The sequence below is a fragment of the Trichosurus vulpecula genome, chromosome 5 (genome assembly GCF_011100635.1).
Source record: "Trichosurus vulpecula isolate mTriVul1 chromosome 5, mTriVul1.pri, whole genome shotgun sequence".
NCBI classification, from domain to species: domain Eukaryota; kingdom Metazoa; phylum Chordata; class Mammalia; order Diprotodontia; family Phalangeridae; genus Trichosurus; species Trichosurus vulpecula.
In genome coordinates, this window is record NC_050577.1 from 10,447,362 (window position 1) to 10,591,540 (window position 144,179).

The window sequence follows — 144,179 nt, forward strand, 5'->3', positions numbered from 1 at the left end:
CCATTTCCTTCTCCAGCTCATTTTACAGATGAGGAAACTGAGGCAAACTGGGAAAAGTGACCTGCCCAGGGTCACACAGCTGATAAGTGACTGAGGCTGGACTTGAACTCAGGTCTTCCTGACTTCAGTCCTGGTGCTCGTCAGGAAGACCCAAATTCAAATCTCACTCCAAATATTTACTGACTGTGTGACACTGGGCAAGTATCTTAAACTCTGTCCGCTTTGTCTCCTCATCTGTAAGATGGGGTTAATGATAGCACCTGCCTCCCAGGGTTGTCGTCAGGCTCAAATGAATAACGCATGTAAAGTGCTTTGTAAACTTAATCATCATCGTTGTCGTCATCCTTGTCACCAACAAGTCATCTTATGGATGAAGAAGCCAATCAGGAAGTGTTATGACCGTCTGAAGAATACACAAGGAGCAGAGGCACAATTCCAACGCTGTTCTCTCGCTTCAGCTCCAGGGCTCTCTGCTGCATCTCTTGTTTTTTTTCTTCCTTCCCTCAAATACATAAAAAAGCAAATAAAATAACCAAGCTTGGGAGCTAGTAAATATTTCATTATAGCGATCAGAGACTTAAAAAGCAGGATTTCACAAAGTTTTGATGCAAAATATGAAAACCAAGGTGTTTTGGGTTTTTTTAGTCTTCTGGGTACATTCAGGCTAGAGTATGAAATGCCTGCTAAGAAGAGAGGAGGCTGGTTGTGGAGAGAAGGCACCAGATCCTCGGTGGCCTCACAGAGCACTCCACTGCTGTTCTCCCTATGTTGGGGAAGGTGAGGAAAGGCTTCAGCACATTGGGTGGACTCCCTTTGCAGAACTTTTGGGATGACAAGGAAAAGAGTCAAGTAGTATGATCAACTGGCTTCATTGATGGAGGAGACATGCAAATCTTTCCATTGGAGTCTGTTTAAAGTTTCTCAGAGCCAGATTTCTTAAGAAATAAAGAATAATTATTATTCTTTAATAATTCTTTAATAATAATTATTCTTTACTTATTATTTTAATAAATATTTAATGGCTCCCCTCCAACTAAGAAAAAGTTCTATTATATTCTATAAATCACTATATTAGTGCTTACTGTGTCAAAAAAGATATAAAGTGCTCTTGCTACAAATGGATATTTGTCTGGATTTCTGAGCCTAGTTGGGGATTCTCCTGACTTCTGTACAGATTTAAAACAGGTTAGATTTTCGTGTGCTTGGTGTCACCAGCTAGTCAGCCAATCAATAAATTCTTATTAAGTGCCTACTATGTACCAGGCACTGGGGAAGTGCTGGGGATACAAAAGGAGCCAAAAAAGATAGTCCCTGCCCTCTTGGGGTTTCCAGTTAGTCGAATGGTGTGCTTACCTACCGAATCAGGTGACTTTTAAAGTCCCTTTCCCACTCAGAAGATTTTAATGTCCCCTCTCTTACCTGTGTAGTTGTTTCTATAAATATATCTTAACTACTTAAGCCTTGCCTGATCCACCTTAATTCTAATGCCTTCCCTCTGAGATTATTTCCAGTTTGTCCTATATATCTTGTTTGTACACAGTTGTTTGCATGTTGCCATTAGACTCTGAGCTCTATGAGGGCAGGGATTGGTTTTGGCCTTTCTTTGTATCCCCACATAGTAGGTGCTTAGTAAATGCTTGTTGACTGACTGGTTTATTTCCACCTTGCTTCTAATTGTGTGGGCACACAAAGGGAAGTGGCACAGTTTTAGGAGTACTTCAGTCCACAATGTGATCGCTTGAGGTAAGACAGGATGGTTTTGGGTGGGTGGGGGGGTCTGCACTATCTGATCTGAGTTTTCTACTTCAGTATTTCAGAGGTATGATTTCACCCCTGTGGTCACCCCATTCACCCGTGCAGATTTCCACCTCTGCACAACTCCATGTACAGTCTTTGCACATTGCTTGGCAATGAGCCTCTTCCCATGAGCCTAGGCTGGTCCTTGGACAACAGATGCATCGTCCACCATCATGGGCAGGGGCGGGAGGGAGGCATGGAGGGGCGGTCTACTGTAAGCTACTCAAAGCCTTCCCAGCTTGGTAGGACCAGGACACAATTCAGATACTAAACAAATGCTTATTGATTGAGCAAGTGACCTGGCAGAGCTGGCATAGAGGTCAAGAATCCAGGAACACCTGTAAGCATTGCCTCTTCACTGCCCAGTTCTATTCTTTGTGCTCAAGGAATTCCTTGGAATGGAGTTAGAGTCATTAGTAAGGTAGCCTTTGGTACCACCTCATCTGCTAAAGCTAACTAAAGCAATAAAGCTACTAAGTCTGCTGGGGGCCAGTGAACAGAACCAAGCTCCAAGCGCTCCTCCCTGCCAGCCTGCCTCCTGACTCCAGCCTACCAGGATCTTCCTTCCAGGCAGGTCTGGATCCACTGAGGCTGTGCCCTCCAATCAGTCAATAAACATTGATTAAGCACCTAATATGTGCTAGGCACTATGCCAAGCTCCAGCAAGACAAAGCAAAAGACAGCCTCTACCCTTGAAGAGCTCAGAATCTCATGCAGATCCTCCAGCCTTGCCATCGGCTCTGCTGCAGAACCCAAAGCACTCCTGGTATGTTCTCTCAGCCCTGCAGCTGGACCCTCCTAGTGTGTCATCTATTCCAATGGGAATGTGAGCCCCCTGAGAAGAGGGATTGTCTCACCTTTCTAGTTCTGCCCCCAAAACTTAGCAGAGTGCTTTGCACATAGTAAGGGAGTGATAAATGCCTCCATTCACTCAATCATGTATTCATTTATCAGATTAATGGAGAAATAACCATAATTTCAGAATCCCACTTATGTTTGGCCCATTTCACAGCCATAGGCAACACCCATACCCATATTCAGCTCCCTTAACATGTTTCCACAGCGCAAGAAGAAGAAACAATATTGATGGATCAATATAAATCTATCATTACCATTGTGTGCGTGGGAGTGGAGGAAATGGGTGCCAACCTTGAAAAGGCCAATATCAACAGGATATCAGGTCAGCAGCATCATAGGAAGCTAAGCAGTATAATGGCTGGGGCCCTGGACTTGGAATCAGGAAGAACTGTGTGCAAACCCTGCTTCAGATGCTTATTAGCAATACAGCCCTAGACAATAAGAATAGCCAGCACTCACCCTATGTGCCAGGCACCTTACAAATATCATCTCATTTGGTCCTCCCGACAACCCTGGGAGGTAGGTGCTGTTGTTATCCCACTTTACAAGTGAAGAAACTGAGACAAACAGAGGGTTAGTGACTTTCCCAGGGTCCCACAGCTAGGAAGTGTCTAACATTGGATTTGAACTCAGCTCTTCCTGACTCCAGGCTAGGCGCTGCATTCACTGCGCAATCTCATCTGACTGAGTTTTCTCATCTGCGAAACATGGATAATAGCATTTAGCTCATGGGGCTGCTGTAAGGATCCAATGAGATGACAATTATAAAGTGCTTTGCAAACTCTAAATGCCAAGTAAACGTTGTCTCAATTATTTTCACAATAGTGGGATGTCACAATCTACCCGGAGGTGATGGAGGAGAGCCAAGCTCAGTGATGCTCCAGTCATTGTGACCCTCCCTCACAACTTAGAATCCCATCAAATATAAGTCTTAGGAGTACTGATATCCTATGGCTTCTGGTAACAACGAAATTGGTGATCTTGACAGTGTCAATTAAAGAACCACAGAGGGGCTGGGTGGGGGCCAGGGCTGGGCTTCAGATGTCTTGTCCATGAGCCCCCTTCAGGCTACACCGGACTTGGAACTCCCACCACATGGGCCCAGAGGTTGTAGCCAGAATGGCCTTTGTTTTCTTTGAATGACTCAGTTTACCTCATTGAGCTTCCCTGGACGCTGGGGCTTGCTCTTCCGGGGCAGGACCAGAACTTCCTGTGTGATGAGTCATGGGGCTGGCTGAGGGGAGGTGTTAGCTCCAGAACCTGGTCTACCCTAGGGGGAGGAGCCAACTCAGGAACCAATCGGCCCTGGTCATTTGGGCGGAGCTTGATGATGTCAAAAACCCTATAAGAGGGGAGAGGACAGCTTGAAGATTCTCTCTCTTCCTTTTCCGGTTGGAGCCAGCGACAGTTACAACGACAGTTACAGAGGCAGTTACGACAGTTACGTCAGTTACAGCCACAGCGACAGACACAGCTGAAGCAGGAGCTGCCAGTAGCAGAGCTAACCTACGGGAGAAAGCTGAACAAAGACTTCAGGCCATTACAGCGACAGTTACAGCGACAGTTGGAGCCAGAGGCAGTTACAGAGGCAGTTACGACAGTTACGTCAGTTTCAGCCACAGACACAGCTGAGGCAGGAGCTGCCAGTAGCAGAGCTGATCTACGGGAGGAAGCTGAACAAAGACTTCAGTCCAGTGGGTAATCTTATTACCATAAAAGGGGGAAACATGATTTTGCTTTACGCAATCATGTTTCTCTGTAGCCTCCTGGTTACTCTTTCAAGGCGTACTTATTGGGCCTGGAAGATTATGATCAACATATCAAAATGGGGCTTCTGGTTCATGGGTTGGTTACTGTGGAGCCTAAATAAATGTTTTGATTCTTCTGCCTTCTACTTTGAGAGTTTCTTCTATCCGGCGATTCCGAACCTTTCAGACATGTTTATGATCCTCTTTGAGATTATAAACTCGGCCCTCCTGATACATTTGGCGTCACGAACAGGATCGCTAGGTATAAGATCTCTATTTAGAAGCAGAACAATTTCAGAGGAAGAGATGAATATCCCAGGATGGGAGGATCCATTTTATTCCTCCCTAGCAAAAGAATTGGCTAAAAAAGCTGGACCCTGTGAAAACTGGGAACCAAGGCTACGGAGAGGAGATCCTAGGGATTTGGAAAAGTGTTTACGAGAAGTTGGGATTCAGTCAGGGGCATCACTATCTAGGCAAAGCTGGATAGTGTTATCAGCCTACCGTCTAGTATACGAAAGATTGAGATTAAGTGAAAGACATGGGGGCACTCCTACCCCACAGGAAGAAGAGGAATCTCAGATAGCAGGAGACCAAACTGACTCAAATAAGAACTTTTCTATTAATGTGGCTAAGAGCAACAGGAGACCAAAAAAGCCCAGAGTGCATTTCAACCCAGCCCAGAAAGAGCCTGACTGCCTGCTTCGTCCTAGCCATGGTGGCAGAGGAAGTGAGTGGGGAGAGAATGAGACAATGTTAGGGGCTGAGGCACAAAACACTACTGGGGTTCAGGATGTGCCTCACACAGAGCATAGGAGATGGTTAAATGATCAGACAAGGGCTCGACCCATACAAAGGAGGAAGACAGAAACCCGAGGTGAAGATTCAGTTACAAGGGAAATTCAGGAAGATTTCTCACCGCAAGAGGTCACAGATATTTTGAGTAGATTCAGCCAAAGAATAGGAGAACCATTGATATCTTGGATGGTAAGACTCAGTGATCAAGGGGCCGGTGGAATATCAGTAGATGGGACAGACTGCATGAGATTCATAGGTATCAGCCATGATCCTCTAGTTCAACAAGCTTTTAGGGAACATCATCAGCAAGGAGATGGTGATAGCAGGACTACTCTGTTGGCATTAGCCGCTGTGGGATGCAATAAGAGATATGATACTGATTCTATGTGGCCCACTGAGCACAGACCCTGGTATTCACTTAGAGATTGTATCATGAGACTAAAGGAGGAGGTAATGAAGACTGCCATTATGATAGGAACTGCAGACAAATATTACAATGATCCAATGGGACTGCCTCATAGGAATTTAATAATTAGGACAGCTCCCCCTGCTTATAAACAACTAATTTTGAATTTATTACTTGGAGAAGTAGGGAGCCGTCTTACAACAGTGATAAATAAGATTTTACAGTTATATGACTTAGGTGACTGGGGAAGGGATAGATCTCCTCAAGAGAGAAGGGTGAATAACCAGCAAACTTGGCGCCAAAGGAGAGTAACAAGGAAAGAAATGTTTACTGCTTTATTGAGAGCAGGAGTAGGTTTTGAAATGATAGATGGAATTCCAACCAATGAATTGTATAGAATGTACAGAGATAAAGGCCTTGATAACAGGAGAGATAGGGAAATCAGAACTGCTCCTGCAAGCCCACAAGCCACTCAGAGTGAAGGTGACCTTGTGTGATTAACGGATGAAAACTTGTACATTTGGGGAAAGGCTGGGAGGACAATCCTAGTCTCTGTCTAGGGTGGGATCCTCTTGGCTTCCTCATTATGTTCCTTTTGAAAAGAAACATTTCCCACCTGAGTTTGGCTCTGATGTTGGATCTTTGCATAACTGAAATCTCAACCAAACTTGAGATGATTTTATTTGAAGAATTATAGTCCATACTTGTCTATTCTTTTGTCCTTTGTTTTGGCTAACCTTGTTGCTAGTTTTGTTTCCTTCAGGCTTAAGCACCCTGCACTTTCCGGTGACTGCCTAAGCATGTAGCATTCTTGGAATTCCTGCCAGCTCGTTAAAGAAATGACCTCTGGAATGGGACTTTTTGGGGGCAGGGCCATCTCTACATCCAATTTCAGCATGAAGAAGCTATGGAAAATGAGACCTTCACCCCTCACCCCAAGATTTTGAGCCCCAATCGTTCAAGGGGGGTGGAAATGATGATAGTGTTCTGTTTACTTATTTTGTGTTATCCTTGCTGTGTTGTTTTATTGTTATGATATTATTGATCCTATGTAATGGATACAAGGATTTAGGGGTGGACATTTGAATTATTAATAATTATTTTGGGGATGATTGATTGAAGAGATTATCTTGCTGGGACCTAGGGGTGGATCACATTTGAATCGTTAACCAATGTTTGGGAATGTCACTGAATGATATGTTTTGCTTTATAATGAATGATATGTTTTAGTTTCCTTTGTAATTGAATCACAATGTATGTTCTAGGATACATGGCTGATTAGATTATGTATCCTATAACAAGGGGTGGAGTGTAGCCAGAATGGCCTTTGTTTTCTTTGAATGACTCAGTTTACCTCATTGAGCTTCCCTGGACGCTGGGGCTTGCTCTTCCGGGGCAGGACCAGAACTTCCTGTGTGATGAGTCATGGGGCTGGCTGAGGGGAGGTGTTAGCTCCAGAACCTGGTCTACCCTAGGGGGAGGAGCCAACTCAGGAACCAATCGGCCCTGGTCATTTGGGCGGAGCTTGATGATGTCAAAAACCCTATAAGAGGGGAGAGGACAGCTTGAAGATTCTCTCTCTTCCTTTTCCGGTTGGAGCCAGCGACAGTTACAACGACAGTTACAGAGGCAGTTACGACAGTTACGTCAGTTACAGCCACAGCGACAGACACAGCTGAAGCAGGAGCTGCCAGTAGCAGAGCTAACCTACGGGAGAAAGCTGAACAAAGACTTCAGGCCATTACAGCGACAGTTACAGCGACAGTTGGAGCCAGAGGCAGTTACAGAGGCAGTTACGACAGTTACGTCAGTTTCAGCCACAGACACAGCTGAGGCAGGAGCTGCCAGTAGCAGAGCTGATCTACGGGAGGAAGCTGAACAAAGACTTCAGTCCAGTGGGTAATCTTATTACCATAAAAGGGGGAAACATGATTTTGCTTTACGCAATCATGTTTCTCTGTAGCCTCCTGGTTACTCTTTCAAGGCGTACTTATTGGGCCTGGAAGATTATGATCAACATATCAAAATGGGGCTTCTGGTTCATGGGTTGGTTACTGTGGAGCCTAAATAAATGTTTTGATTCTTCTGCCTTCTACTTTGAGAGTTTCTTCTATCCGGCGATTCCGAACCTTTCAGACATGTTTATGATCCTCTTTGAGATTATAAACTCGGCCCTCCTGATACAGAGGTTCCTTTTAACTCTCACATTCTCTGCTTCTGTGACTCTACCTGGGCAGAGTAGAACCATTTTCACCACATCCCCAGTCACATCAGGGGATCCCTCAGGCCCCTGACCTTCTGCCATGCTTGCCAAGCCCAGCCCCCAGCTCTTGGTCCTTGCCACACCTCCCTTTTTTTCCTTCCCACTCCTAGGCTACCATAGGTTGGTTGGCACCATCACCATACCAGGATGTTCTACTCCACAGTCATGCTATTTAAGTCAAAACACAAGTGCCCCAGGCTGGTCAGCCGTCTCCCTGCCACTGGAGGAGCAGGCAGCTGAGTCTATGAGCAAGATCTGAACTCAAAAGGCCTAAATTTGAGTCTACTGTGACTTTGGTATGTCCCTTTGCCTCTGAGAGGATATTTCCTCAATTATAACATGGGGACAATACTTGGGCATCATCAACCTTGAAGGGTATAAGTGGGTCTGTGTGTGAAGATCAAAGGAGACCATGGGAGGTTTTTGAGGGGATGGAGGGAGAGTTCAAACCTATGATTTCATTGGTATAGGAACCCCCAGTGTGGAAATGCTTTCTACCACTGCAGAGCAACCCCTGCTCTGTAACTTGGAGTGAGAGATAAAACAGGCTGCCTGGGATGCTGAGAGGTCAAGTATCTCCTCCAGGTTGAGTGAGCCTGGGATGGTCAGATGCTGGACCTCAATCCAGTCCTTCCTGACTCTGGGGCCAGCTCTACAAGCATCGCAGCACGGCAAGGGAGGATATAGCAATCCTAAGGCACAAAGTACTCCCCCAATGCCAGCAGCCATGCTTGCTCATTTCTTGCTCTTGCTGGTGATTTCCCCATAGTTGCCCTTCTAGTCCTTCTGTCCACTCCTCAAGCACCTATGGCCACCCATCCTTTCAGCAGATGATGGCAGCAGACAGACTAGCGGTCCCTTAACTAGGATGTGGGCATCTGGAGGGCAGAGATTTGTCTTCATTCAGTTCTTAGTACAGCGCTTGGCCTATATTAAATGCTTAAAAATAACCATTTAATAAATGTGTATCCATTCGTTGTGTCTCTCCTGGCATCTTCAATTTTTCCTTCTCCCTTGGGTCCTTCCCCTGAAGGCCTCCCCACTTCCTTCCTTCTTTTTTTTAAATAAGTTTTTAGTGATGCCTTTGGTTTGTTCTTTACATCACCATCATTTCTCCCAATATCCTTGCCCCTCTCAAGAGCTATTCCACATAGAAAATGACATTTAAAATTTCTTCCTTTTTTGAAAATAGCCATTTTTAAATGCTTAAAAAAAAAAAAGAAAAAAGCAGCATAATTGCTCAATAAATTGAAGAAGTCTGAAAATTGGACCTGCCATCTCTCCAAAGGGGTCTCTCATATTTCTTCCTTCAAGCTATGTTTGTTCTTTATAATGGTGAAAATCTGACTCCCGATTTTTGGTGTGGTCATTCTTTCCACTAACATTGTTATAGTCATTGCGTCTATTATTATCTTGACTCCGCTTAATTCATTTTGCATCAGTTCATGTAGATCTGTTCATGCTTCTCTGTATTCATCATGACATTTGTGATCACACCATGTTTCTTACAGCACAATCATCTTTTATTACATTCATGTTCTACAATTTGTTTAGCCATTCTCCAATCAAGGGATATTTACATGTTTCCAACTGTTTGTCACAAAAACAAGTGTTGCTACAAATATTTTGGTATGTCTGGAAACTTTCTTATCAACTATATTCTTTCCTTATAAAAACAACCAACCAATCAGAAAATAAAAGCCAAAAAACAACGTTGGCCCTTAAAACTACTGTCTTCTGTTTCTGTCACCACCAAAGTTTCCATAGTAGTAATTTCTATTTGATAATTTCACTTTTGCATCACCCACTCACAGGCTTATCTTCTTTTAAATCTATCTACCACGACCACTCTACTGAAGCTTCCCCTGAAGGCCACAAAATGAGCTGACTCCTGTACTGCCACATTCAGACTCGTCAGAGGCCATCCACCGTAACCAATCTTCCTTCCCATCCACTTGACAAGTGGTTGGCCAGCCTTTAGGTGAAGATGACCATTGAGGGGTTGTCCATTACTTCCAAAGAGAGACCCTGTGACTTTGGACAGCTCCTTCAGGAAGCCTGTCCTACTGAGTCTAAATGTGCCTCTTAGTGACTTTCACCCTTTCTGTTATTTAGGGCCACACAGAACAATTCTAGTGTTGTGTCTCATATGCCAGGCACTGTGCAAAGTTAAGTACAAGGTAAGTAAAAGTAAGATACAAAGAAAGGAAAAATACAGTCCTTGCTCTCAAGGAGCCCATAGTCTAATGGGAAGACAACATGCAAACCTCTATGTATAAATTATAGAGGGGGCAAATTCTTCCTCTGTGAAATACTTCAAAATGCCCAAAACCCTCTCTTCTCTGGGCTTAAGACTTCTCTTCAGATGGCATGTACCTGGGATGGAATGGTTGAGTAGCAAGAAGACTGAGTTTGGAGCTCAGGGACCTGGGGCAACAAGCTCTGCCACTTACTGGTTGTGTGACCTTGGGCAAGTCACTTAGACCAATGGGGTCTCAGTTTTCTCATCTGTAAAATGAGGGCATTAGACCAGATGACCTCTAAGTGTCCTTCACCATTGTGGTACCCTCTGTTGGATATTCTCCATCTCATTAACGTTTTTTCTAAAATGTCAGGTGCAGTAATAGCCTCTGTCAGCCTCCATCAGTCCTAATCTCTCTGAAGCAGATGACACTGCTGGGTTATCCTCCCCTTCACCACTCCCCTCTGCCCCCAGCTCATCTTGGCTTTGCCCAGTGGCTTTCTGTCCTCTCTGACGGGTCCATCTCTGTCTCCTCTGCAGGTCCTTCTTCCCTCCACTCCCTAAATGTGGGTTTCCCCTCAGGCTCTGTCCCCAGAGCTTTTCTCTTTTCTCTACATTTGCCATCCACAACCACAGCATTCACTGACACCTCTACGGAATTAATGTTCCCATCTAGGCAGCTGACAAGCCTGTGTCTCCATCTCAACCTTGACATCTCTATATCTCTGGCCTGGATCAAGTTCACGAGAATGAGATGGGGGAAATCTGGCCAGAGAGCAGTTCTCCAGAAAAAGACTGCAAGCTGCATATGAATTCACGATAGGACACGGGTGTGGGTTTTTTGTTTATCTTTTTTTCTTTAACAAAAAATACAATATTATGGAATCCTAGAATAAGGAGTTGATTGCCATGGGCAGGTAACAGTGGGACTATTGTGTTCAGTCCTGAGTGGGACATTTTAGGAAGCTGGGGACTTCTAGCTGGTAGAAGGAATGCCTTTATTAAAACCCCCTCCACTCCACACCTCCTAAGCTGTCAGCAAGACGTTGCTCCTCTAGCAGTGTCTAAGGGGAACTCACCACTGTTGCAGGCAGGTGTTTTATTTTATTTTTTTAAACTTCTTTCAGTTTTAAGACTTAGCCCCTAATGATCAAATTCACAAATCAAACCTGCAGATAGCACCGAATAGAGGAAGGGGATGAGGTGGAGAGGGAGAAGATACATTCCCAAGGTCATGGGAGAACTGGGAGAAAATGGCAGATCCCACACCAGAACCTGGGTTCAAGACCAGAGCTCCCCTCCTTCCTTGAGGTCCTCGAATCCCTGGGACCCCTGTAGACTCTGCTCAGGAGCCACTTCCCTGGTGCAGCCCTCTCCACACGCTCTGCATCTCAGCTGTAGGGAAGGCACGTTCAAGAAAAATAGCTTTGACCTTCACCCCGTGGGGATGTGGGCATCCTTGGGCTTCGAGGGGATGCGGGCATCGTGGGGCTGCAGGCAGTCGGATGCGTGCATTGCTGGGCTTCGGGGCGGAGGGGATGCGGGCATCACGGGGCCAGAGGGGATGCGGGCACGGCGGGGCTGCGGGGCCAGAGGGGATGAGGGCATGCTGGGCTGCGGGACCGGAGGGGATGCGGGCATCGCGGGGCCAGAGGGGATGAGGGCACGGCGGGGCTGCGGGGCCAGAGGGGATGAGGGTATGCTGGGATGCGGGCATCGCGGGGCCAGAGGGGATGAGGGCATGCTGGACTGCGGGACCGAAGGGGATGCGGGCATCGTGGGGATGCGGGGCTGGCTGGGCGCCTGGGGAGCCTGGGCACCTGGGGTCTGCGTGAGGGGGCCCTAACAGCCATGCGCTGACAGCCTGCCAGGTAGATGGACTTCCCGGCACCCAGGTTAAGGTCAAGGCGTTCGCGTTCTGGGCGCCCTCCTAGAGTGGAAGCGCCTTGAGGACAGGGGCTTCTGGGCTCCAGGACTTTACAGGTACCGAGCCAGGCTGACGCTGCTCCGTTTTACGGAGAGGGAAACTGAAGCTCAGGACCATTGGCCCTGCACTAAGTGGACCAAGCGCGGCGCGAGCCCACATCCCGGCGTGCTTCAGCTCGCGGCGCCGTGCTGCCTTCCAGAAGCCAAGGAGGACGCCGCAGCGTGCTTGGGTGGGGGGGGTGGGGAGGTGAGGGGGCGGGGACAAGGCCACAGCTTTGCCCCCGACCTTACCAAGATGGCGCCGGAGGAAGGACAGCACGTCCGCCGCGGTGACGCAAGCAATGGGGGGCGGAGTCGGGGGGGCAGAGCCTAGGGGCGGGGCCTTAGAGGGCGGGGCGCGAGGGGGCGGGGCCAGAGGGCGCGGCTGTCAGGCTGCCTGGAGGTGGCCGGGCGGGGATCGAGCGTTCGGGGTGCCTAGTAGGCGGCGGCGGCGGCGGCGGCAGCAGAAGCAGCCTTGGCGGCGGCGGCCCCGAGATCCCGGACGGGCGGCAGGAGCCGGGAAAGCCCCCGAGGCGCGCGGGCCCCTGCCGTGCCCTCTGCCCCCCACCCCCGCACCCCCCTCCCCACCACACACCCCGCGAAGCCGGGCTCTCAGGGGCTCCCGGCGCTCGCGGGCCGAAGAGCGAGCCTTGTGCGCCTGCGCCCCGCCGCCCCCTCCCCGCCCCCCCGCAGCGTGCGCCCGCAGCCGCTGCCTCACCTGCGGCCGCGCACCCTCCACCTGCGGCCGCCCGGAGCCCGCGCGCAGCCCGCACCCCGGGAGGCCCGGCGCCATGAGCGGCGCGGGCGGCGTCCACATCACCTACGCCAGCCGCAAGCGGAGGAAGCCGGTGCAGAAAACGTAAGTACCCCCGGCCCCCCGGGGCCCGAGCGGGTTGGGTGCGGGGGCGCCCTCCCCGCGCAGGACCTGCCCCGTGCCCAGCTCTGCGCGCTTCTTAAAGCGAAGGAGGGAGAGCGGGGAGCCCGAGGGCCCCTCGGCCGGCCGGCTGCGGGGCGCCCCCGCGCTGTGCCCCCTCCCTGCCTCCGGTGCGGTCCTTGTGCCCCCGAGGCGCGCACCCACGCACACAGCCGCGCACACCTTCTCCGGGCTCCCGAGGATCGCCGGGCGAGGAGGGGCGGCCCTCGGGGCCGCGGCCGGTCCCGTCCCCAGCCTTTGGCCGCTCGGGGCTCCGGGCTCCTCCTGGGAAGCTCCGCGGTCCGAGCCCGCAGCACGCGGGGCTCCCGAGGCCGGGCGGGGGCGGCTCGGACCTGTGCAGCGCGGGGCTCCGGGCGCTCCCTCAGTCCGCATCCTGCCCCAGGCTCTGGCCTCTCTTTTCGTGGGTGGGAAATAGTAGTGTCACCGGGGGACCCAGGTGCGGGAGCTCCCGCGAGCCTCCCCGTGGGCCAGGACAGACACGGGAGGCTCACTCCCCATGGAGAACGCCAGCTAGGCTAGCGTCGCCCCGCTGCCCTGTTACAGCCCCAGGCTTTGCGTAGAGTTGTGGCGTTTTTCTTTTCCTGAACTTGAGAATTTTCCAGGGACTATCTAAAATAACAGATTCCTTTTTGTATTTTTGAAAATAGTAATCTTAGAGTGGTGAGGAGCTCTCAGTGTGGAAACTCCCTCCGCCGATGCAGATCTCTAACTCATTGGCGTTGGTAGGCTCGGAGAGTTAGCCGGCTTACTGTGAAGTTGTGGTGTGCCCAGGAGATCTCTGCGGGTATTTGTGAGAGAGGTGACTTAAAAGTCTGTCTTCCTGAGTTCAAGCATGGCCCCCTCTGCACTACCACACCTTGGATGGTTCAAGTATACAGATACATGAAAGTTTTATAAAATAAGTTTCCCTTCCACCTAAAATTCATTCTAACAGTTAGTCGTATTCCTATGTTTTCGTTTATTACTGATATATTTAGTTCACCCACATTTTTAAATATTGATAAGCAGGATTGCAGTGGATTTCGCAACTATACTCTGTAAAATTGGAAGTTTTCCTTGTGCCTAAACATTCAAACATAGTTGCATGCCAGTGATGTTTGAAGTAGATACAATTAACTAACTTTAAGAAAGTTTCTTTAAATATGAAATAGCTCATTTAAGTTTTAAGTTTTTCCTCCTTGTTCTCAGTGATTTTCTTTAGAGTTAACTCTGAAAAACCTAAATTGACATTAACATATGAACTCCATAATTGTACCATAAATAGACGCTAATTGAAATAGCATGCACCAGCTTTGACAGCAGCATCTTTAGACAGTGTGTATTACATGAGATTTTTAGCTGAGTTTGGGATTTCTTGCCTGGATTGGGAGTATTGTGAGATGGTGACTTGGAGAGTAGCTGCATGGATAACTCAAACAAAACTAAACACTATATAATCCTATAATTCACTTTGTATTTAAAAATGTACTTGTGGATTTTAGATTTTGCTTATGATGCTAAAATTATTGGTATGTGCACTGTTCCTGTTCATCTGTTTATTAATAGTGTAGATGGAAAGTGTGGAAGTATTCTAGATTCCATAGATCCTTTGGTTACTTTTCTATGTGTCAGATCACAGGATTATGCTCCTAAAATAATCTTCAGTAAGTTACTGATTGTTTTAGGCAGGTTTCTAAAACTATATAATTCCTTGTGTTTTTCTCTGAATTCTGTGGGATGACTGGATTGTTCAGTCATCTTAGACAAAGTGATACTTTAATATTCTCTTTGTTATCCCATCTGAGAAAAAAAAGTTAGTTTTGAAGTTATAAGACACTTCTGTTTAGTCCTGAAAGAAAAGAATAGGTATGGGACATTCGGCCATCTTTGCCCCCTATAGATCACATTCTTTATTTGGCATCCCAGATACGACAAGTGAGATGGTGTGAAGAATGCAATGGATTAGGACTCTTTGCCCACTTCACCTCCCCTTTTCTCCAACTTCTTTGTTGTCACTGAGGGATGGTTTGCTGTAGTCATCCAGTCTCTAATAACACAAGTACCTTCAGGCGGACTGTTACCATATGATCCACTCGGGCAGTGGGAAGAACAGGGTCCTGGTATGCAGGGGACCCATTGGCTGCAAGGACGGGGTCTGGGCTCCGGGCCTGCCCTAAGAAAAGCCACCAGTCAGAGTTCTTCAGTGGCCAGTTCACATTTGGGGGGGGGGAGGTAATCATCATTCCGTTGACTTTACTCTCATTTTAAGGATGACTACAAATCATCAGGTAATTAAAAACGAGAGGAGGAGGGGGCTTACCCTGCACTAGAATTCTTGGAGGACAGTCCCTAAAACTTGACCAGAGAATTCTCTGGTCCATTTGGTTTCAGTGCATTAAACACTTAAGTCTTAAACTCAAAAATCTTTTCCTTGAGTCTTTCTTTCTCAGGGGACCAGAGTTTTTGCTTGATGGATCCCTCCAGAGAGTACTCTCAGCTTGGCTCTCTCTGTGCTGGCTTGTAGGACTTCAGATCAAACCTGACTGAGAATATGAGCAAGTTTTGGAACTTTTTTTTTTTTTTTTTTTTGCAGAAGCTTAATGACTTTGAATATACAGCAGTTCTCATTTTAGTAAACTCCTAGTGAAAACGCTTTGTCACCTTCATTTTGGCTGCCTTTTTCATAGAAAAAAGCAAATAGAAATTTTCATCAAAATGTGTCTTAAAGTGTGGACTCAACCTGGGACCTTCCCGACCATCTTGGCGTAGTAGAAAGAGCCCTGGATTTGGAATGGGTGGGGAGGGGGTAGAATTCTGACCCTGCCCCTGCTCAATGCAAAGTGGAGGTGAGCCCAGATCTCTGAGGACCCTCTCCCTCTGCTACTAATCCCGACACGTGCCATCTGCTGTAGTCACTGTGCGGTTTCAGCTCCCCCTAGTGGCCAGCAAAGCATTGTGGCAATAGAGGCCACGTCCCGAGCTCTACCATGCGTCCGATGGCTTGGGCAAAGTCCTGCCAAAGTGGCTTGTTCCCTGGTTTCTTGGCGATCAGAGCCGGGGATCCTAGCGTCTCACTCATTGCAGAGAGACCTTGAAGAATCGGGTGCATCCCCTGCCTTCAGGATGAGTCCTTGCCTGAACCATCTGGGCCACATCAGAATCTGTTCTTAGAGCTGGACAGAGAAGGAGTTTCTACTACAGCCTCCCTTGACAACCCACTCCAGTGTTTAATAACGACATTTCTGCCCCCTAGTAGAAAATGCATCATTTTATGTAGCCAGCCCCCCACATTTGTGTGCAAAGGAGCACATTTATAACAGCGCTTTGAGCTTTACAACGCACTTTCCTCTCATAGAGTCGAGCCCAAAGCACAAGGTAGATCAGAGGACCTAGGATGGAAGGTTGACCTTGCCCCATGCCCCCTGGGGCTCATCCTCCTCATCTGTAAAAGTCACCAGTTCCAAATATGACCTCTAGGGCCTGGGCAGTGCAAACATTCTCTGCCTCACTTATCCTTTGGGGAAACTGAGTCTTGGAGAGAGATTGAGTAGCTTGGCCTGAGTCACACAGCCAGGACTCCACCCCTGGTTCTGCCTGAGGTCCAAACCATCATCTCTCCACTTTCCATAGGCATTCTTATTCTGTCTTTATTAGAGGAAGAAAAAGGCGTTATGTCTCTTTTCTTTTGTAGAGGTCGTCACACTGACCGTTAGCCTATTGCCGAATTTGGATTCTCCAGCCTTTTTGTTTCAGTAATATTTTTATAATCATCTCTGAAGAGTTGAGGTTTTATGATTACAGAAGGATTTGAAGAAAGTCATTTGAGCCTTTTATGAGGAAGACAAGGCACAGTATTGAGAGTCTTACATTATTGCTATTTTTAATGTCAGAAAAGAGGTAAAAATAAATTTGTGAATTCTTGCCATCTTCTACTTGTTTGTATTTTTCAAAAAAGATTTAGCCACATCCCTTTGTAGGTGTTCTGCGGGTTCTGGGTGAACGTTTATCTAGGGAGGACTGGCCTTTTATCAAAGAAACGATTAGACAGTAAGATTGGGTTAAAGCAAAGGCATTGCCACATGTCTTTTGGTGAAGTCTGATCACAACTGCGGCATTTCAATATGAACCTGGAATTGCGTTTCTGTCCAAGCACTCCTTTAGCTCAGACCTCAGTGTAGAAGGGGCTTCAGAAGTATCAGCAATTCAGGCATTTTAACAAGAGGCTTTAACCTGAGCTGTTGCTTCTGCCAGTTTCCTTTCAAATGATTCTATATAGCAAGCATACTAAGGGCTATGGACAGTTTCCTTGAAAAATTGGGTATGTGAGAAAAAGTTCTCCTTAACTATGAATTTACCCATTGCAAAAAAGAACCCTATAAACAGAGGTAATTATACTCTTCATCCTTTCTTAGTTGGAGCTTCTTACCAGAAGACAGTAATTGTCTATTAGATCAACATTTCCCCTGTCCAGTATGAACTCTATAGAGGCATGCCTAGTGTTTGCTTAAGCCAGGTGGACCTCATTCCAGGGGCTCTTTGGGCCATAGCCAGGCTCATCAGTTTGGAGCTAGAATGGACTTTAGACATTGGACAGATATCAAGTGCCATCTCTTTATTTTAGATAAGGAAACTTGAAGCCCACAGAGGTGAGGCATTTGCCCAAGGCCACACAGGAAGTAAGTAACATGGCAAAGCCAAGATTTGAATCCACATCCTGCCTCTAATCCAAGACTTTTAAATACGGACAGATATGAAAAGGTGGCACCAGGCCTGGAGTCAGGAAGACACATCTTCTCAAGTTCAAATCCAGCCTCAGACACTGACTAGCCGTGCGATCCTGGGCAAGTCACTCAACCCTGTTTGCCTCAGTCTGTAAAACGAGCCAGAAAAAGGAATGGCAAACCATTGTAATATCTTTGCCAGGAAAACCCCTGATGGGGTCACCAAGAGTCACATATGACTGAAAAATAACTAAACAGCGCAACAAAATAGGGAAAAAAATCCCAAGTTTGTGTTGATGTTATTGGTGTGTGTGTACTCAACAATAAAACCAAACCAAGTTATTCTGAAATGTCCATGTTATTTTGATACATTACAGAAAGTTAAATAAGAGGCAAATTGCAACTCAATTTAAAGAAAACTCCTCACCATAGAGCTCTTGGCATGTGAATGGGGATCGCAGGGAGGTTATGAGCCCGCTGCCCCTGAGGTTCCTGTGAGGCCACAGTGACCTCGGAGGCCTGTTCCCTTGGCAGTTCTGGGGTACTGTTGGGGATTCATGCTGCATTCCCAAGCATTACTCAGGTCTCCTGTGTGTGCAGCTTAGTGCCAGGTGCACACTGAGTGCTGGGAGTAAAGCCCCCCCTTTGAAGACTGGCCTATGCTCCCCTGGGAGGAGTGGCTGAGTTGGGGTGTGGGCCTGACCCCCTCACTGCACACACAGTGTACTCCGCACGTTGCTCACTGTCCTCCACGGTTATTAGCTTGACTAAGATGTTGTTCTCTGAGGTCCAGAATCAAAGCTGTTTAAAAGGTTTATAAAATTTTAGTCCACTTTGACAGGCAGGGAAGCATCGTAATGGAGAGCTGGGGGAGACCAGAAGACCTGAATTCTAGTCTAGCTCTTTACATTGTCAAGCTTTGTGACCCTGGGCAAGTCACTTACTGTCCCTCGGTGCCCAGGTCATTTTCTGAGGAGCTGAGCTGAGCAGATAGATCGGGCCTCCTTAGTAGATGGGCAGAGCCTTCCGTACACCACTGAAATGCCGGTCCCTAAAAGAGGGAAACATAGTATGCGATTTATATATAATGTAACTAATTAAAATAATTACAAGAGATAAGTCAGTTTTACTCTGGTATAATATTTCAGCCGTTAATTGGACCTTCCGCCTAGTCTCGTTGTGCCTTGGAGATACTCTTGGGTTTTCAAGGAGTGCTCCCACCTGCAGACTGCTGGCTCCTCTCTGTTGGGCCAAGCCGGAAGGGCTTGAGTATTGGCCAGGGGACCGTGTGGCAGCTGTGAACTGGCAGGCTCAGCACCGGCAGGAGAGAGTCCTCTTTTTGCCATGGTAACTGATCAAGGACCTGTAACATGTGCATGTGTGGACAAAATATTTATTGCTGAAATCAGAATTCTTGGAAACTATAAAAGTGTCCTTTTTCCAAATTTGTCAGTAGTTCATCCAGATCACTGCAGCAGAAATTATCACTCAGTAATATGTGCATCACAGAGAGGTGGCCCCCAGAGCACTGGGTGCTTCCGAGGTGGACTAATGGGGACGGTGACCTCTCCTAGGCTTTACTGCATGCATCGGAATTCAGCGAGGGAAGCCGGCAGGCACAGGGCAGGTCAGGGGATGTTTTTTCCTTTCTCTTAGATTGGAAGCTCCTTGGGGCCAGCAGTCATGTCTTACTGCTTCTTACCCTTCCTGAGGCTTAGCACCTTGCTTTGTGGTCCTAACTCCTCCTGTGCATAAATAGCTATCTGACTTAGGTTTCCAGAGGAGAGTGAAGGTCAAGGAGGTTCGAGGCCCAGGCAGAGCTGCCAGTCTAGTAAAGGCGGGCACTCAGGCTCCAACCCAAGGCCTTCATCTTGCAGATTGGCATCTTCTCCACTGTACCAACCAGCCTCTTATTCTAATGATGCCAGTAGAAACCTTTTGGTTTGCATTAAAATTGTGGTGCATTTTACCACCTAGACTCACTCATTGTTTTCTGGGATTCAGGAGAAAGAAGCCTCCCTTCCCCTGGCTGATACATGGCAAAGATGTCTTAGCTTGGTGTAGTGACACAGGGCTTGGAGTCAGAAGTGGAGAGCTCGATGCTTGCCCTTGGCCTTACTCCCTGGGGGACTGGGCCAAGGTTCTTTACCTTTGGAGGACTCAGTTTCCTTGTTGGTGAAATGAGGGGCTTGAATGTGACCATCCCTGAGGTCATGTTCACCTTCAAATCCAAGATTAGTTCTGTGATATGGGCTGGGCCCTGAAGACAGGGCCTGGATGGGAGGCCCTTAGACAGAGAGGTAACACTGACGATTTTAAAGAAGAAGTTGGGCACATGTGATGGCACCAACCAGCGGCAGAGGGTATATTGGGACGTTCCCCTGACAGCATCCTGCCTGTTCAGCCTCTTCCTTAGGAACTCTGCCCCAGGGCCTGGTCTTTGGGACACAGCCTCGTCTCCATGGCTTCCTGGGCTTCTTCTGCCAAGGGGGTGGTCTCTAGGAGTCAGGAAACCAAGGGAAGCAGCAGGCTTGCCTTGTGCCTGGCCACAGCTGCTGGAGCTGGGTCCCCCAAGGCATGTGGAGGAGCGGGCCTGGCCCCGAGGTGGAAGTCATCTCCAGCTGCCACCCAGCCCACTTTGTGGGGGAAAAGGGGATCGACGGGCCTCCTCTCTTAACTTATTACTGTAGAACTTATGAATATTTACACAGAATTTAATATTCACATCCCAAGATAAACGAGCCAGGACTCTACTTCCAGAATGTAGGGCTCATCTTTTGTAGCTTGGAAAGATGAAATACTTTAAGAGGTCAGATGCCTAGCGTTTTGCATGCACCATATGTGGCTTTCTCTTCTGCTGATTTTTTGGAGTTGATTTAAGTTTTTAGAGGGACCATCCTTAGCATGTAAGTAGGAAGAAAGATTTGGGGCCAAGGCTCTGAAATTCTTCCTACCTGCTGAGAGGAGAGAAACATGACATAGAACATTTTAAAAGCAGTGGATAAGTTATGTTTGGATCGAGCATTTTGTCATTTAGATTTATACTTGTCTTATCTATAACAAGCAAATGTGTTAGAAGAACGCAGTGTTGTCAAGGGAAAATGCTCTTGTGATATGGCTGATCTTTTGTCTTTTATTCTAAGTTCTGATCTTAGTAGATTTAGGTTTCAGGCAGTTTCTGGAAAAGAGATTGTAAAGTGGCTTTTAGGTGAATTAGTAGTTTTCTAAAATGACCCAAGCTCCGGAGTCCTGTCCTTCCCTGAAAAGCTAAGGAGTTGAGAAGCCCAGAGTCCAGTTGTCCACAGGCCGTGCTCTTGTTCTGGGGCCTGCATTTATGTGATGTGCTGTTAGACAGGCACGCCAGTGATATGTAGCCTGGGTGAGGGCTCCCAACGGTTTTTAAACTTACTTGTCTAACTTAATGTATGTTGTGTATTAAAATCATCTTTGTGCTTGGGCCACAGTGGGGGAAAGTCAGCATTTGTTTTTCCACAAACTGGTTCAATACTGAGTGAATCCATCTTGTAGAATATACTCAGGGTGGTTTATTTTCTCTTCTGTTTAACATCCTTCTCCCCCATATCTTAAGATTTTTGACAGATCATCTTTTATAATCAATGGAGATTATACATACGAAAGCACTTTATGATTTGTATAGTGCTATACAAATAAAATATGGTAGAATAATAGAAGTTTTTTTAGAATGTTATCTTTGTTTCTAACATGTCTTTTATTTCTGCATGTATCTGATTCAATTCCCTACCCAGTAAGCCATCTTGTAGCAAATAATTATTAAAAAAAAAAAAGTCCAGCAAAACTGAACCAGCCCATGAACTGAGTTTGAGTTTGGTGGTATGTGCCAGGTTCTCTGCCCAGAGTGTCCTCACCAACTTATTTCAGTGACATGGGAACCATTATTTTCCCTCATTTTACATCTTGAGAAATGATAAACATAGAGCCAAGTGGCTATAAATTCAGGTCCAATATATCAGGGATAGATCCTGGAATAAAATCAGGACTTAACCTCTGGTCCCCACTCAGTCTACATTCTGATTTCATTTTCCTAGAAGAAGAAGAGCTGCTTTTAGCACAAATAGGACTCAACAGCCATTTTTAGAAACTGCGATTTTTTAGAGTCAGCGGTGGTAGAACTGGAAGGGAGAACTTGTCCCATTTCTTTTTTATTATTATTTTTATTAAAGAAGTGGCAACTGAGGCTGAAAGGTCTGTCACATATCCAGAGGCATGTTGGTATCTGATTGGGGCAGAACTGGGATTAGAACTCCGACTTTCTCATTAACAGGGGGATTCTTTGTGTACAAAGTGCATTTTTTTCACCATTTTCATTGTAACTTTTATGAAAAGTTTTGAAAACTCTGACTTTTCTAAAATCATCTGAGGTGAAATCCCCATTTCAGAGATCCACTCTCTCCCTCTAAGTCTTTGTGCCTTTCTCTGTCTCTCTTTCCTCACTTATTCTCTCAGCAAGAAGGGCAGTCTCCACTAGGTTTGTGTTGAAGTTTAATTCTCAAAGTCTAAAACAGGGATCTACACTGAGATTCTGCTGCAGAGCTTTAGCTGTGAACATTTGAGTACAAAAATACTTCATCATTTGGGGTTGGAGGAAAGCTAAAGAAAGCCTCTGTAAATGCTTCCAATCAGTCAGTTACACATTGAATAGAAGCACCTTAGATGTCTGGTGACTTCATGTTGCCATTTTACATGTTTCCATTTGTCCATCCATCCATCCATCCGTTCATCCATCCACACACATTTCAGTGAGCCTGTGATCTTGTCACTTGCTCCCAAGCTGTAGATCACAACCTGCCTGTACTTGCTTACCCTCTATGACTCTTGTTCACTTTTTCTCCCAAATGTTCCCTATGGAGGTCACCCAGCATGGTGGAGGGTTCCTTTGGAGAGCTTAGAGGAGGGCTTGGAGACATCACACATACTGCTGCAGGGAGGAAATAAAAAAGGACACATGCAGGAGCTCACACATGCGTATTTGCGCAGTGCACGCCCATGCACATTTTTACAGTGTACACAGTGCATGCACATGCACAAAAATGGGTGTCTTTTTGACATGCGAGAGGCAGACTCAGAAAAAGACTTTCCTTTTCCCTTTACTCACTTAACATCTCAGTACATTAAACATTTATATTGAACAGATGTGCTCCAACAATGCTTTCTGACATTCAGAGTGTAGTGGATGGGTTGAACTTGACCTCTGAGATGAGAGTCAGACTTTATAGAAGAATGCCACTCCTCTCATCTAGTGTATAGTGTTATCCCATTCAGAGGTGACTTAGAGAGAAAAAGAGGAAAAGCACTAAGTCTGCCCCTCCAAGGCCTGCCTCAGGTGGTGCTGGCAAGCTGGCTGTCACATGGACCAGGGAGCATTTGTGATGCCCTCGATGTGCCAGGCACTGTGCTAAGAACTTGTGATCCAAAGACGGCCCTGGCCTCACTGAGCTGCCAGTCTGAGTGGGGCGACAACAAGCAAACGCTGGTGCACGAACGAACGAGGTATAGGCAGGACATACTGAGATGACTGAGAGGGGGAAGGCACTGGAATGAAGACAGGGCAGGACAGGCTTCCTGGATCAGGAGAGAGGGAGTGTTTGGTGTGAGGGACAGGGAAGGGGAGGCCGCTGCCCCTGGTTCTCAGAGTGCTTGGAGCTGGTGTAGAATGGGAGAAGACATGAGAGGTGGGGGATGGGGGAGTGTCTAGGCTTCCAGGTGAGGAAGGTCTCAGAATGCCAAACAGTGTTTGCTTTTTGTTCATGGAGGGCGCAGGGAGGTACTGGAGGTTATTGAGTGCGGGGAGGGCAGATCTGGGCTTTAGAAAGATCACCTTGACAACTGAGCACAAGATGGGCTGGAGTAGAAGAGACTGCTGTCAGGGAGACCTACCAGCAGGCAGCTCTGGGCAGTGGGTGGCACAGTGTATGGAATGCTGGGCCTGGAGTCAGGAAGAGCTGAGTTCAAATGCAGTCTCAGATGCTTACCAGCTGTGTGATCCTGGGCAGGTCACTTAACCTCTATTTGCCTCATCTGTAAAATTGGGATAATAATAGTACCACCTCCCAGAGGTGTTGTGAAGACTAAAGAGATAATAATTGGGAAGCACATAGCACAGTTTCTGGCACATGGTAGGCAGTGTACATATGCTGGCTGTCATCATCATGCAGGCAGGAGGAGCTGAGGGTCTGCATCTGAGTGGTGCCAGTATTAGAGGAGAGGCACCACGGGGGTAGAATTGATAGGCTTGGGCAGTGAGAGGTAGTGAGCAATCAAGAATGCCACCTCCGTTGTGAGCCAAAGGGCCTGGGAGGCTGGCAGTGCCCTGGGCAGTAACAGGCACATCTGGAAGGAGGGGGAGTTTGGAGGGAAGGATGAGGACAGTGTGGGATGTCCAGTTTGAGGTATCTGAAAGGAGATGTGAGATTGGAGGACTGCAGAGATGTTGGGGCAAGACAGATAGAGGAGAGACTCCTCAGCATAGAGATGGTCATTAATCCATGGGAGCTGCTGAGATCCCCAAGTGCTGTAGTGTAGAGGGAGAACAGAAGAGGGCCCAGGACAGAGCCTAGAGGGAAGCTTACCGTTAGAGGGTGAGATCTGCAGCCAGGGAAACAGAGAAGGGAGAGGTCAGGTCTGGAGGAGGAAAACCAGGGGCGAAAGTGTCCCAAAAACCCGAGGAAAGAGTCTGAAGGAGAAGGGGGTATGGGCAGAGTCCGAAGGGGAAGTGGGAATGGACAGAGTCCAAAGGAGAAGGGGGGGATGGACAGTGTGTGAAGGAGAAGGGGGGATGGACAGAGTCCAAAGGAGAAGGGGGATGGGCAGAGTCCGAAGGAGAAGGGAGGATGGACAGTGCCGCAGGCTGCAGAGAGGCTCCCTTCTCTTTCTCATTTCTCCCTTTCTTACCTTCCTTTCCACTCCCTTTTTGATCCAGTGGAGGTGGGAGCATTCCCTGCCTGCAGCGCCCCCAGCCTGACAGTCCCACAGATGGAGGCCACTGTGGCTGGACCATCCAGTGCAGAAATGCCAGGCCTTAAGCCTGGATCCCGCTTGTGCGCAGGCCAGTGAAGTGCTGAGATGTGGGCTTTGGCCAGACCCCTGGGCAGCTCGGGGAGGACCGGCCAAGGAGAGGGGAGCCTGTGGCCCGGCGTCTGCAAGGGTCCAGGGCCAGAGGAGCCTGGCAGTGCTGGCGGCAAGATTAGATGATAATGCCGACCTGATCACTGTATTATATGTACCCTCTAATGCAGTCATTAAATCGTCAGAATTATTTTAAAAACAGTAATCCCTCTGGGAAAGGAGCTGCAGCACAGCGTAGGTGGAAGAGGCCTGCATCTGGAGTGGGAGACTGTGGGGTGCAGGGCAGATAATGCTGCGGTCTTGGGTTCCAGTCCTGTTTCTAGCACACACCATATGTAGTTTTGGGTAATAGGGTCCCCTCGTTGAGCATCTGTAAAATCGCACAGAGTTAAGGTGGATGACCCCGAAGGTCCCCTCTAGCATTTTGGCTGTGATTCTCTCAGCCTTTGTGAGCCTCAGTTTTCTTACCTGTCAAATAGGGGTGATAACGGCGATACTTCCCTCCTAGGGCTGTGGCGAGGCTCCTATGAGAGTGTCCATCCAAGTCAGGCAGCCCCTGCTCTCAGAGAGCCCTGCTTCTGATGGGGAGACAGCACATGTGCAGGGTCTCAGCAGCAAGTCCAGTGGAAAAGTCCCTTCCCTAGTCCTTAGCAGAATGGGGGGAGAGGGGGTAGAGAAGGTACCCATCATGGGGCCCATTGGAGAGACCAAAAACCGTGGAGCTGGTGGGAATGACTATGCTGAGCCCCCTCTTTAGATGGAGGCTCTGCACTGCCGTCTGAGGAGACTGAGGAGAGGTGAGGACAGGCACGTTCAATTTTTCAGCATAATGAGATTCCCTAATGATGAGCTTCCTGGGAAAGGAAGGCATGGTGGAGAGTCCAGAGAAGTCCAAAAGCAGGGCAGTGGTACATTATAAACTGTACACTAAGGGGGAAAACAAGCTGAAGAAGGTATTTGTGTGCTGGGTAGTCCATTCATCTTCAGGGTAACAGAAAGAAACCTTGCTCCCCAGTCTCAAGGCTGACCAGCTGTGCACATGCACGTGCACATGGGCTGGTTTTCTCCTCTCACAGATCATTGTTTTTAAGTGTTTTTGTTCTCAGCAAACTCATTAATTGATGGGTCACTGTTTCATAAATGCCCATTTAAAAAAAAAAAAAAACACGTTGCTCACCAAGCATTTTTTTCACACAGTTCCGATTAATTTTATTTTCCACTCACTTTTTTTAAAAAAGGTGTATTTCTTGGGAAGAGTCAGCTAATAGTTTAATGGTTTGTATCTGAGAAATATCTCAGCAGGAATTCTAATAGGAAGCTTCAGCAAAAACATTCGTGGATGTGTGTGGTGCCTTTCCGTTTTTTAAACTATGTGTGTCTTCCCCCCAGAGTAAAGCCGGTGCCATTGGAAGGAGTCAAATCCAACCCGTCCAAGAGACACCGAGACCGGCTGAATACAGAGCTTGACCGTCTGGCCAGCCTGCTGCCCTTCCCCCAAGATGTCATCTCCAAGCTGGACAAGCTGTCCGTGCTCAGACTCAGCGTCAGCTACCTGCGAGCCAAGAGTTTCTTTGATGGTGAGACATCAGGATTTCATTTCTCTGCTTGTGAAGTTAATGAAAATGCATCAGATGTGTGCAACGCATCTGTTTGGGCATTTCAATTGTCTAAAAAAATTAACCATATGTGAGTAAAATCTCACTAATATTCTCCATTTAAAGTGTGATGGCAAAGCCCAATCCATAGTGGCTTTTCAAATCCATTTTCCAGTTTCATTCATCAAACCACATGTCGCCACTGAAATGAGATCTGTCAATGAACCTCTGAAAATAATAGATTTGGAGGCAATGTTCTCCTTCATGAATATTCCGGATTAGCCTGAGCATTTCTTTTTTTTCTTTACAAAATTCTCTCCTTCCATCTATCTCTTGATAACATTATCATCAGATTTGCAACAGTGTATTCAGGTGGATTTTCCCTCATTTAGTTTTCATTTAACACTGTCTACCCGATGTCCTCTAGCATTGACCGTGGCCGGATGACGTGGTGGATAGAATGTAGGAGTCAGGCAGACTTGGGTTGGAGTTCACCCTCAAACACCTACTACGTGTGTGTCCTTGGGCAAGTCACTTAGCTTCAATCAGCCTCAGTTTCTTTATCTGTAAAATGGGTACCGTAATAGGGCTTAGCTCACAGGGTTGTTGTGAAGTTCAGTGAGATCGTGTATATAATGAAAAATGCTTTAGATGCCCCAGCCTGACTGTATCAATGTGAGTTGTGTGCACTCAAGTAAAGTATGTAAGGGAGATGCAAACATACATTTGTATACATGTGCGTGGAATCTTAGAACTGCCCATAATTAGGAGTTATAAGGTGGGCTCTGTTGCTCACTCACTTTGCCCTGATGTTCTTCTGTTGGTTTCCTGCCCATTGGTCTGGGCTCCCAGGACCTCAGGGGATATCTACTGGGGACGACCAGGGCTCAGCCGGCTCTTCACCCCTGAGCTCAGAGTCAGAGGGTAGAAATGCTTAGCAGAGTCCACAGTGAGCCTCCATAATGTTAGCAGAAAGTGTCTTGCACAGACGGGGTGAATGATACAATTGTTAAGAATGAATTCTCCTTGAAATGATTCCATTATGTAGATTAAAATTTGCAGCGAAGCTCTAAGTACAGTTACTTAGAGCTGAATCAGTTTGACTTTCACCTAAACACACAAAGGATTTCTGTCTTTTCTCTGCATTTCTTTGTTTCAAGGATGTTTGGGGAATCTTGCAAAATGCTCCCAATTCCTTATTTGGTGGCTTGGTGTTAGGTATCATTGAGGAGGCTGGGACAGGAGCTGGCCTTCAAGGCAGTAGCCTTGGGAAAGTCTCAAACACATTCTGGCCTGTGACCCTAAGCCAGCAGTGCTGGGAGACACATTTGTGCCCCCAAGTCATCCACCCCTTTTGGTCTTTTTATTTCTCCCCCAATTGTACAGACATATCTGCTATGTGATTTCTATATGGGAGATATGCATGGAGATGGGAAAGATTGAAGCTTAACCCGTCTGTGATAAGGCCTCCCATGGCTCCCATGGTCATTGCCTTCTGGAAGGCTGGCCACCCAGGGAGTGGGGCGGGGGGGGGGGGGCAGTGAGAGGGGTGCGGGGAGAGACTGTGTGGTTTCTGCTGGCCAGTAGTCATTAATTCCACAAAAAAGGTGTAGTGATAGGAGACCCCAGGTAGTGGCTGAGGGACCCTTTCTGAACCTCAGGGTCCTCACCTGTTAAACAGGTGGATCTACTTGCCTGGCAGGGCTGCTGCCGTTCAGTGTTTCACTCTGCTTTTATCACACATGGAAATTCTTGCAAAGTCTTTTCTCAGGGAGACAAAACTAGATGGGAAATGAGAAGGGGATGCCAAGTCTGCCCTAGTCTGTGATTTTAAAGTTGGAGGTCACTGTGCCAAAGGGCAGTTCCAGCTTGTGAGTGGAGTGCCCTTTACCTGGAGAGTGTAGAGAGGAGCATGGAGTGGTCAGTCAGCATGGCAAGGGGCAGTCTGCAAATAGCCAAGCTGGGTGGGAGGGAAGGCAAGGGAAGCTCCAAGTGAATAACAGGATGCAAAGGGGGGGGCGTGGGAATTCCTGCGGAAAGAAAATAGAAACGAGTAATCATATGATCTGGTGAAAAAGGAAACCCAAGTTTTTGCTGTAACAATAGATATTTTTCCAAGAAAATATATCCATTTATTCTTAGTTTAAATAATCCAGCCTGAACAGGGTGCCCAGTTTAGTAGCCCTGCCAGATACCACGAAGGGCTTCTGAAAAGAAACGCTTGATTGTAAACGAATCAGACTCATTCCCCCTTTCCTAAAACATCCCCAGAAAACACTCTCAAATGTAACTTCAGAATATTTGGGATACTCTCGAGCCATATTGAGAATTAGGAAGTAGTTTCTTTGGTTCACGTGCAGTTTACTTAAACATACTTTCATAACAGAAACTTTGTGTGTGTGTGTGTGTGTGTGTGTGTGTGTGTGACACACGCATATACATTTATACGCATATACGCATTTCTGTGACATTTTCCAAAAAAGAAGAAAAGTCTATGATTTCCTTTTTTTTTTTAATTCAATTTCACCTGAAAGAATTGGTCATTGATTTGGGGTTTAAATCCTAAATTGATCCTATATTTCATTCAAACAAGTATATTTATTTATTGAACAGTAGTGTGACCAAGTGTCTGTGGAGCTGGCCTCAGAGCCAGAAGTACCCAGGTTCAGGTCCTTCCTCTGATACTTACTGGCTGTGGGGGCCAGCCAGTCTCAGGGCTCCAAGTGACCCTCCTGGTACCAGTACAACTTCAGCTTCAGCCCCTGGGCCTGTCCTACCTGCTGGCGGCCACATATGATGCTGGCTATGGGAAGAGGCAGAAATGAGCAGCCACTGCCCTTAATGGAGCCTCATGCTATGGGGTTAAGTGTGGATGTTCAATTCCAGAATATGGCTGCCATCCCTCCTTTTCTCCCCTCTGCCTCTGTCCCTTTTCTCCCATTTGTCTCTTCCGTCTGTCTGTCCCTTTTCTCCCTTCTGTCTCTGTCCCTTTTCTCCTCTCTGTCTGTCTTTGCTTCCTTCTCCGTTCCCCTACCTCTCTCTCTTCTCAGTATGTGTTTACAACCCAGTCCTCAGCCAAGTGTTTCGGGTTTTTTTTTTTCCCAATCAAAGAAACAAATCTGGGGAATATTAACATAGTGCCAGACACTGGCCTAGGTCCTGGGGGTACAGACATAAAACCAAGAGAGTCTCTGCCCTGAAGAAGCTTGTATTTTCCTGAGGTGGGGGCAGGGGTACAATAGGGGCGAGATCAGCAAATGCAAATATCTGCAAAATAAGGACAAAATTCTTTCCAGGAGGCACTGGGGGAATCAGTAAAGGCCCCTTCCAGGAGGGTTCCCCAGGCTGGGGTGAGTAGGCTGCCCATCCAGGCTGGGGCTGCCCAGCAGCCCAAGGCCCAGCAGATGCCATTGGAGAATGCTGAGTTCAAGGACCATCTAGCAGGCCAAGAGGGCTTGGGGGCAGGATACTACTCAGGCCTCTGGGAAAGGGAGGCTCAACCCAGACCCTGAAGGGATTTAAACAAGGCAGCTTTGATGGTGCAGCAAAGAGAGCACCAGGCCTGCAGTCAGGAAGACCTGAGTTCAAATCCAGACTCAGACACTTAGTAGTGTTACCCTGGGCAAGTCTCTTTACTTCTGTCTCAGCTTCCTCAACTGTAAAATGAGGATAATAATATCCCAGAGGCATTAGGGAGCTTCTTGATTGGGGCAGGGAATGATGTGGTCCCACAGGTGGGTGAAGGCTGGACTGCAGAGGTCAGAGACAGGCAGACCCAGCAGTCCAGTGTAAGGTGAGGGGGAGCAAGGGGGGCCTGCACGAGAGTGAGATGGGGTGATCTGGGTTTCCAGAAGGATCCTCATCCCCAAAGGCTGCCTTTAATAACTCAGTACTGAGTGCTGTCTCAGGGCTGGCTCTTCTCCCCTCCTGCCCCTAGGACCCTCATCCCATGGCCTGCTCCCAGAAAGCCCCTCCCCCCATCCAGACTGTCCCGAAGCTCTGCCTCCAGCTCCTCCTGTGGCCTTTGTTCTTCTCTTCACCTTTGCTTCTGTTTCTTCCTCTCATTCCCTGTCTTCTAGCCCCCATTTGGTTATAGCTTATTAGTTTAAACATCATCTCCTTTGTCCTTTACCTCTAAAGATTCTCAGAAATCTGTGGTTTCTGTCATTTTGCATAATCCCTCCACAGATACAGACAACAACATCCCTCCCTTCACCCCAAACTTTTGTTAGTGACTGTGAGTCACTGTAGGTGAATGCTTGGTCACCTGGTGCCCAGCCCTGGTTAATGAGCCTTTTAGAACAGCTGAGCTGGAAATTGGATGGCAGATCTCTCTCCATTCTGGAGATCTTTCCTTCTTCATAAAATCTGCAGGAATTCTATATAGCCAGCTCATATACCGATCTCTTTGTAGGAAAGGGCCATTGGGCGGCAGCACCACAAGAAAGATGGCATGGGAGTAGAGAATAATCAGAAAAGGATAGCCAGATGGTTGAGATAAAAGGTGGAGCCCTGCCCTGTACCCCCCCCCCCACCAGGGACGACTGACCTCCAAATATGCGTTAGATGGAGGAGAAAGTCCATAGTCCAAGTCTGTAGATGTGTGTGGATTATGTTTAGGGAAATCACAGTAACGTTCCCCAAATTCTGACTTACTCTGTCCCTGATATATTTGGGACCATAAAAGTATATCTTCACCCATTGCTTCTTTAAGGTGATCCAGGCTAAGAACAGAAGCAGATTTTTACACCTTTAAGTGGATAGTGGATAGTAGCTGTGATTGTTATTAAGGTAGGTTAGGCCATTTCAGGCATGGATAACTCCTCTTCGAGGTGATGGTTTTCCAGTATGCTCCCATAGCATCACTTCTGGTAATAGGCCATGGATTTGAGCCACCATCGGGAACTTATGCTGCTGAGGTTATCCACCAAATTCCTTCTCCATTGCCTTAGAATGGCCTGGGAAAGGATTTGGTCTCCTCAGTGCCGAGGCCGATAGATGGTTGTAGGTTCTAACAAGCTTGAAAGGCTTAAAGGCTTAAGGTCTAGGCCTGGTGAGGAATCATGTGTCTGCCATGCCAAGACCAGCCTCCATCATTTCAGAGGTTGGCTGCGCCATCATCCTTTTCTCTGAGGTGGTAGAAGTTAGTGAATTTTCCTGTCTCCATAAGTCTTGATGAGCCCATCTCCTAAGTAGTAAAGGGGGAGTGAAGTATATCATTAGAAGGCAGTGCCTGCCCTGGCGAAATCACAAATCTTCAAGCCCTGCTTTCAAAAGAAAACAAAATGGATTTATCATCAGCTTGAAATGGAATTCTTCATCTTTTCCTAAACGGTTGCTTAATTTTAAACACATCATGTTATATGTTATGCCATCAACTTTAATTGGACTTTGCCAGTAAACAGAGCAGCATCCGAGAATGGAAAAGGGCTAATCCATCCTTTCTAATTAGCCACAGCTGTGTCGATTTTCTTAGTCCTCCAGTTTAGACTGTTGCGGGGCTTACAGAAAATCCTTTAAAGATTTTCAATGAATTTAAAAATCAGAGTGCTTTACAGCCACTATTTTGACCTGAAAATGTTAGGTGTTTTCTGGAGCGGCCAGGCCTTTTCATGTGGCTTGTTGGATGTTTGTTACCTTGATAGAATTCAATAGATTCCTAATAGAATGTTTTCCATAATTAAATCTCATTGTTTCTAATCTTAAAATCATTTTGGAGCATTTGGCTATTAAGAATAGTTCTGACTTTTGGGAAATGGAGCAGAAATTGGGATATGTTTCACACCTCGTGGATGGTCACAGAATTGTTTCTGTAGGAAAGTGCTTTTTCCATAGTCAGTTATGTATTAGAAAGACTCAAGTTTTGAAAATCTCAGTATTTTATATATAGGGGTGGGGGAGACTCCGAAAGTTTTTTCCTTCATTTGACCTTGCTGTTGTCATGCCCTTTGTTGACTCTTCATTGAAATAAAAAAAATGGCATCTCGTTCTCCTTTCTTTCTGGAACTTTCTGCAGCTGCTTTAACAGTTCATTCCCAGTTCATCAGGTTTTGCAGAAGAGAACTCTTATGTTTACACTTCTGCTTAGCTTGTGCATTCCTCTGGATTGCAGTCCTGCTTTGGTATTACTATAACCAAGGCATATTTCTTAATGATATATGGCCAAGCTGAGATCAAGCTCCAGCAAACAAGTTAAAGTGAATTAGAATGTGGGCCTCTTTTAGGCTGGTGTTTTTTTTCAGTCAGTCACTTCAGTGATGAAGTGATGATTCTGTGTGCACCAGGCTCTATTCCAGGCTCTGGCGACACAGAGAAAAGCAGCCATAGCTGCTGCCCTCACATCCTTCATGTTCTAGTGGAGAGTCAGCAGAGAACTGAGCGGGTGCGTATGAGATACCTGCCGAAGGGAAGGAAAGGCAGCCACTGCTGGGGAACTGGTGAAGGTGGAGTTTGAGGTGAGCCTTCGAAGAAGCCAGGGATTCTAGGAAGCAGGGATGAAGGGCGAAATGACTTTAGGGATGGGGGACGGCCAGTGTGTAGGCACGGGGTGGGTAGGCCAGTGTAGCTGCCTAATCACCTGTGGGGGAAGGGAGGGGAGGATGACAAAGTGATCGATTGACAGGGGTGGCTTTCCCGAATGATCGTAATTGGATCATCTTTGCTGTCAGTGCATAGGTCAGTGCCTTTCCCCTTCCCCCAGGTGAACCCCAGGAGTTCTGTGTCATCCCCAGGATCAAACCAAAAACCCTCCCCTTCCACACCAGCTCCCTGCCCTTTCCCATCTTCTCATGCCCTGCTTCCTCTCACCCTGCACACATGCTCGGTGAGCCCGTGAGTGACCCACCTCTCCTTGGTGTTCCTCCCACCTCTCGGCCTGTTTCCTGGCCCCCAAGCCCATGACCCTCTGCCTCCTGGCTTCATTCACATCCTAGCTCAGGTGTCGCCTTCTACAGGAAGCCTCACCCTATGCCTTTAATTCTGGTGCCCTCTCCGTGTTGATTATTTCAAAACTTTCCAGTCTTTATCTTGTTTGTGTTCAGTCTTTGCATGTTGTCTCTCCTAATAGACTGTGGCTCCTTGAGGGCAGGGACTGTCTATTACCTTTCTTTGTATCTCCCTCCAGTCCTTAGCGTGGTGTATGCTTGTTGACTGACATCATTCGGTGTCTGAGCTGTTCATATCTGTTTAAATACTCAAAATATAGCAAAAGCATTTGTTTATAACAAGAGAGGTATAAAGCAGGAAGTTCTAACAGAGTAGCCAAAATCATAATGAAAGGTAGAATTGGTGCCTGGCACACAGTGGGTGCTTTATAGATGTTGATTGATTGACTCATAGAAGCTCAAAGTTGTGGGGAAGGGGCCCTGTGGGTAACCTGGTCCTGCCTCTCCCTGACAGTCTTCAGTGTCTCATTGACCACTGACAGTGTCTAGAAGCAGCTACATCTGTCCAAATGACTAAAATGACCTTTCTATTGACCTCATTGATATAAAACGTCTCCCTGCACCTTCTGCCCTTTGGATTCCTCTTCCCCATGAGGCCCTTCAAAGAATTCGAGTCTCAGACTTGGCAGCCACAGCTTCATCAGAGGTCGCCTCCTCTGCTAATCTACGCTCGGTGGCCCCAGCTGGGAGCCCTTAGGTTATGGGGAGCCCAGGGCAGCCCGGACCCTTCACTCTGTTGTAATATTGCTGTTGGACCTGGATCAGGTCCAGATGGACCGTCTCTTCATTCCACCCATTCTTCTTAGTTTTCCTACCCTCTAGAGCCTAGTCAAGCCAAGCCAACATGTCCTCCTCACACAAGAACCCTTCTGATATTCGAAGATAGGGATCATGCTTTCCTGCCCCACCCCCCATCTCAGATATTCTGTTCTCCAGTACAAACCTCCTCAGATCTTTCCAGTAACCCTGGGAAGATCTGATCTCCAGGGTTCTCACTATCTTGTCCCTGCTGTGGGAGGGGGAAGGAACTGATGTCTCCTACCTTAGTGCAGGGTTACTTCCATCATACTGGGACAGCTGAGGCTGGCCTAAGCCCATCAAAGGCTATGTTTCCAGTGAGTGAGATGGCTGAAGAAGAAAGTCAAGGAGGGCAAGAGGAGACTTGTGGAGGACAGACAGACAGGACAAGCAGGATTCAGAAAGCAGGCCTCGCTTGGGGTTCAGGGGCTTAGCCTCAGGGTAGAGGTGTGCTAGAAATTCAAGGGCTCCCAAATCATTTAAAGGTGTCCATCTCTCTGCCCCCTTTGCTTCATGTAAAATGAATATTTCCCATACTGAAATTTCTGTGCAGTACACTCATCCTAGCTGAGACCTTTCAGTTACTTACTTGGGAGGCTGGATTTGAACTCTAGTCTGCCTGATTCCAAGCCCTACCTCTGTCCCTGACTGCAGCAAACAAAATAGTGTGGGCTTGTTTGGTAACCGCAGGATTTCATAATCACCCCTGTTCAATTTCATCTTGTTACAACCTGTTCAGATCATTCTGCAGTTCTGCTTTCATCTCCCTCTCAGCTTTGTCCCTTTTTGGATTTGACAAGTAATTCTCTTTTCAGCAGGCCTCTGCACCCACCCACCCACCCCCACCTCTTAGGTCAGATGACCCAAATTATTCAGTGATCCCGGTGTTGAATTGGGTGTGGCCCCCACACTCCAGTGCATGATCTAAAATGGACAACTTTTAGATGCAAAAAAAAAAGAGCACACCATGCCTGCGATGGAAAATCAGTTGAAATTAGAGAAATATAGGATTTTTGTTATTAGTTGCACCCATTTTTTAAAAAGTGTGTATCCGTTTTTTTCTGTAAGACAGTTTTATTATCTAACTGTATTCTGCTGGGATTAACCTTGTAGTCTGATGAATATTCAAAACTGTTCTTCCATTTATATATTTAATCCGTAATGTATGTAATAATGTATCAAACATATATATACACACATACACATACATATACATACATGTGTACATATATATGTGTGTGTGTATATATGGAAAAAAATTTCCCCACTCTCTACCCTACAGCTAGCCCTTAGTGAGGCTGTTCTAAGGGAAAGCGGGCTGGATGAAGAGTCAGGAAGCCTAGCCTTTGGTTTCTGTTCTGTCACTAGCCGTCACCTCCTGGGGCCTCAGCCAGCAGCACCACAACTCTCCTGGGGTGTTTTGGGAGTGTGGGCCTCCTTTGTAAATGTTTGTTGAATTAGCAAATTAGTCATGAATAGAATTATAAACAGAAATCCTGATTATGCATGGTGTTAAACTAGAGGAGTTACATCCATAGATGTCCTGAACCATGGACTGGCTGTAGTCTTTTAAAGCTGGAAGAGACTGTAGAGGTCATGGAACCCAAGGTCTTCTTTTTACAGGTTAGGAAACTGAGACCCAGAGAAGGAATGTAGCTTGTGTGAGGAGACACTGCTCATTATTGACAAATTCAAAACATTTCAAGCAGCTGGGAAGAGCCATGGACAGAGCGCTTGGCCTAGGGACAGAAAGACCAGAGTTCAAATCCAGCCTCAGACACTTATTAGCTGGGTGACCCTGGGCAAGGATTTTTTTAATAGTATTTTATTTTTTCCCGATTGTATGTCAAGACAAATTTTAGCATTCATTTTTACAAGATTTTGAGTTCCAGATTTTTCTCTCCCCCTCACTCCCTCTCCTCTTCCTAAAATGGTAGGCAGTTTGATATAGATAACGTTATTGTGTGTGTGTGTATGTATGTATGTATGTATATGTGCATGCATGCGTGTGTGTATATATACATATAAATACGTGTGTGTGTGTGTGTGTGTGTGTACGTGTGTGTATGGTTGTCTTTCATTCACGAAGAGGACCAAAAGGACATCACTGTGTTAGAGTCAAGTTACAGTACGTCTTGACTGTGGCTGACCAGACCACTATATTTCATGATGCTCTCTCGCTTTTGTTTGGTCATGAGCTCTTCCCTTCTCCATAGATCACACAGATAGACTCTTCCTTGCTTTTCTCACTTGTTCATGGTGTCACCCTTGCAGAGGTGACCTTTTTAGCCTCAGCTGCCCTGCCCCAAGACCCTCCCCCTCTGATCCGCCCTCCACACATTGCTCCCCTCCTCAGGAAGCTGCAGGGCTCCTGTGGCCTCCAGGATCAAATGCAAATTCCTCGTTGGGCATCCTTCTCTTCACTGTTCCTCTACACAGCATTCCACCGCTAGGCTTTTCCCAGTGTGTTTCAACAATCTAGCTAGCAGCTTCTGTGGGGGTGTAAGATCCACCAACAACCAGCACCCAGAAAGCTGCCAACACACTGCAAAAGCACAGGTTCTTTTAATCTGCTTTAGTAAGGAAAGCCACATTAAGGGGTTGACAAGCTTACTTTAATTCAGCATACAAATACAGTTCACTTAGTTCAGGGGAAAAAGCCAGCACCCTTCGGAACAAATACAAACAAATTACAGACATCAACAGACAGACCTTGTCTGATTCAAATCCCAATACATAGTTACCAGAGTTTAACAAAGTCCCAACATCCAGGTTTACGAACTGAAGGGCTTCTTAGCTACAGCTGCCCGGGAGTCTCCAAACACCACCAAGAGTGAGAGCCCTAAACAAATTACAAACATCAACAGACAGACCAAATACAGATTCATAGTTACCAACATCTAAGTTCAGCCTGGGAGCTCATAATGTGGGCTGGCCCAGAGTCACTCGAGCCACCACTGCTGTGAGTAAGAGCTCCAAAAAAGAGAAAGCCACCCTGGTTTTATATCTTTTTCAGGCTCAGGGGTGAGACACACATGCGACTCACCCACATGACCTAGAATCATACAAAGAGGCGACTTAAACCCACGTGGTCTAAAAGCCTCTGCTGTCCCAGACATGTCACTCAAACTCATGTGTAAACTAGGCCCTCCCCTGAGGCAAGGAGGCACCAAGGACTCCCAATCTAATCAAGGAAACAAAGACCGAACTCATCAAGGGCACTTAGTTGAACTAAGTGCTAAGAGCCCATTTTGCTTACCAACACACAGTGCCAGGCACCTTCCACTTGACCTCCATTCTTAGCATCTCTAGTCGCCTGTGGAGCTCAGCTCAAGTGCCTGCCACCATCTGTATGATGACTTTCATGAGCCCCCACTCCACCCCCATCCCATCTCCTTAAATTACCTTCTATTTACTTTTTCCATAGTTTGCATAGACTTATATGTGATCCTCCCCCATCAAAGAGGGATTGTTTCACTTTTAGCTTTGGGCTCCCCATACCTGGCACAGTCCTGGGCATAAGGGAGTTTAATCCAGCAACAGTATGAGGGAGGAGTGATTGGAAATGAAAGTGATAGTCTGAGAATCATGAGAATCATGGAAAAGTGAATGTTGTGGGCCTACAGGACCTGAACTTGGTGATAGCCTGCAGGATAGAAGGAATTGAAGGCATGGATGGGAGAGGCTTGGCTGAGATATAATCTGCAGGACTTGGCATCTGATTGGATATGAAGGCAAGGGGACTGGTGGAAAGGTGGCAGCCCTTGGGCATGGGGGCTGAGTCTATGAGAGTCCCATTGCTAGAGATTGGAAAGGAAGCAGTGGCTTTGGAAGGAAGTTTGGGAAGTTTGGTTTTGCCTGTACTGAGTTTGAGGCACTGGGAGGGAATTCTGAAAACAGGGGTCTAGAGTATTGGGAATAGATAAGATCACCAAAGGAGGTTTGATAGAGAAGAGAAAGGCCAAAGGGCAGGACTTTGGGAAGGCCGATATTAAAGGCAGAGAGGTGGAAGAGACGGTGATGGAGGGCTTTCAGTGGCTTCTTATCCAAGGCTCTTCCATGTTGCTGTCCATCTCTAGGCCTCTCTGTGCTCCAGAAATATGTGTGCCAAGAGGCCGATAGTAGTTATAACAGAACTCCTGCCCCCTGGACTGTCGGCCATTCACCTAAAAAAGGGGAGAGCATCAATGTACTTCTCCAGGGTAAAGCTTGGTCCGTAGGGTGAAGCATGTGCTAGTTGGGCCTGGTTCCCATAAATGGCAGTGGAATTTAGGTATGCTGACGATGTAAACTTTGAAGTTTTAAAAATATCATTTATCGTCATCTTTGCTAGACTAAACTAATTTAAGGATGTATTTCTTTCACTTAAATGCAGTGTTTAGGGCTCTCAAGTTTATGTTAAGACTTAGATGTTTTTATGATTAGGTTTACAAAGAAAAACACAGTAGATTTGGTGATACATGTGCTTATGTCACTGTAGGAATGAAACTGAACATGACTTGGAAGTTTTGTCATTTAGATTTCAATACTTGGTCATATTATAACTAAGTGGTTATGTTTGTATTTAAATTTTAATTAGGTTTTTAAAATCTGTGACATCTCCATTTCTTTCTGGTTCAAATAAAACTTTTTTTCTCCCTAATTGACTTTAGAGACTTAAGACGTCCTGGTGCTGTTAGATGTGGAAAAACAAAGTACTAGAAACCGTTTAAGCGGTGAAGAGTCATAGCATGTGTAACGTGGTGGAAATGCTCATCCCATTTCTGCATTCAGTCTAGAAGAAAACTGGAGGTTTGGGATGGAACTTGAGAGGAGTGATGGCTGTTCACTTGGGAATGATCTGCATAGTTATGGTGGTTGAATCTATCGAAGAGACTTTAGGCTGGGAGACTCATGAGCAGTTATTGAAATAATTGAGGTGGGAGGTGATGAGGGCCTGCACTAAGGGGGTGTATTTGAGAGATGCTGCAGAGATGAACTCAACAGGCCTTGGCAACAGCTTGGTTATAGGGTAGGGGTGTGTGTGTGTGTGTGTGTGTGTGTGTGTGTGTGTGTGTGTGTGGAGGGGGGGGGTGTGAGAGAGCGAGGAGTCCAGGATGACTTCCTTGGTTGTGAGCCTAGACTCTGGGGTACCTTCCACAGTAATAGAGAAGTTAGGAAACGTGGAGCATTTGGTGGGGAGGAGGGTTCAAGATCATGATTTCAGTTTTGGACACGTTCAATGTAAGATGTCTATGGGATGTCCAGTTTGAGATGACCAATAGACCATTGAAGATGTGAAGTTGATGGTCAGGAGAGAGGTTAGGGCTGGACAAGTAGATTTGAGAAACATCTGCATAGAGACAGTCATTGAATTCATGAAAGCCAATGAGATCCCCAAGATCCAGAGTGTAGGTGGAAAAGAGGTGAGGAAGGAGGTGATGCCTCAGTGAGGGAGGGATAAGAAGGAGCCTTGCCCCAGCCAAGGCCCCCCTACTCCTACAAGTCAAAGACACAGCAAAGGCAGTTAGCCTTTCAGAATGAAAATCCTGGGTGCTGGGGCCGTGAAGGACAGAGTCCAGTCAAGAGGTGGCCTGTGCAGGGAGGAAGAGAATTTCAGTGTTCCGTCTGTCCCCTGAGCCAGGTTTTCCCACGTCACTTTGCTGCAACGTGCATCAGCTCCTGTGACAGACACCAAGCATTCTTTCTACCTCATAAGTTTCTAATCATCAACTTCAAAGAGTTCTTCATGGAGGAAATGGAAATCTGGCCCTAGATGGGGAAGAGAGCTCTCTGCCCTCTCATTGTCCTCTTCCAACATCTAGTTAGCATTTAATCAGTTATAGTTCTAGCATGATAACTGATTCCCAGAAGCCAGGGTAATTAAGTTACCCATATTACAGAATTTACATTTGGGGAACACTTCTGATTTGTGTGACTCCTTTCATCCCCTGCCCTCCCCTCCCCTTACCTGAGGGTGCTCTGCCAAAGGAAGGTAAATTTTGATGGCCGAAAGCTATCTAGTTAACTTGGATTAGATTGGATTAACTAGATTTCTTCCTCTAAGACCAAACCTTAAACACAATTCACTCTGGAGCTCCTGGATTGGACAACACTAGGTCCCTGTCCAAGCACCACTTAATGGTTATTTTTGGGCCCTCCAGGCTCTGAGTAAATAGTAAATAGTAATTGTTTGTCTTTTGGCCAGCAACGCTGAGGGTCTTCCCCTCCCAGTTTGATTTTTTTTTTTTAGATTAAAGGGGCCATCCCTTGACTCACTTCTTAAAGAGGCCTATTAACTGAATAGACTTCATCTCTAAAAGTGAGAACCTGAAAAGACCTCAGCCTAAAGGGGCCAGGGTCTCCCATTGCATGCTGGGACATCTCCAGGTGAATATCTGGCCCCTGGACCCAGATAGCTCTGGAGGAGAAAGTGAAGCTGGTGACCTTGTACAGCCCTCCCTCCCTCAAATCAAAGTCAACTACAGATCTTGTCATCATCTCCCTGATGCGGATGTCAGGGTCCTACTTGAGAACAAAGGACAAATCACAGAACCACGATCCAAGGCACTGCTGGAATATGTCTACATTAGCAGAGGGAGGACAGGTGCCAGCAGAGCCCATGGCCCTGAAAGATTGGGCGGGGGGAGGGAATCTCTTCTTTCTTTTTAATCTTCAGAGTTAACAGAAAATATTGTGAATGGACCTTTTGGCTTCATATCACCTATATTTCCCAGTATATCACGCCCCCCCCCCCCCGCCCCCAGCCATCCCTTGTAACAGAATTTTCAAATGGGGAAGAACAGTTCAACAAAAGTATGCCATCTGGCATCTGTTACTGTTCAGTCATTCTGTCATGTCTATCTCTTCATGACTCCGTGGACCATAGCATGCCAGACCCTTGTGTCCTCCACCATCTCCTGATGTCTGTCTGAGTTCATGTCCATGGCTTCCATGACACCATTTATCTATGTCATCCTCTGCCCTCCCCTTTTCCTTTTGTCTTCAATCTTTCCCAACATCGGAGTCTTTTCCAATGAATCCTGCCTTCTCATTATGTGGCCAAAGTATTTAAGTTTCAGCATTTGTCCTTCCAGTGAATGTGCTAAATTAATTTCATTAAGCACTGATTAATTTGACCTCTTTGCTGTTCAAGGGTCTTACAAGATAGACTTGTATTATGCCATGATGTTGAATAATTTGCTGTGAATTCAAACAGGTATCATTGTCATTTTTGAGATTCTACTTGAGCTCTGCTTTTCTCATCCTTTTATTGACTATAAGGGCCACCCCATTTCTTCTAAGGGATTCTTTCTCACAGTAGTATTTGTAGTGGTCATCTGAATTAAACTCACCCACTCCTGTTCAGTTAAGTTCGCTGACACCCACTATGTTGATGTTTAATGTTTCTATCTCCAGTTTGACCACATCCAGGTTACCATGGTCCATAGATCTTACTTTCCAGGTTCCTGTGAAATACTGACTTTTTGTCACCAGACTCGTTGTCAGCTGAGCATCCTTTTGGCTTTGGCCCAGCTGCTTCGTTAGCATTGCAGGTACTTGTAGTTGTCTTCTGCTCTTCCCCAGCAGTGTGTCGGACACCTTCCAACCTGAGGGGCTCATCTACCCATGATATCTCTTTTATCATTTGGTGCCATCCATGGGGTTTTCTTGGCAAAGATACCGCAGTGGTTTGCCATTTCCTTCTCCAGTACGTCACCTTTCATCTGAACTCTACACCATGATCGTCCATCTTAGGTAACCCTACATGGTATAACGCATAATTTCATTGAGCTGTGCAATCCTCTCCACAACCATCTGTACTTTCTATTATGTGACGACATACCACATTTATCGCTTCCTGTTTTTTCTTTGGGACCCTGCCTGAAGTCTGGCTCTAGACATCCTCATTCCTCCAAAACCGCTGTCTCCAAAGTTGTCAGTGATCTCTTGGTTGCCCAGTCAAAGGCTTTTTCTCAGTCCTCACTCCCCTTGACATCTCTGTGGGTTTTGCCACTGTCAGTCACTCTCTCCTCCCTCTCTAGGTTTTCAGGATACCCTGGCTGTCCTGCTTCTCCTTCTGCACACCTGACCGTTCCTTCTTGGTTCCCTTTGTTACATCTTCTTCCAGGTCATAGATGCTACCTCAGGGTATCCTCCCAGTGCTTGGCCCTCTTCTCTTCTCCCCCTTCACTCTTGCTTAGTGATCTCCTCAGGTCCCACAGATTCAGCTCCCTCTGTGCAGCTCATTTTCTGGTCTATTTGACCAGGCCTAACCTCTATCCTGACAAAGGCAAAGGCCTTTCTCTGTGTCCCAGGTTCCATGCTCGTGGGCCTGACGGCATTCCATTTCCTTCACTGTGTTTCTTCCTCACACATTTTGTTTGCCTACCTCTGCTTCTCAGGGGAAGTACTAATGTTCCAATTAGTGCTCTTCTGAATTGACTTGCCTTAACTTCTATAAACAAGGCCCTACAAATAATCAAAGGGAGCGGGTACGTGGTGATATGTTTTATAGAATCTGTTCCAACAGATTCTCTCTTGGAAGCTTTTAGAAGTTCTCTTCCCAGTGTGACAAAGTACTTCTCTTGGCGCCAGAGGTGACCACCCCTCAATCTTGGCAATACACTAAGCTTCTTGTTGTTGAACTCTCAGGAAAGCGAAGACCTGGAGAGGTCAGAGTGCTTGTCTGAAGTCATGTGGCCCGGTTCAACAGGAATCTTAGGTTGTGCATTGGGAGTCAGTGCCTGGGCCTTTCTGCTAGAGCAGGAGAACTCCTCTACTGAGTAATGTTGTGAGGACAGGGGGGATTGTAGAAATGATGTGACACTGATCAGGGATATTCTGGTCACTTGTAATTAAAAACTTGGATGAAGTTAAGCATCTAAGATAATGGGGGGTGGAGATTGGATGTTATAGAGCAGCATATTTTAAACTGTGGGTCACGGCCCCATATGGGGGTCAAAGATTTCTGAATGTGCAATGACCAAAAATGAATTATGAATCAAACACGTAATGAATCCGAAGTGTTTCTGGCAGCGCTTGCCCAGGCTGTATCATATAACTCCACTGCAGCCTTGGTTCTGAACACACAGCTCTTTGCAGACCTTCAAGTGGCAGTGTGAATGGGAGGTATGATGTCATTTGACGTTTTCACACCTCTTCTGATATGGATAATCAATAGCTGCTTTGAAAAGACTGACCTCCCAGGTAACAACTATCATGGAAGCCTATATAGTCATAACATTTGCATGGGATGTGACAGGGTGAGGGCATGCATTTCCCATGCTGGAACCATCTGGGATGAGGCCTGGAGATAGGACATATCACATCAGGTGGGGACTGAGGAAGACTCAGGCAGCTGGTTTTCTTGAGCAGGGATGTTTTCTGCCTTCTGATTTTGTGATCATTCTAGAAACCTGAGGTTGACTAAAGTCTGCTGGTTGGATAAATTGTCCCAAGTCTGACAAAACTGCTTTGGGGCATTTTATACAGTCACATTTCATTAATTCAGACGCCTTTAAGTAGGAATTCCATGAACATTATGACAGCTTCACAGACCAAGGGAGCCTTGCCATCACCTCTTGTGGGAGGCTGTGAGACATGTTTCCATCTTGGAAAGACAGAATAAGTCAGGCCCTGCCCTCCAGCTCCTGACCTTCCATCTCAACAGATGTAAATGCCTAGTAATCTAAGGAGAGAGAGTTGACCAACAAGGTAGTCAGGGAAGGCTTTCCTGAGGAGGTGATACCGAAGGAAAATGTTCACAGTTCAGATTTGGAGAACAATTAGAAGCTTGTTCTGGATGGAATGATGGGTCCATGGAGGGAAAGTCACATAAATCAGTAAGGTTGGAGAGGTGAGTTGGAGCCCAGTGTTTGAGGGATTTGACCCATAGGCCTTTAAAGAGTTAGCATTGGGGGGCGCGGAGCCAAGATGGCAGCTGGAAAGCAGGGACTTGCATAAGCTCCCCACCAGGTCCCTCCAAAAACCTATAAAAAAATGGCTCTGAACAAATTTTGGAACTGCAGAACCCACAAGATAGCAGAGGGAAGCAGGGCTCCAGCCTAGGACAGCCTGGATAATGGCTGGGTGAGGGCTATTGCACACGGAGCTGGGAGCAGAGGAGAACAGAGCCCAGTGTAGGCAGAGGCAGGACCAACCAGACCAGGAGCCAGGCAGAACAGGCGCTAGCACTCTGAATCATTGAGCTGTGGCAGTTGCCAGACTTCTGAACCCATAAACACCAAAGACAACAGAGAAGGTTAGTGGGAAAAGTTGCTGGGACAGAGTGAAGGAGTTCCCTGTTCGGCCACCACCCCAGGGGCAGCGGGGGTGGTGAAACTACAGAACTACAGCTGCAGTTGCTTCCAGCCACAGGCCCACCTGGTGGGAAGAATTAAGTAGTGGGATCCGAGCAGGAGTGTAGAGCCTGCTTAAGATCTGAGTCAGGTCCAGGTTGGTGGTTCTTGGGGGAGGAGGAGTGCTGGTGTGGCAGAGCTGGCTATATAGAAATAGCTCTAAAAAGAACAGTGCATCCCCTCAAACTTGGAACAAAGTACTCTTTACTCTACAAGCAGCCATAACCGGACAAAAAACTCAAGGGTCAAGTAAGTTGGCTGGGAACATGGCCAGGCAGCAAAAACGGACTTAGATTCAGTCTCAGACTTTGGAATCTTTCTTTGGTGACAAAGAAGACCAAAACATACAGCCAGAAGAAGTCAACAAAGTCAAAGAGACTACATCAAAAGCCTCCAAGAAAAATATGAACTGGTCTCAGGCCATGGAAGAACTCAAAAAGGATTTGGAAAAGCAAGTTTAAAAAGTAGAGGAAAAATTGGGAAGAGAAATGAGAATGATGCAAGAAAACCATGAAAAACAAGTCAATGACTTGCTAAAGGAGACCCAAAAAATACTGAAAAAAATACTGAAGAAAACAACACCTTAAAAAATAGATTAACGCAAGTGGCAAAAGAGCTCCAAAAAGCCAATGAGGAGAAGAATGCCTTGAAAGGCAGAATTAGCCAAATGGAAAAGGAGGTCCAAAAGACCACTGAAGAAAATACTACCGTAACAATTAGATTGGAGCAAGTGGAAGCTAGTGACTTTATGAGAAATCAAGATATTATAAAACAGAACCAAAGGAATGAAAAAATAGAAGACAATGTGAAATATCTCATTGGAAAAACCACTGACCTGGAAAATAGATCCAGGAGAGATAATTTAAAAATTATTGGACTACCTGAAAGCCATGATCAAAAAAAGAGCCTAGATATCATCTTTCAAGAAATTATTAAGGAGAACTGCCCTGATATTCTAGAGCCAGGGGGTAAAATAGAAATTGGAAGAATCCACAGATTGCCTCCTGAAAAAGATACCAAAAAGCAAACTCCTAGGAACATTGTCGCCAAATTCCAGAGCTCCCAGATCAAGGAGAAAATGCTGTAAGCAGCCAGAAAGAAACAATTGGAGTATTGTGGAAACACAATCCGGATAACACAAGATCTAGCAGCTTCTACATTAAGGGATTGAAGGGCTTGGAATATAATATTCTGGAGGTCAATGGAGCTAGGATTAAAACCAAGAATCACCTACCCAGCAAAACTGAGTATCATGCTCCAAGGTAAAATATGGATTTTCAATAAAATAGAGTACTTTCAAGCTTTCTCCATGAAAAGACCAGAGCTGAATAGAAAATTTGACTTTCAAACACAAGAATCAAGAGAAGCATGAAAAGGTAAACAAGAAAGAGAAATCACAAGGAACTTACTAAAGTAGAACTGTTTTGTTTACATTCCTACATGGAAAGATGATGTGTATGATTCATGAGACCTCAGTATTAGGGTAGCTGGAGTTAATATACGTGTATGTGTGTGTGTGTGTGTGTGTGTATACATATGTATACATATATATAGACAGAGGGCACAGGGTGAATTAAATATGAAGGGATGATATCTAAAAATATCAAATTAAGGGATGAGAGAGGAATATATTGAGAGAGGGAGAAAGGGAGAGATAGAATGGGGTAAGTTATCTCGCATAAAAGTGACAAGAAAAAGCAGTTCTGTAGGAAGGGAAGAGGGGGCAGGTGAAGGGGAATGACTGAATCTTGCTCTCATCCCATTTAACCTGAGGAGGGAATACCATACACACTCACTTGGGTATCTTACCCCACAGGAAAGAAGGAAGGAGATAAAAAGGGGGGACAATAGAAGGGAGGGCAGACGGGGGGGGGGGAGGTAATCAAAAACAAACATTTTCAAACAGTGACAGAGTCAAGGGAGAAAATTCAATGAAGGGGGATGGGTTAGGAAGGAGCAAAATATAGTGAGTCTTTCCCAACGTGAGTATCGTGGAAGGGTTTTACATAATGATACGCCTGCGGCCTATGTGGAATTGCTTGCCTTCTTAGGGAGGGGTGGGTGGAGAGGGGAGAGAATTTGGACCTCAAAGTTTTAAAAACAGATATTCAAAAACAAAAAAAAAAGTTTTTGCATGCAACTAGGAAATAAGATACACAGGCAGTGGGGCATAGGAATTTATCCTGCCCTACAAGAGAAGAAGGGAAAGGGGATGGGGGGAGTGGGGTGACAGAAGGGAGGGCTGACTGGGGAATGGGGCAACCAGAATATACACCATCTTGGAGTGGGCGGGAGGGCAGAAATGGGGAGAAAATTTGTAATTCAAACTCTTGTGAAAATCAATGCTGAAAACTAAATATATTAAATAAATTAAATAAATAAGTTTTTTAAAAAATTAAAAAAAAAAAGAGCATTTTCTCCTGAAGGCAGTGAAGTCTCTTTTGGCTTAATACATCCCTGTGCTTTCCTTTGGCAGCTCTATGGAAGAGAGATTAGGGTCAGGGATGGGGGTGGGGGGGGAGGGGAGTGTTGAATGCAGAGAATGGTCAGGTGAAAGATGATAAGGGCCAGATGGGGGGGGGGCAATTTATGAGTGGAGAGATGAGGGGGTAAATGACTAAGAGGAATGTTGGTGGAAGTCAAAATGGTGAGATTTGGCTACTAATGGGAATATGGGAGAGAGACAAGTCCAGACCACATAACGTGGGCTGTTGTGGCATCCTCAGTAGAAACAGGTGATAGTACATGGAAGATGCTGAATAGGCTTCAGGGGAAAACATTGATGAGACAATCAGCTAGGTTGGTCTCCAGGAGAAAGATTAGGGCTGATACTAGGAGGAGGGGAGTCCTCCACTGCTGTGCTGTAGTAATTCATGGGACAGTGGGGACAGAAAAGACAAGGACACCAGGATGGGAGGGATTCTTCTGCCCGCATGGACCTCTGGGCATGGCCTCTGTCACAGGAGTTTGGAGGGGGCTCCATGTAGCAGCAGGAATTCAGACTCAGTGGTCCAGAAAGAAGATAATAATAACACTGGCTAACATCTATATAACTTTTACTGTGTGCTAGGTGCTATGCTAAGCACTTTACAGATATCATCTCATTTCATTCTCACAGCAGCCCTTCAGAAGTAGGTGGTGTTATCATCCCCACTTTATAGATGAGGGAGCTGAGGCCAGCAGGGTGCCACAGGGTCCCACTGCTAGTAGGTGGCTGAGGTTGTCTGACCATAGGTCTTCCTGACTGTCCTTGGTTAGAAGGGGGGGTGTGGATCACTCATCATGTGGTGACTCAAAGGGGAGGAGATGTGGGAAAAGGTCCTCTGCTTCCCCCACACTGCCCCAGCCAATCCACAGCTCAGTGACTTTGTCACTGTTTCAGAACTCGTGGAAAAACCAAACCTCTGAATGCTTTTTTTCTCCCCCTTTTCACAGTTGCATTAAAATCTTCCCAGGCTGACCCAAATGGAAGTCAGGAGAGCAGCAGAGACAGACTCCAGGACAGCCTGCGTTTGCAGGAAGGGGAGCTTCTGCTACAGGTGAGGTGGGGGGCAGGGAGGGAGTTTTTCTGGTGCAGGAACAAGGCGACTCAGATTCTGGAGGGGAGAGATTCTGTGGGCAGACTCACTACCATGTACTGCCTTCTGTCCTTTCTTATTTTAAAATCCTTTTATAGTCTGACCTCATTTATGGCTCAGCACCCTTATCTTCACACAGTCATGTGTGATTGGATGCAAGCGAAACATGTCCCGAACCCAGAAGGGTCCCCTTGCAATCTCCTTCCAATGAGTTGTTGGCCCCACCCTGCCCTCACTGTCCGTGGGCTGAGAGCTCCTAAAGCTACGCTGCTGCCAATGCAGCTGCCCCCAAGTCATGGCATGTGCTGCACTCTGGGCTTCCGCTACCACACTGTGAGACAGACCTTACTGCAGACCTCCTGAGTTGGATTGGACTGGCAAACTGTTTCACCCAATCCTCTGTTGGTTCAGTCATGCCAGAATTCACTCTGAGGCATTATTTTAGTGTTATTTGGAGGGGAATTTGAGAGAACTTGGCTGAGTGCTTCTCTTCTCTACCATCTTGGCTCTGTCTCTCCCTCAGACAAGTTTGAAATAATTCTTAGTTTTTCTTCAGGTATCTAAACAAGAATGAAGGGTATGTCTGGGTTGCATCTCACACAGTTCAAGCAAATTAGTTACTTGTTAGCGAGATCCAATATTTAGCCTAATTAACAAATAAACTGCTTTGACAATCCCCCAAAGAATAAGTTCTTATCACAGCTTATACTTATAGAATTGTCATCTTTTTTGTACTATCAAATATTTGGAACTTGAATGTTATCTTCAGCTATCAAGAATGAGGGTGTGTTAGAATTTTATTTATTAAATTGAAACTTTGGGACATTAATAACTCAGTATCCCCATTATAAAATTCACTTTCTTTCCCCCAAGACCCTCCTTTCTTCTGTACTTCCCTCCCCTTGTCAAGGGCTACTCCTTCCTCCCAATCCCTCTGGCATCCCTGCTTGTCTAGACAACAGCCCTTTGTGTGCACTTGGCCCCCAGCCCCTCCTCAGTCTCCTCCACCTGCCCAAGAGGTTTACCCTGTCTGTAAACTAATTCTCTTTTGCCCCAGGATGAAATCTGAAGTCAGTTTTGGCCTTAGAGCCCTGCCATGCCTTCCAGTTCTCTTAGATATGTTTGGCTTCCATGGACCTGAGGATCCAGGATGCCTCTGTCTGCTAACCTCACATCCCTGGCCATCCCCAGGCTCTGCCTCCAGCCCACTGGCTCCTAGCTTCTCTGGCTTCCCTCAGGCCTCAGTTCTGAGCTGACCTGTGGGAGCCCTCCCACCTGCTGGCGCTGTTTGTTTGTCTTTTGTCTGTGTGTCCTCTTTGGCACACTGTGTCCCTTATTAGAGGGTGCTCCTTGAGACCAGGGACCTGCTGAGTTTTTGCCTTTTTGGTATTCCCACTATTTGGCTCAATGCCAAATGCCATGTAGTGATGCTTAGTCACTTAATGTATCCAAATTTATTGTGTTCTAAAGCACCATCCTAGGAATGGCCTTGTTTTTAAACATTGTGGAAGTTTTTAATAGTATCTATTTGACCAAACAATGACACTGCCAACTTTGAAGGATGTGTATTGGCTAGGGGGATGGGAGGAGGTGCCTCTTGTGGAATGCCCCAGGGTCCATCCTAGAAGGATGACCCACTGGTCAGTGCTGCAGGTGACTCAGCGCTATGATAATTCACATGCTGGTTGGCAAGGTCAGGATCCAGGAGGATCTTGGGGTGGGGGGTGGGGGGGACAGGGGGGTGGCAGGGGAGGGCAGGAGGCATAAGCATGCATAGATGGTACATGCTACCTTGGTTAGACAAGCTCTGGAGTATAAGCTAGGAAGCACCAGGTGAGGGGATCCAGGTAGAGTGGTGTAAGCAAAGTTGTTGACAGGCTTATCTTGTGTCAGAGGGATTAGGCCTGGTCTGCTTGGCCCAAAGGGCAGATCCAAAAGTTACAGAGGGAAGTTTCCCATTACAAAATACAGATCTGAGGTGGGGGAGCACTTCCTGGGACCCTGGTCCCTGAGGTCTTCATGCACAACCTGCATGACCCCCCACCCTGTAGGTGAGGCTGCCTGACCCTGCCCCCCACCCCCCACCCCCCCTTCTCACCTGCACTTGTGGAATAGAGCTCTATGATTAGAAATGCAAATGAACAATGCAGTGAAAGGATTGGCCAGGTTTATCTTATCTCTCAAACTTCTTGAACAAAGAATGACTCATTCCTTTAATACTTTACCTGTCTTTTCACTGGGCTCTGTGTTCTTTGGGTCAGCCAGCAGTTAGGGATTTCTGTATCTCAGTTAGTATGTCCCAAACAGAATTCATTACCTTTCACCCCAAATCAGTCCCTCTTCTGAACTGCCTGTTTTTTGTTGAGAACGCCACCATCTTTATATTCTCCTAGCTTTGAAGTTGCAGAGTCAGCCTTGACTTCTCAGTCTCACCCCACACCCCAAGCCTCCCCTCTGCCTCCTCATCATCGAGCGTTTATTTGGCACCTACTCTTTTCTAGGCATTGTGCTGAGCAAAGGGACACAAAGAAAGGAAAGCATGACCCCTGCCCTCAAGGAGCTCATGTTCTCATGGTAGAGACAGCACACTCCCTTTATCTATAGGATAAAACACAAAAATTATGTATGGACATGATGCAGACAGCATGAGGAGATAGTCTCAGAGGGAAGCCAGTAGCAGAGGGGATTGGGGACAGGAGAGGGAGGGGCCTCCTGCAGAAGGTGGGCTTTGAGCTGGTGGTGAAAGAAGCCAGGGGAGAGAGATGAGGGAGAACATTTGGATGTGAGGCTGGCAAAGCCAGAGATGAGGCCAGATTTGGGAGATGGAGGAAGGAAAAAAGGAATCCTCCATGAAGGACAAGAAGGGCTCTGGGTCTGGGCACATAATCTGTATATGGGTCAGACAGCTTACTTTATTTTTCTCCATTTGTTATTAACTTTTCTTCAAGTATTTCTGTCAATTTATTTAGTAGTATTTTTGTTTTATTTTTCAAGACTTTTGTTTTTCTACTAGTTTGTAGATTGTGTTGTTTTTTTAATCAAATGTTTAAGCCTTTGATCTTTTTTGGTGATGGGAGTTTTGGGGATAAAAGTTCTCTCCTAATTCAATTTACCCAGCATCCTGCTTCCTTTAAATGTTCTTCTTTTCCTTTCACTACTGGGCCCAGCTCCCCAGGACTGCTTTAGCTGAATCAGGCAGATGTTGGTATGCTGTCTCGTGGCCATTTCCCTTTATTTCCCTTCTGAAACTGATTTCTTTGGTGTCGGGTGCTCCTGGTGAGGAAGCTTCCCTTCTAATGCAGACTGCTGTCTTCTAAGGTTGGTCTTAGAGAGTTGCCTGAGGCCCAGGGAGGCTTTCAGGGACCTGCCCAGGACTCTGTCTGTGTCTGAGGTGGCTCTGGAGTCCAGCTCTTCTTCAATCCAAGGCCATCTTTCAATCCACCAGGCCAGATTTCCTCAAACCATTTCCTTTGACATCACTATTTGTTGTTTGACCTGCTCATTCTGCATGATTGAGTTATCTAGTTCCCATTTTAAGTGTGAGCTCTTTATTCCTGTTTCCCTTACTTGATTGCAGTTTTGTTTGAATGCTGATCTTTAAAAGATGTGGTGATATTTCAGCCTTTATTTAAGCTACTTGTTTCTTACATCATTTCAATTATGGAAAATTAGAGCATATTTAGTTTTTAATAATATATCTCGTATTCCAGCTCTTAAGAGCAAGGATATTTTTTTTTGGCATCCTTAGCACTCCCACAGTGTCTCATACTCAATAACTGCCGATTGACTTGGCTTAGCTTGACTTGAGGTAGCCTAGGCCAGTGTCCAGACAGAAGAGAGATTCTCCATCGATGATGGGATCTTCCAGGTGCTCCTATTTGTGAATCCATATTATGTACATACACTAGGCCCTGGAATATTGCAGAGCCCTGATAATGCTTTCCCCTCTTCCCCCCAGAAAGCTTCCTCTAAGCAGATCTAGAGGACACCTTCTAGGCTGGGAGTTCTGCTATAGCTATTCCTCTGTAAAAACTGTAACCGAGACCCTGTTCTGCTTCTGAGATCCAGTAGCTGCTGTTTGCTTCTGAATTTCCTCCTTGCTAAGAACACAGCCCAGGAGTTTGCCTCTGAATTTCTTCCTTGCTAAGAACACAGCCCAGGACCTGTGGTCACTCCCTACCTCAATGCCAGCCTGTGCCAACATTCCTTCCTTAGTCCCCTCTGAGACTTAAAAAAGGCTAGTGGGCAATAGAGCTGCCAGTTGGCATGAGGCAGTGTTCTGGTATTGGGCTGTACCCTCTTCTTGCCCAGGTTCATAAACACCAGAACTTCTCATCTGCCTGATGAGGACCAAGTCCAGCAGTATCTAGTGTTGCTCAGACCCCAGCTCAGGTCAGGAACCTGCAGAACTCAGACTAGGGGCAGCAATCACACTATACCCTGGATCAGACCACTTTGGGAGCACCAAAAGTTTTCAGGTCCTTGACCTGAGCTGTCCCTGAGAATGCTTAGGACCCTATGAAAGCACTGACAGGACCAGCCAGACTTTTTCTCCAAAAGTGTGCCAAGTCTGGCCCCAGTATCAAATCTAAAGTCGGTAAAGAGCAAGCCAAAAACAGAATTCCACCATAAACAACTATTGTGGTGACAGAAATGCTAAAGACAGAAGTTCCCCAAACCATCTACAAGCAAAGCCTCAAAGGAAAACACAGCTTGGGCACAAATTCAACTAGAATTCCTGGAATAAATGAAGCAAAAATAAAGTTGAAAATGTTTTAAATCAATGAAATGTGAGCATTAGAAGAAAAAAAATGAAAAAAGAATGAGAAATGTGGAAGAAGTAATTAGAAAAGGGATTAATAACTGTGCACAAGGGTTACAAAACCTTGCTTAGGCAGTGAACTCCCTGAAAATTAGAATAGATGAAATAGAAGCCAATGAGACAACAAGAAATGTTAAAACAGTCCAGAAGACTGAAAAAATGGAAGAAAATGTAAGGTATTTCATAGCAAAAACAACTGGCTTAGAAAACAGATAAGGAGAAAAAAATTTAAGAATCCCTGAACTATCTGAATATCAGGTGCACAAGTGGACATCTGGACAAACCAGGTCAGAGAAGCAGCTGACCCCTGAACTTGACTCTCATCTGATCTGGTAAGACCATACACATGCACACACATGTACACACAAAGAGCTACACAGAGAAAGGCATTTCATTCAACAGGAAATTTAACAGGGAGGGAAAGGGGAGAAAGAGATAAGGGAGAATTAGAAGAAGGCAAGGGTTAGTTCTAATCAAACAAAAAAACCTCTAAGGATGTACGAAAGTAGTTATAGCTCTCTTTGAGGTGACAAGGAATGGGTATCGGAGGGAGTGCCCACAAATTGAGGAATGCTAAGCAAAATGTAGTATAATGTGGTGATGGAATGCTGACGAGCTATGTAATAATGAAGGGAATGGTCTCAGAGAAACTTGGGAAGATTTGTATGAACTGATGTAAAAGAAAGTGAATAGAATCAGGAGAATGATTTATACGATGACAAAGGTAGGGTAAAGAATAACAATTCTGAAAGAACTAGGAACTTTGATCATCGAAATGACCAACCAACCATAATTCCAGAGGACTGATTATGAAATGTCCTACCTGTTTCCTGATGGAAAGGTAAAGGACTTGGTGCAGAATGAGGTGTTTCGGTTTGGTTTGGTTTTGGACATGGACCGTGCAGAAAAGTTTTGCTTAAGTAAACATATTTGGCATGGGGCAATTGCATGGGGCAGGTTGGGGGAGGAGAGAAAAAAAGGCAAATTTTTGCTCATTAAAAAAAATAAAATAGACCTTTAAAAAGTAAACTGTAGGTCACTGAGCAAAGGGGAGGCCTTTGATGGGACTGAGGCAGCTACAATGTATTACCAACAAATAAATTCTAAGAGATTATAGCATCAAGGACGATATCAAAAAAGGTATTATCAGAAAAGGAAGTAGGCCTGTCCTGTAATAAGAACAAGGGATGACCCATAATGAACAGTCCGTGAGATCTGCAAGAAAGCAGTGTGGGTTGTGATGCCAGAGTTTAAATGGGGTAACTCCACTGGCCTTGATGAGGAAGAGAATTTATCACAGAAATCTTGACCAATCCTGTTTTTTGCTGTTCATCACCTGTCTTTTTTTTCTCACTAGTGCCTAGGCGCTGACTTTTCTGAGTTGGGCCTCTCCCCAAGATTCCTTTAAATGGGTTTTCCCTTGCACTGCTTATCTTTATTTCGTGAGATAGTAGTCCTTTTGCTTTTCTGTCATATTCTATAAGAATTTGCAAATGAGCTTTTTACTGCATGCACATACACATACATGCATATTTGCGTACGCATGCCCAGCTGTGGTTTCCGCCTCTTGCTTCTCAGCTGGGAGATCCTGTCTTTGCTCCCTCAGGCCCTTTCTCAGCTCCTGAACCTCATGAGGTCAATCAGGATAACCTTCCTTTGGAAGAGGAAGATCTGTGTTGCTGTCCTTTTGTCTACTTTGCGTTTCGTTGCTATTGGTGTCTTCTTTAAACGTGTGCAGGTTGGAGCTGCCTCAGTGGCTTACCAGGGCTCTCCTAGTTATTAGTCCTTGTAATTGGGTATTACATTGGGGTTTGCCCTGGTGTGTCAGTGACCGGACTGTGCAGAGACCTGATTCAGACGTGGCCCACATCTGTATCCAGCTGTCTCTTGTCTGTTAAAGAAGACTCCTTTTCTGTGTCTCTAGTGTTATTTGGCTGCTCTGCCTCCCAGCCCCAGCTCCTCTTTCAGACTATTCACAAGGCCATGACTTTGGAAAGGTTTGAGGGTCTGTGGGTCTGTGCGCAAGTGTCTGCTCTGGTGCTTCTTCCCAGGGGGACGTTGGGCAGGACGTTGGTCTCATTGTGCTGCAGCAGCTTTATATCTGTGCTCCCCTGGGGAGGTGGGCACTTCAACACCATTCCAAAGCCTTTGTGTTTCTTTCTTCTCTTCCTCCCCAAGTTCTGTTCAGGCTCATTGAGTCCTGGTTCTTGGTGCTCACCATGATGAGATGACCAGGGGCACCAGGCAAGGATTGTTTATTGTTCCTCCTGGTAACAAGATGATGCCAACTGTGCCACCGTTTTGTCTCTCCAGGGAGAGCCTAGGAGTCAGCCTTGGGTGGCAGCTGCCTCTTTAGAACTTCTGGCATCGGTTACAAGGAGAGCATTAGGCCTAGGGTGTCTACTGTTTGTACTTTGGACCAAGATCTTTCACTTAAAGCACCAGTGGTTAAACCTGCTCTCTGAGGAGGATCCAAAGACCTTGTTATTCAGAACATACACTGCCCCGCACACATCAAGGAGTGAGGGCCATGGCCAAACTCTCTCCTTGCGGTCAGCCACCTGGTGATGAGCCCCCATCCTGTGCCAGCCCAGAGGGCTGGCTACCAAGGCCATTCTCAAAGCCTTTCGAGCATGACTAAAACCTGACAGAGTCTATGTGCTGGGGGCATGTCTTTGCAAACCCTAGGTCACCCTCTACCTCACATGAGCCGCACTGAAGCGGGACAAAGGAGCTGTGTGGGGCCCAAATTTGCAGGCCCTGAGCTTTTTCTTTCAGCAAAGTAATAACACAGTGACAGCTGATTCCTCGTCAGCAGTACCCAGTTCACATGGGCTTCAGGGCAAAGGGAACCTGAAGAGGCCCGGGACAATTTGTGTTCCCTGCATGCATTCCAGTTCTCCCAATGTGAATTTCACAGCTTCTGCTGCTGCTGCTCCTCCCTATTATTTATGAGCAGACAACCTGGTCCCTTTGGTCTTTGAGTCATGGCCTCCTTGTCACCTTTGTTGGGCCAGCCCCACAGGACTGGGTGCTGCAGGCACACTCAGCCCTTGGCAGGTCCGGGCAAAGACTTCAGTCTCTAGGACCTGATTTTATAAAGAGAAATGAAGTGACACGTGGTGTGTGTATTCTCTTCACAGTCCTCCCTCTTTGACGTACACCAACGTGTCTCAGCTGTACAGGGTCGTGGTCAGATTATCCCACATAACAAAGCTACCTGTGATTCTGTGAGGCCCGTAGGTATGGAGTGTAAGCAACTGGAAGTCTAGGCTGGAAACTTACTTTGATGGTACAGGATTAGAGATGCAGTTTTGAGAATTAAATTCGTATAATGCTTGTCTAAAGGAATAGTTTACCTGTAGACATCTTTATTTTAATTTATAGGCAAAGATTATAAGCTATTCAGGCATTTAGTGAAAGTACTTTACTAATATATACAAATATTCTATTAATAACAGTTCTAGAATTAAGGGACAACCTTTTAAAGTAGTTTCAAATGCCTTTTTAACTTCAGCATTGCTTTTGAGTAGCATATCAGAATTTATTTGGTGGAGCACTGTTTTGTGCTATATTTGAATTAGCTGAAACTAAAATCATATTTAAGATTTGTGCTTCCAAGATAATTTGAGACAATAAGCAACTAAGGGAAGAATTTAGGTTAAACTGTAGTTTATAAAACAATGTGTTAAGAGAATCTGGCTAATCATCTTTTAAATTTTAGTCACTGACAAGATTTAAGAGGTTCTGAGATTAACCAAAAGTCCACTTGCATGTCACAGGTAGACATGATCCAAGGTCCGATGGTAGCAAATCCTAGGCTCTTTCCACTGCCCCCAATAGGCCCTTGGAAATCATTAGCCCATATTCCACGGTGGCCAGAAAAACATCCTGGAGGCGTGTGGGCCCAGTGCTGGGGGCTGCCCTGGCTATGGTGGCTCTGTGCAGTTTTCCACAAGCTCTCTTTGCTTGAGACCTTCCATGTGGCCATTGCAGCCACAGGGCTCCTACCATCAGCATTCAGACCTCAACAATCTCATTGGAGATGTCAGGCTAAAGCTCTGCCACCTCAGGCCATCCAAATTGAATAGCAGGCCCAGGAAGAGAGGACTCCTCCTTCCCACCACCCCCTGGTTGGCCCCTGGTCATCTCCCTGTCCTGCAGAGCTCCAGGCTTCTGTCTGGGGGCAGATAGCAATTCCTGTCCAGGCAGGCCAGGCCGGTGGATCCATGTCTCCTGGCTAACTTGTTATTTTCTTATTTTAAGTGTTTGTTTCTAGCTTGGCAATTTTGGAAGTGAAAAGATTATGGGTGTTTATTTGAGCGACCTCGGTGTGCTCTGTCCTAGGCCCTCAATGGCTTTGTGCTGGTGGTCACCATGGATGCCCTGGTCTTTTACGCCTCCTCTACGATCCAGGACTACCTGGGGTTCCAGCAGGTCAGTGGCTTTTGTTTATATTCCTTTCCACAGGACAGGGGCAGAGAGGGGTCGGCCCGGTCATCGCGGGCCAGGACCAGCCTCCAATGCGGGTGGGCCGGGGAACTTGGCCAGAGAGTGACCACCGGGGCTCTAGGCGGCTGCCCGAGCCTGCGGACCAGAAGATGCCGGCCAGTGGTGGTGGAGAGGGAAACCTCGGGTCTAGAACAGAACGTAGTCAGCAAAGTAACAGCACCATCTTTTGGGGGCACAGCTTGACCATTCGATATTAATTACTCCCTGATTTTTGTTGTCCATTCGTTCTGGTCACGTGCGACTTGGGGGTTTCTGCCCCAAGAAAAGACAGGCATCCGACAGAGAGAGCCAGTCACCGGGCGGGGGTCTCCTGGGGCTCGGGGCAGGGGACTCTGGCAGCCTGCAGCGGGTGCTTCCGGCTTCCCACTCCTCTGCAGAGCTTTGTGGACCAGAAGAGCACGTGGGCGGGCCCGGGACAGAGCAGCCAAGCTGGGGCTTCCCCCCCATCCCCCTACCCGCTCCCCCCCCCCCAGCTCCACGGGACAGCGTGGAGCCACCCCTTTCCGGTGCTAGGGGGCGCCAGGGACTCCACCCCTCCCCGCAGCCTCACAAGGGAGAGCAACCTGGCCAGAGTCCTCAAGGGAGTGCTGCAGAACCTCCAGCGGCTTCGCGTTCCGAGCCACAGGCGGACTCAGAACCTGAAATCCACCCTTCTCCAGATCACTGGATAGAGGAGGAAACTGAGGCAAACAGGGTCAAGTGACTTACCCAGGGTCACATACCTAGGACGTGTCTGGGGCTGGATTCGAACTCTAGAAGGCTCTCTGTGCGTTGTGGCGCCCCCTAGCGGCCCTCCCTGGCCAGTCCAGATTGTGGATGACTTGCTTAGGTAGCGGAGTCCGCCAGCCCATGGCCTTGCCTGGGCCGTAAGAGAGATGTTCACACGTGGCTCCCTGGGAAGTAAGAATCAAAGTCAGACCCGCTGTGTGCCTGGAAGGCCTCAGACGGGATCCCAGGCAGCTGGGGCCGATCCTCCCGCTGAGTGAACCCCTCGGTGGAGGAAGCCACCATGCAGGCCCCCCCCCCCCCACCATGCCCGAGCCAGGTGGTACCCGAGCCAATGGCGCCATGGGAATCTCGGCCGTCGGGACGAGTGGCCTGCACGGAGGATGAACCCAGCTGGTAACCTCTCCCTTGCAGAGATGCCCCGGCGTGGGCAGAGACAAGGGGAGGGTCTGACCAGCTTTGCCAGTGCCTGTTCCCCACACCTTGGCTGTTGGTCTTTCCTCCATAAATCACCGTTCTTATCCCTCTCCAGGCCAAGATGGGAGAATAAGATCCCCAGACAAGTAAGATGGTAGGAAGAGAACGCCCGCCTGTCCTTGGTGAGCCTGAGGGGCCTGGTCCGGGTGAACTGCGTCTGTTAACAGTAACAAACAAGCTGTAACAGTAACAAACAAGCCCGTGCGATGCCTGGACCAGAGCTGGGTACCTGAAACATAGTGGCAGAGAGGAAAGACCCTCTTAGATGGGAACCTGAAAAATGCCATGATATTAAAGGGAGGGGGGGAGCTGGAGAGAATCGAGCACATAAAATAGAAGCCATTGGCCTCATCTTCTATTCCTGCCAAAATTCTAGACCCTGTCAGAGAAGTGGTTAGGGAACACTCAGAAGAGTGAATGGTGGCCACAGGCGTCCTCGGACTGGGGTCAGGGGCACACTGTACCTCGCCTTTAGCGGCTCATTTGGAAAAGTCTCTAATGCCCTTCTGTGGGCCACACACTGGTAATTACATTGAATGGCCAGACCCAAAGGAGAGTCGTGATGGGCTGAATGAGGGAGGAAGCAGTCACCATGTGCTCAGCAGTGATGGCAGCATAAACACAAGCTAGCAAACACGCCTGATGCCATGGACCTCATTTTCATTCTGGAAGACAAGAAATCTAGGGAAGTCATGGCTGGAGAGGAATGTTGTGGGACTGTTTTGATTTGATTCCTTTTTCCAAGTAATGGATTACAGATTTTAAGTACAGTTAGCTAGGGAACAGAGAGGTGCATGATATTGTGGTGACAATTGGAGAAGCAGGCCAGAAAGTAGGCAAGGTGGTTCTGGGTCCCAGTTAAATGTGGTGAATGCTTACCTGTCAGAAGCCCAGTGTCACAGTCTGGGGGCCTAGAGGTGGAGGAAGAGCCTGCAGGGGGAGAGCATGACTGTCTACAAATGCTCTGGGGGAAGCGCACTGATGACAGCTCTCAAAAGCTCCTCAACACAGGGACCTGAACAGAGATGAAATGCTTCTCAAAGTGACTGACGGCCCAAAGCTGGGAGAGCTGGCCAACATGCTGAATGGGAGAATTCAAAAAGATTCAAAAACAGGCTAGATCATTTGGATGATTTCAATAATATGGAATTTAAACAGAATAAATAGAAAGTCTTATCCTTGCATTCAGGAAGCAGCTTGAAAAGTACAAGATGGGGAAGCATGACGAGGCCCCATTTACTCTGAAGAAAGATCTGGACAATTTGATGGGTGCAGAGCTCCAGATGAGTCGTTCCTGGGACGTGGCAGCTGACAAGGCATGACGCCCTGGCCCTGAGTGGCAGTAAATAAATGGCCCTGCTTTTCTTTGCTTGGCCTAGGTCAGACCATAGCCAGAGTTCGATGTTTGGTTCTAGGGGAAAGCCTTTGGGAAGGACTTTGAGTACCCGTAGAAGGCTGGCCATGAGGTGAGGGACCTCAAACTGATGCTAGGTTTAAATTGGGTGAAAGAATGAAATGTGTTTCAACCGGAGAAGAGGCCTCATCTGTCTTGGTTGGCTGTTTAGAAAGGAAATCGGTGTAATTGGTGAGTGCACAGGGCCTCTGGATTAGCCTAGAAGAGAGAACACTAAGAGGGGACATTCTGAGAAAGCTTTTGAAGGCCTGTCACGTGCTAGAGGGTTGGGCTGGTTCTGCTGGGCCCCAGAGGTCAGCACCAGGAGCATAGAAATGTTCCGGAACCACAAGATCCACTTGGAAAAGGGAGGGCTGCCCTCTAAGACCTTCACCCTTCCAAGAGACTTCCAGGGGTGGCTGGATGACCCTTGTAGAGGAGCAGAAGGTGCCAGCTGCGCCGAGTATTTGAAGGGCTGGCCCACAGAGGATGGGTGACAGGTTCTACTCAGCCCCAAAGGGTCGAGAGGCCTGAGCTAGACTGGAAGCTTCCCAAGACTCCACTTAAGGAGAAGCTTCTTTTAGGAAAATCTTTCCCCCAGTGGAATGAGCTGCCCTCCCTTCCCTGGAGGTTTGAAGCCAAGGCTGCATGACCACTGGCTCAGTATTGTATAGAAGTCCTGGGAGTTGACCCAATGGCTTTTGGTCCAAGTACCTGCATCTCCCACCTCCCCCAGGGAAATCATCCTTCTCCTTCGCTCCCCCTGTAGTTACTGGTCCATTTCCCACTCACAAAAGAGAACAGAGCCATCTTCGTGGGCTCCAGAAAGGACTTTCCCGTCCGAGCTGATAGATTTCCTTTGACTTTCTCCTCAGTCTGACGTCATCCATCAGAGTGTGTTTGAGCTCATTCACACCGAAGACAGAGCGGAATTCCAGCGTCAGCTGCATTGGACTTTAAAACTGGGCCAGGCTACAGACTCAGCACCCCAAGGACAAGGTGACCTGGCTTCCCAAGTGCCATTATGGCTGATCTGACTCAGTTAAGGGCTGGCTGTGGGGTGGCTGGGAACTCTACCATAAGCCAAGTTTTCTCAGGCACACAGAAATCCTTTTTAGGCCCATTAGTGAGGTACACAGCATTGTCAGTTGTCTCTCTGACATGCTGACCATAGCTAGGTTGGGTAACTGCCCCAGGACGACTCCAGCCATTCTGGGAACCCTGATCACTGTGAGTCTAGGCCACACGGGCAACCCAAGAAGCTTTGTTGTTTGTCTCTTCAGATGAGACTGCTCATATGCCAAAGGAAGGCATCTGAAAAAAGGGAAGGATGAAGTGATAAGGGGGTGGAAAGTGTACCTCCAGCCAGTAGGAAAACAGGCAGCAGCTCTGCTCTCACCTCACGGGTGACTTCTGGAGTGTGGCAGGGGCTGCTTTCCTGGTGGGGGATTCTTCACTTAGCACAGAACTGATGTTCAAACGCCTCATCGGTGAGCTTTCTTATTGTTAATCATCAGCCTTTTAACTTGGGAGGATTTTATATTTGTGAAGGAAATCTACAAAAGAAATCATTTCCTGATTGAAAAGTAGGAGATTTTGTTGTGAGTAAGTAATTCACTGTTTTCCTCCCTTGTTTGCTGGCTGAAGAGTCAGCTTGACCTTCTTGGAGGCAAGATTTCCCTTCAGACCTTCAATTACAGCAAGGCAGGCAGGGCTTTGACCTTTCTTAGTCTTTCTGTCTTTGGATTTCTTCAGAAGGCCATGGCCCATCCCAGACCTCAGGCTTTTATAACCCAGAGCAGCTTCCTCCCGAAAACTCCCCATTCCTGGAGAGATGCTTCATCTGCCGCCTCCGGTGTCTCTTGGATAACTCATCTGGCTTCTTGGTAAGATGAAATTCTTCAGATGATCCAGTCGTTTCTGCATTAAAGGACGTAGAAGGAAGGCCTTGCAGAAGTCACGGGGCTGACTTTGTATGTGTGGCTTTACCTTAGGGAAATGAGAGCCAGCAAAGGAGTTTGAAGAAAGAAAGAGATATTTTAAAATAATCACAGCTGTAAGCTTTGGAAACTTTACCTCCAAAGACCTTTCTTTCACAGATGCAGTAATAGCTGTTGTATGAAATACTGGTCAATTTTGTTTCTCCACCCTCCCTCGAGGTTCCCCCTGGTATAGGTGTAAGAAGCAGACTTCCCCATCTCCTCCATCAGAGCAGATTGCTCCTGCCTTTGGAATGGCCTGCGTACTGAGAGACCTGAGCTCCCCCAAGGGGGAGCGCTCCCACTGGCTTGGTCTTCCGCCATTCTCCTGTGCAAAGAAGATGTCTTTGGGGTGTAGATTCGAGTCCTGGCTTTGAAATCAGAGCGCACAGGGTTGAATTCCCCCCAGCCGTGAACAGATTTAACTTCTTAGAGCTTTGGTTTCCTCGTCTGTCAGATGAGAATTGGCCTTCGTGTCCTACCTACTTCATGGGGTGATTGTGATGAAAACATTTTTAAAACTAGAAAGGGCCATGAATGTAAATATGAATTATTACTTTGAATTCTGTGGGAAAAGTGTAAACTTTCTGTTTATTTCCTTGTCTGATATTCTCTCTTTTGTCCAAAAATGTAAGCCCTTGAAAGGACAGAGATTTGTTTTCTTTTATTTTTGTCTTGCGTGCCCAGGGCCTAACCCGCGCTTAATGAATAAATGCTTATTGAGCTGCATTGCACTGATCTTGTGCTGTGTAAATTTAGATAAGAATAGTAATATTCATAGTAATTTTTATCCTCTCCTTTGCTTGATGGTAAGGGTCACTTTTCATTGTGAACTATGTTCTTTTTGGAAGGCCATGAACTTTCAAGGGCGGCTCAAATTCCTGCATGGCCAGAACAAGAAGGCAAAAGATGGAAGTCCCCTGGCTCCTCAGCTGGCACTGTTTGCGGTGGCCACGCCATTGCAGCCTCCATCCATCCTCGAAATCCGGACCAAGAACTTTATCTTCCGAACTAAACACAAACTAGACTTCACACCTATAGGCTGTGATGCCAAGTAAGTGGAGGCCTGTGAAGCAGCTGTTTGCACGTGGTGGCCCCCCTGCCATTAGCCTGTGAGCTGGGGTGGGCAGCCATTGTTTCATGCTTCCTTAGGCACCCCAAATTTAGCCCAGTTCCTGGCATTTAGTATTTATGTGCTTAAGAAAGACTTGTGGACTTGAAACAAGTGTCTTTACTCTGATCTCTGTTAGACCTTTTAAGATATACAATTGAATATGTCATTCATTCACATAATGGCTCCTGAGATTCAATAAGTTCTTTAGTCCTACAGAACATCTTACTGTCCTGTAAAATGTATGCAGTCCTTTCTCTACTTATCATTGTTCAAAAGATGATAAACTGGCTCTGAGGAAGACCACCTTTGGGCTGGAAGGTCCCAGATGGTGGATTGTGGAGTTGTAGTATGTGGCTTTTAGTCCACAGATCTGTCTCTCTCAAGGCCAGGTTGCAAACCTGCCATCCATGGCTACATTTTTTCCTCCCTGTCACAACCCAAAGGGTCCATGTGGAAGCAGCAGTTCTGGGGGCAACAGCTTGGGAACCAGTAACTTACACACACTGGAAGTAGGGGAGACCATAGCTTGGCGTTTGGGGAAGAGGTCTGGTCTTCTGCTAGCACAGGTTCACCTGGGGCCACTTCCCAGTTCACTTGGCTGTTTTTATAATTTGAACTTACATTCAAGGTAGAAAGAAGAACCTGGATAAAACTTTAAGCTTAGAACTCTACCCAAAGAAAAAACCAGCACCCCAATTGCAATTCTACTTGCTAATGTGAAGTTATGAGGAAAAAAAAGATCATTTCAAGTTCTATACTGGCTTTGGAAATCGGTTCTGATAAAACCATGTTGCTTCTTTCTTGGGTATAGCTGTGTTTTGATTCTCGTGCCTTTTGTCTTACAGAGGAAGAATTGTTTTAGGGTACACTGAGGCAGAGCTATGCATGAGGGGATCCGGGTACCAGTTTGTCCATGCTGCTGACATGCTGTACTGTGCGGATTATCATCTCCGCAGTAAGTGGATCTCACCAGAATGGCACTTTCCTCTTGAAAAATGGTACCTGCTGGGCATGTTGGGTTGGATCGTACAAGGTGGCGTTTTCAAGGATGCGCACAAGGCGCTGAGGGGAAGGATGCCCCCTGCCCCCGTAGGGCTTCGGTGTCTGGTCTTCATGCCAGCCTGAAGTGGTTCAGTCCTGTAGCAGATGCTGTCAGTACCATGTCGCTCTGGATGTTTCCAGGAGTCTGTGTGAGAAGCCCAGTCACATTTGGGAATTGAATCTGGATTAGAAGGGCCATTAAAAACTTAGCCGGCACCACCCTGCTTTTGGTTTTCCTAGGAAAGCAGAGGGGCAGGCAGGTGCAGCTTCTGCCACTGTTCCTTGGTGGCAGATTGGCAATATGCCCCCTCAAGGGCTGTTCTGTGATGCACACTCACATTTAAGTCATCCTTCCTGAGTTCCAAAAGCATCTTAAAGCGGGTCTTTGACAGACATGGAGATGGGAGGAGGGAACGGGCCTGGCGACTGACAGCACCATCCCGGCTCTGAAAGGGCTCATGTAGGTGCTTTGGTCACAGCCCCTGAGCTTGGTTTTCACCACATGCAAAATTCTTGGACACATTGGTCAAGTTGGACTTTGTGAGCATTTAGAGAGGGCATCATGGAGCTGCGATGGCTTCATTGAGAACAGGCCCCTCCACGTAGTGGAGAGATGAGGGAATGCCACAGACCAGGGAATGGGATGCAGAGGACCTGCCTGTCACTGTGACTGGGCACAAATCCTCCCTGCTCCCCCCCACCCCCCATCTCAGATTCCTTGTCTGTAAACAAGGGGCTGAATTAGAAGATTTCTCAGATCGTTGCCAGCTCCAGCCTGTGACCCGATGACATGGAATAGTTGAATTTCAACAGAACCAGTAGTCTCCCAGCAGTCTCTTAGGATGAGGGGTGGAGACAGGGCTTAGATGGAGAGGCCAGTTGTGGACTGAGGAGGGGCCCGAATGACTGACCCCTGTTTGGGGTTCTCTTGGTCCAGAGAGCCCCAAGCTGGTCCTTGACCCAACATTCTTCTTAGGCATTTGAATGCAGGCACTATCAGTAGGTTTCCATCGTCTTAGTGGCTGTCTTAAAGTAGAGGTGGATGAGCGTGTATTTTGTGTCTTACAGAGAAAGAAAGGATTGTAGCTTGTCTGGGTTGATCAGCAAGGCCCTGCCAAAGTTGAGAGCCCATGAACTTGGACATTTTAAATATTCATAATAAAATCCTCTAGAGACAAGATGACCTTAATTTCTCGCTCACAAATGGTGCACTCAAAATAACAGTTTCATGTTAATAAGTAAATTTTCTCCCCTTTCGGTTCAATCTTGATTGTAGTTTTCTGTTTTGTCTTAATATTTTTATGCTGTGGTTCTCTTGAAATATCTGCCTGCGTTACCGGAATCGTTTTTAATATTATTTTTAAAAACCAATAGAAAAATAAAAAAAAATTTAGTTTGATACAAAAAATGCTTAAAATACATTTCTACAATGTGTTTAACAATAATATCAAGATAGTTACATCATGTTAATATGACATTATTAAATATTTAATTACAGAAAGTTCTCACTTTACATAAATTCAACTTTATGTGAAGAATTTGGAAAGAAGTCTGCATTCCACAAAGCACTAATGTCAGTTTACTAGACAGTGCTGTGCTCACTCTCTCTGTTCCTACCCCTTGGCTCCATGGCGTCCCACTCCCCACTACCCCCACCAAAAAAGAAAAAACAACCCTGGAGGGGCAGGGAACCTCAAAATGAAAGCTGAACAGGTCAATTTGGAGAGATTTCCACAGCCTCTGCTGGGGGCTTGACTTGAAATCTCCATGCCTGACAGAGGAGATCTTTGCCCTGATCTGTTTACCCACCCACGTCTGCCCTTCTCCGTCTGTTAACCCCTGTGTCTGTCCACCCGACATGTTCCTCCTCCTGTTCTCAGTTCTCTGGCCCTGGCCCCCATATGCCTGTGTACCCTGTGCCAGCTTCTTCTCTCCACAGGCACATGGCTCCTTTCTTCCCTCCCCCACTTCCCCACATTTGGTGGCAAATTCACATTATGTAAAAATCACTTTACTTAAGTCTATGAAACTGTCTGTTTACCTAAGGCAAGAACTGGCCATGTCTTTAATTAACAAAATGCTTAAAATATAAAGTGAATTAAGTTTGGGAAATATTTATTTTTAATATCTTGAATTTTGCCACTTAGTAATTAAGACTTGACTTTTCTTTCATTCTAGTGATTAAAACTGGAGAAAGTGGCATAACAGTGTTTAGGCTTCTCACCAAGGAGAATCGCTGGACCTGGGTTCAATCCAATGCCCGTTTAGTGTATAAGAATGGAAGACCAGATTATATCATTGCAACACAAAGACCACTCACGTGAGCATACAGACTTAGTATATATCAATTAAATTATGCAATGTCATATGTGATTTAGAAATCAACTTTAGGGAAATAAATGATCCTCTCTAGCCAGAATAGAACTATAAATGGAAAAGTTGATATTTGGATATTTAGATACTGTGTTTAGGCCCAGTAGAGACAAGAGAAAAATGTTCTGTTCAGGAGGTTCCTGTTGCATTCCTCCATTCTCTTGGGCCTTGTGTACCTGAATGCCCCAGGTCAGTGTTGGGGCCACCAGGGTTTTGTGTTTTTTTTTTTCTCATTCATTATATTTAAGGTAGGTGAGGTGAACTTTGGGATAGATAGTGTACCATGGAAAACACTGGAAAGGGACCATCCGGCATGGCATGTCCACATCACAGAAGGCACTGTGCTCCATGAGTGAAAGGGAATTGCAGTAGCTCAAAAGAAATGTGAGAAGTCCACCCCAAATGTTCAGGTGGACTGTTTGTGTCCAACTCGAGGTAGAGTCTTCGAAGCTCACAATGGGCTGATCAGTCATGGGCAGACACACTGTACCTTGACCCCAAAATAGTGGTGTCCTTTTGGTCCTCTTTGAGCGTGAAGGACAGCCGCCATTTAGGGTAGGTTGGAGGAGTTGCCCAGTGGCAGCGTGGACCTTGTGAAGCCCCCTCCTCTAGCTCAGCTTAGCTCTGCTGCTTCTCTTCTCCCAGTGGCTACAAGGCAGACCCCACCCAACAAGGCCTGATGGAGAGAGCCACTTCCATGGAGAGACTCTCCAGAAAATACTTAGTCAAGGATCCTTCATTGGAAAAACTTGACCTTGGGTCCAAAGTAGCTTATCGTGAATATGTGAGCAGACCTCATAGGCTCATCAACCAGTGATGATTTGAATGAACAGAAAGTGTTTCCTTAAAAAAGCTCAGTCATTCATTACCCCCTTCCTTACTTTGTGGCTAATAGCGACTCTCCTGGAAGATACAGAGGAGTTGGCACAATTGTAAGCATCAAACTCTTTTGTGAGGATAGATCATTGTAGTGTTGTATGGTGTCTGCAAATCATTGTCCTTTTTTAGAATTTAAATAAACATATCCTCTAAATTGTAGTTTTCTAGCATATTCCAAGGCCTCTTATTAAAGTTCATAAGTAAATCAAGGATGCTGCCCATGACAGTGCCGGGATGTCTGGGTCCACAGAAAGATTTCCATTTAAAACACCCTCTTGGTCCCATTTCCTGCCTCCAGGTTCATCCAGGGTTCTCTCTAGCTAATGACTTCTCCCAATTGTCCTTCTAAAGTAAGAGGGGCTCCTTCCATTTCTGAGGGATTCTCCTCTTTTATTTCAGAGATGAAGAAGGGACAGAGCACTTACAGAAACGCAACATGAAGCTGCCTTTCATGTTTGCCACTGGAGAGGCCGTGTTATACAAGGTCAGCTTCCCTTTCCCTGCCTTCATGGACCCCACGCCGGGGAGAACAAAGGGACCTGGGGCTGGGAAAGACAGTGCCCCCAAACAGCCTCAGAGCCAAGAATCGTTTCACCCCAGCTCGCAGCTGAGTGCCATGCTGCAGCAAGACGAGTCTGTGTACCTGTGTCCCCCTGCGCCTCACACCGCGCCCCTGCAGAGGGGCTTTGGCAGCGAGACGGTGGAAGACCTGAGCGGGATTGTGACTGGTGACTGGCAGGAGAGCCTCCTGGCCTTGGGGAACGAGGACATGCTGCCTCAGGAGCACTTGCAGCTTTCTCACGAAGCCAGCATGGATCACACAGGCTCCTTTCCTGATAACCGAAATGGCGAACTGCACAGCATCATGAAAAGCCTGGGCATTGACTTTGAAGATATAAGGAACATGCAGCAGGAAGAGTTCTTTAGAACTGACTTTTCTGGTGAGGATGACATCAGAGACATTGATCTGACAGATGAAATCCTGACCTATGTTCAGACTTCTTTAAATAAGTCCACCCTCTCCCATTCAGGTCCCCAACCCCAGCCTCTTCTGCAGCCCCAACATCCCCTGCAGCTCCAGCCTCCCCTGCAGCCCCAACATCCCCTGCAGTCCCAGCCTCCCCTGCAGCCCCAACATCTGCAGCCCCAGCTTCCCCTGCAGCCCCAACATCCCCTATATCTCCAGCCTCCCCTGCAGCCCCAACATCCCCTGCATCTCCAGCCTCCTCTGCAGCCCCAGGCTTCTCTGCAGCCCCAGCCTCCTCTGCAGGCTCAGCCTCCTCTTCAGCAGCTGCCACAGGGGGCTCCTCCCATCCCCAGCTCCAGCTGTATGGTCCAAGAACAGTTGGAGCAGCAGCGGCGGCAGCAGCAACAGCATCTTTGTCAGAAGATGAAGCACCTGCAGGTGGGCGGAGTGTTGGCTGGCTGGAGGCCAGGTGACCCCGAGCCCTTCCCTGGTCCCCAGCCGGATCCACAGTCCTACGCCATCTTTCCTGATCCTGAGTTCCCGTACAAGTCTGAATTCAGTGCTGCACCCTACGCCCAGAGCTTGCTGTCCTGCTCCCAGGCTCTGATCCCCCAGCCATCCACCATGAGCCACTTAGACTTTCCCATAGGAAGTTTTGAACAGTCACCATACCCCATGTCTCACTTAGGAGACTTTGCTAGCTGTTTACAGCAATCCCCGGAAAACGCAGGATATGGGGGTCATTCCCAGTCCACCTTGGCCGCTCCTCCACCATGTTACGCAGGGGCTGTCTCAGTGTTTCAGTGCCAGCCCGAAGGCCAGGCCTCCAGCGAGGATCTAATGCAGTATAACTCCATGGCCTCTGATCAGAACACATTGTTAAACAAGGTAAATCGTGTCCTAACTCAGGGGGTCTCTTAAGTGAGTCGTCGCTTTGGTTTTTGTAAGAAGTGAGACTAAAGATTCCATTCCTTTGATTATGAACCCTTTCCTCAATGAATGTTGGAAAAGATGGAAGTTAAGGAGGACCCTTGTGTTGACGTTCCCTGAGGCAGGGCCTGCTTCTGCCCATACGGCCCTCTGTGTTCTGGGACAGGCCTCCAGTGCAGTCTGTCAGAGCCACTATATTCCTAGAATGTTGGGGAAATCCTTTTCTTTGGTAATTAGGGTAGTAGGCACCCTTCATATTCCCAAACTAGGATGGCAGCTTTTTAAGTAACATCCTTTATGTGAGAATTCCATGAGATGGCTTGAAAAAAAGCCCAAGTTAAACTTAATGGACCACCGGAGGCTATGTCCCTTGGGAATCCTCTCATGTCCTTGATCCTAGAAGATGGAGATTTTGCAAATGCAGATTTAGTCTCCTTGATTTTTATAGAGTCACCTATCTACCCCCATTTAGTTGGTCATTTTAAGTGACTAATTGATAAACTTTTCTGAAAGTATTTCTGGCTCCAGTTCCTGATCAGTCTGTCATTAAACGTTTGTTGAGCACCTACTGTGTGCCGACTTCCTATTAGGAGTAAAGTCCTGTCTTGAAGGAGCTTCCACCTCCTTTCAGATAGATTTCTGTGGAGACCACACAAGAGACCTTTTGGTGGCCCGCCAGTGTAATGGCAGCTTGCCATGGGAAGAGGAAGCCAAACACCTGAGCTTATCAGTTACCGTGACCTGCATTAAGGAGGGGTCCCCTTCCTCACTTGTTTAACAAAATATACACAGAGTAATTTTGAGGGGGAAGGGACCAGCACTGGTGGGGAGGGCGACCAAAAGATTTCACCTACAAAGTGGCACTTTTCCTGGATGTGACAGACACTGAAGCATTTGAAGAGACCAGTGGTGAGGGAGAAGAAGGCAGCTCTGGGGAGTGGCCATCAGTTCAGTTTGGGGATGGAGGGTCCCCTAGGAGATTGATGGGAAGGTCATTTCTGGTTGGACTATTGAGTGTGGAAGAGGGGAAGCACCCCTGCCCGGGGTCTTCTGTGTTGACTCCTAACCCAGCTCTAACTAGGGACATCCTTTGATCATGACCTTCCTCCCTCCCTCAGCAACCCCTAAGGAGGGTAGCACTGCAGAGCTGAAGGGGCATTCCCCTCCCGAGGCTGCTGGGATTGGTCTTGTGGGCTCTCCACCATCGCCCTGGTCTGTAGTCCTTCCCTGTCCTTCTGTCCCTCATGCCTCCCCCTGCCCTCCTCAGCAGCACCCTCAGGTACCTCCTTTAGGCCACCCCTCAGCTGACGATGTCAGCCCAGACTTTACTGAGAGTATGGAGATCACTGGGCTGGAGCACCTTCCCCCTTTTCCTTGACAACACCCCCAGCACTCTCTTCCTTTGCCCTGGACTCTGGCAGTGAGTGAGGCGGCCCCTTCAGAGGGGCCTTGACCCCAGCAGATTGCAGCCTCCGCCATCCAGGCCTCTCATCAATCTCCCACCTCTCCCTCTCTACTCATTCTTTCCCTGGGGGGATAGAGGGGAATCACTTGTAGTTTATTTACTCTACATATATTTAGAGATTACTCCCGCTTCCTGAGAGGCCTCTTACATTCTTAAATAAAAGTAAAAATTGCAGCCCTCTCAGCCCCCAGCCCCGTTCCAGCCCCTTCCCGTCTTGGCCTCCAGCTTCGTCCTTGAGCGTATCAAAGGATGATTACAACAAACTAAATTGAAAGTGTATATTGGTATAATACTCTCTCAAGTCTAATTTTTCTTCAGTGGAGTATACATGGATGCCTTTTCCAATTTAAATGCTAAGGATCACAGACAGCTAGGTGCTGCAGAGTCATGAAGATCCCAGCTCACATTCAGCTCAGATGCGTGTCAGCAGGGTGACCCTGGCAAGTCACTCAGACTGCCTGCCTCAGTTTTCCTCTCAGGGCTGTTGTGAGGACCAGATGAGATCACATTTGTAAATCACTTTGCACACTTTAAAGTGCTGTATGTAAATGCTAGAGAGTATCACTGTTATTATTCTTTATCATTATTAAGCTCGTGACTCTTTTTCCAGTTTCAGAATGGTTTAGATGGAGGCATTTTAAATGAAACCTACCCAGCTCAGTTAGATGGCCTGAACGACCCTCCAGCTGCTGCCTCTCTCCACCAAGCAGAAGCCAGACCCTTCCCAGACTTACCATCCAGTAGGTTCCTGTGATGCCTGTCCCGGCCAGCTCACCTGGCCAGGTAGATACTGCTTGGGAGGATCAGGAGGAGCCTCAGGCAGGGGCACTGCCAGAAATAACCCAACCAGAAGAAGTATCCAGCACTTATCCATCCCGAGCAAGGTTCAACCTGGTCTGGACCATGAGCCAAATGGCCACCGATGCACTGACTTAGGAAGTCTGAGGGACTGTAGGCAGAGCTGGGAAGGAATGCCCCCTCCTCCTCTGCAGGGGCTGGGGCCTTTCCCCTTCCAGCTCTGGCCTCACTGCAGCTCTCAGTGTGGTCACAAGCTGCTCCTGAGGGCACGGTTTGGGCTGCAGGTGTCCGGCCTGGCGCATCCTGCCCCACCCCCTCCACTATGAGTGCCTCCTTCGCATCCGCCCAAGTGCCTCTGGGAGCGCAGGGATCTCTTGTAGTGAAGACGATTTCCTTTTGAGTGATGCATGGATTCCAACCTCCCTACTTCATTCTGTCATGTGGACTTTTAAAAAATACGCCCTTGGTCCGGCTCTGTGTTACCTTGGAAGTCATCCCCCTCTTCTTCAGGTGATAGAAGGTGAAGTGAATATATTTATTTCAAAGAAAATGATTGATCATATATTGTTTGCTTTGAGACTCTTAAGTGCTTGCGATGTGCCTTATCTTTTACTGAAATAGTCCTCTTAAAGAAACACAACTCACCTGTTCTTTCCAAATAACTAGTCATGAAATTTGTGTTAAAAGGGTAGCACTTAAACTGGGGCCCCTATCTCTAGAAGAAACTGTTGAAGTGAGGATGATGTTAAAGGTTACTGTGATTGGATGCCTTTGCTGGGCCGCACTTTTCACTTTGCAGAGGGGCTCGGCCAGCGAGGCTGGGCTCGTGCACAAAGGGGAGAGCAGCCTGTTGGTCCAGCATTGCATCAGACCCGATTGGGAGAAATCCCACAGTCCTCGGCGTGTTCAGATAAACTGGGTTGTTTGAATAAATTTCAGTTCTATAGCAGCGTGAATGATTTTTTTTCTCATATTTGAGGCTTGTTAGAAATGAAGCCGCCAACGTTTGGTGCCGAGTGTTGTTTCAAGGGAAATTCAGAATCTTGTCTCCCAAGCGGCATGGCGTCGTATCGATGGAATGAAGAAAACTGCCCTTTTTACAATAGTTGAAATACTCCATTTTGAGATATTATGAGTCATGTCTAAATACACATAGCTATCATAAATTGGAGCTCTGTATATGTCAGTTAACTGTGTCTTTAAAAATAAAATCATAAACTTAAATATGCTTAGGTTGGTGTCTTGTAGAAATAAGAGACAACCACTCATTATCTGCAGTAATCAGATATCAGGAGGGAACTTTTATGATCAACAAAGAAAAAGGCTTTTTGTCCTACAGCTCCGTATCTGCTGAAACAGTTTCAAAGCCAGGTGCCGCTTAGTGTCTGGCCCTTCCTTATTTGTCATTTGAACCATGGTCTTTGAAGGGCAGAATCCCTGTTGGATGACATCAGCTGGAGTCTCTAAAGGAGACATAGCAGAAGACATTCTTTACAATTACTCTTACAGTTACAATTTACTTTTACAGTAAATTAATACATATAAAAAATCCAAAAATAAATTTTATTTGTCAGTCTGTTCATTTTCAGGAAAAAAAAAATCCATAGAATGTTATTTGAGTATTAAGTACAAAAATTGGACCGTCTAAAACATTTCATAATTTTTCTACGTGAAGTATCATTAAAATCCCGACCAATGATCTGAATTTTTTTTTATTTTTCCATCTAAAATTTTCATTAAAAGTCTTATATAACCACTTTCTGTAGAATCTTCCACTTTTGGAAATATGTATTTAATGGAAGAAACTATAGATTTTCAGTGAAATTGTGAATGTGACAATTAGCTATATAGAGATAATGTAAAACTGAAAGGTAAAAGGGATACTGTGTATTTTTATCAACAAAACTATTAAGTTTGTCTTGCTGAGATTAATAAATACTGTCAAACCAAATATACCTTGTCTGTATCGCTAAGTGCCAAAGGAAGCTGCTTTATAGGGGATTTATTTAGCATTTTTGCATTAGCTGAGCCTATGATGAATACATAATTGCATTAGTATATTTAATTTTCTCTTTTGCTACACATCCACCCAAGCCTTTCTAAGGCAGAGCTGCAGTTATGAAGCTTCCAGTTGTTAGAATGCATAACCTAGCGTTGTTCAGTATTACTGTACTTTTGGTAATTTCTTCATGACCTATATTTCTTTCGTCTCCAATTTGCTATGGCTTATACATACCATCGAGTAATTTCGTATTTAATATATGGTTTGTCATGTTATTTCCCTTCAAGCAAAACTTGTAAATGATAATATATGGTATTAAAGTAATCACCAAGTCCCTCCTGGGTCTCAGCAGCTTGTTCTTTGGCGTGAACTCTATAAACGGGACAGTCCATATCTCGTGCTGTATTCCACCTTCTGCTTATAAATGGATGTATAGAAAATTTGATCTGCATAACTAAATCAAGAAGACGTAAACTCACTTTGCTTCTGGGATGAGAAAGTTCGCACTTCCCTGAGTACAGGGCAAAGTGACTTTCAGCACAATTCCTTGAGTGGTTTTAAAATATATTCATGTTTCCGCCTTGTGCTCTTTTCATGGTGGGGGGGTGGGGGTGGGGGGAGGATCCCTTTTTCCTCTGCTGAGTGGAAACAACATCTGCCATTCAGGCTGTGTCAGCCTTTAAAAGATCTATTCCATCAATTAAATTCAGCGGTTATCAAACACCTTCAATGTACAAGCCTCAATGCTCAGTTCTGGAGCCTTCAGGACAAAAATAGAATTGACATAAAATGCATGAGTAAAAGGAAGCTCTTTTGAAGAAGTGTAGGAAGTGTGGAGAGAATTCACTTAGAGGTAACCTGTGCTGAACCTTGCAGGAAGTTAAGGATTCTGACAGGCAGAGGAGGAAGGGCATTCAAGGCATTGGCCACAGCCTATGCAAAAGCATAGGGGTGGGAAATGGAATGTCTGCTTTGAAGAACAGCTAGAAAACAGTCTGGCTGGAATGCCTAGTGAATGAAGGTGGGGGAGGTGGCCGAAGTCTGGAAAAGTGGGGGGGTACAGATTGTGGAAGGTGGTAAATGCCTAGCTGGGTCATTTGTGTTTTATTCTAAGGGCCACAGGGAGCCACCTGTGCAGGGAAGAGCTGCAGTCAGACCTGGGGGAGTTAGGAGTATTACTTTAGCAACTTTGGGAGTGGGTAAGTATGGATTGGGGAGGGGATAGATTAGAAATGAGGCAGATTAGGAGGCTGTTGTTGCAGTGATTCAGGCAATAATTAACAAGCATTGGAACTAAGAGTAAGCAGAGGCAGCGCCCAGAGCACGTCAGGAAGACCTGAGTTCAAATCCTACCTTGGATATGCTAGCTGTGTGACCCTGGGTAGCCTTGTGTACACCTTCCTTCTTCCTGGTGAGACTGAAGCAGATGGCCTCTGAGGCCCTTTCCAGGTTCTAGGAGCTGGGGTCACTCTCTGTCACCTTAACTGGCTATTATCAATACTCATCCTCCTGAGACCCATCATGCCAGGGTGGTCACCTTATACTCCCAATGGTACTTTTAGAAGAATGGTCCTGAGCTAGCTCAGATTTTACTGTGGGCTTGGTGTTGGGTCATGTGTCTCTTGCCAAGGACCAGCTGAGCTGAGCATCACTGAGGTAACAGCATATGGTAGAGCCCCCATTGGTGGGTGGACAGATCTCAGGAAGTGTTGAACCACTGCAGACTTAAGGCACAAAGAGTTTATCTTCCACATGTGTTTCCAAGATACCTTGTTTAGAGGCTAGCTCTGGACTTAATTGAGAAAGCACTACTAAAGGGCCCTCAATGGGCCAAGAACCATGATTGGTCCTGGGAACACAAACACAGAAACAAAGTGTTTCACACCCCCCAAAAGTTTACTTTGTCCTGGAGTAAACAACATGTACACAGATAAATTGAAAAACCCAAAGTAATATCAGAGGCACCCGTGGGTAAGCAGCCAAGTGTCACCTGGAGAAGCTCCCTATTTCCAAGAAGGGGCCTTGAGGGAGGACAGTCAGGCAATGCCACCCACAGTAAGCAGCAAGGAGAGTGGATGGGTGGCAGGGAATTTGAAGTCAGTCTGGAAAGAAAACATGAAGCCTTCAGGTGCAAACAAGAATTTTTATTTTATCCTCGAGGCAATAGGGAGCCAGCCAGCCTTCTTGAGGGAGTGCAATGATCAGTCCTGTAGTCTTAGTGATATCAGCTTGGCAGCCCTGCTGAGAAGCAGCAGAGGCCAAGGACCAGGCAAGTTCAGCTCTCATACCTACAATAAGGATTAAAAGTAGGGAAGCACCAGACCCAGAAAGGCTCAGGAAATCCAAAGAGAAACTACAGCAAGGGAGTTTTGCCAGGCAGGGTCCCCCCAAGAGCGGCCAGAAGCCTATGATGTCTGGGGTGGGGTCCAGACAGAAAAGCCTGGCCCCAGAGGCAGTCACTGGAATCCTAGAGTCAGGAGGGCAGGGATCATGGTGTAGGCCATGAACAGAGCACCTACTATGTGACAGGCCCCGTGCTAAGCTCCTTACAAATATTATGTCCTCTGATCCTCACAACAACCCTGGGGGGGGGGGGCCGGTGCTGCAATATATTCTCCCCATTTTGCAGATGAGGAAATGGGGGAGCAGAGATGGAGTGACTAAGCCCCTTCGGTCACACAGCTACTCGATCCAGAGATTAGACTTGAGAGACGAGACAGATCCTGACGATCAACAGAGGGAGCAGTGGAGGACTCTGTCACCCATGAGATAGCTTTCTGGCACCACCAGAAAATCAAGAACAAGATGTGGCTGCACCTTTCCGACAAAGGGCGCTACCCACCAACCCCAAAGCCTTTGACAGACGTCTCTGCAGAGGCTTTTCCTGTTCAGACACAACATCCTTGGCCCACTGATGCTTCCATTCTTTGTCTTCTCCAATGCCTTCCAACGTCTAAGTCCCATCTCCCAACACACACCTTCTCACATTCGCTATTCCCAGCAAGTCTCGGGGTCTAGTCCCCAAGCTGGTTCCTAGGGCCTCCTCTCACCTCTAGAAAGGCCACGTTGTACCATTGACCAGCTGTGCGACCTTGAGAAAGTCAAGCGAATCCCCTGAGCCTCAGTATCCATATCTGTAGAATGAGGACTCGATGAGAGGCAGGGTGAGAGGCTAGCGTAGGGAATCTGCAGACCCCTAACTCCGTCATTCAGATTGCTGAGTATGGGTCTGAGTTCAGTATGTTCTCAGCTCAGCTCCTCCTGATACTGTGAACCAACCCAAGCCACTCCCTGGGACATCCACAGAGGCTATGCCCAGCCACCCACAGCCAGTCTGGTCTTTGGTCCAGCGGCACTGGACAGAATCTGCTCGCCTCTCACTTCTCACAGCGATAGCCACTTCCTGTTTCCTGATCCTGAATCAAGGCCAGTTTTTAATGTGTGGAGGTTTGCACAAGCTCAGTGACTTGTGTGTTTGGGTTGAGGGCAGAGGTGTTAGGGAGGGTGGGCGGTTTCAATTTCCTTCTACCAGAGCCTCTGTCCCCTCTGAGGCTAATCTGCATATCTCCCTTAACTGGGGCAGCCACTGTCCATGGGGGGAGGGAGAAGGAGAAAGGGACAACTGAGAACTCGCAGACACAAAAAAATGAACTTGGCTTCTTCAGAGCCTCTGTGGTTCTGCATATCCATGCCTTCTACCAGTATTCGACTCCCCTGACCCGGCTTCTCTCTGGTATTCATGTTGAATTTTAAAGATTTAAGAGAATTTGAAATAAGTACATCTGGGATTGTAACCAAACAATGCTCTAAGATATTAATCCCATTGTCCAGATGGGAAGAGAGAGGCTGAAAGCCGTTTGCTTCCTCTGTCTCTTTGGGAACATCCCTTCACCTCCACAACATAATAGATTTAGAACCAGAACAGACCTCAGTCGTCTTTCAGTTGTGTCCAATTCTTTGTGGCCCCATTTGGGGTTTTATTGGCAAAGACACTGGAGAGGTTTGCCATTTCCTCCTGCCATTTTCCTTCTCATTTGACAGATGAGGAAACTGAGGCAAACAGGGGGAAGTCACTTGCCCAGGGTCACACAGCTAGGAAGTGTCTGAGGCTGAATTCAAACCCAAGGCTCCTGACTCCAAGTCCAGGGCTCAATCCATTATGCCTCTGGGGTCTTCTTATCCTATGTGAGTTCTTGAATGCAGAGATAACCAGAGGACCTTCCTTGCAGAGTTGGCAAGGAAGTGAAAGGATCATGTTAATGTAAAGCCAAGTAGCCTCACCAAAGCAATGTGGATGTTGGGAAAGAGGGTCTGTGGAAAGGCAGGTGCAGTGGAGAGAGTGTGGCCCATGCAAGTCTGACTTGGACCCAGAGAAGAATTGAAATAAAGATTGAACCCATAGCCCATAATCCTACCATCCTAAGAACATCGAGTCCAACCCTCCTTTTGCAAGTGGAGACCCAGGAGCAGATAGCAAAGCCTGGCCTTTCACCCAGTTCTTGGGCCCCAAAGCAGTGGCTCTTTGTGGCACCACACGCTGCTTCTCGCCAACATCCTCACTCTAGAAATGAAGAAATTCCATGGGCCAAGTCAGTTGACTTTCTCAAAGTCACCCAGTGGCATAGCTGGTCTCCCCAGGCCCCAGAGGCAGAAGGAGTCCTCCAAAGGGGCTTCCGGGGAATGCTGAATGTGCGCGTTTGGAAATGGCTCATTTAGGAGGGTGACAAATGATTTAAAATGAGAAAGATCGAAGAAGTGGGAAAAGACTTGAACATGTTTGTTGGTAAAGAATCTCGTGTTCGAATAAGAAAAGCATTTCAAAAGAACATGAGGATTTGTAAAGGGCTTTGGAGTTTGTGGATACATATTTTATCTGGAGAGCCGACCTGTGTCTTTTCCATTTTACAGACCAGAAAACTGAGGCATAGAAAGGTTAAGCAACCCAGGATCATGCAGCTGGTCTGAGATTGATATGGACGCTACCTGACTCCTAGTCTCCCTCGGAGATCAAAGCAGGCAACAACAGAAGCAGAGTGACCACTAATCTTCGTCTCAGAATAACCATTTCTAAAATAGAATTGCCTCCTGAAACAGCTGTTCCAGGAGCCATCACTAAGGCCACCCGTTGGCCCAGACAGAGGAAGAAGGGGTCTGGGGGCCACGCTTCCCCCTCCTCCTCCTTCCTCTGGAGCAGCTGCCCCCAAGACAGGCAGAGCTGGAGGCCAGGCTGAGGCGACCTCATCTGGGCCCCATAAAAAGAAGGAAGAAGACTTCTAACGCGGCATCATGTCCCCCCAGATGTCAGGTTCATGGTAGAAGCCAGGAAATGTTCCACTTGCAGCCTCACATGTGTTTGTCAAGTTCACTGATAAGTGTGTCTGGTCAGTGAAAAGAACCCCACAAAGCTGGCTGACTTCCCAGAAGAAAGCAGGCGGGACATGATTGTGAGAATTGCTCTAAATCTCTCAAGGTCTAAATCTTGGTGGTTTAAATGAGCAGATTGCTGATTTTTCAGGACCTTTAGTCTCCTACTGTGTGCCAGGAATCTGGGATTCAAAAAGAAAAAAAAAACAACATCTTTGGCTTTCAGGAGGTTACAGACTACTGGAGGATGGGGGGAGGCATACCACAGGCATATAGAGTAAATACACAATCTATACACAGTAAAGAGTCATTTCAAGGGAAAGAGCACTGAGTAGAAAGGTCATGTAGAGCCTTGAGAAGGAGGCTGTGCTTGGAAAGCCTCTCAGGGGACACAACTCTCTCTACCAGCTGACAACTGCTGGACTGACTTCCCCAGGCATCTAATAAAGACTATGGAAGTGGCAATGTTGTATACCGTATGAAAGGTGTCATAGTGGAGAAGATAGAGCCAGCCTTGTAGCTAGGAATACCTGAGCTCAGGTTCTACCTTTAACACATACTGTCTCTGTGAATCTGGCCGTGTTACTTTTCCTTTAATAGGGGATTAAAAAAAATGAAACTCTACACTAATAATTCACAGGGATGTTATGAGGAGTGGACTTTATAAGGGGGCTTGTAGGGATGGGAGCTGTTTGTTTATCCCTAAATGGAAAGAGGGGGAAAGAGAGAGGAAGGAGAGAGACACACACAGAGAGAGGGAGGGGGAGAGAGAGACAGAGAGAGAGAGAGAGAGAGAGAGAGAGAGAGAGAGAGAGAGAGAGAGAAGGAGAAGGAGGAGGAGGAGGAGGAGAGGAAGCAAGGGGGGAGGGGAGGGAAGAGGAAGGGAGGGGAGAAAAGAGAGATAGATATTCAAGGTCTGGCCCCCTTTCCTTTGTCTACCCATGTTAAAAAAAAAAGCCAAGCACAATGCCATGTGCCCAAAAAATGTGACGTAAACATTCTATTCAACATATTCATTCATTCATTCATTCATTCATTCATTCATTCATTCATTTACTCATTCATAGAATCTAAGGGGTGAGAGGGATCTCAGAGGCCCTAAGTCCAATCCCTACCAGGATTATTTTTCTCTCTACAATATCCATGATAAATGGCCATGCAGCCTCCATTTCAATCATTTCCACTCTAGGGAAACCCTCTCTCGTTGGGGATATCCCATTTAATTTTGAGGTGGTTCTAATTCCTTAGAATGTCATCAAGACTCTTGGAGATAGCATTGACCCAAGGATAAATCTAGGGGTCGAACCTCTGCTTTGATGATTAGAATTAAACTTCGATGTGGTGACCTTTGAGATGGTGTTAGAGAAGCAGTGAGATCCTATGAAGTCACCTCTGGGTAGGGAGTCAGAAGACTGGGGTTCAAATCCTGCCTTGTGTGCTTGTTCCCTGTCTGACCTGGTGAGTCACTCTGAGCTTCAGTGTCCTTTTCTGTACAATGAGGGTGTTCGAAAGATGTGGCCAGAGTCCCATCCACATTTCAGTCCGTGGCTCTCTCATCCCAAACTTCACTGTCTATGTGATTTGGGCCAAGCCCTCTTTCTGAAGCCTCAGTTTCCTCATCTGTAAAATGAGAAAGCTAGGTCAGATGCCTTCTGAATTCATATCCTGGATCTGGTGCTCTCTATGAGATCTTGAGTAGCTCCCCCTCTCTGCACCTCAGTTTAGTCATCTGTATAATGAGTGCTTGAATTAGGTCCTTTGTAAGGCTGCCAACACTTGAGACCGTACAGTATCCCTGGGAGAATCATGGTACCAAAATCATGGTCTTTGGGGTCTGAGTCATGGATACCACAAATACATTCTGGAAGAAGGATTATTAACTCTTTACTTGGGATGAATTGACCCCTTGGGGAGTCTGTATGGACCCCTTCTCAGAATCCTGTTTGTGACCACGCCACATGGAAAACACGGGGTTGCCAGGGAAACCAATCTTATGGAAATGTAGTTATCCACATATTTTAAAAACACAAATTCCCAGACCGCTGTAGACTATTGTCTTCCATTCAGAGTTCAAGGCGATGTCCAACTGAGGTGCTGGCCCTGGTGTATGTGCTGAACAATCAGCTGCCCCTCAGCTCCATGCCATGTCCTTCCAAACCTCATGAACAGAAATTACGACTAAAATTCTTGATTATCTGACTCAGAAGGTTTTGTTTTGGTAATTACTGACCCCAACTGTCAAGAGAGACTAAAAGAATCGTACTATTTACTAGAATTTCAATAATTCTAACTCCAAATTCAAAAGGAGTTTTTACTGAATTGGAACTTCTCTTCCCTGACTCTCTCCACTGGCTCCCATTAGCAATGGGACTTGTTTTGTTCTTTCATTCTTGTGGGCTTTTACAAAAAAACACTTGGCTCCTTCCGATAACGCCGGACTTCACGAAGCCCCACCGCATTGCGTCATCTGCGGCCAGTTTTGTGGCCTAGATCTTGGTGCATCTGAGACAAAGCCGCTCCTACTGGTCATTTTTTATCTTTGTTAGATTGTTCCTAGGAGAGAGGCTGTCTAAATACTTCTGCTTTGTGACAACTGCAAGGACAACATAACAAGCTGACCAGACAACTGCTCTGTTGTGAGCATAAAGCCCAGCGAGGGTGTCCAGGACGAGACCGTCCCTGGGGAGATAGTCGGTGATGGCTGTGCTGATTCGCGGTGATATATATAAATTCTCAAGCTAGGATTTAAAAAAAAAATCACCTTCTTAAATACAAAATAAGGAGACACGACTGGACAGCGGATCTTTGGAAAAGATCAAAGGGTTTTGGTAAATGTCGATCTCAGCTCGATGAGGCAATGATCTGAAACTACATGAAGGGGGACTTAGCCTTCCAGAAAGCAGGGTGGACACCCATGCTACCTTGCCTTGGATAGAGCATGGAGGGGGCATTATGTTCATTTCTGGAGGCCACCTTTTAGAAAAGACCTTGGTAAGCTGGAGAATGGCCAAAGGAGGGCAGCCAAGATGGGGAGAGACCAGGAGTCCTCGCCATGAGGACCAGGTGAAGGCACCACAGATGTTTAGCCCGGAAAAGAGAAGACTTCGGGCACATGGCAGCTGCCTTCAGATATCTAAAGAGCTGTCGCTCATCGGGTGGGTACATTTATTTTGCTCAGCCCTAGGAGGCAGGAAGAACCAGTGGTCCAGGTGGGATGCTTAGTGTCAACGTCAGGACCAGCTTCCTTCCAAAGCCAGACAAGCTGCTCTGGATGGTCATGGGCTTTCTGCCGCCAAACTCTTTTAGCACAGCCTTGTAGGGTCCACCGTCTAGGGCATTCTTATCAGGGAGGAGTTAGATGGCCAGCTTCTGGGACTCTGTGACCTGGTGATGCTGGCAGGACACAGGGCTGGGTCCGATGAAAGCCATCGGGCAGGTGGGGCCCAAGGTCAGAGGGCTGATCTCACTATTCAATGCCTGTTTACAACCTGTGATCCTGACTGTGAATGAGGCCCCAGTGACACTGAATCCTGGCAATCACAGCACCTAGATTTTTGTTGTTGCTGCTATGAAGCTGAAAGGGGAAGAAGCATTAATTAAGTGCCTACTGCATACCTTATTGGATCCTCACAACAACCGTAGGTGTCACATGCTATTATTATCCCTTTACAATGAGGAAACTGAGGCAGAGGTTGAGTGACTTGCCCAGGGCCACCCAGGCAGTACATGTATGAAGCTGTATTTGAACTCAGTTTTCCTGACCATAAGCCCAGAACTCTATCCACTAACTGCCTTCAAGAGAACCAAAACCAAATTGGGTGACTTCTAAATGCTCCCCTTTTCTCAGATGTTCCCCAAAGGAGACTCCAGAAATCTGCCAGGAGGTACTGGTGGGGAGGGCTGGACGACCCTGGTGGGCACAGGCAGTGATCCACGCCTGGAGAGATGCGCATCTAGGAGTCAGCAGAGACAGCCACCCCCCCCCCCCCCCGCCCCCTCAGCCCCCTCCTCCACCCTCCATGCACTTACAGGAACAATCTCATCCCTTCCCCCAGAGACCACATCTGGCCTAGCCTCAGCCTCCTGTACTCGCAATGTCAGAGCAACAATTAAAATGCAAGTATGGATAAGTGGGTTTTCCCCCTGGCTCTGAGCGATGTGAACAGATCCCCTGAGTAATCATTCACCAAAGGGCAGATACCAGGTCCAGAGATCTCTCTCTTTTTGAAGTGAATATAGAGCTTCCAGGAGCTGGACATCCAGCAGTGTGGAGAAGTCCCTCCACTGACACAGATGGCAGCCCCTCCATACTGACCAGCTGGCACAGCTGAACTAGCAGTTCTGACCCACAGGGCAGGCACCCTAAAACACTCTGGGGGTGAATGGTGAAGACATTCAACTGAGGCAGTGAGGAGACCTAGGCCACTGGACATGAGTCATCATCACAGTAATAAGGGTGGGAGGAATAGAGGGAGGCTAGGTCAGGAAGCTGGACAGCCTTGGGTGGGGGAAGGAGGGGGAGGAGGTGTGGCATCTGGCAGACTCTATTCTCATTAATTCTTCTTCCTCCAGGATTCCCCTCCCTCCCCCCCATTCTATGGATTGTTTCCTAACTGGCTTTTCCTAAAGCCACATAGTAGGACCTGTGATGATGCAGCCCCTTAGTGTGACTGCCTGGCTTCCCCTGTGGCCTGGCAGTGTGACCCTCAGCAAGGGTAATAAAGGGTAATAAAAATGCCAACAGTTAAAGCACAGGGCGCAGCCCTTCCTGTCCAAGCTCTATGTCATTGGCGCCTTAACATCCCGGGAGGTGAGTGCCACGGGTATCATCCTCTCCATTTTGCAGATGAGGAAACTGAGTCTCGGCCATCTACCCCCAGTCACACAGCTAAGCCAGCAGGCCAGTGCTGTAACCGCTAGACCACCCTGCTTCTCTGAGCCTCTGTTCCAGCTGGATGGCCACGGTGGATACAAAGTGTGCGAGACTTGGAAGCAAGAAGGCCTGAGTTTGAATCCTACCTCAGACACAGCCGAGCTGCGGGATCCGGGCTCATTCGGCCTCGGTTTCTTCACCCGTCGAGTGGGGATAATAACAGCACCTACTTCCAGGGGTGGTTTGTGAGGGTCAAATGAGACAGCACGTGTTTTTAATTCATATTTATATGTGTTGACATATTTGTGTAAAACACTTTTAAATCTCAAAGTCGTTTATAAATTGTATTATTTATTTTTGACATTCTTTTTTTAAAGTTTGAGTTCCCATTTCTCTCCCTCCCTCCAGCCTCTTCCCCACCCATGTTTCCATCTAAGCCACATCACAAAAAAATAAATAAATAAAATTCTATTTCAGCTGACGCCCAGAGCCGCTCAGCTCTCTCTCTGGAGGTGGACGCTTGCTTCGAGGGTGAAGGTCATTGACGTTTCCATAGATTTGTGCCACCAGGTCCAGGGGTCATTGGAAAGCCACATTACAGCCATGGGTTAAGGCTTTCCACAATGTCAGTAAAGAACATTTGGGGGGAGTGAGCTGAGCTCTGTTTTATGGGGTGACATTGATGATCCTGATCAAGGAGACGTTTTCTGCGGTTCTTTCCTCTCGGGCCAAGGATCTAAGGTTTTCCTGGTGAGGGATGGGCCAGAACACCGAGGCAGGGGCATCCTCATATGTGTCCATAGGTGACGATAGCTGGACTCACTGTGACCAAAACACTGGACTCTCCTTTGGGGAGGAGCTTCTAGACACTCAATGGGGCTCATCCTTCAGACAGCAGGCACACCAGCCGTTGCTTGGCCCAAACCAGAATGCTTTCCCCACTCAGGCCAGAGTCATCTGGGTTTGCATCCAAGCTTGGTAGGGAGCAGGGTTTTGTTGTGGTTTGGCCTTACTTCTGATTAGGTCACATATCCAAATTCTTTTTTCTTTTATGATTCTATAAATGCCAATAATAAAGAAGATTGTTGGATGTAAAATGCTGGCGGACCAAATGTCACATAAAAAATTGACATGATGGAGTGTTGGGGTTGTGCAAAGCCTACATCGGTGGCCAAGTCTTCTCTCTTGGTTTTAAGGATGTGCTCACACATCCAGTATGTTTTCCAGAAGGACAGGAGGGTCAAATCAAGTCAACATAACAAGCATTTATGAAGTGCCTACTATGCTCCAGGCACTGCACACAAAGAACACTGGGGCACAAAGAAAGGCAAAAGACAGTCCCTGCCCTCAAGGAGTTCACAGTGTAATTGGGCAGGGAACAAGCAAGCAGCAACATATAAAGTGTATATATAATATGATCGTATATCTACACACATTTAATATATATATTCATAGTATAAATATGTGCATATGCATACATACGTAGGGTAAATGATTTCAGAAGGGGATGCATGCAGAATGAGGAGGCCTGGAAAAGACTTATTGTAGACTGTTGGGCTTTAGCTGAGGCTTGAAGGAAGCCAAGTGAGGCCAGTATAGGCCAATGGAGAAACACTCTGGACTTGACATCCAAAGCCCTGGAGCCAGTGTGTGTTCAGGCAAGTCCCGAGACTTCTCTGAGGCTCACTTCTATTAAATAAACAGTTCTTAAGGGCCTCTACGTGTATCCTCAAAAGATTTGGGGGAGGAAATGCTTCATGACCAGGCTCCCAGTGACTTTTCTGGCCTTATTACAGATCTCTCTCGTTCACACATTCTAGTCCTTCCAAACTGGCGTTTTCGTTGTTAGCCCTCCACCTCTGTGCTCTCACATTGGCTGTGCCCCCCACCTGGAGAGTACTTCTTCCTCATTTGAGTCTCTTAGAATCTCTGGTTTCCCTCAAAGCTCAGCTGAATGCCACCTTCTGTGTGAGCTCCCTTCCCTCCCCCCCTGCCCAAAACTTGCCTTGTATTTATCTTCTGTGTATTTTGCCTAGACTTCTGTATGTCCTATGGAATACAAACTCCCCAAAGGCAGGCACTGCCCCTTTTGATTTTGCATCTCTAGCATGGTGCCTGACACAACACACACAAGCAGGCGCATTGTGAATGCATTTTGGTGGGTCTCTGGCCTTGTAAACCGTAAAAAAGCATCACAGATGTCTCCTAGACTGTCTGTACCTCACTTTGGCCAAATCCCACAGTCTAACAGATGAGGAGTCCCTTGTAGGCTACAAGCCCTATCTCAAGGTTCTTCTTCCCCAGCCGGGCTCCAAAGCTGGGACATTTTATCTAGGCAGTGCATTTCCACTAAAAACATTCTATTCATAAAGATGAACTTCACATCTGTGCCCCTTAATAAGCTTGGTATAAAGAGAAAAGAGGCCATTTCCTAGGCTCCACCCAGACAAGAGGAAGGCAGACCGTGTCCCCCATCCCAAGAGTGAAGGCCTGATTTATTAAAGGACCAGTGTCCAATGCCCCTCGATTAATCAACCTCAGAAGACAAGGGACACCTCGATCTCAACAAAACATCTGACAAAAGGTCTCATGATCTATTTTGCACAAGATGGACTTGTGTGGACTTGACAGCAGTAGGGTTCCGGGGATTAAATCTGGTCAAATGCCTGGACCTCCAGAGAAGCGAAGATGGGATCATTCCCAGTATAATGGCAACTCTCTACCACCTACCTTACTCTCCACCCCATTCCACACACACCCAGTCCCTAAGCCTGGATGGAGCCAGTGTGAGGGTCTATGAGGCTTGAAAGTGGATTCCATGGTTTGCAAAGCGGGGCCTCACAGTTCAGAAATCCTGGTCTTGATCATTATACAGATAAACCAATATTAGTAAGTGGAAAGATTCTTTACAGAGACCGAGTACTATGGGTATGGAATGCTGCATGTAACATCAGACTTTTCAACATGATACTTTTGTTGTTCTCTCATTTTTTCTCTTTTTATTCTTTGTGATCAAAAGGAATCTCTTCGGAGAAGGATGAGCACAGGGAAACATTGGGAGAAGTAGGTGAGGTTATAAAAAGATATATTTTAAAAACACGTGAGCGAAGGAAGACTCCCAGTGTGAGAATCAGAGGCTGATGGTGAGCTCAGGGAAGCTGGATCTGAGCAAGGATCACAATGGCTTGATTCGGTTCAATTCAGTTCAATGAACATTAAGTGCCTACTATGTGCAAGTGCTGTGCTGAGCAAGGGAACTACAAAAGTGGTCCTGCCCTCAAGGAGCTTACAGTCTAATGGAGGAACCACGTGCAAATAAAGATCTACCAAGCAAGCTCTATGCAGGGTAAATGGATAAAGGGGAAAAATGAACACGAGAAAGGTGCTGGAGTTAGGAGGGTCGAGACAGGCTTCCAGACCAGATACGGAGCCTAGCGATGATGTTTACTTGTGGTGACTTGAGTATGAGAAGCAGATTCATTCCACAGGATGCATGCACCTGGAAAGTAGGAGGGCCTAACATTAAGTAGGAATAAGAGAGCCTCTAAGGGCAGCTTTACCTTGTGCTGGGATTCTAAGAAGGCTTCCAGAGCATGGGTCAGACCTTTGTGGGAGCGTGAGGCGATCACCCGGGAAGGATCTCCTGGGGGAGAGGGCATAGACAGTATGGCTGCCATCTGCACAAGGAGGAGAATGGGAGCATGGAAGAACCACAGCGGTAACACAACACCTTGTTCCAGAGCAGGGGAAAAGGGGCTTCTTTCCCAGATCCCTATTTACCCAGAAACAGCCAGAGGATACTTCAGAGGCTCCTGGCATTTAATTTTCTTCTTAGCTGACACAGTCGAAACTGTGCCCTCTAGTTTGATATGAGCCACAACTTTACATTTAAATGGAGCAGCAGTGTTGGAGTAGGTGTGGAGGAATTGGGTGTTTCCCTTCTGCTGTCAAGGCAAATCTGTGTGATTCACTTTTCCATTATTTGCAAATGCAGAGTTTAATTTCCCCCGGACCTCGTCCTTGGCTTTCAGTCTCTGGCCACCATTCTGCCCTTATTGGACTTCGTGTCAGCCATATGACCTCAACACAACTTCTCTGCCATCCCTGCAAAGAGCCTGTGATGGGACTTCAAGCGGCGTTGGTTTAAATGAAAACCAACAGAGGCCAGCGATAGGGCAGCAACAGATTTCAAGTGTGCACTTTTTCTTGGATTCCTTTTCAGATCTTGTTATCAGAAAAGAAACAACCGGAGTGGTTGTTTCACTGGACAGAAATGTGCTGAGTCAGTGGACCGCTCCCTCTTGGTTCAATAAGAAGCAGATGTGGGTCTGGGCAGTGGGTGCCCTCAGATCATGGCTGCAGTCACACAAATAACACGTGAACGATGCCGGGCTAGACGGGCTTCCCTCACACTACCAGGTTGTAGGTTGCTTTTTCCATTTGAGCACCGAGGACGAGGACGGAGGATGCATTTTGACAACTATGCCTGTGGGGCCAAAGTAAGGCAGCTTTGATCTCTGCAGGAGTGCCATGTATGAGCTTCATCCTGTAGGCTTTCCTTTAATAAATGGGCAACCCAAACCTCTCATTACCCTAGCTCAGAACATCCAACATCAAAAGATGGGCGGCTCTATATCAAAGGTAAGATTTTAGGCTGAAGCAAGCTGGGGGCTTCTTGTGTAAAGAGGACCCTGACCACTCTCCGTTGCTTCTCAGACAGCAAGAAAAATTTAGGGAGATGGCTAATCAGCGCCTATGTGCTGGTCCCAGTTCCTCTTAATCTGGCGCATTCTCTCATTGATAATCTCCAGTTTACTCGGTAGCTTATATGGACATGACTCTTCTCCCCCATTAGACTTTGTATCCCTGGTACTTAGTGCTCTCTGTGACCAACACACAGTAGGTGCTTCATAAATGATCATTGACTAGATGGCTCGCTGGTGAGTAGGGAAGTTGGGTTGGTCCTGCATGTTTGCATCTTGATGTTGTGATTCTGTTGCGGAAGAAGAGCCTTGGGATGAGCTCTCAATGAGACAGCTTCTTATGGCACCCGATCTCAAGCAACCCCCACTCTTATCGACTCTGATTTTTTTGTTTGTTTGGTGCCTATCTTTCCTCAGAATCCTCTAGTCTGATGGCTGTTTCAACAATCTCACTAGCAGCTTCTGTGGGGGTATAAGATTCACCCACAGTCAGCACCCAGAAAGCTGCCAACAGCACAGGTTCTTCTGATCTGCTTAAGCAAGAGAAGCAAGGTGAAGGGGTTGACAAGCTTACTTTTAATTCAGCATTCAAATGTTATTCAGTTGGTTCAGGGGAAAAAGCCAGCACCCTGAACTTCAAAACAAAATGCAAACAAATTACAAACATCAACAGACAGACTTTGTCAGATTCAAATCCCAACACAGAGTTACCAGAGTTCAACAAAGTTTCAACATCCGGGTTTACAAGCTGGAGGGCTCCTTAGCTACAGCTGCCCAGAGTCTGCTCATCAACACCATCTCCAGAGCCCCACACAAATGGCTCTCTCCTCCCTTCTTATAGGGCTTCAGACATCAAACACCATCTGAATCACCAGAGCTCAGGTTCTGGTGATTAGTTCTTGAGTTGGCCCCTCCCCTTAGGACCCTGAGAGGTTCACATCCACATGGATTACGTTAACAACTAATGGGGTTTGGGCCTGGGGCTTAGGACCTAGTAAAGCTCACTGAGATAAATTGAGTCACTCAAAGAAAACAAAGGCCATTCTGGTTACAATGGCCCTTGTTACAGATGAGGAAACAGAGGCTCAGACACCTATCGCCTACCCATCTTTACATGGATAGTGGCAGAAACTGGGTTTCACATTCAGATATCTGGATTCTCTGCTGGGCCACGCTTAGTGCCTAACCCCAAGCCCAGCACTTAACACAGTGTGCCAGCACCTGGAACATAGTAGGAACTTAATATTTATTGATCATTGATTGAGTGATTATGCCCCCAGTAGGATGTCTGGAGTTCCACGGAGGCAAGGAGTTTTTGTTTTGTTTTTGAATCCTTAAGGCATAGTGCATTGTCCAGAACATAACCAAACATGTGAAGGAGCCATGATCTCATCATGGGGGAGCTAGAAGTGTAGGAGCCACCTATGCAGAGAAGGTCAGCAGTGAGTTGAGGATTCAGTAGATACTTCCTGGGGAGTTACCTCAGACACAGTGAAGTCAATTTTGGGCCCAATTTTATACTTTTTAGCCAAGTATAAACCAGTTCACTATTTTCATCTGTTTTGTTAATTGTTTTTAAAAAAGCTTTGGTTCTATTTGCAGCTTCTCCAAAGTCCATCTCTGGTTGAGCACCAGGAAGTCTTGGGGACATTGGCATTCTGGTTTGGGATTTGCATTTCGATGTGGTTCAGCTTTGGGTGTGTAGGAATTTAGAAATTTTACCATGATCGTTGAGCCTGGCTGGTCCCGTTTCGGCCTGTGGATTACATCTGGAGACTCACGCCGAGCGGAGACTTTGACCAGCCAGCTCAGTTAAAAGTAAGGCTGATAACTAAGCTGAAGATGCAGTCAGCACATTGGCCACTGCATTGTAAAGGAAAAGGGCTCACTGGGCACAGCACCCAAGGAGGGGATGAGTAAGTGGTCACCTCAGTGGCCAGTGATCAAGCCAGTTTGGGTATTTAGGCACGGGTTCAAATTACACTCAGGTAGTGAAGTCACCTCCCTCCAGTAACAAGGTGAGCTCCATCTCTGAAAACTGGCAGAAGCAAATGGTGGATCAGGAGGGATATTGACGGTGACTTTTATCATGAATACATCTTTTACAATTATGTAATGCTCATTGATCCCCAAAGGCCTTGCATCTAACTCACATACCTTTAAAAGATCAATGAGCAAGGCATGGATTGAGAGGACAGATGGTTAATCTCGTAGAAGGTAAGGAGGGAAGGGAAAGGAATGTTTATACAGCACCTACTAAGCGCCAAGTGCTGTGCTAAGACCTTTTGACAAATATTATCTCGTTTGATCCCCACAACAACCCTAGAGCTATAGTTATCCCCATTTACAGCTAAGGAAACAGGTAGACAGGTTAAGTGACTTGCCCAGGGTCATGCAGCTAAGGCCAGATTTGAACTCAAGTCTCCCTGACTCCAGGCTCAGTGCTCTGTCTACTGGGCCACCAGCTGCCTCGGGTTACTATCATTTCATTCTCTTGATACCTGGTCTAGCATAAATCCAAATGCTGATCATCGGAGACTATGGACTCTGTTCTCTAGCTCTTGGCTATTGGTTGGACGTTGGAACATCTGTACAACTAGTGAATGGAGGTGTAAAAGGTTTTGGGTCTGTACTTACAGACAGGGAGCCCACTTCTACTTGGGGGGAATCGGGGAGTTGGGGTGCTCAGCATCCCCCGTTTTCTCAGAGTTGGCGGAAGCAGCTTCACTCACTCAGAGTTGGGAGGGGAAGGGGGAGGTATCATCCATGCCAAGACCAATTACTTCCTTTTTTAAACTGGAAATCTAAATCATGCTTTCTCCTTCCAGCTTCTTTATCATTCAATTCAATTTAATTGAGCTCAAAAAAGGGAAAAGGGGAAGGGCATTTATTAAGTGCCTACTGTGTTCCAGGCATTGTACTTACGTGATCCTTGCCCTCAGGGAGTTTACACTCTACCAGAGGGTTACATGACTGTGTTGGGCACTGGGGAAGGAGGTGTGGAAAGGGCCAAGGAGAGACCCAGATTGTGAGCTCCTTGAGGGAGGGCAGCATGGGACCCTGCCCACCTCCCATTGTACAGATGAGAACATAGAAACTTAGGGAGGGTGTGACCTTCCATTCAGATAGTAAGGCCCAGCTTGATTTTGAGCCCAACCCTCTGATTCCAAATTTGGCCTCTTCCTGTTATGTCATGATGCTGTCCCCCCATCGAGGGTGTCAAGCACAGGCCCAAGAGGGGTGTGGGGCCACATCATTTGAGTGTCTTCTGAACCAGATCTAAATGTAAATGGGAAGTATGTAACAAAATAACTTAAAAAACCATAAATAAGTATGTGGTTTTAAAAGTCTGAATGGGGCATGTAGTGGGTCTCATTTCTATGTGAGCCTGATGATTCTGCTCCGTGGAAACACCTGCTGTGGACTGATAGTGATGATGACTGGCCTTGCTCCGGTGCTTCAAGGTTCACGAGGTATTTTACAGCTACTCACCCCACTCAAACCGCACAGCAACTCCACGGGCAAGCACTACAGATGTCATTACTCCTGTTTTACGGATGGGGAAACTGAGGCTGAGAGATGTTAACTGACTCGCTAGGGTCACACAGCTAGTGAATGTGCAAAGATTCCAGGCCTCTCTGCCTCCAGGAGGCCAGTCCAGCACCCTCTGCTCCATGTCTCAGGGTCAGCGCTCTAGGACTAGATACGCGTGAGCAGCAACACCTGTTCTCAAGCTTCCATTGTGTGGGGGAGAGAGGAGACAGAGACACTGAGTCTTGCTCTGTTGGAGGCATTTGGGCTCAGGCCAGGATCCTAAGAGACAGAGAGGGGACAGAGGTCATTGTGGGCATGAGAGAGGTGGAAGGGCCAGTTCAGGAAATGGACCAGTGGAGAGCGGAGAAGATTGGAGCTAACCAAGAGACTGAGGGGACCCACATTCATCTCCAACTGCTTCTTATCTCTGAAACCTCATGGGTCCTGAGGAGACAAGGGAATTACTGGAGAGAGCCTGATTTCTAGTCTTCTCTTTGCTACCTACCTTGTTGCCCGCTCTATGAGACCTGGAATGAGCCCCTTCCACCAACATGCATGCACACAGGCACACACATACACACACACACACACACACACACACACACACTTTCTTTGTCTCCAGATAGGTGCAGGATCTAAGTAAATAGACGTTTGTTAGGATGAGCAAAGCGACTGTGGCTTTAGTGGGTTAGAGGTTTTATTGTTGTTCATATTTTCTTTTCATTTCTTATGCTACGGCGAACAAGGACTGAAATGATAACGGCTTTGTCATGGCGGCTTCCACATTCATGCGAGATGAGGGTGAGCTTTTAGAAAGTAAAACCACATGGCTATTTCCTAGGCCTGCCAAATACTTGCAGCGATACTTCCGAGTACATTGTATCCATCTGAAGCTTTGATTGAATTCTTTTGGAGACAGTGATAGCACTCGGGGATGCATTCTTGAGAAGAAGCATCTTATAGGTTAGTGTGGTTCAGTAGAAAGAAATCTGGACTTTGAGTCAAGAGAAAGCAGGCTTCAAATCTAAGGGGGCTGTCACCCTTCATGGTCCTTCAGCTACATGGGAAAGGACAAAGATCCAGATCTCCTTTGGGTGATGTAGGTATCCTCAGAGGACCTCTAGTCCAGCCACATTGTCTTACAGATAAGGAAATCGAGGCAGGTGGCAATGATCCCACAGGTAGCAAGTGTCAGGGCCGAATTTGAACTCAAGTCCTCTTTTTCTACACCCAGGGCACTTTCCACTGTTCTACGCTGTAACAACAATTTGGCTAGCAGCAGCTGTCGTGGGGTGTAAGGCCCAACAAGCCCAGCACCAAGAGCTGCCAGCACAGGTTCTTTTGATCTGCTTTACTAAGGAAAGCAATGTTAAGGAGTTAGCAACCTTCCTTTAATCCAATATAGAATATAACTCATTTAGTTCAGGAGGAAAAGCCAACACCCTGAACTTCAGAGCAAATACAAACAAATTACAAACAGAGATAATATAAACAAACCAAATACAGTTCATAGTTACCAGAGAACCAATGGGTCTGGGTTAGCAAAGCCGGGGGGCAGTCACTATGGTTTGCCTGGAGTCCCACACCACTCTTCCAGTGACTGAGGGCCCCCAAACAAAATATCTGGATTTCTTCAAAGCCGGGGGCCTCTTAACAACAGCTGCCCAGAGTCTCCACATCAACATTGCTCCAGTGACTGAGAGCCCCAAGGAAAAATGCCAGCCTCTTGAGTTTATATATTCTGTTTAGGGTCAAAGGGCGTCACAACATGAGATTCATCCATGTGGCCTAAAAAAACATCACAACCATGAGACTTAAACCCATGTAAACTAGGCTTTCCCTTGAGGCAAGGAGATCATCAAAGACTCCTGATTTAATCAAAGAAACAAAGGCCAGACTCTCAAGGGCACTTGATCAAATAAATGCTAAAAGAGAAAACAGTAAAAGAAAGTCCCACCTTAATTACCAATACATATGCTTATTTCTGAAAATGTTTTATTCCCCTCAGTCCCTGCCCCTTGAGGGTAGGGGATTTTCATTTTTGTTCCTGTCCCCAGCACAGAGACACAGTGCCCTTTCTCAAGGGATTACTTTGAATTAAATTGAGAAGAAAGTACTAAACCTTCCTTATTATAGTGACTTGGGGGCTTCCAGTCCCTGTTTTGGATCCCTTTTAAAAACCCTCAGATTTGGGCCAATCCTTTGTCCTAAAAGGGGGTGGGTGGGGATGTGCCAGAGGAAGCAGGGAATGAAGGGAAAGTGAAGCTGCCCTGGGTCTCCAACCAGAGAGTGGCAGCCTGGCCTGCTTAGGGGCTAGCTGTCCCAAAGGGCTTTGAAAAGAGGGAATGTTAACCCATAACAGAAGCACTTGTAAAGGTGGGTCACCAGTCAAACCTGACAGGGATGGGAGATATGCAGGAAACTGCCTTCAGGGCTGGTAAGACCAGCTCAGGAATAGAGAGCGTTTGATGACACTGGGAAGCACTTTCTTTATGGGATAACTTACAGCAGCAACCCTGTGGGTGTTCACAAAGTAGCCCCATTTAACAGGTGAGAAAATCGAGGTCCAAAGGGATTCATGTGACTTGCCTAAGGTCACCAAGCTCCTGAGGGGCAGAGCTTGGATTTGAATCCTTTGACTCCAAAGGCTTTTCCACTGTTTGATTCACCTGTTTTTTTTTAACTATTGACAGCTGTGTGTTCTTTCCCCTGAATGGATCTTTCTCATGGCTTAGGCTTGTGTGGGACATGTTCTCACAGTTGGCAAACTTGTGTTTCAGGCAGGTGAATTTGCTTCCTAACTGGTTGGGTCACGTTTTTGTTTTACTGTGTTTCATTTCCTTTGAAAGCTAAAAGCAAAGGTAAGAAACTTGAGAATTGTTTGAAGAAGATGGATCCTTTAGGTGTCCTACAGCCTCACTGTGACACTATTCTTCTGAAACGAATGCCAAAAGAAAAGGCTGCTTCTTGGAAGCTGTCCAAGGACTCCCTTCATGTCCTTGCTCTCATGGTGATGGCAAGTCGGCGTGTGGTCCTTTAAGGTCTACAATGGGCTTTACATTTCTAGAGTCATTGATCCCCACATCAATCCAGTGAGGGAGGTGACATGATTATCCCCACTCTTCAGATGAGGAAACTGAGTCTGGGAGAGGTTAAGTAACCTGCCCAGACAACTCCAAGTCCAGTAGTCTGCCCACTATGGCCTCATGGGAACCTTGGGAAGAAAGTGCTGGATGGGTGGGAGCTGTTACCTCCCTACCTCATTGGGTCTGAAATCTTATTGACGTGGGTACCCTTCCAACAACTTTGGTCTTAACCCATCAGCACCGTCTATCATCTTGTGTGTACAAATCTCATTTGAGCCTCACCATAAATCCTCCCCAGGAGGCCCTTCCTCAGGCCTGGGGGCCTTCTTCTGGTTCTTCGACAATGTGTGGAGACCAATAGAGCATGGGAGCGATAATTCATCATTGTCATCATCTCTCCCAAAAGACAATCCCACCATAGCATTCACCCAGAAGACAGGGTCACTTCAGGGCAAAACTTTGCAAATCATTTCTATAGCCTCAGAGGCCTGTTTTTCATTGTAAGGATGCCTGCAAAAGCCCACAGGCAAAAGTGGGCTCCCTTGCCAGTTTGGAAACCATGATATCTAAGCCATTTTTCTTTTGATTCCCAAACACCAAAAGTTATTAAACAATGTAGAGCTTTGCATGCCTGCCAAAATATTCTGACCAGGTTTTTGGTTATTATAGAAGCACAAAAGCATCCAACAGCAATAAACTTCTATTTTTCTTTCATTGTTTGGATAAATTAAAGTAGCCAAGCCATTTTTTTTAGCCTTAGGAGTGAAAGAGTCTACAAGATTACATAGAATAGCCCAAAGCTGAAGACTTCCCAAAGGATTTACTGGTTCCCTCAAGTTGCTGCCCGTGTCTCTCCTCCTTTTGACAGCCAAAGTCTTAGACAACATTGTCTAAACTCATGGCCTCCACCTTCTCCCCTCCCACCCACTTTTCACCCTCTGCTAATGGGCCTTCAGTCCCTGTGACTCAGCAGAAGCTGCTCATATCTGGGGCACCGCTGAGTTCTCTGTTGCTATATCCAAAGGCCTTCTCTCAGGCCCATCTTTTCTCCCCTCCCTGAAGGCTTTGACACTGAGAATGACCTTTTCTTTCTGGGTGCTCTTTGTACTCTGAGTTTGTGTGACACTTTCTCTCTCTCTCTCTCTCTCTCTCTCTCTCTCTCTCTCTCCTCCTCCTCCTCCTCCTCCTCCTCCTCCCTCTCTGTTCTTCCTGTTGGACTGATCCTCCCTGGCTTCTTTTCTAAGTTCATCATCTTTTTTCCTGCCACCATGTTTTCCGTATTCCAAGCCTCTGTCACTCTCCACTCTGCACCCTCCCTTGCCCTCCATATCTTTTTAAATTCTATTTCCTTAACCTCTTTGCATGCTTCAGTTACTTTTTTATTTTGGTCTGCAGCATGCATATATGTGTATTTGTGTATGTATGCATATATACATACACACAAGTATATGTATGTGCACATTGTTGTAAACATACTCGTGCATGCATACATACGAGTATATGTGTACGTGTGTGTTTGCATATATATCTGTATACCTACTATAACTGTATGCCAGTATATAGTTACTAGTGGTAAACATTAGAGCTTGATCCTGTGGATGTGTGTGTGTCTATATAAATCTGGACTTGGGATTCCATCACTGTAGGAAAAGTATTTGTGGGAGCTCCCTCTCCCAAATAACTCATCATCTCCTCTTTAAATTATCGTCTCACCTCAGGGCTCCCTGGGGCATTGAGAGATGAAATGGTCATACCACTAGTAATTGCCAGAAGGAAGGCTTGAACCCAAGTCTATCTAACTCCAAGGCCAACATCTAGTCACTACTGCTCCACACTCTTTCTCCTGGATGTTCCTACTCGTTAGAAAATTAAGCTCATTGGAATAAACACAACTCAACGAATGCCAGAAATCTGGGGATTTTTGTTTTGTTTTGTTTTTTTGTACTGTGTAAAAATAGAGAATGGGAGTTGGGTTACCAGTGAGCACAGGGCCAAATTCTCCCATTAGATGCAGCTTGAGTTTGTAGAATGTCGGAGCCAATTTAATGAAGAAATTTAAAAATAAGAACCACGTTTGTTTCTGCTTCCAAAGCCTGCTTTTTGGCTCTTGAGCCCGGGTTTTCTTGAGGAGTAATTAAGGAATGCTGGGACTCTGGCTGTGCTAATAATACAATGGTGGGTAAGAGGAAAAACAGGCTAAGATAATGGGAGGGGAAAGAGGCCCCTTGGAGTGCCCGGATCGGCTGCCCTGTCCCAACAAGCAGCATTCCAGAGCTTGGTTTTGGCTTCCCAAGACCCTATGAAGCAGCTGCACCAATAGCCCAGGTTCTACCTCAGAGTAAAGATGGCAATGGAAAATACAAAACATTCTTGAACTCAAAGTATTCCTAGAACTTAAAAAGTGAGGTTTAAAGGCATGTTTGGAGTAATGTTGTTTCAAAATATTTATACTGATTCTAGTCACAGGGTCCTGCAAACCAGCATCCTTTGATGCATTGTGTGGAAAAATGGCTTTGCAAGAGGCCCCTGGCTTTGGGCATGTAAACAGCTCTACCATCAAAAGCCAAGCTGATATCACATCAGATCAACTGGCCCTGACTGAAGAGCAGAAATTTGTTTTCAGAATCATAGATTGTCTGGAAGGAGGGGATGTTAGGGGCTGACTTTTCCAATCTGTACCTGACTAGAAAACCCGCTCGACTACATACTGGACACGTGGTCTCCAGCCACTGTTTGAAGACAGTTAATGAAGGGGCTCCCATCACCCACCAAGGCAGTCTGTTCCATTCAGGGATAACTCTAATGATGAAGAATGGTTTTATTAAATCAAACCTCAATCGGTCCCCTTGCAGTATCTACCCACTGCAATTCTATGGCCAAGCAGCTTGAGCCCAATCACTCTTCCAATGGATAGTCCCTTATATACTTGAAGATAAGTGTTATACTATATAGAGTTCTTAACCACAACAGTATTGGCTGAAATGAAGTTGAAAATAAACTGAAAGGCCATGAAAAGACACATGGTGGGCATGATCAGGCTGCAACATCACAAATGGAGAAATTTTACAGGGCACATTTTTAAGGATTTCTTCAAAGAAATGAACAACTGGGAAAACAAAACAAACAAACAAGCAAAAGAACCACCATGGACCAAAAAACCAGCCAACACAACAAAAGTGTTGGAGATGGAGATCATATGCAGTATTAGCCACAGAAATCCTCTGCCTCTTCAAAGAAGGAAAGGAGGTTCATTTTCTCAGCTCTTCTCCAAGGCCAGGCTTGGTCATTATAACTGCACAGTGGGCAGTTTCATTTGACTGTTCTTTCCAGTTACATCCTGCTCATCATTCGTTATGTTGTTTCCCAGATTCTGGTCATTTCACGCTTCGTTGTCACATGTCATCACATGAATCCTTCTTCACTCCTTACGACATAGTAATACTGCATTACATTCATGTACCATCATTTGTCAAGCCGTTGTAGGTGCACAAATTACATGCACAAACACATGTTATTTAAAAAAAAGTTTTTAGCTAAAAAGTTTGTATTCCTGTGGGATTCGCGTACTAGTTTCTGTAATGGTTAATCCTTGTATTTCCATGAAGGCTTAAAGCCCCTGGTTACTTAAAGAAAGAGGGGGAAGCATTTTTTAAAAATATTGAATGAAGTGTACATAAATGTCTTGAACAATGTCTGATTCCTCTGTTAAATCTGAATTTTGTGTTATGTTTAACTGTAGTAAATTGAATGTTTTGTAAAACTGTTTATTTAAATATGGAGGCCATACAAGGTATTTTTTTAACAGGATTTTTTATTTTTAGTTTACAACACTTAGTTCTACATGTTCTTGAGTTTCAAATTTTCTTCCCTTCCCTCCGCTCCCCACTTCCCCCTAAGATGGCATGCAGTCTGATATAGATCCTATATAAACCTTCACATTAAACTTATTTACACAATAGTCAAGTTGCAAAAAAGAACTATGACCAATGGAATGAATCATGAGAGAGAAGAAACAAAACCAAAAATGAAGAGAAAAAAAGAGAGCAAACAGTTTGCCTCAATCTGCATTCAGACTCCACAGTTCTTTCTCTGGATGTAGCTAGCTCCTCATGAGTCCTTTGGAGCTGTCTTTGAACCTTGTATTGCTGAGGAGAGCCAAGTCTATCAAAGTTAGTCATCACAGAATCAATATGTCTGTGGTTGTGTACAATGTTTTCCTTGTTCTGCGCCCCTCACTCAGCATCATATCATGTAGGTCTTTCCAGGTTATTATGAAGTCCTTATCTTCCCCATTTCTTATAGCACAATAGTATTCCATTACATTCATATACCACAACTTGTTCAGCCATTCCCCAATTGATGGGCATCCCCTTGATTTCCAATTCTTTGCTACCACAAAAAGAGCTGCTATAAATATTTTTGTACATATGGGTCCCTTTCCCACTTGTGTGATCTCTTTGGGATACAGCCCTAGGAGTGGTATTGCTGGGTCAAAGAGTATGCACATTTTTATAGCCCTTTGGGCATAATTCCAAATTGCTCTCCAAAATGGCCGGATCTGCTCACAACTCTACCAACAATGTAACAATGTTCCAATTTTTCCACATCCTCTCCAGCATTTATCATTTTCCTGTTTTGTCATGTTAACCAATCTGACAGGAGAGATGTGGTAGATAAGAGTTGTTTTAATTTGCATTTCTCTAATCAATAATGATTTAGAGCATTTTTTCATATGCCTATAGATATCTTTAGTTTCTTCCTCATACAAGGTATTTCTAACAACATAAGGAATCTGATCTCTGTTAAGCAGGCAGTTTAGTTCATTACTTCATAATCACACAATGTGTCTGGACTTGTGTACTTATACTGCATATCTGACAGATACTTCTTTCCCAAACTACTCCATGTACAATCGAAATATCTCGTTTCTAAATTACTTGAGAATATAATTCTAGATTGCTGAATCTTTCTTCAACAAATGTAATCGCTGTTGTATTTCTGAAAACTGCCCTTTGTTCAGTAAGCTGCCCAAAGACATAACTGCAGCAACAACAACAAAAAATGGGCCAAGTACCCGCAGGGTGAACAGGGACCATCTGCTGAATGAATGAATGAAAAAGCATTGCTATGTGGCAGTCCTAGACCTACAAACACAATTAAGCATGGCTAGCCCTGCCCTTAAGGAGCTTATGTTCTAATAGGTGAAGACAATGGAAAGCTATAAAGCTATAAAGAGGGAAGTGGGTCACACCCATCACCATGAGTTGGATATGTCTGGGAAATGGCATGGAGGCCTACTTCCAGGCAAGATGAAGGAACACTCACTTGTCAGAGCCCAGGGTAGACTCCAAGGTTCCTCTGGGAGGGGAATGAGGAGGACTGCATAGTTTGGAAATGGCTCAGAAATGGAACTATGATTGGACTCGGCAAAAAAGAGGAATCAAGAACATAGTGAAAGGAGGGCCCAACCATTGTGCTGCCTCCATGGTCCATTTGCATCCCTGCAATGTCGAAAGAAGGCAAAGAATGCCTTTAGCAAGGTGCATTAACATCCTCTGGGGAACTTCTAGGACATGGATCAGCCATTGCATAGAATGGGACGGCATGGATGGTGGGTAAGCATCATTGTTGAAAAAAGAAAACACCTACATTGATAAGATCGCAAACCTACTGGAATATCAGAGGATGTGGAGGAGAGTCTGACCTAGATTGTGCCTTTTCTTTAAAGTATGATGACACTTTCAGGGTATGACAAGGACAGCCTCTGTAACAGTCCAATACACTGAAGGTTTTCCATTTTATAAGGAAGGAGAGTTCAACAACCATCTTGCCCAGAACCTGGAGCCAAATCTCTACCCATGATATTGACAAAGCAGCTCCCCTCTGAGGTCTCAGCCACCTCACCTGCCCAAGCACACACTCATCCATGGTGCTGAACATCACAGCTGAAAGGTTCTAGGAGACTTCTGTTGGAATAGTCTCCACATGCTTGAGAAATTACTTTGCCACAGGGTAGACACACCCTGAACTCATTTCCCCAGAAATTTGGGAGGGAAAAAGTATTTTGAAAGTGAGAACTAAGAGGGAAAAATAAGTCAGACCACTTTTGTTTGTTTTAAAGAGCTTAAGGTCAATGCTAATTTTCTCTTTTCCATTCATTGCAGTTTTCCAGTAACCATCATGAACCAAATTCTCCATGTGTTCCACACAAGAATTCCTTCAATTTATTTGACACATGTTTATTAAGCCCCTACTATGTGCCAGGGACTGTGCTTGGTAATGGAGACAGAAAGTTTTAAAAAATATGGTATACTACAAATCTTCTATGTTTTCATATTAATGTCCTCTGTATGGCTCATGTAAGCCATCCACATTGCCAGCAGATGAATCCAGTTTGCTCCTGATATGCCCACTTCCTTGGAGTGGGCTTTTATTGATTGTTTTCAGACAAAAACTGAATTTCATCACTACTTTTTTCTCCCTTAGAACATGTCAGGCGCTGCTGTCAAGGTAAGCCACTAATGGGGCAGTTGTTTTCTTAGGCGACTTTGCCTCCTATTAGAGTCTTGTTGTATGTCTTATCCATGAGATCTTCCAGAACCCCTTGGTCATCTGGAAATCCCATTTGATGGATGGTGCCTGCTGCTTAAAAATGTTTCTTGATTGATTGAGTGACTTCCAAAGTTTTTGGTTCTGTTTTTTATATTACTAGTATCACTACCACCACCACCACCACCACTACCACTACTACCACCATCACCACCACCACTATCACTACTACTATTACCACTACTAATAATAACAATGGTGATCATGATATTGAAACAACCTTCCCATCAGGGAGCTAATGTGTATAGTCATTGTCTCTCCAAGATCTAAAGGCAGGAAACCACTTCCTCATTCCCCCAGGGATCATTCATTTTCCTTGCCATCTGGAGAGAGATGACAGCAACCATGATGGTCACCTGCACTCACTCCCACCTGGTCCTCTAAAAGCCAAGTCTGGAAGCTGGGAAATAAGAAGCCGAGAAACAGAGCTTCCTGTGACTCTGGGAGCCCAGCAGCCAATCCTGAAGGAAGTTCAGGCCATCATTTCAAGGAATGATGATATTCGTAGAAAGATGTCTCTCAGATTTATTGATAATCATGTAGTTAGCACAGGACTGCTCATCTATCCCTGCTACAGGGATATAATAGAGGAAGGCTACTATCAAGAGTGATGAAAAATAAATTAAAAGCAATTGCCTAAAGGGTTAAGTTTCAGTTATTTAGTTCAGTACAGGGAGAATGGTAGGCACAGTGGAGAGAACACTGGTACTGGAGTCAGATGTGGTGGTTGTTGTTTGGTTGTTTCAGTCATGTCAAAGTCTCTGTGACCCCATTTGGGGTTTTCTTGGCAAAGATACTGGAGTGGTTGACCATTTACTTCTCCAGTTCATTTTACAGATGAGGAAACTGAGGCAGAGTTAAGTGACTTGCCCAGGAGCACATAGCTAGTAAGTGTCTGAGGCCAGATTTGAACTCAGGTCTTCCTGCCAGGGGCAGTACTCTACCCACCTCACCATCTAGCTGCCTGAAGTCAGAAGACCCAGGTTCAAAACCAGCTCTTCTGCTTACTAGTTGTGTGACTATGAACAGATGATCTCCCCTCTGTAGATTCCAATTTCCACACCCATAAAAAGAGGGTATTGGATCCATGAGGTCACTTCCAGCTATCCATCTATGCCCTCCTACAGTATTTATGACCTCCTGTGGTCTTATATGTAAGACTAAATAAACCTACCCAGCTCTGAATATATCTAGGCTAAATATAGTCATGGCTGTTTAAAGCATACTTGTGTTTTATAAAGCCTTAGAGTTTTAGAAGCAGAAGGAAAGAGGAAACGGTGAGCATCATAAAATGAAAAGTGCTCTAGCAGAGGCAGGGAACGACCCAGAGAGTTCACCTGCATGTTTAACTCCAAGCAGGTGTGGCTCAGACAGGGGCAGGAGCATGGCGTGGAGGCCCTGGAAAGTATTTTAAGGACATCGAAATTTCAGGGTAAAGAAGGCCACTAGTGGTGCTGGTGGTGGGAGTTCTCTTTCTTCTGGATGGACTGAAGGGAGAGACTGTAAACAAAGATGCAGGAAAAAAGCTCATGTGTCCTTTGAAATGGATAACCACCCAAACGTAAACTCTACCACCTCGGGAAACTCTCATTAAAACCATACCTCTCTGAGGCGAGGTCAGGCCTCCATCAAAAGGGGCCTTGTTTGATGGTGTTGGAAACTGGAGGCCTGTGAAATCAAGGTTAGCTTTTAGAAGTGGGTTGTTCAGAACCTGAAAGGCTGGGGGATATGGAATATAATTAGGGACAGATGCCTCAGACAGGGTGCTGGGAATCAGCTTTCCATCATGAGCCGAAGGAAAATGGAGTGAGGGCCAGCGCGGGATTGATTTTTAAATCCCTAGGCTTAAACTCATACATTTTGGATTCAGATCGTGTTGAACATTTTTCATTCACCAAAAGAATTCCATTAAAATGTAGGTGTGGTTTGAGTTTCAGTCAGACAGTTAATATTTTTGGGATACAAATGGCTTATTTAGACTTTTTACCATGAATCTTGTCTTGTCAGTTCTATCGCTGATCTTTTTGGTGGCCTCTCTGACCACCAAACGCCATGTTTGGATAGTTTGACAATAACAACAGACTTTGGCAGAGCACTGTGGGCCAAGCAACATCCTTTGGGACGGGAGGTAGGTGGTATAATTCGCTCCACTTTAATGATGGAGAAACTGAGTCGCAAAGAAGCAAAGGGAATTTCTTCTTGTCACGTATAGGAAGAATTTGCTTCTGAGTCTTCTGGCCTTTAAGCGTTCTATATATTAGAACACAAAGCTTATAGTGGAGCATACAGACTCTGAGAATTTCTGTGGCCAAAATGTGAATTGCCAATCTGGTAAGAAAAAAAAATGCTTCTGGGAAACTTTGCTGGATGAACAGTCTGTCTCTGGGCCTGGATTTTTATTTCCACAAGGTAGGGCCTGCTAGGGTTTGTACTGCTTTGACGTAGCCTGCAAGATCCCAAAGTTTATCCCTATGATAAATGGAGGGGTATCATCTTAAGGAATAAATATTTCTTATCAATACACCTGTGTATTGATGTTGAAATCATTTTATAGTATTTTTTAAATTTTTTATTGCTATTTTAAAATTTTCCAGACATATCTTTCATAAAACTTTCATTTTCAGACACATCCCTATCCATCCCCTACTGAGCAACTTAGGTAATAAAGAATTTTAAAAAGAGGAAAAAAAAGTTCATCAGTGGAGACGTCAGCTGAGTGTGACAGCGTGTACAATATTCCAAACCATGGGTCCAGATCTCTGCAAAGAAGGAGGGACATACGTTTTTTCAGTTCCTTAATGAGGCTAGCCTCGGTCATTATAATCGCACAATTTTCAATTTCCTTCTTTTAATTCTTTACATTAGTTATTATGCATATTGTTTTCCTGGTTCTGCATACATTTATTTGCATTGCTTCATGCTTTTCCGTTGTTTTCTGAATTTTTCACATTCTTTTTTTCTTAAGGCACAGTGATGCTCCATTATATTTATATGCTATATTTTGCTTAGAATTTCTTAATCAATGCACATCTTCTTTGTTTCTAGGTCTTTGCAACCACAAAAAGTGTGACTGTACATATTTGGGGTATATAGGACTCGTTTCTGTCTTTAACCTTTGTGGAAGGTTGTGGAGGGATCTTCATGGTGGGATCTCTAGTTCTAAACATTTAGTTGCATTTTTCCTCTCTGCAATTTTTATCCAGAACAGTTGGAAAGCCTCTTAGCTCCATCAGTAATGGGTTAGCACACCTGTCTTTCCACAGCCCTTCCAACATAGACTATTTCTATCCTTGGTCATCTTTGCTCATTTCCTGGGTAGAAGGTGAAACTTCAGAAAATTTTTGATTTGCATTTCTCTCGGTGACTCAGAAGAATCTTTCATATGGTTATCACAGTAGAAATCATCTCATGGGGATATTTGAGGAGGCTGGTGGTGTGGGGATGGCTGAAACTGTCCTTTGGGAACCTTGGCCATGTTTAAAGACTTGGGAACTGCTATAGACAGGACACACTGTATCCTACAATTATCACTTTTTATTTAATAAATAGGGTCAGAGTCCTGTATTTAATACACAAACACATGTACTCCCATTGTGGACATTTCCTCTACCAATGCAGATTGCAACCAGCTACGACAGTAAAAAAGCCTGAGGGCATAGCTTGAGGCGTGTAGGGGTTAATGGACTTTTCCATGATCACACAGTCAGGAAATATCAGAAATAAAATTGAACCCTAGACTTCCTCACTCTGTACCTAACACTAGCTATAATGCCATTTTACCTCTATGCAACAGGGGCCACTAGGTGGCGCCATAGTGCACAGAGCAGTGGGCCTGGAGTCAGGAAGAGTCAACTTCCTGAGTTCAAATCCAGCCTCAGACACTTATTAGCTGTGTGACCCTGGGCAAGCCACTTAACCCTACTTGCCTCAGTTTCCCTATCTGTAAACTGAGGTAGAGAAGGAAATGGCCACCCACTCCAGCTTCTTTGCCAAGAAAACCTCAGATGGGATCCCAAAGAATTAGACACGACTGAAACGACTTCACAACAACCACCACTGCTGTATAATATGACAATGGCGGCTAGCATTTATATTGTGCCTAAGGTTTGCAAGGCACTTACAGAGATTATTTCATTTAGTCATCTTAAAAGCACTTTGAGAAAGGTGCAATGATTATCTCCATTTTACAGATGGGTAAACTGAGGCTGACTTGGTTTGCCCAGAGTTCACACCACCAGTAAGTTCCTGAAACAGGCTTTGAATTTGGATTTTCCTGATTCCAGGAGCATCATTCTATCTACCAAGTGACGCCACCTTCTATATATTTAATAGAGATCTTAGCGTTTAATATCAGTGTTTGACATATCAATAGAAATATCTGATATTGGCACTAAATGACTTTTACATATCGGAGAAGTTTGTTTTTTAATAAACAAAACAAAATTTAAATGTATTCCTAGAGCTCACATAAATATGGGTTTGAATGAAACATACAGAGAAGGGTTGGGAATAGATCGACTTGGTCTCAACCTTTGACAGAGTACCTTGCTCTAGAAGAGGGACTATTTCTAAGATATATTTGCAGGTGGGGGAAGGCCACATATTTATATGTTTTCTTTAATCAAACAGTCCAAAGTGTTCTGTTCACCTCTTCCTACAAAGGCTTTATGGTAACAATTACGGGAGCAGGTTGTAACACAATTGGGGGAGCCTCTGATCTGAATCCAGCTGTATTTCAAATTAAGAGGGCAGCTAATCCAGGAATCTTCTCAGCTTCCCCAGAAGGCATGTAGACCCTGAAATTTCTTTCTTTCTCCTTCCTCCCCAAACGGAAGATTTAAAAGGGAGTTAAAACCAGAATCCAGAACATCAAACCCACAAAAATGTTATGGCTGTATGGAAATTTAACCTAACGAACCATTAGGAAGACCTGGGTGGGGGTTTCTTTAGTTTCTGTTTGAACAGCAGACTTTAAGCTAGAAAAAAGCGTTCAGAAGTTCCACAATCATTTCCAATATATGATGGCTTAAAGAGGATACAAAGCCAAGGCCTTTTCCTCCCCTTTAAATGAAAGATGAAGTGTGATAAAGAATTCTGGAAGAAGAAAAGAAAAGGAAAAAATTCTCCCATCCCTAAAAATCCTTGCTGATTTCTAGAGTTGATCCAATTGTGAACTTCAAAAACATTCAAATGCCTTCTAGTTTGATCTCGGCTAGCTTACTCCATGTGAAATAAGCAAGTTAATCAGTTTTGGCTTCTAAAAGAATTTTTATTCATCTCCATGTCACTCTTCTGCTTAAGAAACTCCAGTGGCTCCATCTTGCCTCTTATAGTTGTATAATTATCTTACATATTATGTGTATATTTAAACACAATTTACATAGTGCTTGACACTGTACACAGCAGCTATAGGGTTCAGTAGAATCTGGAAGTCTGGAGTTCAAATCCAGCCTCAGATACTTAATAGCTATGACCTTGGGCAAGTCACTTAACCTTGTTTGCCTCAGTCTCCTTGTCTGTAAGATGGAGATAGTGATAGTACCTACCTTCAAGAACTGTTGTGTGGCTGAAATGAAACAATATTCCTGAGGGATTTGGCCAACCTTAAAACACTGTCCAGGTGCTGGCTACTGTTATTATTATATGATTTCATTTGCTCCTCGCAACAACCCCATGAATTAGATCCTATGGGTATTGTTGGCTCTTGTTCCAAATGAAGAGGCTGAGGCAGAGCTTTACTGACTTACTCAGGATCATACAGCTAGTAAGTATCAGAGGTCAGATACTGATACCAATTCTGGTCCACTTCTCAATCTACCGCATGGCAGGCTGGAGCTTTCACCATAAAGGAACCTAAAAAGTCTGACTTTCTGAGGTTTCCTACAGCTAGGCATTATCAATTTCACAGTACAGGGGTTTCATATGCATTTGCCTATTTGAGACTCCTCTCCCCCATCCCCACACCTCCAGTACAAGCACTGCAAAGGAGAAGACAAATTTTACAGGAATTCCTTTTTCCCTCACACTGGGACAGTGGCCAAGCAGGGTATCTCTCTTTTCATTCTCAATCATGCTCCAATGTGGCCCCATCTGCTGCTGTCTGTTGGGTACCTTAGAGCAGCAGAAGAGGAAGAAAGTGGCAGGTAGGAAACCCTTTGTTTAACTAGTCTGGGGCCACCCGTTCCCCTGACATGAATCCTGGATTGTGCCCGGATCAAAGATGAGAGGGATCTGGGCCCTATTCTGGGGTAGATGGTCTGTCTTGCCTCATGGTGGCTACCATCTTTCCTCAAAAGTCCAGCCTCTCTGCTTTTACATTTCGATTCTTCCTTCTGGTTTTTAATTTGACCTAGGTTCCTCTCCAAAGCTCCTGTCTATGACTTATTCGCTGAGCTTAACAATATACCATGAGATGGTTCTTTCTCTCCTGTGTGAGATTTGTGAGCATCAGAAGTAACATCCCCATGGATGAGGTCACTGGTCTATTGGAATGTTGGAGTCAGTGACTGGTGCGCCATGCAATTCAACTCGAGATCACACTTCTTTGGTTGTCCTAGATCAGGATGTGTGTGTATATGCCCTCTTTTGTTCTGAATTTGTAAGGAATTCAATTTTTATATATGAAATCATGAATGCATTTTCATACAATTTATTTTTAAAGTGTCTATAAAAGTTAAAAGGTGTTAGTTAGCAAACTTGCTGTTTGTGTCCCCTTCTGATCTTCCTTTTGTTTCCTTTTGCATTTTTTTGTTTCACTGATGCTGTTTTTTTCTTGGTGTTGGACCTTGTAACAAGTTCTGAGAAGCCCAACATATCTACATGTTGGTTGGATCTGAGAACATCTACCGCATCGCACACTTTGGGTCCGTTAGATGCTTCACCATGGGTCCTCTGAAGCCGTAATTTGTCGGTCACCTCTGAAGTGGCCCTTTAATCAGCCAAGCAAAGACTCAATTCATCAATATTCATGAAGTGCATACTGACTTCACTCTTCATCAATTTATCCAAGTCTTTCCAGTTTCCTTAAATTTTCCATAATCATCATTTATAATAATATTCCATTTTATTCCTATACCATAATCCATTCAGCCATTCCCTTAACTGAACACCCACTTTGTTTCCCATTCTTGGCTACCATATAAATCTTTTTGATACAAGCCCCATTCCCTAGGGATGGTGGATATGGCCTTTGAAGACCAAAAGTCTCCTGGAACATGAGCTAATGAGAACTCACTGTGAAGGGAGACTATTTTTTGTCACCTGTTCCTCATGAATGAATTTGAGATAAGCTGGGGTGGGAGCCACAAAGACTTTTGCCCAGAAACTTTTTGTTAGCCACCTTCTCTCCAAAGACAGGCAGCTACCTGGATGTTCTGGCCACACCAATCCTCTTCTCTTGAGGGAAACTCTTGGATGCCAAGCCCTTTCTTTGGCCACTAGAACTCATGGGTTTGATCCAGGTTTTGATGTTGGACATTGAGACCAAGTATGCCCAGTGCTAGACCTCTTGATGTCCTCCTAGACCTCAGTCCTTGAAAGAGAATGGCTTCCTACAATCCAAGAAAGAGTGTTGAGGACCAGACAAAGGTGATCTTGTGAAACGTCATACAGGATCATCAGATGAACTTTGCCCAGTCAGTTTCCTAAGGGGTCTGCCATTGCACAGGAGGCAGTATGATACAGAGGAAAATCTGGAGGATTTATCGTTAGAGATTGTGGCATCAAGTCCTGTGACCTTGACCAGTTATTTAAGCCTCCTTGGGCCTCAGTTTCCTTGTCTGTAAAGAGAGAGGATTAGGCTAAATGCTCTCTAAGGTACCATCCACTAAGGAGAGATTCCTATGTCCCAAAGGCTGCCAAAGTCCTGGCCATTTCCTCATGAGACAGGTTTTAGGACAGCCTTGTTCTGGGCTATGACACGATGTTTGAGAGGGACCCCCATTAGCTTCTACTGAAGGGTCCCTGCTGGCTGCACAGGGGCTAGCCCTCTAAGCCAGGGCCTGGGAGCCTCCATGCTATAGGCCCTGTGCTGCTGTCATCATCCCTTTGGTCCAACAATTGCCTTCCTGGCCCAAGATACGGTCCTTTGGCAGAGAGAACAAGGATTTGAGTGGCAATCATCACCATGGACTCAGCCTAGCCGGGTGTTGCTTACTTTATGCTAGGACCTAAGACCCTTTCAAAGCAAAATTCTGGGGCTCTCTTTAGGAGGAATAATCCCAAACCCCACTGCTTCTCCATGTAGGAGGGGTCCTTCCAGACCCTCAGGCAAGAGCATGCTGGCCTCCTTCATCTGTCCTGAGGGTCCCTCTTTCCTTCTCGCAGCATAAAGGTGCTTTGGAAGAGGAAAGTTTTGTCTCTAGAAACCTTCCATGGCATGAAAAAAAGGCAGCAGATTGATTCAAGATAGTGTTGGAGGGGGGAAAGGAAGGGGAGCATCACATGGCCATCCCAGTTGGGACCAAGGCCCAGGTCGGCTGGGACCATTCCAAGCAATTGGAGGGGAAAGGTCCAAGATGGAATGAGCTGCCTGTGAGGGAGCAGCCACTTTCCTTCCCGCTGGTGTGCATCTTCCATTGGAGGCTCGATGACCCTTGGGGGAGGGTCTGTAAAGGGGTTCTCCTGATTAGATGGGACTTGGTGAGCACAGAAACCAAAAGCTGCTACTGCTGCTGCTGCCCCTGCCCTTTGAGCCGCCCTTCTAGGCTTTCTCGGTGCTCTTCAGTTAGTCTCATTAGGAGGCTGCCCACAGCTGGGAGGTACGGAAAGTTCCGCCTTTGCCCCGACAGACTTGAACATTTTTCACTCTCATCAGTTAAAGTCGAACTAAGGCTCCACCCCTCTCCTTGCTCATTTTCAGGCCTAGGGCATTGGGTCTGAGCCAGGAAAAGAAAAGAATTCCGAGAAGGCCGACCTTCCTGCCATCAGCATCCTGGCCCCTGAGCAGGGCACCGGGAGTTCTGCAGAAGGAGCCTCGATCAGTGTCTATGAAATCTTGCCTGGGAGATGTGAGAACAAAGGCTCCTCCTCGCCTTGGATGCTGGGGCTGTCCCTGTTGCCTTCCTCCGCCACTAGGGAAGCACTCCCGCACCGGCGCCTATCTGATCACTCCCGCACCAGGGCCTCGGTTTCTTAACGTTCTGAGATAAGGGGATCGGATACAACGTGACCCAAAAGTTACAGTCACAGTGGGAAGGGTCCTTGACGGTCGTCCGAGATTACCGCCTCATTTCACAGATGAGGAAACTGAGTCGCAGAGAGCGGCTAAGTCTTGTCCAAAGTCACATGGATAGTATGCACCAGAAGGGGGATTTCCACAGAGGCTTTGATTCCTGCTCCAAACACTCACCCGTCATGCGATCGTGGCAAGTCAATTAACTCGCTAGAGCCTCAATTTCCCTGTCTGCGAAGTTTGGAGAATGAATCCTTCCGCTGCCTCCCCCCACCCAGGGTTGTTAGGAGGAAGCCACAAATCCTCCAAGCCCCGTTGTTATCATAGCAATTGGTGGAGTGCTTTTTGGTATAATTCTAATCCACATTCTTTAATAAAGTCTTTTCTTGCCACGTCAGTATCCAGCCGTCTCTTGCAGAGCTTGTTGGTGCCCCAGAAAGAGCATCCAGATGGCTGGGCTTCCTTCTCGCACTCATTACCTGTCCCCATGGACGTTTTCCCTTCACCTGCCTCTCTCATTGGTCACATCCCTAAGGGCAGGGATCCTGTCTCACACGTTTATGGTACCGCCCCGACTGCCGACTTCAATGCCTCCTTTCCATCCTTTCTCACTGATGGACCAATTTCTCGATGAGCTCCACTGTAACTGTCTCACATCCAGACCATCCCAGTCAGGAGAATAAAAACACTGAGAGAGACGCCAGCATCCCAGACTGAGCTTCTCCAGCAGGGCATTTTCAGGGCAAGTCTATGGCCAAATTAGTCCTGTCCCTTAGTAGGCTGGAAAGATCGCAGGGTCTGGAATCAGAAGGCTTGGATTCAAATCCCACCCCTGATGGTTGCTACTCATGTGACCCTGGGCAGGCCACTTAAACGCTGTCTGCCTCAGTTTCCTTGTCTGTAAAATGGAAGTAAAGATAGCATTCACCCCAGGGGAGGCTCAAATGAGATAATAATCTTAAGGTTCTCAGCACAATGCCTGGTACTTACAGCTGTTAGCCGACATGATTACCATTATTCAGTAAAATGAGGGTGTTGGACTAGACAGGCTCTGAGGTTCCTCCTAGCTCTGAAGCCATTGACCTACTACCTTAATTCAATTCCACAAGCCCTAGGTGCCCTCACTGTGCTAGGAAATAGGGCAAATAGGAGGACAGAGACAGAACTGCCCCCCACCCTCACTCTTCAGGAGTTTGTATTCCACTAGGGAGCTCATTCTTACATGCCAAAGATGAGGCTGGTGTGTCCCTAGCATGTGTGCATTTATTCATGCTCTTAGAAGAGCTTTAAAGAACACCTGTCGATATGGTCCAAGAGATGGAGCATTGTCTCTGAGGTCAGGAAGATCTTGATCTGCCTTCAACACTTCATGCCTTGGACCTCCATCCGCTTCAGTTTCTTCATCTGTAAAATTGGGGAATTGGACTAGGTCAATCAGTCAATAACCATTTTTTAAAGTGCCTACTATGTGCCAGGCACTGCGCTCAGCTCCGGGGATACCAAAAGAGGCAAAAGACAGTCACTGCCCTTAGGAAGCTTACATCTAATGGATTACATCTGTATCTATTTATCAATTAGATCAATTAGATTAAATTAGCTAAAACACTGATTAAGTGCTCCTTATGTACCAGGCACTCTGCTAAGCACTGAGACTTACAAAAAGACAGTCCCTGTCCTCAAAGAGTTTACACTTTAATGAGAGAGACAGCATGCAAAGAAATATAACAAGGCAAGTTGTATGTGAGATAAAGAGGAAATGATGAGATGGCCTTCAAGGTCTTTTCCAGATCCAGATTTACAATCCTAGACCCTACAAATGGCTAGGAAAAATAAAAAAAGGTGGTTGTATCATTAGAGCAAGGGCCCACTGGTCAAAGATCACATGTTCCATTGGTGTCTGTGCAGCATCAGGAGAAGCTGAGAATGGCCTCAGCCAAGCAGGGCAGCACCTCCAGAGAGAAATTAGGGAGGTAGTAGACAAGTGCCTCAGAGGACGATTCTCGGAGGAACTAGATCTCCATCAATCAGGTCCCTGAGGCAAAGTCTGCATGGAAATGTAAGGAAGCATAAGATTCACTTGAAAAATAGTAAAATGGCGCCATTCCCTAGAGTCCACAAAAGAATGTCAGTCAAGTCTCAGGGAAGACGCTGGTCAAATAAGTGTGAGATGTTTTAACAGATGACAATTTGCTAAAACAAAACAAAAATCCTTGTCATTTTTGCCTCTTTTGTGGCTTGTCTTTCTCACTCCAAGGGTTCCCAAGGGTCTTTCCCATGATTGCTAATCTAAGCAAGCCAACATCCTTGTGAGCCTGCTAAGGGAAGTAGGTCAGATGTCAGCTGTTTTTTCAAGTGAAAATTCTAAAGCCCAGGACATGAAACAGCTTGCAGCAAGTCCTTTGACCAAACCATGATGGGCATGGGATTAGAACCTGCCCCTTCCAACTGAAAGCTCCTGAGCATCTATTCAATGCCCCACAGACTCATGAAAAATCAATGTTCACACAAACATAATGAACTCAAATGAATGACATTTCCTTTGCTATTGTGCCTTCTGCTAGTGTTCCCCAGTGTCCCATTCTCCTCCAGGAAATGGCTAACCACTGCTTCCTCTTCAAGGACTTCAAAAGGCAATGCAAGAAAACTGGCCTGAATTCCACCAAATGATCATGGCACGGGACTAAATCAACTCTTGCTAAAAGTCCCCAAGGTGGAATTATGACGTGTATGGTGCAGTCACATCAGGTTGGGCTACATGAGACACCCTGTGTCTTCTTCATTTTCCAAGTTAATCAAATGTAGAGGTCTTAGGGTCTCCAGAAACTGTTTTTTCCTCCCTCAATCATTCTGGGTCTGGGATTGGGTTCCCTAGTCCTGTGGGCTCAGTACTTCCCAGCCTTTGAAAAAAATTATACTAGAATGTTTGAAGTAAAGTAGAAGGGGATGGCCCTGAATTTGATTCTCCACAACTGTCTGAAAAAAAAAATATCCTTTGCAAATTGTATCCTTCAATGGATGTCATTGGTCTGCCTGATGTATTTATTGAGCCTACTATATTCCAGACACTGTGCCAAGTGTTGGGGATACCAAGAAAAGCAAAAACAGTCCTTACCCTCAAGGTGGTTGCATTTGAATAGGGAAAACAACAAGGTAGGTTAGAACCCACCTTGGTCCTTCAATTCTATACTCTTGTCTAACCAAGACCCACCTAAGGCACTGGCAGCTTTTCTTCTGAGTCTTTAATTTGTTTCACAGATACCATCTTTTCCCAAGTCACAAGCGCAAAACTATCTTAGGATAAGGCCTACCTTTTTCATTATACTAGTGTAGGGCCCTGCCTTTCTTATCTGGGTTTCTCTTGGTGGTCCAATCCCACACTGAACCTTCACTGCCCATTTTTCCACTCACTAGGACCAACAATAACTTGGCCATCTGCAGATCACTTGCACGGATCCATGGCTTCACTTCTTCTAGTGGTCCACATCATGGCCCAAGTCTTCTCATTCCCTGGAATTTTGGTCCATGTCTTCTTATAAATCCTTCACAGAGTATAAAAACTTGATAGAGAGGCATCATTAGATTGGTTAGTCTGAAAAATCCCCATAGGTTTTAGTGGACTGCAAGGTCAGTAGGAGTCAACAGCATGGCTGGCCTGCCAAAAACACTGGTGGGACCTGAGGCATAGGGTCTAGTGCTTGGGGCTGCTGGCCCTACTGTACCCTGACCTCAGCAGTCTGTAGCTACTGTATTTTCAAAAAGACATTGAAAAGGTGGAGAATAACCAGAGGAGGACAGGGGAGATAATTAAGGGCCCTTGAAGGAATTGAGAATGTTTAACTTGGAGAAGACTCTGGGGGGACATGATGGCAATCTTCAAGTATTTGGGCAGCTGTCAGAGGGAGCAGAGACTGGACTTCCGTTTGGCCCAGAGGGTGGAATTAGGAGGAAGACTTTGCCTGAAGACCTCCAGTGAAGGAGGACCCGTCCCCCAGACAGCCCCTCCCACTTTTTAACAGCTCTTGGTATTCAGGATTTTCTCGATATTGAACCAAAATCTAAGTGACCAATAAATGATGGCAGTGTTCTTTCCCCAAAGCAGCTGATGTCAGGAGTTTGCAGATTCTACCCCAAACACACCCATGTTTGTCAGAGCTTCACTTTCCTCACCTGGAAAGAGAGTGTTACGCTAAATGATTGATTTCTAAATGACTGCATCGAGCTCTCTGGGCCTTAGAGTTCTCCTGGTACATGGAGAAGACAGGACTGGGTGAGACTGGATGGAGTTCACAGGTGTAGAGCTAGAAGGGATTTTGGAGATAGTTTGCAAGAAAACGTTACCAAGAGCAAGCCTGGGCCTGGGCCCAAGAGCTGTGAGAAGACATCTTCGCAAGGCCTTTGCAAAAAGAGTCAGTGGGAGGGGGTGGGGGGAGCGGGGAGTGGAGGGGGGCGTCCCATGGCTGCAGAGCCCCACATATGATGTCAGAGTGTGTTGACGTACTGTTTGATTTTGCTGAATGTTTTTTTTTTCTTTTCTTGCTCTTTTTTCTATTTTTAGGAAAATATTTAGGAAAATGGTCAGCTCTCTGGGAAGAGAAGGGGAAGGAATGCAGGGGGAAATCCAGGTGATAAGAAAATAAGAGATGGGAAATATCTATTAAAAAATTAAAAATATAATTTAATTCAGCCCCCTTCTTTTACAGATGAGGATACTGAAGTGATTTGGGAAAGGTCCCATAAAGAGTCAATGCACAGTGAGGACCACAGCCCGGGTCCTCTGATTTCAGATCCAAGACTCTTTCCAGTAGGCCATTCTGGTTCAAATCCCAATTATGACTTATGATCTGGGTGACCTCGGGCAAGTCACCTTGACTCCATGGGCCTCTGTTTCCTTGTCTGTAAAAGGAGAGGCCTAGCTTCTCTATATGGCTTCTGAGGTTCCTGAGGTGCCCTGCCGCTAAATGTTTGACAATTATCTGGAAAAACAAACAAATGAATTGTACACAGGACCCACTTCCAAGTTGAATATGCATTTTCTGAAATCTAGACAGACAATGAAAGAACAAACCAAGCCCTGCCTCATAGCATTGGCCAGTCCTTAGCTAAGGCTGCTCACCATGAACGTTTGACAGTTGCCTGATTGGCACTGGCTCCATCACACTCTGGCTTCCAGGGGCTGAGGTGTAGGACCTTGCTCCTACTCTCATCCCCACAAGTAAAAGTGAGCCAAGGGTTTTTCCCCCTTTTATTTTTTACCTGTATTAGCCCTGTTTGGTAGCAAGCATCACACCTTTCCTGGTGCTATCACATCTGGGGAATATTAGCATCATCTTCATCCTCTGACCTTCTTTTGATCCCCCTAAATTATGAGGCCTCAGCAGTTAGACTCGACTGTAACTAATTGGTGGTCCTCCTTGCCTCTTCCCCGCTTTCTTTTCCATTGCCTGGTAATTTACATTTTCCGTTCCTCTGGAGAGCATGTCAAAATTGGAGGCTCTGGAAGATTTTCCACGGCTTCCCTAACCAGGCTGACGGTGTTTCCCCAGGCTGCTTGGACCCAGACCCCACTACTGCCTTTCAAATGTGATAGCCCCATTCCCTGTCTCCCTGGAAACTTTGTGCTTGGACTCTTGGTTACAAAGGAGCAAAGCTTCACAGGCTATCAGAGCTAGAAGGAGCCTGGGGGATGGAGAGCTGGGAGGGACCTTAAAGGCCACCTCTTCTAACCCCTTCTATCTTGCAGATGAGGACACTGAGGCCCTTGTCTGCCCTTGTCTCCCTCCAAGGTCAGCTTCCAAAGGGTCCTTCTCTTTTGTCAGGCAGCCTCTGTCAAAGGTAGTCTTAGAAGATGCATCCTCTCTGTGTGACAGATTTCTATTCTGGAATCATATATTTCTGTCTCTTCTCTCCCAGAAGCACCACCCAGCACTCATCTTGACCTGAGTAAGTCTTCTGGCTTTTCCTGGGCTTTCTCCTTCTTTCTTGAGGCTGCATTATACTGTGACAGCTTCAGAAATAGCAGCACTGGATTTGGGGACCAGAGAATCAGGGTTCAAATCCTGCTTAGCCTGCACCAGGCAGTGTGCTAAGCTTTAAGGATATAAAGAAAGGCAAATAGCAGTCTGTGCCCTGAAGGAGCTCACGGTCTAGTGGGTTAGAGGGTTGCAATGAGCTTCAGGTAGGAGTCCCATCCTGAGGAGGTTGACCAGGAAGCCGCTCTTGCCTCTATTAATGCTGTTATCTGGTGGAGGCATAAAATGCTTCTGGCAGAAGCCAGGTTCCCCCCATCCCCCCCCAGCAGTAGGGCAGCCAGCCACACTGGTAACCTCTGGACTAAAAAACTGATTGCACCAGGCAAGAGCATAAACCTCAAGCAGGCACAACAACAGACAGGAGCAAAGCCTTTCCAAACAGAACCTGGGCTGGGCCTCTCAATCCTTGTATCATAGGCTGGGAAAAAGGCAAGGGCTTCTGGGTCAATGCAGGCGCCACTGCAGGTTCTGGGGCATGGACACATCTGCTTCCTTCCAGGCACTCGAGTGACTTTGCCTCCATAATTCTGCTCCACAACCCCAGGCTGGCCCTGAGACACATGTGTCTCAAGTCAACCTCTTTTTATGGGAATCTGTAGTCTCAGCATAATGAGTTTTTATGAAATCTAATTACCAGATCTCATTACTATCCAAAGAGAAGAACATTGCCTCGTAAATTATTATATGAGGTCATTATTTTCCTCTGGAAGCTCCCGTCCAAACGAAAAGGTGTGGGGCTTTTTGTTCCTTGTTTATTTAGCACTTTTCTACAGGCATATTTTAGTTCACCTGAGGCCAGAGTCACTTCTCCCTGACCCTGAACAATCTACGTAAAGGGATCCAGCTTCTGAGACCTGTGAATCATGCCATTTATCTACATTTATTTATTCCTGGGCTGGAAGCAAATTATTTTATAGCCTTACAATTTATGGTGTCATTAAGCTAATGATGAGCTTGCAGGTTTTCCTTACAGGAGTTCCGATTTTGCTTTAGAAGCCTCTGGGGTCCCTTCCAACTCTTAAATTCTATGTTTCTCTGAAGTTCCTTCCCCTCTGTAGGCTTTCTCAAAAAACTGAGGCAGAGAGAGGGTCAATGATTGTCTGGGCTCTCACAGGTAGCAAATGACAGAGACAGGATTTGAACTCAGGTCTTCCTGACTCTCAGCCCAGCATTCTATCTCCTGGGTTGTGCTCCAAGAAGGGATGATCTTAAAGGTCCTGATCTCAAAGGTCCTTTCCAGTTCTGATGTAATGGAAGACCTCCTTCTCCTTCCTCTTAAATGAACTCTTTGGCTTTCGAAATGGATGCTCAAGGGTTCTGCACTGCAATTCAGGCCTAAGGAAGCTGGGCACCGCTGACCAAGACGAACACTGGACTGGCAGAGGTCTTAGTTAGCCATTAATGAGGTGCCTTCTAAGAAGGCCTGTGTCTATGGCCCTAGGATAACGTTTATGTCCCCTCTGGAGATAAAGCTCCTAACGACCCATTGCTCATTTGAAGTTTAGCCGCTTGTTTTCCCGAGATAAAAATCCCCCTGAAAGTGGGCGTGAGGCTCATTGGGGCAAAGTCTGAAGGACTATGGCTTTCAAATAGTTCTGAATATCATACTTAATTTCTTCATCCCAATCACAAGGGGTGGGTAGGATACCCCCACAGAATTAATAATTAGCCCTGAGGCTGACCTAAGACTCCTGGATTCTGTTGCTAGTGAATTGGTCCTTTTGTTAGGTAGCAGAGACCTCAGGAGAGCCCTTTACCAGAGCAGCCAATTAGTCATGGCCCTGCCCTGTTTAGCTGTGCATCCGACAACGAATTCATTTTTTCCCTCAATGGTTTATTTGTTCTCAGTCCAAAAGGTCAGACTGACTTCCTCAGGACCTACCAAGACCTACCTGCAGCCCATCCCCTCTCCTGGAAAATGATTGCAATATAACCTAGTCGTGTTGAGATCTTCAAGAGTCTGTTTGTATGTATGTACATACGTATACATGTGTGTATATGCGCGTGTAGATTGTGTATGTGTGTGTAGATGTGTGTCTGTGCATTGTGTGTAGATGTGTATATATGTGTATGTGTATTGCGCATGTAGATGTGTATCTGGGTATGTATGTGTGCATGTGTACGTATGTGTGTATGTATGTATATGTGTGTGTAGATGTGTGTCTGTGTATGTGTGTGTGCATGTGTATGTATATGTGCCAGGATATCCATCCCTGGGGGCAGGGGCAACCCTGTGTTTGCTAATCCCCAAGAACCTAGGCAGCCCGGAAGAGGACCTCATGCCATGAAAGAAAGTTACCCCCTAACAATCCTGGCTTCAACCAAAGTCCAACCATCTTCGATGCCTGATGAGGGCTTTGTAATACAATGACTGACTGAAATCGTCCCAACTCTAAAGGGCAGACCTTCATGGGATCACAGATTGAGAGGTGCAGGGGACCTTTGAGTCATTTAGTTCAACCCCCCTATTTTACAGCTTAGGAAACTGAGGCTCGCAGACATGTGAGTGACTTGGCCAAGTGTGCAGGCAGACAGAAACAATGAAATCACCCTAACGGCCATGGGCAGGTAGCTGCCAAGCATATACAAGTGTTCCTACATGCAGGAGATTCCAGAGTCCCCAGTGAAAATTTCCAGGTGTAGGATTTAAAAGTTGCTTTTCATTTGAGAAGGGCTCTCAATCTGAAAGCGGCATTTTAATGAAATTGGCAATTTGAAATTTTAATTTTAAAAACACTTGAGATGCACCTTCAAAGGCAGGCAACCAGGGGGCTGTTGGGTCATCTGAAATAAGCTTTCTGAATAAGCCCTTAACAACAAAGGAGACAATCCCCAGCCACCAAACAAGTTCAGGGGCGGCTGCTGCTTTCCTGCCCAGCTACGACTGTTTCCCATTTGGGGTTCCTTGCTTACAAGCGCTCTGGGAGATTTGGCCATAAAAGGGAGAAATGAAGATGATTAGAGGGTTGATTTGGTTGCCCTGGAGAAGAGAAGGCTGAGGGTGATGGTGACAGACCTCACACACATCAGAAGTTCCCATAAAGACACTGGTGGCTGCACTGCTAACAAGGTAGAAGACAAAGGGGGCTGGTTCTGGCCCCAGGGAGGACTTCTTGGCTATGAGACAACTGTGAATGTCACCAAGGAAGCACAACCTCCAACTTGTGTTAAAGATGCAACAAGGGGAGCATTAGGAATGTAGGATTTTATAAAAATTAAAGCACCTTCTTCATAGAAAGTAGGTCCACAGGATGGGGGGCAGGGCAGGGTTCATCCCTCTCTATAGACAACCAGCCATTTTCAAAATGTAGAATGGCAAAGCTTGGAAATCAGATCAACGATTTAAAATACTAGTGGGTCAAAGCAAACTCTGCTGTGCAGCTGTGAAGGGAGCCAGGGCTGCCAAGAGTAAGAACTGTCCTGGCACCTAGTAAGCATTTAATAAATGTTGACTGATTACTGATTGAAAGACTAATGTGGCTGCATAGGAAATTCATCAATGAATTCAGGTCTTAAAAAGAAGATGAAGGACAGGAGAGGAGAGGAGGATGCTTGAGCCTCCTAAAATAATGGACAGAAGGCGAAAGTTCAGTGCTTACTGAGACTGGTGATGAATGCTAAGCATAAAAAAGGGAGCTTTAAAAATATTTGTTGGATGCCGAAAGTTACAGAATACCTGCTGACCAGCCCTGACTCGTGGGGTTTCCTTATCAGTTCACTACGCCAATAAAATCCTGTGTCGGGTCTTGAAAAAATAAACTAAGTCAGAGAAAGGTCAACATGGTGATGATGATGATGGTGATGGTGATGATGATGATTGAGTTAAATCCCAGAATGCTTCAGGGCCTCTTCAGTGAGATTCATGACCACTTGAAAGAGATTAACCTGACAATCCACACAGAAAAATTTCAGTGGACAAAAAATGTATGTTTCCCAGCTAACAGTGTGTCACAACATTTGACCTCAGTGGCCATCAAAATCCAACAAAAGGAGTCTCGTGATAACTTACTCAACAAGTGATCATGCAGCATCTGCCTGAAGACATTCAAGAAAGAGGAATCTACTACCTTTCCAGGCATCCCATTCTCCTTCTGGGTAGCTTGAGTTGTGAGGAAGCATTTTGAATTATTCACTCTATACAGATATTTGGACCAGGTACTGAGAGCAGATGGGATTCAACTGTAGAAAGCATAGACTATTCAGTGATCCCTGGAGTCAGGAAGACTTGAGTTCAAAACCTGCCTTACATACTTACTAGTTATATGATCTTGAGTAAATTCCTTAACCTCAGTTTCCCCAAATGTAAAATGTGTATAATAGCACCTGCTTCTCATGGCTGTTACGAGGATCAAATGAGATCATGTTTGTAAAGTGCTTAGCACAGTGCCTGGCACAGAGCAGGTGCTTAATAAATGCTTGTTGCCCCATTCTTCCCTTGCTCTCCTCCTGTGGGTCCTTCTACATTCTCCCCCTTTCCCCAGGCTAGTCTCAGTTGTGGAAGTTCACTCTGTGCAACACCAAAGTCCTTAAAACCTTTGGGGATCAGGGCACAATGCAGAACACAGATTCTATGCATTTCAAAGCACTCACCACCTTCCTCAATCCATGGGACAGAAACACATTGGCAGATAGTCTTGGAAACAGACGGCTCTCTGCACAGACTTGCTCTCTCTTAGGCTTCCAGCCATTCGACTGATGACTAATGGATTCAAGTTGAATTTGGGTCGGGTTTCAACTATTGTTTTTCTCTTTCATTAAATATGTCTTTGTCTCTGACTGTGGGTTTATGAGAGTGAGGTCATGGCTGCATATCAAGTCTTCTGTGGGCGTGGGTTTTTGTTTTTGAACTGCCCTTCCCCTGCCCCAGTACTGTATCAAGCCACCAACAGCCCAGGTTTTTGTGAGGTTCTTTGTCCTGCTTATTTTAACCTTCGTCTTCCTTGGTAGCTGTTGTAACAACAGTGCTGCTTGCTGCTACTATGGCTGTGTAAGACCAATAACACCAACACACAGGAGGGTTGCTAGCACAGGTTATTTTCTATGGAAAGCAACTTTAAGGGGTTTACAATCTCACTTTAATCAAACACACATATATCATTCGCTTAATTCAGGGGAAAAAGTCAGCACCCTGAACTTCAGAGAAAGCACAAACAGAAATTACAAGCAGAAATTATATAAACAGAGCAAATAAACACAAATCAACAGACAGTCTTCTAACTGTCTGACCACAGCAATACATACACAGTTACCAGAGAGAAAAGCACCAACATCTGGGTTTTTCAAAGCCAGCAGGGTGGGCTCCTTAACTGCTACCCAGAGTCTCTATACCAAGACTCTTCCAATGAGTGAGCCCCCAAACAAAATGCTAATCTCAGAGTATATATACCCTTTCTCAAAGTCAGAGCACTTCACACCTCTCAAGGGTTTCACACCTCTCCTGACCTAATTAGCAAAAAGGTGTGGGCCTTTCTAAAAACAAAGGCAAGACTCAATCAAAGGCATTCCATTGCCTTAGTGCTGAGAAGCACTCCAAAACAAAAGAAAACAAAAAACCCACTTTGCTTGCTATTACAGCTGTCCTTTCAACTCTCTCCAAGTTGTCAAAAATCCCTCTGAAGTTTGAAAAATCCAGAAATGAAAATGTTGATTTGAGAAACACTTAGACCAGAGGTTCTTAACTTGGGTTCTACAGACCACCAGTGGTTCCATGGAGAGATCTCAAGGCATCTGGGAGTCTGGATGGGAAAACAGAACATCTTTATTTTCACTTACCTTCAACTGAAATTATTGAGCATTTCTTCAATTATGAATTAATTTTTAAAACCCCGTAATTGTGAGAAATGGTCCAATGCCTTCTCCAGATTGCCAAAAATATCCACGACATCAAAAAAGATGAAGACCCTCTGACCTAGAAATATGATCCTTCTTACTTAATATAGATGAATTTTATAAATTCTTACCTGGGGTGTTGAGTTCAAGACCAAGAAGGGGGATACAGGGCTATGCCACAATTTGGGTGGAAGAGATCTTAGTAGCCTGCAAGGTGAGCCTGAATACCAAGACAAGGCAGCCAAAAAACCTAGTTCTAATTATTCTAGGCTTCTTTAAGAGGCAGAAGGTTTCCAACAAGAAGGTGGATTCTGTAGCACTTCGGGGCTCTGTTTTAACCTCATCTGGAGGAGAAATCACAGAGTTCAAGGGACTTCAGAAGTCATCGAGTCCAATCTTTCCCTGAACGAGAATCCTTTTTACATTATCACTGCCTAGCAGGCATCCAGCCTCAGCTTGAAGGCTTTCCGTGAGGAGCAGCCCACTCAAAGCATTGGGAAGGAGCCAAAATCTGTCTCCATGTGGTGCCCCCCCACCAGCAATTCCTGATCCTGCCTGGATCCTTGCTTAGGTGAAGCTGTTGTCCATGACAGCCATTCCAATGCGGTGATTCTGCCACCTTTTGAAAGGGCACTATGGTTTGGGAGTGTGACCTCGGGACTGGAGACCATGCTATAGGAGGATCGATTCAAAAAACTTTAGTTTTCAGAAGAGAAGACTTAGATGAAGGACAGGAGGCCTGTCTTTAGGTATTGAACAGTTGTTAGGTGGAGAGGGGGATCAGATGTGTTTGGCTTGGCCCCAGAGTGAGGAAGACAAGCAAAGAACAGAAGGCAGAGATTTCAGTTTGATGTCACCAAAAATTTCCTAACAATGAGTGCTTTCCTAAGCAGGCTAGCTGGTTCCAGGAGATCAGGGGCTTTCCCTCACTGGAGATCTGCAAGCAGAGGCTAATTACGCCTTGTGGGATGGGATGGAGAGGATTCGTGTTTGGGGCCAGTGTACAACAGAAGGTCTCTGACTTTCTTTGCAGCTTTGAGATTGATTCTGAAATGCAGCTTTTATGCCCAGAGTTCCATGTGTACATATGGGCACAAACCCTCAATCATCTAGAGGATTAGTTCTTAACCCTTTTGTGGTGTGGACCCTTCGGGCTCTGGCAGTCTGGCAATGCCCAAGTACTTCTCCTCAAAATCATGCTTGTAAATGCATGAAATAAAATACATGGGATTGCAAAGGAAACCAATTATATAGAAATGATTTTCAAAATATTAGGGAAAAGTTCAATAATTCTAGGTTTAGAACACCATTCTGGACCATATTTTCTAACTTTTCAATCATATATTTTCAGATTTCTAGGATTTTTGGTGCATATTGAGTAAACTAAGGCATCATTATACCCATTGATGTTCCCTTTAGGAGTGGAGTGTTGCTGGTAGACATAGGGAGGACTTTGGAAAGGAATATTTGGTTACCATAATGGAAAGAAAGAAAGACAGAAAAGACAGACAGAAAGAAAGAAAGAAAGAAAGAAAGAAAGAAAGAAAGAAAGAAGAAAGAAAGAAAGAAAGAAAGAAAGAAAGAAAGAAAGAAAGAAAGATGGAAGGAAGGATGGAAGGGAGGGAGGAAGGGAGAAAGGAAGGAAGGAAGAAAGGAAGAAAGGAAGAAAGGAAGAAAGGAAGAAAGGAAGGAAGGGAGGGAGGGAGGAAGGGAGAAAGGAAGGATAAGAAGTGGGAGGGCATGCAAGGAAACAGGAAAAAGAGGAAGAAAAAAGAAAATGAAAGAGGAGAGTAAGAGAGAGGGAAAGGGGAAAATGGGAAAGAGAAGAAAGAGAAGGCAAAGAAGATAGGGAAGAAAGAGAACAGAGAGAGAGCTGTAAGCCAGCAGAACTCAACAATTAATTACAGGAGACTTATCTTCCAGGAAAATGTGAGAATCAGTTGAAGAACCACAGGGCACTTGAAGCTGAGGTAAGGGTGGTGCTAGCTTCTAATCAGTTAGTCAACCAGTCAATCAGTGTGTATTAAGCTCCTACCATGTACCAGGCATTGGGGGACACAAAGATAAAAATGACACAATCCCTAACCTCCAAGATCTTACATTCTATTGTGGGTGCTGGGTATGGAGAATATGTCTACATATTACATTACAATCGATACAAAATAACTACAAGGTGGAAGTGGATATACTAGAAGTGGAGGAGGAGGAAATCAGTGATGGCTTCATGTAAGAAGTGGCATCTGAACTGAGGTTTGAAAGAAAGTTGGGATTCTAGGAGTTCTAGGTAGGGATGGGGGGACATTCTGGGCATAAGGGGAAATCTATGCAAAGGCATGGAGAGAGGAAATACAATGAATGGTATGTGTGAGAAACAGTAAAGTCATTTTGGCCAGGTCACAGAGTGTGTGAAGGGGAGAAATGTGGAATAAGCCTAGAAGGATAGGCGGGACCCAGGTGGTAAGGGGTTTTGAATGTCAGATGGGAAAGTCAGCCTTTGATCCTACAGGCGACAGGGAGCTATTAATGCTTACTAAGTAGGTTAGTGGCATAGTCAGCTCATGAGACCAGAGAGGGAACAGGGCATGTGGATAGAATAAAGCAAGGAGACTGAGCCTACTTGAGTCTTCACAATACATGGAGGTGATTCCCATCCCATTGACTGGAAGGATGCAGTCCAGATACAGAAAGATGCAACCATCTCCATTTTATCATCTTAGATGTGGCCAAGATCTTAAAGTTGTTGGTTTTCCTCAATTTTCTAGAAAAAAAACTTGGGACCCTTCCCAGTAGTAGACTGTAAGATCCTTGAAGGTAAGACTTTTTTTGCCTTTCTTGGTGTCCCCAGTACTTAGAGCAGAGCCTGGCACATAGTAGGTGCTTAATAAAGCCTTTTTGGCTTGACTTGCCTACCTGACCTAACTGGTCAGGATTTTGGAAACTCAGAATCATGAGCAAAGTCACATGTTTATGAGACTTATGAGGGGCTGTGGCCCCACCCTGCCCTGATGACTGGCCGGCATCAGATCCAATCACACCTCTTTGCTCCAAATGCAGAAATATCAGGAAACATTTCCTACAAGTTGTGAGTGCTTTTCAATCCATTTCTAAGCACTCTAATCCTGGAGCTTTTGAGGTCAGATTAAATCATCAGCCTAGAAAGTAAATCCTGTCTATCATGTTGTCTTTTGAAGGAGAAAGCTTTGAGTAATGGGCAGAAACAAGAGCATGCAATGTTGACTGCCTCAGGCTTAGGGAGACAACACAAAGGAGCAATCATGATTGATTCCCTGGGTATTAGAGTTATTAATGGAGAGGCTAGTGCCAAATGCAGTTAATTACTGTTGGGTAAGGAAGGTTGGAAAACCAATGACTGCTGGGCAAGGAAAAGGCTTCCCCTTTCATTCCTAAGGAGTGTCCAGTGGTGAACAGGGAGTTTTTAACCAAAGCATGACAGATATTAGAATTATGTTAAAATGCAAGTTTTCATCTCTTTTATCTTAGAGTCTATTACACCCTGGCCAACCAGTCAGTCAAGTATCCATGAAGCAGCAGCACCGTGCTAAGCTCTGATGATACCCAGAAAAAGAATAAAACCATCCCTACTCTCAAGGAGTTCACATTTGAATGGAGGGGAAAATAAGGCCACATGTAAGTATAGACCTAATAATTAAACACAAAAAGGTGGCTGATTAGAGTCAACAAAAGGACAGATGATGGAACAGACTTCCCTTCTCTCCTTTAGAGAGGTGGGGCATTATGGCTGCATACAATGCCCACCAAGGTCACTGTCGGGTGATTTTTCTTACCTCTTTTTCTGGAATAAGGAGAATTCTGGAGGGAAATGATATTGGGCAATATCTGTAGTATAAAAAAAGCCATCATTAAAACTTACAAATTTAAATATATTGGGAACATTATGCCCCTTTAACTGGATGTTGGTCACTGTGGTGATGGGAGGGGTGGGGGTAGGAGCTCACAACCTCATGTCTCTTCTCCTGGGGTGAAATGCAGTCCTAAAAAGTGCAGCCCCTTCTTGTAGAACCTGACCTCCTAAACTGCCCATTCCATCCCCCTACTGTCACACACACACACACACACACACACACACACACACACACACACATCCCCCTCTAAGTGCTTTGGTCTCTCTTCTTTCTGGGTGGGAGAAGGCTTTGAGAGCAGCCACTTATTTCCGCTTCCAGGGGAAGACCACTCTCTGCTGCACCTCTCCCAGATTTTATCTTCATTGTCTAGAGCTCTCTATACTTGTGAGCTAGCTGAATGGCATTTCACCTGGGATTCCAGTGGAGCACTCAGGATGAGAAGACTCCCTCCAAATGCAGACCAGCACCTGCCCTGCTATTTATGGCCTCGAGAACTACCTCAAGCCATGAGAGACTGATGCAGAGGCAGGCCTTGAAACCAGGCCATCCTGACTCTAACCTTGGCTCGCTCTGTAGTAGCGGAGATTCAGAGCTGGAAGAGAACGCAGAGATTGTGCCCTACCTGGAAGCCCCTGGTCTTAGAAGCAAGGAATCAATGGGCTAAAACATCTGGTTAGTAACATCATAGTCTCAGCTCTGTTCCAACTGACCTGGATGTGAAAGACCCCACGTCACTATCAATCAGCTCTCCTCAGCTGAGGCCCGGGGTACCAGGAGAGCCTCTACAGTCAGATTAGTCCCCAAAAAGCCACCTCTTTGTTTTGAGATGAACGAGAACAGTATGTCCTGCTTGGACTCCTTTGGCCTTCTGGGGAGCAGGGCACCAGCTGAAGACCCACATTTGCAGCATCATAATTTTGTCCCTTCTCTTGTTGCTGCCGCTTTCCCCCTACCTCTTCCCCAGGGGATGCACATTCTTATGTGAGCTGGTCTGCACTGGGGCTTCAGCTGGGGACAGGAATCTTATCAATTCCATTACCGTTTCTATACTAAAAAACAAAACAACTGAATAATACAAAGATCAAAAACTTGGAAAGACACTGCAAGCTGGGGGTGGGGGGTTGGGGGTAGAGAGAGAGACAGAGATAGAGAGACACGCAGTAGAGACAGAGACAAAGAGAGAGATAGAGAAAGATAGAGATAGAGGCAGAAACAGAGAGACAGAGGCAGAAGATGTGGGGAGGAGAGACTTGAAGTCCCAATTACTGTAAGAAGAACCACATGGATAATTAGAAAGATGTTTTCTATTGATATCTGTTCTAAATGCTGAAAATAGATGCACATGTTTTCAGCTAATTAGCAATTAGCCTTGGGTCGCTATAATTTGCTTTTCTATATGATACAAACATCTTTTTCTCACCTGTTGCTCAGATTAATCTATTAAGGCCATAAGGTCTTAAATCGGTGGTAGGAGCTCTTCTGATTCTTCATGGCTGACAAGGGCATTCAGACAGCATCCACATCCCCTGAAGCATTGTTAGGAGAGCAGTCCCATGCTTCTAGTGTTTGGCCACAGAATTGTGGACCAGCCAAGGAAGGCTATTCTGATCTGTCTTTCAGGAGAGTAAACTCGTGGTGATGCATGATTTTTTTCTACCTAAAGCAGAACTTGATACTGTATGACTTTGGGCAAGTTATTTACTCTCCATAGGCCTCAGTTTCCACATCTGTAAAATGGGAAGGTTTGAGTTGACTAGAGGAAAAATCAAAGAAGATGATGCCCAGCCCAGATCTCATCCCACACCTGGCTGGACTCCCTCTACAACTCCATATCAAGTGGTACAGGGGAGGGCCAGCTGGGCCCCAAGGTAGACAGGCAGGCTAGATTGCCTTTTGGGGATTATGAAGTTTCTTTAAGAACCCCAAACTCCCCATGGAAGCACAAACCTCCCTTTTACCATTGTTGCTGTAGGGTCATGAGGTGGGGAAGAGAGATGGTAATAAAATGATTGAAGCTGACCCTCCCCTTGGGGCAGTGGAGAAGGGAAGGGGGTCAGGGGTGAAAGCAGCTGCTCTGGAAGGGAACCCCAAAGGCCAGGAGGGAAGGGCTTCATCACAGCATGACGGATGCAAGAGCTACAGAAAACAAGTGGACAACCAGAGAGCATGGGGGGCTTCCCACTGTCTGGAGAAAGAGTGGAAGGCCTCAAGAGGCAGCTGGTCTGCAAAGTGCTTTGCATAGATTAGAGTCAGTCAGCACACATTTATTAAGTGCCTATGATATGCCAGGCATGGTGCTGAGCGATGGGGGTAAGAAGAAAGTCAAAAACACAATCCCTACCCCCAAGGAGATCACAGCTAATGAGGAGATGGATGACAGGCAAATAACTATGAAAACTGTGTAGAGTATGTGACCTAAGAGTAAGCCGGGAGGCCTTGAATGCTAGGCCAAAGGATTTCCATTTGTCCCAGCAGGCCAGAGGGAGCCACTGAATACTTTTGGGTGGAAGGGTTACACAATCAGATCTACATGTAAAGATGATGCTCTAAGACAGGTGTTGAACTGGCTTCCTTCCCTCTTACCTTCGGCTTCTCAAGGCTCTGGAAATCTCCACTCGTTTTCAGACGCCAAAGGCCACTTCTCCGTCCTTTCCTCTGAAGGCTCCAGAGGGCGAGTTCTCCATCAGAGTCGCCTCTCTTGGCAAGCTGACAGGCCTCTTGGGAGCAGCAGGCCAAGGGGAGTCTTTAAATGGAAGTCAAGCACGAGAGGGACCACAGCATTAAAGACTTGCTGACGGGCATGAACGCTTTGATCTGAAGATGGAAAACTCCAAAGCAGCAAATGCAGCCCCCCCTTTTTCTTTCTTTTTTCTCCCTTTTTTTAGAAAGGATTTAGGGCATTTTGAGTCTGATTAACTCTGTGGTTTGTCAGCATAGTCATTCTATGGACTGAAATAACTGCCCCAGAAAGTGGGCCCTGAGCCCACAGCTGCAGAAGGGAAGATGCTTTGCAATGAAAATCCAGGGGAATCTAGCCTCGTGGTCTCTGAAGAACAGAGTCGATGGAGGAAAATCAGGGTTTGCTGGAATTCTCCTGGGTCTTTCACAGATGCGGAAAGTAAATCAGGGTAGATTCTTTTCATTCTCCTCATGAGAGGATTTGAGTAGATGATGCCTAAAGCTCCTTCTGCCTCTAATAGTCTGTGGCTCTGTAATCGAAGATAGTGCTTGAAATTCTGCTTTGGAGGACATTGTGGTAGGTGGGAGAAGCAGCTGGTGAGAAGGCCAGGGAGGCCTGTCTTCAGCCCCTACTGGCTATGCGACCTGGGGCAAGCCACTTAACCTTTGACACTTGGGTCACTTCCTAGGATTTACCTATTAAGTCGTAGGCAAGCTACCATTGATGTGGCAGAGTCAGGTTCCATGCTAGGAGTTCCCTGTCCTAAAAAGTCACAGATCCTTCATTTTATTTGCATTGTAGTGGGCGGTTTGGGGTTTTCCCAAGGGAGATCTGTTTTTTAGTCTTCAATACATTCTACCTAAGTGGGAACCCTAGACAGACCAATGGACAATTTCACATGATTTTAGGCCAAAGGCATGAGAACATGTCCACTGACTTCATCTGAACTACTGGCTTCAAAAGATTGGCAAAGTCTGATACAAGAAGTACAATGCTTTGTTTGCTTGCATCGGTTTCATTGAAGGATACATAAAGGAGGAAATTAGGTGTGTGTACTTGGCCTAAAAAGTGCCAACTACTTTGAACTGTCAGTTCTACTTGTCCTGGGAATGGGATCTAGAGTTGTTCCAGGAATTTACTCCACAGTTATGGGTCCTTGTGTTAAGTGGCCAGCCTCCTTGGTGTTGCTCATGGCTCAGATCAGACCTTTAGGAAAGGCACCACATTCAAGAAGGACTTGGATTGAGTTCAGCCTAGTCCTGGCAATGTTTATCCAACAGAGTGATTGTCGATTTTGGAGTCAAGTACTGGGCATATTCCCGGGTCTGGGTGATACACCAACCCCCCGTGAACCTGTAATGGCTTGAGGTCTAGATCTACTTCCACACCATCCGTAGGTGTCTATTTCTTACCCCTTTGATTGTGGTCCCCCCCGCCAAAGACACCAAAACAAAACAAAGCAAAATGCACTCATCACCAAGGTTAGCTTGTGACAAGCCAGTTTTGTGAACTTTGTACATAAACATACTGGAGCATTGATTTTGAACCAAATTAAAAGATGGGTGAATACCTAAGTAGAGTCAAGGTGATGATAAGGGCTGCCATTTATACAAATTTTGGTGGTTGACACAACACTTTCCAAATACCATCTCATTTGATTCTTCTCCCAAACACAATCAGATAGATGCTGAAGGCATTGCCATCCCATTTTACAGATGGAGGAAATTGAGGCTTAGAAAAGTGATTGTTTAGAACCTTGTTCATGGTCACAGAACAGGTTAACAGAGGCAGGATTGAAACCCAGCTCTCTCCTAACTCCAGGTTCATTGGGTTGTCTATTCTACCCCATGGTGTAGGACAATGTGGAAATTATAAGAAGAATGATGTTCCTAGTTATTCCTACTTATTAATTTAACACAATTTTTAATTATCATTATTATTAAATGCTAATTAATAGAGGTCTGTATAGTGTGAGACTGTTGTCTGAGGACTAGCTTAACTCTGTTTGCAGAGGCTCGTCACCAATCTGATATCTGAGTGGTGAAATTTTTTAATCTATGTCAATGTTTTAGTCACTCAATCAACAAGCATTTCTTAAATTCTCTGCTATGTGCCTACTGCTCTCAAGGACTTTGAATTCTACTGGGGAAAAAGCAAGAAGGGGCTGGGCTTCCAACTGAAGGAATCTGAGATTAGCCTCACCTTCCTGCTAAAGCAAAATTTGATGATTCCGTTCCAAGAGGACGCTCAGGACCAGAGCTGGGCAAGGGTCCTCCATGGTTCCAGGTGAAGTCTCCAAGGTGTGGGGCCAGCCTAGGGCCAACCCAGCTGAAAGGGAAAGGCCATAGGGGTCCAGGCTCAGCGTGTGGATTATCTGTTGTCATAGTAGAGTTAGACTGTGTTTATTAATGCAGACTAACTCACAGATCCCAGAGGTATTGAAATCATTCTAAAGTAATCTGTGTTATTATTATAAGAGCATTTATAGAGATACCAAAGGTGGACAAAGAACTCTGCACCCCTTGCCTCATTTGCTCCTCTTAACAATCCTGTGGGGTAGGTGCTATTTTTGCCTTTGTGTTGCAGGTGAGATTCAGAGAGGTCGAGGATTTGCCCTACATCACACAGCAAGATGAGTCCTCCTGACCCCAGGCCCAGCACCCTATCCATGGCACCACCTATCTACTTCAGATCGTTATAACATATCATCAATGACCATCATCTATGGATTAGTCTCAGAGAGACTCAACCTTTAGCGGACACATTTGAGGGCCGAACCTGTGCTCTGCAGACCTTCCTCTAGGGTACGGAGGGGTGGGGTAAGGGTGGGGAAGGCTTTCCCAGAACTGGAAGGATGTTCCCATTTCTTAGCCAAGCTTAAGAAGGGGGAAGGAGGGGAGGAAAGGGTTGCGTTCTAAATCCTTGATGACAGCAAAATATTTATTGACTTGTTATTTTTATTAGAAAGTTTTCTTTTAAATATGTTCATTTTTTCTGGTCCCAGACTACTCGACACATCCTTTAACACCGCAATGATTTTTTAGAGTTTGAATTCTGTTAGAAGTCTTGAGCAGGCACATTCTTTGGGACCGGTCAGCTTTGAGGACATGCTCCCTGGGGCTCAATTCTTCGGGACTCCAAGATCTATTAGGGCTGGTCCAGTAGACTATCCCTTTGCCCACAAAGATCACAGTCCCCTCTGTGACTTAGCAGACATCCCTGAGAGCTGCTGTGCCCAGGTGAGGAGCCTTTCTGAACTTAACTTACCCGGGCTGGTTCACAGGCTGCATTGCTATTAAGACAGGTCTTTAAAGACTCACATAAAAGGGGACAAGAAGGCATTGGGCACAGTCCTGGAATCCAGAATCCAAAGGCAGATGACCAAGTTCAAATCTGGGCTCTGGTACTAACATCGTTGTGATCCTTGTTTCTCTAGGTACCCTTTGAGCCAAGGCTTGAAGCGCATGTATATTATATACGTGACACTTAGGACACAAAGATGACATGAAAAACAGTCCATTATCCTGGGAGCTCCTTGAGGGCAGGACTGTCTTTTGCCTCTTTTTGTATTCCCAGCACGTAGCATGGTGCTTGGCATCTAGACATTTATAAATGCTTATCATTAATTGATTCACAGGACCATTGCTCTAGAGCCAGAAGGAATCTCTGAGACCACAGAGTCTAATCCCTTTGTTGTACAGAGAAGCAAATTGGGGCACAGAGACATTCATTGACTTGTCAAAGATCTCCAATTAGCACATGGTAAAGCCCCCATTCAAACTCAGGCTCTATAATTCCAAGATCAGTATGAACACTCACTGGGCTGTAGTCTACCATATCATGCCCACTCTCTAAGGTATAAGAATGCAGCTAAGTTCACAGAAAGGAGAGAGTGCTCATGACCAGGGGCCTCAGGAAAGACATTGGGTCAGTCCAGCTTCTCACACTGAGCCTTGGAGAGGGCTGAGGAGGAGTGGTCAGAGAGACAGGAGGAGAGCCAAGTAAGAAGCTGGAGAAGAAGAGTCTCCAGAAGATGGAGGAGGTGGTGGTTAATAGTGTCCAAAAACGCTGGAGGGGAAAAAGATTTAGAAGGATGAAGGCTGATAAAAGGCAATATACTGGAAAGGTCATTGGGTATGGAGTCAGAGAGTCTGGGCTTGAGTTCCTTCTCCACATTGGCCTCTCTTAACCTCATTAGTAAGATGGATGGGCTGGACTGGATGAGCTCTCAGGTCTGTGATCATATGATCCCTGATTTAGTAGGAAGAAAAGAAGGAATAAGCATTTATACAGCACCTACTGTATACCCACAGGTACTGTGTGAAGCACTTTACAATTAATCTCATTGGGTTTTCACAACAAGCCTGGAAGATGGGGTCTATTATTATCCCTGTTTCATAGTGGAGGAGACTAAGGCAGGCCCCATGCTCTAGCCACTGCACTACCCAGCTGCCTAGCAGTGAAGAGCTTGATGGGAAGCTCGGAAAGCACAATTTCCATTGGATTCTCTTAACATTAATTATATGCTCTTTCATTAGAGCGTGAAGTCTGCCTGTTGAGTCTTCCTTCAACGTCTTAATGCCTTGTGATGGTTCATGGAAACCCTACCTGGAGTTCCAACCCTGTTGACAGCTGTGCTTTGAAGTCATTTCATTAGAATTGTCTGCCAACACAGTTGGAATTATCCTATGCAGAATGTCATTATGAAGGGGGAGATTATGGACTGATGAATCCATTCTTGAGGGGTAACCATTTGGTTTCTTTTAGACTTTAAGTTCCATTAGAGCACAGCCAGGGATTTCTGCAATCCATGAGGATTTTAACATTGAGTTTGGCCTATGATTACAGATTGAAAAGTGACTCTGTTCAAGTGTTTCCTTTCAATTCATTCCAGAATCAAGATGCTACATTGAAATGGCTTTCATTGCAGATCTCAGCCTTCACTTCCCTTCTCAATCCCTTTCTGTTCTCTTCACGTACAGTTCAATTGAACACGTGTTGGTTTTTGAAAGACACCGTGCTAGGCACTGAGGAGAGAAAAGCAAAATGAAACACTCCCATCTTCAAGAAGCTTCCATTCTATAAGCGGTGGGGAAGAATACAGCTGGGGCTCAGGTAAATCCACAAAGACCATATTCAAAGCAATTTTGAGAGAGGACACATGCTCCCAGCTGAGAAGGAGGGAGGGAGGGAGGGAGGAGAAAGGCCTTGTGTGAGAGATGGCAGGTGAGCTCAGCTTTGCAGGAGTCCAAGGATTGAGTCTAAGAGGCAGAGGTGAGGAGACACCACATTCCAGACATACCAAAGCATAGATGGAGGCCAGAGATGAAATGCCACTTACAGGGAAGAGCCGGCAATCCAGTTTGTCTGGAATGGAAAGTGAGTGACTTGGGGCCAAAGAGGTAGATGGGAGATAAAAGAAGGCTGGCTGAGGCTTTTGCATTTTATCACTGAGGCAAGAGAGCTGCTGAAGATTTCTGGATGGAGGAGAGACATAATCAGGCCTAGGTTTTAGATCTATCAGTTTGACAGGTTTGCGGGAGATGCATCAGGGAGGGGAGAGACCAGAAGCAGGGAGGTCAGTTTGGAGCTTACTGCATTAGTAGTCTGGTGTAAAGGGGATGAAGTCCTAGACTAGGGGAAAGGTTATGTTCAAATCTTCCATCTTCTCTCCTGGTGAAGAAATGAGAAATGGAATTGGGGGGGTCGGCTTGTAATCCAACCCCTAGGTCAAACGAATCCCATCTTCCTCCTTTCAGGCAGAGGGAAGCCTCCACTGCTTGGTGCTGGCTAATCCAGGTGTCAGACACTGAATGAGTCAAAGACAGAAGTTCAGAGTGGAGTCCAAGGGGGCATTTGCAGATAGTCATTTTTCTGACCAACACTCCACTCAGAGATTGAGAGAATTTGCCCTGGAAAAAATGGAAAACATCGTTATTATATTATGACGTGGTGTGAAATCCCACAGACCACTTGAAAGTGTTACGCATATCCTGGAATTTCAGCCGCACTCTTGTTGCTGTTTCTATTACATGGATTCACTCTGGGCTTCAGTCACCAGCGCTTCCTGAAATGTATGCTATTGATTTTGACCATGCATAGGAATCACTGCACAACAGAGCTCTGAGGCATGAGATGTTTTTTTCATAAGATTATACACCTAGAAGTGGAAGACACCTCGGAGGTCCTTAAATCCAGCCGCCTCATTTTTACAGGTGAGGATACTGAGGCTGAGTGACATTAAATTACTTGGCTGTATTGTAGTGTTAGCAGGTATATGAGACAGGGTTCAGACTCCCCTGACTCCAAGCCTAGCCCTCTACCGACCTAGGTACCTTCAACTGAGCTCTCTCATTTTACAGAGAAAGAAAATGCAATCCAGGAGGAGCAAGGGATTTTCCCAAGATCCCACAGCTAGCTAGAGGAAGTCTGGAGTAGGTAGAACGTAGAACCAAAAAAAAAAAATTAGCAAAATCTGAGCTCACATCCCGCCTTGGACACTTAAGAGCCATATGTGACCCAGGGAAAGTCAGTAAATCTTTCTGTGACTCAGTTTCTTCTATAAAGTGGGAACACTGTCATACTACCCTCCTAGAGCTGTTGGGAAACTCCCCTGAGGTCATGTTTGTAGCATGCTTTACATTTCTATATCAGCGATGATGGTCATTGCCAGTGACTAAGTCCTTCCTACGATGTCATCCTGCCCTCCAAATCTAAAGAAACCATAGTGTGAGCCAATTAAATGTTTGCCTAGCCCCTAAGGATGAGTGTATGCCCAGCTTAATAAACCTAGAGACCAGGCGTTGCTGCCCTTCCCGCCTCCCTGCTGACTTGGCACATTTAGATTGTCTCCTAACTTTTCCTCTCTTTCTTCGCTCCTTGTTAAGTCATTAGAAAACACCTTCACTTTACCGGTCCCAATTGTCCTTCGTCCCTTAGGTTATGGCAAGGCAGCTACTCCTTGATGTCATCTGGCTCTTTGTCTAAAACCTATATGAGTTGGAGCCCTAAAGCCTCTGGACTGAGAAAGTCCTCGAGTGGCCCAGGCTCTGGAAGCCGCCCTACTGCGTGCTGCCCTCAGCTGGGGACAGTGGGAGGTAGACACTTTGCATCTGCTCTCCTCTTCTCTGGTGAGTAGTAAGAGAATTTTGTTACCCGCCACATCCCTCTGCTACTCTTTGTCCAGTCTCTCCTGCACCACACATAGAAATCAGGGCTTTCTGAGGTTCCTCCAGGGCCCTATAGTCAAACAAAGGGAGCCCGGCTGGTTGACCACAGACTCTCACACCTGCAGAAAATCAGATAGCACCTATGTAATTACCTCCTTTGTTTTTGTCTTTCAGTTCTAGCAAATGACTTTTTCATTTTTACATGTCCTTTGGGTTTTCATGGCATCATTCTTGTGTATCCTAGATTTCTCATTGGCAAAGGAAGCCTATTAATGGCCTGGCAGAAAGAGCTTTGGATTGGAAACCAAAGGAGCTGAATTTGAATCCTACCTCTGGTACGTCCTAGTTATGCGGCCCTGGCCAATCACTAATCTCTCTGATCCTGAGTAGCATTCGCTTTCAGTTCATCTGAGACTGTGGTGTTTCATGTCTCGTAGTCATTCAGTTAGATTTTCATTAATCAGCTGGGCCTCTGTTCCTGGGAGGAGCTTGGAAACTTTAAAGGAATTTGGTAATTTTTTTCTTAGCTGAAAGAGATTGTGCAACTTTGGACTTAGATGAATTTGAAGCGATCACCATGACAAAGCTTTTTCGTTAGCGAACACACACCGAAGTCCTCACTCCCACGCCCAGACTCCACCAAAAAGTCACAGATGCTTTGAGATGGCATTTTTCTGGACACGGCTTTACCCCCCTGAGAGTGAGAAGTCTTTTATTTATAGATTCTCTTTTCTGCATACAAGATTTTGAAACATTTAAGGTCTTTTCCCCCCTGGGGAAGAATTGTGTCTGCTTAGTCCTGACCAAAGTTTATGGCTTGTAGAAACATGTTTGCGCTGCTGTTGGGATGCCTGATTGATGACCCCCGAATAACTGGAAAATTCCTTCCATTTAGACCTAGAACAGTACTTTTGGTCTGTAGGCAGTGTTTAATATTTGCAATTAACGAAGCTTAGAGATGGGTGGATTTAGTGTGTGTTTCTTTTTTCAAAGAGTGGGTTCTAGAGGGACAGCATGGCCAGGCTCTCAATAAGTCCTGGTTTTGATGGCAGCGTTCCCTGTGGTCTTGGGTCTTTAGAGCCAAGATCTGGTAAATCATGGAGTCATAGACTTTGGGCTTCAATCGAATCCAACTCACTCGATTGACAGATGAGGAAACCAAGGGCTAGAGGGATGAAATTATTTACCCAGGGTCACTCAACTAGTAATTGTCTGAGGTAGGATTTGAATCTGTCTGGTAGACAACTCTGCACTTTACCATGCTGCGCCTCATAGAAGACACAAGAGACTTAATGCTAGATGAATTGAATTGAAAGAACTTAATAAGATCCTCCAAATTAAATTCTCATACATTTTAATACTCAATGCTATGAATGCAAAGGCAGGCATAGGAGACTATGAAAAATACATTCAAAAATATTTTTAAATATTAAAAATGAAAGAAGCCCAAGGACTTGAAGACCACGTAAAAGCCTCATGCTTCCTCCAAGAGTACTTGGGTGTTAGACATGATGAGCTCTGAATATCACACATGAATACACAGACACACAGACACACAGACACACACATACACACACATACACACACACACACATACACAAATAAAAGTGAAAAATGAAAGAGACTGACTGTCTTGACAGGAAACCATTTCTGAATGATCAAGCACTTACTCACACTAGTTTACACTTTACTGACCAATTCCGTTGAGAAGTATGGACCTTTTCTGTTTATATCCCCAAATATCAGGGCACATGGGGTATTCAAGAAGGACTGCCCTGCCAGTGGGAGGGCTTGCTGAGCCCTTTCCAAAGCTGCTCATCTACCTTTGGTGTCCACCTATCGCCCAACCTCACCTGTGGCTCCAGGAAGCTGTGGGGTGTACAGCGGCCACACCCCAGGAAAACCATCCTGGCAGACAGGCTAAACCAAGTTGAAGGTAACTAACAGGCCTCAGACCCACCGGTGGGTAGGGGGGTGACCACTCCAAGCATGGGAAGACTTCCCCTGGCAGAAGGGGCCGATGAGAACAATTTGTTCCTGTGGCGATGAAGGCAGCAGAAGCTGGTGCTGCAGGGTGCTTAGAGCTCGGTCCGACATGGAAGGTGCTGAGGTCATCTGCGGTATCCTGAGTGTCTTGACTTTTGTCCTGCCCCTGGACTTCAATGCTCTGGAAGAGGGAGTGATGCGACAACTTTGGGCAACTCTGCCTCACTTAAATCCGATCCCTGCACAAGTGAACACATCACCTGTCACTAGACCTCTTCAAAAACAGACAATGAACAGCAGCAGTTCCCAAATATCTAGCATAGTGCCCGGAATATAGGAAGCTCTGAATACCTGCTCTTTGGTGGAGGGACTGATTTTAAATCTCAGAAATGAAATGACTCCTGCGGCTAACCATGATGATAAGGCCTGGGCCCCTGCCTTAGACTGTGTCATCTGGCTGGATACAGAGATACCTTAACAAATGTCAGAACAAGAAAACCAGCCAACAGATGGCTATTTGTGCCTAGCATGGTGGTATCTAAAGTGGTGGCTTCACCCCCGAGGAGCATTTGATGAACCAATAGGAGAGTGGTCAAGTGGGTGACATTTCCCTTCTCCCCCTTCCCCCCAAGTCAATTATAGGCTTGATTCTTACACATTCATGGTATGTCCTTAATGATTCCCCTCCCACGGAGGTTGGCCAGGGCATGGGCGCCAGCAGCTTTGATGGCATCCTGAGCTCCACTGCCTTCCAGCCCCTCAGTGTCTCCACCTCCTGCTGCTCTATCACGTTGTGAAAGCAGTGGGATCTGTGTTCTAGAGAAGTGGCCACGATAAGTCATTTTTACATGATGAAAATTACACTTTTCTGTGGAAAAGCATTGGCACAGGATGGACAGACATAAATGGGACTCGATCAGATCCTTCTTGTCCCCAAACCTCACTCCTCTGCACCTCCCTAATTCTACGGAAGCCGCCATCATTCTGCCCATTGTCCTGGTTCACAGAAGCAGCATTTTTCTTGGCTCCTCACTGGCTCTCACCCCACGTGTTCCATCAGTTGCCAAGTCTTGACATTTCTACCTGTGCAGCATACCTGGTCTGTCTCCTCTCTGCTCACACTGCCTCCCACTGGCGCAGGAACTCTCAGCACCTCCTACCTGGACTCTGCCTCAAGTCACATCCCCTCTGTTCTATCCATCCTCCACTCAGCTGTCAAATGAATCTTCCTAAAGCGTAGGCCTGACTATATCATTCCTTACTCCATAAACTCCACTGCTCTCTTAAAATTAAATATTATTTCATCTTTATATCATCCTCTTAAAATGTCTTTTCTATAATTTTATAATGTACATAATTATTAGTACAGAAGCACATGAATACAAGTTGTAAATAAGTATACACATGTTGGGTGCACACTCAAAAATATGAGAGCTTTTAGAGCTATTTAGCAAGATAGTTTGGAGGCCACAGGCATAATTAACATAACCAAGGATTCCCTCCAATTCTAAACATACTTTGCTCTGTCAGAATCTACCATAGGCAATGTGTGCTGATGCATTATCTGGAGAACTACCAGCCGTGAATTGAAACCTCCGGCGGCTAGAATTTGGGTGATTGAGACAGATGTGGTACTTCCAGTTTTGACACTAAGCTTCAACAGGATGAGTCCAGGACCTAGAATGGAGGAGCCCTCACAGGAAGTCAGCCTTACCTTTCTCCGATCTGCAATGCCCCAAGCAGACCAAAATTAGTATGTTTGTGATCTTAAATTATCTCAAAATAAAGCTGAATTTTAAGCTTCCAGAGTAAATGGATGAAATCTCTCATATGCTGGAACCAAAACATGTTCAAAACACAAAACTTCTCTTCAGAAGCATTAAGTATGAAAAAATATTCTCTGCTATATCTTTGGGAATTAGAGAATGATCGCCCCTTTACTAGAAGCACTGTGTGTGTGTGTGTGTGTGTGTGTGTGTGTGTGTGTGTGTGTGCCAGCCATTGTGAACAGGAGTTAACAGTAGCCCAAATGGCCACAAGCAGCAGGGACAGATGGGACTTTGTTCCAGGCATTGATATCCAGGGGAATGGCTTCCACCTCACAAGAACCACTTTCCCTGAACCCCCAACAGACCCTCTGGGTCCTCTGCCAGTCTGGGCAACCTTGTGGAGAAGCTGCCATCCCCAGGGTCCCATTGCCAGGATGCCCTTCTCCTGGGGCCATTCTCCACTCCCCACCCTTGGGACCAAGTTAGAAAGCCCCATATCACAGCAAGACTGTAACAGACCAGTGACTGATTGAGGTCACTGGTCCAGTTGGTGCAGATAAGGAAGGCAGCTGATCACCTCCCCAGAGCTCAAGGGGTAACAGGGGCCCGATGCCCATGTAATGTTGGGAGCCCTGGAAGAAGGTCCCCTCCCTCACCCACACACTGGGGGTGGCCCTTTGTGGAGGACTTTTGGGAGGATGTAACAGGAGTCACACAGGATAAGCAGCTGTGGGTAAATTGGGAGCCGTGGATCCCCCCATCGATGTGGTCACAGATCCATCAAAGAAATAACTACCGTAGCAATCTTTCTATAGGTCTAAGGATATAAGGTTACGGTAACAAAGCACTTCACAAATGTTACATGGTGTGATCCTCACAATGGCTGGGAGGTATGTCTATTATCACACCAACTTTACAGATAAGGAAACTAGCCCGACATGAACAATCCAATCCCGTTCCCTTTTGTTTTGTCAAGTACTGAGAAAAGACGGAATGCAGAGTCATTTGAGCGAACTATGTATCATTAAATTGTGCCTGTAGCATTTGAACGTAGACCTTCTTTATGTTCTGTACTGGCAGATACAGGGACTACAAATAGCGGCACACAGTCAGTTTGGGACGGGCAAATCCTGCACTGGGGTTGTTGTTGGAATCTGGGTTACTGAGGGTTTTTTTTTAGTTACTTGAAATACTTTTTAGTCACATGGGGCTTAGTAATTTCCCAATTTTATTTTGTATTTATTCCTCTTCATTCCTCAATTTGGATATTTGGAGAAAGATGTAATCCATGTGTTTCTCATTCTTTGACACTCGAGTCATTAAAATGAGCCTCAAATGAGGTTCTTGTGTTTCCTTGCCAGTTGGATCTGTTAAAATTGACTCTTTTTCCTGATTTAAAAAAAACATTCATGTTTAACTTAAATGGAGGGTCCCCATTTTTCAATTCCCATTATCAGTTTGTTAGCTGTGGAACCAAATCTTCTCTCAAGGTCTTCTTGTTATCTAAGAGATGGGTCAAGGGCTTTGCTTAGGCATGTCAAGTTAATTTCTTAGATGGCCGATGATTTAATTCTGTCTCCGTCATTGTAAGTGGCTAATAAATACATACATGACACTGACAATTCAAATGATTTAAACAACTCTTCACCAAAATAAACCCCACAAAGATCAACACAAAATCCCAGTTGGGAGTGTGTGTGTGTGTGTGTGTGTGTGAGTGTGTGCTCCCCCATGTTTGAATGTGAAGCCATTCCTTGCCTTTGATCTACTCATTGGGGGGGGGGGAGGGTCATGTATTCTTCCAGTAAATGGAGGTATGGAAAGGGGGAATCCAGACAGTGCAGAGAGGGAACAGGCATTCAAATTTCCCTGCTGTCTCATTTGTCAATTAAAGAATTTCCAAATTGAGTAAGGCTATATAGTCCATTCAGATCAGTATTTCCTTTGACTAGTAAACCAAGGAACATGAGGTGATTAGGCAAAGTTGACAGCTTCAAAGGTTAGGGGCACACTCCCAAAGAAAAAGCAGTTGACTTTCCTTTAATAGCCCAGTAGGGTGTACCAACCACAAATTCCTCCAAACCTTTCAAAGAGCGACGACATAGTCTACACTACCTCTTGGGACAAGGAGTCTCCTAAGTTTACTTTATAAAGAACACTTGCTTCTATTTGTCCTACATTCAGCCTTTTTAAGTTTTAAGGAGGGCTTTTAGTTCTAATAAACCAGGACTGAATTTTTAAAAGTCCTTTCCTCCAGCCCCAGAGGATGAGAGGGGCATCTGCCTTAACAAAGTTAATTCTTCCACAGTCTCTTTAAAAATCTGCGTAGTTTAATTTATAAAGGAATACTTCTTTGTATTTATTCTACACTTATGTAAGTCTTAAAAAGGCCTTTTAGTTCTAATAAACCAGGACTGAAGAAAAGAGTTCTTTCCTCCAGAGGCGGAGGATGAAGGGCACATGTCCACAACAAAGTGAACCTTTCTGTCCATGCTCTTGACCCCATCCTTTCTGGTGTCCTACGGGATTTTTCCTCTTCAATCATTCCCCTCTTCCTCATCTCTCTCCCTCTTTATTACCCCTAAGTCTGCTCGAGTCTCTCCCATCTTTGTAGAATAGGGGATTGGGCTCTGGGGCCAGTCTCACATCACTCTTAATTTTCCCTTGATCCTAACAAACCTTCAAGCTACAATCCTCTGTCTCCTCTCTTTCACCACTAAACATCCAGACAAGTATCTCTCCCACCTGCTGTCTCTGCCACCTCATTATTCATTTTCTCTTTAACTCTTCCAATCAGGCTTTAGACTACACCTCTCTACTGAAACTGCTTAATTGGATTGCTTTTTCTCATTCTTCTCCATGGGCTGATTCCTGTTGGTCTCCTGCTAGTTCATAAGACATTTCCCATTCTCTGAGCGTAGAGGACACCTAACCCTCTGTCTTCTGTCCTCTTTCATTTTTTCTCTCTACCTTCTTACTCCTGGGAATCTCATCTGTTCCTGCAGGCTCCATGAGTGCCATTAAGTAGAGGACTCCAAATCTTTCTGGCTAGTCTCCATCTCTCTATTGAGCTCTAGCCTCACATTACAACTACTCACTGGACATCTCTGCCGGGATTTCCTCCCAGCATCTCAGATTCTACGTGTCAGTTATTCAGTTAATAAACATTTGTTTAATGCCCACTACATGCCAGACCCTGTGCTAAAAGCTAGGGATGTGAAGAAACATCAAAAACAGTCCCTATTCTCAAAGAGCTCACTGTCTAATGGAGGAGACCACATACAAACAACTATGTACGAACAAGCCATAGGCATGATAAATTAGAGGTAATCGGGAGAGGTGAGGCAAAGCAATTAAAGGGCTTGGGAAAGGTTTCTTCTAGAAGATGGGATTTTAGCTAGTTCTTGAAGGATGCCAGGGAAGCCAGGAGACAGAGATGAAGAAGAGGGAGAACAGTCTGACTCTCAACTTGTTGTCTTCCCTCAGATCTTCTCCTTATGAAAGCCACCCAGGGAAGTCAGAGATGAATCATGATCTGCATTACAGGGAAGGTCACACAGATCACTGAATTATTAACATATTGGAGCAGAAAGGGAAAAATACTGTATCCTAGAATTCCCACTGTGCAGAGGTCGTGAGAAGAGTCACATCTTTAAGGAATTCCAAGCTTTTGTCTCCAGGGAGTCAAGGTAGAGTATTTGTTCTGGATCTTGTGATTGGAAGTGACTGACACATTTTAATCCTAGACCTGTAGACAAAACCTTCAGGAACCTTCTTAGAGCCCTTTATTGACCTCGGTTGCTTAGAGCTCACATTTAAGTGGAGCTAAACCAACTAGGAGGTACTTTCTTCACCAGACAGTGAGGTTGATAGTGCAAGATGATAAAGGCTGGTGATTGTCCGAGATCACACTATGAGCAGGTGATAAGGCCAGTGATTGTTCC

At 45.9% G+C, this 144,179-nt stretch overlaps 1 protein-coding gene across 2 annotated transcripts; it reads left to right on the plus strand.

Annotated features, from left to right (window-relative positions):
• The first annotated feature begins 12,793 nt into the window (after window positions 1-12,793).
• Window positions 12,794-73,883, plus strand: AHR (aryl hydrocarbon receptor). 2 transcript variants are annotated; one of them, XM_036759438.1, is made up of 12 exons: window positions 12,794-12,936; window positions 26,205-26,392; window positions 47,928-48,031; window positions 57,240-57,329; window positions 60,876-60,999; window positions 61,756-61,886; window positions 62,831-63,033; window positions 63,939-64,048; window positions 66,313-66,454; window positions 67,786-68,491; window positions 68,525-69,241; window positions 71,359-73,883. In XM_036759438.1, the coding sequence occupies exons 1-12, from the start codon at window positions 12,869-12,871 to the stop codon at window positions 71,500-71,502; spliced, it is 2,727 nt and encodes a 908-aa protein (XP_036615333.1). In that variant the 5' UTR covers window positions 12,794-12,868; the 3' UTR covers window positions 71,503-73,883. The 2 variants fall into 2 exon arrangements, with proteins under 2 accessions (XP_036615333.1, XP_036615332.1); XM_036759437.1 differs by having other exon boundaries at window positions 67,786-69,241.
• The last annotated feature ends 70,296 nt before the right edge of the window (window positions 73,884-144,179 follow it).

What these genes read in the sequence shown, in the direction of transcription:
- AHR (XM_036759437.1), top strand. Translation starts at nt 12,869, where the DNA reads ATGAGCGGCGCGGGCGGCGTCCACATCACCTACGCCAGCCGCAAGCGG. An exon ending in ATAACTCATCTGGCTTCTTG is followed by an intron (nt 61,887 to 62,830) that starts GTAAGATGAAAT and finishes TCTTTTTGGAAG; the next exon opens with GCCATGAACTTTCAAGGGCG. An exon ending in GCAACACAAAGACCACTCAC is followed by an intron (nt 66,455 to 67,785) that starts GTGAGCATACAG and finishes CTTTTATTTCAG; the next exon opens with AGATGAAGAAGGGACAGAGC.